The following is a 103,448-nucleotide window of genomic DNA, read 5'->3' on the forward strand; positions in this document are numbered from 1 at the left end:
TTATCACAAAATATCTTTCATTGTTATGAAAGTAACTTGAAAGATTAACCAATAAAATACAAGAACTTGTTTGAAATACGAGTCTCTGAAGCATTTATAAGAATATAAACAATTTACAAATGGTACTTGCAGATGGACGGTGAAGATCTAGTGCTGAGTGAATGTACCGTTACACATGTACCGTACTCTGGACACACAACTTTCCGGCTTCTTTTTGTTCACCTAACTCTTGTATTGCCTCCTCTATTCATGAAAGAAAAAGTTCAAGAATGCAATCGATTTTGTGTCTGAATAAAATATAACTGAACCATTAACTGTTAAACTCAGTTACTAGCCATTAATGCACACAAAACAGATTTTGCCTTAAGGCTAAAAAAAAGTATGTCATGTGACAAACAAATCAAGCAAGAAATAAATAAAGCAATAAATACTAATAGTGATTTGGGCGGGCTGGTGCCCAGAAACTGGATAAGATTGGAGAGGGGTTCTGCCAGAATATTGAAAGAAAAATGACCAAAAAAAAAAAAAAAATACGCACCATTATGCTGGAACCAGAAACAAATTGTAAAATATTTTTTTTTTAAATCTTAAATTGAATGCACCTCACTAAAGACAAATTTGAAAAATAAATATAATACACATTCCCAATGACGAATAGTCTATATAGCGTAGATATGTAAAAGAGTTTGTTCACAGCATGTCTATTTTTAATTTAATAGTTTTACCAATGGCATTTGCCAATAAAAGATATTTTGGAGAGATTTATTGCATACTGAGTAATGAATGTCCACACAACAAAACAAGATTGTCAGTGTGAATATAAACATTGTTTTCACTGAACTGTAGGAATTTGACGTCACAGTCGCATTGTCACTAGAGTGCAACTTGTATGTACCAGTACATGTACATAAAGGTGCATTAACACAAGTGAAGTCATACCCTGAACTAACTATATACAGTTGATAACATTTTTGTAAATTGCAGTTGACATCAAGGTATGATTTAATATACAATTTAAAGAGTTCTTCCTCCCAAGATAATTGGTGGAAATAGTTTTAATCTTCCTTGTCATCTTCACCATCTCATCACATTGAGGTGTCTCCGATTAACTGTGTTAAATCTCACCCCAACATATTCATGATATCAGGGAATTCAAATGTTGTGCACCATCTTGGACTTTAAGCGCTATCGTAAAAATGCAATTCACCAACATACAAAACCAGCTATTTCAGCAATTCTTTGAAGACGTGTTTCAATGGAAATAGCCATCTCTGAGTTGCCATTTTGTCTTTATTGGTGTTGTGCAACTGCATGCAGCTGTTTAATATTGTTGGTAATGAACTTTGATTTCATTCTACGCAACTGTACATTGGTAGAAATCAGATAACTCTTGTACAAGTCATTAAATGTGTAAATATCACAGCTGTAACCATCGTCATGGCTAGCTTATAGTCTATTTGCACTAGCGAACATACTTTTTATATTGCAATCTAGCTTGTAAGCAACAGTTGTACGTTTTCCCTGGCTTTCGATCTCGGTATTACTATGGTGATTCCATCAAGGCAATTGTGGTGTTGATTTCAAGGATTCAAAGTTGTAAGGCACACTGCCAATACAATTGCAAATACGATCAATGAAGAAAGCGTCACTGTCACTAAGCACACACATTTCCGCCGTCGTCTTCGATCAAATGAGCTCAACTGTAAAAAAAAAAACCCATAAGAGTGAAATCATTAATTATGTACAAAAGATTTTTTCACCCTTTGCAATTCAACATTACAAAATATATGTCTCAAAAGGAAAGACTTACAGATCATATTTTCTCAACTTTTATGATGCAGTTTTATTTCATTGTATTTGCAAATCGTGAGTGAAAATAATTTGGTCATTGAATACAAAAAAGTGAGCAGCCTGTCGGCTGAGATAGCTCCGCTGTTAGTTATGCACATTTCAATTAAAGAACAGAAGATATCATTAGAAAATGAACAATATGCATAGTATCAATGCAATGGGACTTGCTGTTTTCAACAAGAATTCAAAAATATCATTTTTGACCATAAATGATTGTGGTTTTTAACAAGAAGAAACTATCACTTTTTTCCAAAAATGACAAAAATATTCATCAAAATTAGAGAATTGAAGATATCATCATGAAATGAACAAATCTGAGAGAGATCCACATGTAGTACCTATATATGTAATATCAAAGCAATTGGACTTGTGGTTTTTAACAAGAAGTCGAAAATATCACTTTTTACCAAAAATGACAAAAATATATTCACCAAAATTAGAGAATTGAAGATACGACCATGAAATGAACAAATCTGAGAGAGGTCTACCCAAGGTACATATACATCAAGTATCAAAGCATTCAGGCTTGTAGTTTTCAAGAAGAAGTCGAAAAAGTAAAACATTGACACAGACGATGGACACCGGACGACGACGGACAATCACTCATATGATGAGCTCTGCTCGACAAAGTCGACAGTGGAGCTAAAAATGGGTAAATTAACCATGAAAAGGTCTATTTTGGGGCAATTTACCATGATTTACAATTTAGTAATATGCATTGAAACAATTGCACTGTATTAGTTGTAGTGCATAGGTGTACACAAATGATAGAGGTATATCTACGTTCAAAATAAGTAATATTTTAGTGATTCAGTATACAATATTTTTAATAGGTGTGCATGCACTTTTATTCGAAATGCGCTTCATGATCATCACACAGTAAAACCATAGATTACAAATTGCAATTAGGGTAGTAGTCTATTGGTTAACATTTCTATTCAATTCCTCTCATTATTGAAAATTAGCTTTATTTGATTTTTTTCCCAGTTTTTGTTTGAAAAAGATTTTAAACTGATGATGAATAATTGTAAAACAATTTTAAAATCGAAAATGAATAACTTAATTTAAAAAGCCAAGTTTGTACATGTTGCTATGAAATCTCATTCTGTAGAGCAGAAAATGATAAAAGTATTAAGTAACTTATATACTAGATATTAATCAGAGAGTGCTGCAACATGTTCATTAATTGTCTTTGGTTTTACCTGCATGGCGACCTTTCTAAAATATTCACAGAATGACCACAGAGGTCAGATATGAAACTAAAAAATTAAAAATTTGAGGGATAACAATGATATATGATTATGAATAGGTTTTAATTGGATACCAGGAGAGCGATTATTAAGGCTCTGGAACAATAAAAATGTCATGGTTTATATAATCTATACACACGTAAGCATAATTTATTTAGATTTTTCAGCAAAACTCAAATTTTAGGTGTTTTTTGGTCTAAAATGTATTACTATGATAATGATTATGCACCACTCGACCTTCACCAATGATGATACAGACATGGTAAAAAATTAAAAAGAATCTGTAACATTCACTGAATCACTTATCAAGATGGTGGATGATCCTCACAACCAATCAGTCGGCAGTAAAATAACAAACAAACAAACAGTTAAATGGCACATCTGTCATCCTGGAATGGCAGTATTTCATGGTTTCGTGATCCAATCTAATGTAGTAACTGATGCAGAATCGATCATTACAATCACTCATCCTTAAAAACGAATGATGATTAGTTGATGGAGCATGTTATATGATACAAGTTACCATGGCAACAGGCATCGTGATCATATACATGTGTATATTAATTTTCTTCAGTTTTATGTTCTGTGAATAATTTGATTTCATTCCTACTTCATTTTCAAACTGTCACATTATCTAAAATGTTGATTTCAATACACAGTGTTCATGCTTAGAATTCACAACCCTCGCACAATACCAACACCTAATCCATCATCATTATAAATTATAACGACCATTAGTGTGTAGAATGTTAATTACTGGCCAATTATGATTTAAGAGTTAAGAGCAGCATTTCTAAATGAGGCTGGTGGAGTACAAATTAAGTAATCGCTTTAACATGTACACATGTGACACACAGCACTGGAGAACCAAATGACGCGGTAGACACATTTGTTAATTTTTATTTTTTCGTTCATTGTATCTTTACGAGTCCTAAATATTGAGAATGGTCTCTTGTTACTGAATACAACATTGCAAATACAATCAAATTGGATCCAATTAATAATACTCAATCTGATAATTAAAAGTGATGCTAGTCTCGCAATGCTTTAATGTGGACATCTAATAATTACTGTCTGAATACGGGTGTCTGAAAACATATGGTTTGCTTTGTCATCAGAGTGACAAATGTTGGACTTGCGCAAATGAGGACACAAACACCCACATTTGTGTTGTTAAATTCCTTCTTTTCAGGTATAATAATGGTAATTCACTCTCTGAGACAATAACGTACGTTAATGAAATCCAGCTACAAACTAACGATTGAGGGACAGGGATCTAAACTAAAAGCTTTTACTGAATATGCTCTCATTCTAATTCATATACTCAATTTTTTGTGAAAGTTGTGACATTTAAAAATATAATATTTATACCACACAATTACATTAACATGTTTAAATAATATTATTCACAAAATATCTGTTAAAATCACCCTTTCCCTCGACCCCTTCTAATATGTCCAAATGTATAAATACTTATTCACTTCCTGCAATCACCAGAAGAGGCCGTTAAATACCTGGATGGTCGCAAGGACCTTTCTTGTACAAGTATTTTTTTTTTCAATTTAAGATAAATCTAATTATTTCTGTCAGAGTCGATTTGGTTTAATGCTTTTTTTCAGGTTATCTAAATGGGCTGTTAAATTAAGCATGCAGAAAACGGCTAGATTCCCACATTCACAGTGGCAAGGATGAGGATATGCAACCATTAAGCCATGCAATTAACTTAAGTACCTTTAGAGTCAAACCTGTATTGCAAAATGGCGGCTAGTTTGTGTAACCAAGGTGATGACTATACACACTAGACACCTTCTTTTGGGAGTTTCACATTCAAATAAATATGACAGTTAAAAATATGCTCTCCAGTAAAACTAAAATGTGAGTACCTTGTTACTGATTACAGATCACCATTAATAAAAACATAGTTGAACTCTGGTGACCTTGCCCTATGTTATATAATATTATTTCCTTTATCATAGTTTGTTTCAATATAAATATGCATTGTCATAATTAATTTTCAATGGGGTTGAACCAACAGTGGGGAATCAGTCTACCGAATGTCCTAAATAAATGTAAATATCTTACAAAAATATTGGTGCCTAATTTGTTTAATTATTTTAAGGGACATAATTTCCAGCTTTATTCAAAGTAATTCAGATATTTTAGAATAAAAACAAATGCCTCATCGCAGAAAAAAAGTGCCGCTTTTAGACGTGAATAGATTCATAAAACATGCAAGATAACAGAAAATCTTAGCTGGCTTTTGCCCAAGTATTTTGTACAGGTGTCTGTCAAAAATTAATGATTCACTGAGACAAATATGAAATGCCTTATTATATTCCTTGTGTGTGACTACTGTATTATATGAAAAGTGAAAAAAAAAAACCCTCATTGAATAGCTATTATGTTGCAAGCTCTGCTTTGTATGCAAATTAACTTAAATAGTTACCGTATTACCCCGGGCACGCGCCCAGGGGCCTGAACGTACAAAATCGGGAAAAATTGGGGGTGGGTGCTTACCCGAGGACCACCCCAAAAAAGATTTTAAAAAGTTGTTTTTGTGATCGTATGATAAGGTCAAATAAAGGAATGCTTTCGTACACTTTGTACACGTACTTATTTCTTGATTTATGCAAGGTTTCAATAAACGTGAGCACTCGGTCAAGATCTGTGGGAACACTAAGACACAGGGTCGAATTTCAAGAATAAAACTTGTTTTATGTCAGCGAATGAAGTTGTATTACTCACTGAAATTGACTACAAACTATGGTAAATATTGTAATCAATGCACGGTTACATTTTTAGTAACCGTGATCAGTGCAAGTCGAAACGGCCGGGAAAAACTACCGCTTGTAATCCAAGAAGGCGATGACCAAATTAGCATAATTTTGTTCACGCACGTATTGATACATCGTATCGTAATTACTGAAGAATAGCAGACAGGGTTATGAAACAAAAAAAAACTTTTATTACTGATGTGAAATGTTTACAAACTATTGTGAATACATAAACATATCCAAATGGCGATACATAAAAAACAGACTGAAAATAAACTCTGGTCGATCTCATTAACATGATTTATTCACGCACCCACACACAAGACAAAATTATGATGCAACAAGTTCCCATCGTCGGCATGCCTCATTATGGTTATCGTAATGGACTTTAATTCGGCAAAATGTGTTTTTCTTCAACGACAGAAAAATAATCCACATGACCGTAATGCCATAGCTGTGATGAGGGATGGAAAGAAAGTAGCAATGTCTCAAAAGTGCTAGCTCCCGTTCACAGTCAGCTGGCATCGGTGTCGCTGGGTGTATATGATAGAGGGAAGTTGTGCAACCAAATTTGCCGAGTTCGCAGTTTTTCGCCGATAAAAAAATAACTAAGGCAAAAACTCACGGTTTTTCAGCATTTTTGTAATAAATACATTATCCTCTATCAATAATCCGCCCCAAATAGAAACATTTCCACTAATTCTTGTGTTTTTTCGACGTTTTTCGAAAAACCTGCGATTAGGCTGTGAAAGTAGAACATTCCGGAGGGGGTGAAACGGAAGAGCCAAACTTAACACGTAAAAATAGAACGCGTATTTTGACCTCTACGTGGCCAACCATTGGCTGGATACGGATACGTTTTTGGTCGTTGCCAAAGAGCCCCGTGTCTTCCAATGAGTTTTTACGTAAAAACACAAACAAAACGGCCCTTTTCAGGGCCACCACACACTCCAACAAGCAGCCTGTCGGCTGAGATAGCTCCGCTGTTAGCAATGCACATTTCAATTAAAGAACTGAAGATATCATTAGAAAATGAACAATATGTATAGTATCAAAGCAAAGGACCTTGCTGTTTTCAACAAGAATTCAAAAATATCACTTTTCACCAAAAATTACAAAAATAATCATCAAAATTAAGTAATTGAAGATATCACCACGAAATTAACAAGGTCCACATGTAGTACATATATAAGTAATATAAAAGCAATCAGACTTGCGGTTTTTAACAAGAAGTCGAAAATCTCACTTTTTACCAAAAATGACAAAAATATTCACCAAAATTAAAGATATCATTACAAAATGAACAAATCTGAGAGAGGTCCACATGTAGTACCTATGTATGTAATATAAAAGCAATTGGACTTGCGGTTTTCAACAAGAAGTTGAAAATATCACTTTTTACCAAAAATGACAAAAATATTCACCAAAATTAGAGAATTAAAGATATCAATACAAAATGAACAAATCTGAGACAGGTCCACTTGTAGTACATATGTATGTAATATCAAAGCAATTGGACTTGCGGTTCGTAACAAGAAGTTGAAAATATCACTTTTTACCAAAAATGACAAAAATATTTACCAAAATTAGAGAATTGAAGATATCTTTACAAAATGAACAAATCTGAGAGAGTTCCACATGTAGTACCTATATATGTAATATCAAAGCAATTGGACTTGCGGTTTTTAACAAGAAGTCGGAAATATCACTTTTTACTAAAAATGACAAAAATATTCACCAAAATTAGAGAATTAAAGATATCATTACAAAATGAACAAATCTGAGAGAGGTCTACCCAAGGTACATATACACCAAGTATCAAAGCATTCAGGCTTGTAGTTTTCAAGAAGAAGTCAAAAAAGTAAAACATTGACACGGACGACGGACGTCGGAGGACGACGCCGGACAATCACTCATATGATAAGCTTCGCTCGACAAAGTCGACAGCGGAGCTAAAAAGAGAACTACCATAACGAACACACTATTTAAATAAATCAAACGCGTTCGTTTTTGACAAATACAACTTTATTGTTGACCTAATTGTTGGCTAAAAATCACCCTGGGTGTTTAACCGAGGATGTCCCCAACATGTAACTTTTGTGAAAACAGGGGGGTGGGCGCTTGCCCAGGGAGGGGCGTGTGCCCGGGGTAATACGGTAGTTGGTGTCCAGTGGAGAGAGAAGTCAACAGTACTGTTGCCTCCTGAGAATCTGCATCTTCAAACACTGCAATCTTTGTTTTTGAAGTGCGTTTTTAAATTAGTATTATAAAAACTCTATAATTCTGTTCTAATAGCTGAAACATGCAAATTCTTGTGAATTTTCATTTCTCGAATGAACTGTTTGTCAAATACAGAATACATATATTTTAGTACAATTTTCTTTTCAAAATGTGGATGCAATGTTTAGCTTCAGATCTTGATCAAAGTTTGGCACCCAGTGCATAGGAATGCTTATATTGATTTTCTGACATGAAGAGTAAAGATTTTATTGGTAGGTTTGCAAATGTTTATCAGACTGTGCAAAAAATCTCTCCATGAGTTGGTTTTGAAACCCAGTATAGTATTCCCATGGGATTTGGGAGATACATTACCATGAATATTATTAGCTTCATTGAACATGTACAACAATGCATATTACCACTGAGATCAGTGACCTTTGATGCAAATCACCAGTGATCAGTCAAGTAGAAACAGTCAAAATATTTTATCAGATTTTCTCAATTTTTGCATGATATTTTCATACAGGACATCTGTTGTCAAACTCAGGGAAGACTTTATACTGGTGAATAAGGTGACCAAGTTTGATGAAGTTTGGAATAGAATTAGTAAAGTTATTGTGCACACAATAACAATTGACAACCACGACAACGACAACGACAACGCCAGACAAAAATCATTCCCTTAATATACCTTCCCTTCATCTTTGATGGTACAGGCAAAATAAAAACTAGGGAGGAGGGTCAACAGTTAAATATCATTTCATCTTGAAGCTTTGAAACATTTAATGCTTACAAACTTGAAGCCTTTATGGTTTGACTGACTGAATGAGGTGACCTTTATAGTCGTGAGTAGTGTGTGACCTTTGTGGTCTCAATAGTGTGACCTGTGCGGTCGCGAGTAATGTGTAACTTTTGCGGTTGCGAGTAGTGTGTGACCTTTACGGTCGCGAGTAGTGTGTGACCTTTGAGGATGTCATATTTGTGATCATGAATAATGATCAAAGTGTGACCTTTCATGAATACATGTGACCTTAAGGGGTCATCCATGAACAAGGCTTAATTAATGTAACTTACTGATACGTCAGCTGATGATTCCACTTCACTCATTGAAGACTGAGATTTATTTATGTCTACTTTACTATCATGAACCGCTTCAATTGTCCATGGCTTGATGTCTATACTTCGATGCATTTCTAATAACATTTCTCTCAAGTCATTTAAATCTCTGAAAGAAATTAGACATATTCAGCAATGATCAATTTTTAACTAAAGTCAACTTTCAAAAATAAATCTACATATTTTTTTTTCAAAATGACCTGTAGCAAATGGGAACCTGTGACAATCTAGGCTAAAATTAAAAAAAAGTTACATAGCTAATATAGCGCTGCTGTTTTAGATGATTTAGGAGAAAGACATTGATCTATAGCCATTTTGAAAATAACAAGAATACTGGTATTCACTAAAATGAGAAATTTACAGCTATCAACACTACATGTAAATGAATTAAAACTAGGATGTCATGATTTGAAGACAACGAGCAGTTGACAGTTTTAATATTTGTGATTAATCCAGTATTCACTTATTCAGACCATGTTTACTACATTGAATGTAAGTTGGTCAGAGACAGAACTGAAAAAAGGAGAATAGAAGATATGTTTCCAGGTTTATCGATGTTATAATTACAAAAATAAGAATGAAATTTGATACATGTTTGGAATTCAATTATATAAGTATTTATATGTACAGACTCTAATATGACAAATCACATTCACTTAATGCATGGCTTTGGGCTTGTGTCACAGTCATATATACAATAAAATTATATATATTGTGTATTAAAATTAATACATTACACAAAGTTGTTTTGTATAAAATATCAGATGTCTGGATTTATACTGGCACCACTTATTCAAATTTTGTAAGTGGATAGTGCACCCTGCAGCTGATGCACGTTAATTGCCTCGCATAGGTACAAGAATAAGATAAGGGTATAGGCAACTAACGATATCTAAGGTGTTGTACGATATACATGCGTATTCTAAATCAATGATAGATTACACTTGTAAGAAATTAAGATTCATGAAAAATTAAAATAAAAAAGAATAAAGCTGTATGATCAAATATATTTTGTTTGAATGTATCATTTGATGCACAGAGTAGTATGTGTCGTGCAACAATTGTGATATCCCGGTCAGAAACTCATAGCAAAAAGCATTGCCGAGTATTTATGTATATGCGGTTGTAGTTGAGTTTTCACCAGCTCAGGGACATGGAAATGCATGCAAAAGTGAAGTAATCAAAATTCGATGAGAAGCAAGCCGAGATGTTTGTTTGATGAACACCCACTTCTGAAATTGTCCTATCAATTTCTTTCTAGATTTAAACATATTATATAAAATTTCATAACATGCATTGCCACTGCATCCAAGCATAATATAATATATAATATTTGCTCCATGAGAAGCAAGAATAAATCAAGGCTCAAAGTTTAAACTACTTTTTTTAATTGCGTGCCTTATTTATATGTATGATTTATATATTTCCTAATTCAAAATGGTTCCCAAAATAAGGTAACAATTGCGAAGTCTGAAAGTTCTATTTATTATTTGTCTTTTATCAGATGAAACCATTCACTTGATAAAATTTGTAGTGCTTTTAAGCTTTCTACATTTTTCTAGCAGTGAAAACTGAAAACATGAAAATTAAGTAATTATTATGCTGTGCATGTGCATGTACGAAATGTATGTCATGTATACAATGTACATATTTTATGAAACTGAATATTCAATGTATAATCAATAATTATATATATATATATATATATATAGCAACTTAGTGTAGACTTAACTATTGAAATTTGATGGTGTATTGGGAAGGGGGAGGGGTCAAATGTGTGTTGTATGGACTTTAATGTAGTTATGCCAGCATACACCATGCGAGTCAATACAGTTTCTTTAGAAACATACGCCACATAATTCAAACGCATCAATTTTAATTATTTTCATATTGATTATGTTAATTACATCAGATAAATCAACATAATATAAGGGCAAGCCTATACATTATAAAAAGTGTACCCAACACAATAACTTTACATACTGATTATTAAAGTTTTGATGGTTTACCAGTACATGTAATCGTCAAAAACAACTACTGACTGACTGTAATACCATTGAAGTTTGACCAATGTTTGACAAATAACTGCATTACATATACCGAATGAATTACAGGTTTGAACGTAAAAGGTCAGAGCATATGTCAGAGATATGGCTCCAGTATGACATTCATTAAAACACAATGGCCACCAGTTGGTGATCTGACCTGAAAATGATTAGCACAATGGTTCCATAATGTCCAAGGTATTTGCCAAGAGATACTGTTCAGTAATGGCAGATTTTGATGAATTTTTAACATTCGGCCATTTTGAATCGTATCGTGAAATGATGCATGTCTGAAGTTTGAATGTGATGACTCAAAACATAAGTCCCTGTTTTCAGACATCATCAGAATGTAGACCAATAAAAACGGCCCATGTATGCCTAAAAAAATGACTGATGACATGTGACATTTGGCTGCGCAATCTATTAAATTTCATCGCACTCCAAAAACTTATAAATAGCATAGTTGTAATTTTTTTTAGTGCAATGTGGACGGAATTAGCAACATACAAATGACAGCTTAATTTTCATGGTTTTCACCGCTATAATTAGGTGCAACATTTTGAACATTTATGGGTCTTAAATGGTGGTGGTTGTCGTGCTGCACATGTCTGACATTAATTGTGTTGATAAACATTGATTTTCCCACAGTTCAATGCGCTCTTCTAATTGAAATCACAAGTATGAGGTTATAATAATTATAATAACTTTATTGCATCCTTAGAAATACAATGTTTCTATCAGTTAATAGCAATAGGATTAGTTGTGATAACAAGTTGCACTAATTACGGCCAGTGTTTCATTTTATACCTAACTAAAGCTTGGTAACGTCTCAGTTTGTACATGTTAATCTGCGCAACAGTCAAAGTCACCATCTTTGTTTATATCAGACCCATATATCTCTACTACCGTCCTTTAATTATAATTGTTGAAAAAAAAATGTTTGTAAAATTTTAAAAAGTGTTAAAAATAACAGCATATTGCATTTGTGTGATATTTTATTTGACAGATGCTGTACGTCATTCACTGACTGCAAATTGAATTTAAAATGTCACCCTAATTTATGTAATGCATTAACAGTTCATAAATCCCCTAATGCTACGTTCTTTTATACAAGCCACAAATCACCATTACGTACTGAATTGATGTAGACAAATGACATACACATAAAGACTGAGCAATGTTCTCGGGTAGAGGAATTTCAAACAAAATGTTCCCCTTTGTTTTTAATTCATTTTATGTTTATGTTCCATTTTTTGAAAGATATTTAACATGTTATCTGATATTCTTGAATTCTCGGTGTTATCTACTTATCTCCCGCTGTTTAACCAATATATCTAGACGCAAAGGTTCACTGGGGTCTTGACCTATGTAATCATAGTATTTGGAAAAAGTAGACGTGATTGCAGCAGAGAATGGAACACTAATTGAGGGCAGCAACAAGTCACATGACTCGCTCTCACTCTCAATGAGATCTCGGCGGCCATTTGAAAGTTGCAATAAAATTAATACATGGCATTTATTTTTATTTTTATTTAATATGTTCTTATGTGAATGTTATTTTGAAGTGGTAGCAATGTGTACATTATAGAAAAAAGCGGTTCTCATTGAATCAAGTGAAGGAATAACATGTATGCATGCTCACTTAGCACCAAAATATGCTCACTTGTAATCAGTTTCAATCTGTTATATGGTAATTACATCTAAATCTTATTAAAGCCCAATAACACTTCATTTAAAAAAAAAAATGTGCAAATGTGATTCCACATCACGTAGATAATATTAATGCAATTTCCTCAATGAATATATATATCAAATTTACATACAGCTCAAGAGGTCCTTTTTTATTAGCTGTATTCTTTTATAAGAAGTCACATGACCATATGAAATTTTGTAACCTTTCACAAAATAAACCTGCAGAAAATGTTTATAAAATAAATAAAATTTATTAAAATTAAGAAAATTTATATCAAGACTTGTATATAAAATGTGAAAATGCATCAATCTGATCTAAAGTAATACCGGTACTTGTTAATAGAAGAATATTCAAAGAAGGTTTGAATCTAATTAAGGATCTTCTTTCCAGCAATATAAGATATCTAATATACCGGCTGCCATGGCAACTATAAGCTGATCAAACTTCATCAGAGAATTACTCTTGTATGCTGGATAAACAATGAAATCTAAAAAAATGTTGCCATGGTGACAGACACATGTGAGTGAAACATTTTTTACCCATACCGATTTACTGCACATTGACTTTTTATTTGGTGACTACCGTATTCTAAAAATTGTAATTTTAAATGTTGGTCTTGTAACTATTTTATAAGTAAGTTTTTTATCCATTTGATTTTTTAGATTTTGAATTTATTTCTTAAGAAATGTTTCAATACAAGTGTATTCAGTTTCTGGGCTACAGATTTACATGTTACAAATGCATAACCTGAATAATTCCATCAATTTCCAGTTGAGTCCAAGAAGAATTTGATACATCAAAAAAACTGTCAACAAACAAGCCACTCTCTGATTGGTCTGACTGTCAGTTGTTAGGGCTGGGTAGCCAATCAGGTACAATCTTGTTTCACATTGATTCAAATTCCAGAAGTGATTTTAAAATTTCATTTTCATCTTCTGACTGTCCTTTACCAATCATTGAATTAAGCTTATAAGGGTGAAAGGGCACATTTTTTGAATTGCCAACATTTAGACTTTTTGAAAAATCTGTCACATGTAATTATGCCAATTAAAAATTACTATGACCTATTTAAAAGTGTTTGTTTTTATGTCTATGTTATTCTACAAGTACAGGTGTGTAACTTTTGTGGGACTACTTTATTTCATATGTCAGAATACATATTTTTGTAAAGATGTTAAACATCACCTGATCACCCAATTGTATTGATATATAATAAAAAGTAGGGCCATTGGTGTACTACAGTCATGAATGCTCTCTGGATTTTGGTATGTATATTAAAAACATAACTTTAACAGATACAGATAAAAAATATTGTCACCAAACAGATTTTCTGCAGAGAAATAAATATGGTACACATTGAAGAGCATTCAAATTTCCAGGGCAGAATATTTTCTTATCCTTTAATTAGCTGGAAATCACAATTTTACTTGTAAATAATCATAGTGACTTAATGACGTGGTGGCCATGTCTAAAGAATCTAAGGGAAACCTTCACTAGTCTGTCATTTCGTCAAATTATACAGTACTAAGAAAAGAAATACCAAAATATTTGCATATTTCAGCAGCACATTTATTACTAGATTCTAAATGCATGAAGTAAATGAGAAGCCAATAGAAATCAAAATGTCTTTTGGTACTTTCATCAATGGTATTATTCATAACCAGATTATTGAGCACCTGCTTAGGCCAAGCAGGGATCAACTCAAAGCAATGAATGAAATGAAATATAATTCACAATATCTATCGTTGTTGTAATAGGATAAGAACACGATTCACTGCTGCACGTACATCCCTGTGTATGTCTAGTTTCATATTTGAAGTGCATTTGTGATTGAAAGTACATTCACGCTTGAGATCCGAGCTACCAAACAAGCTTCATTCATTTCAACTCGTTAGTTTTCTGATGACGTTCAAGAATTCACAGAAGATTTTGCATCCTTACAAAGCTTGCGTGACAACCTGAATAGGAGTATATGTTTTACATTGACATTTTATTCAAAGAAATTATGTGAAAAGGACACATAAAAAGGCAGTGACTGTGTTCAATGGTTATATAAAAATAACTCTCTTAATCTTATTCCTTAATTGTCAGATATTTAATAAAAATATGTATCCTATTAATTCAATAACTAAACAGTGCCATCTAGTGTTGAAACTTGCCAAGTGACTAATTTCAGGTTCATGAAAAAATAAAAAATAAAATAATAATTTCAGGTTCATACACTCCCATAATAATTGATAAGCCAAAGGTCACATGCTTCTTTGAAACTATCAATCAATCAATGTTTAGTAACCAAGGTAAACATTGCAAATCAAAATTACTGGAGCATGAAGTCTGTTTTCAAAAGAATATTCTGTGACATGGAGTTACGAGCTTTATATTGATATAAAATAACAACGGCTTTTAATAGTACATTGACTTTATGAGCTCTTTGGATTACTGTATTGACCTGAAATGTACATACTATGCCGTTTAATCAACTACGTAGATAATTTAAATCTTGAAAGCTTGAAACAGACATTATACGCTAACAATAGAATATAGATTTGCTTTTTTACATATCAGGATTTACAGTTAAATTGGTTTGCCATGTATAGCCTGACAGTCTTCAAGCTTACTGGTACTCAAAGAATCATTGCAAAATATTTATCTAAAGTTAGGTCTAAAATCAGTGAATAAAAAAGGCAATACTGTAGAATACTTTATTTTCGCTTGGTATTTATTTTCGCTGAAGGGATGATTCCGTGAAAATAAAATCCAGCGAATATACTTTTTTTCCTATATTTCACATTAAACTCATCAAAAATCAGTGAAAATAAATTCTATACAAAACGCTCAAAAAGCCTTTTCAACGAAAATTAATTCCATGCAGCGAAAATAAAGTATTCCACAGTATATTATAGGAAATCATTGGTGGAATATTCTACATGGCACTGAGTGAATCTTCGTCATGTCGACAAACATAAATGGCCGCCAAAATCTCACTGAAAGTGAGAGAACCACAAGACTTGTTTTTGTTCCACATATTAGTTCCAATCTCCCCCATCATTGTTTTATTCTACCAGACGTGTTGACGAGAGAAAATGGAACACTGAGAGGACAAAACAAGTCTCTTGGTAAGTTCAATTGTGTTGAGATATGAGCAGAAAATGCATGGTGCATGAATTAACCTATTATGCAAATTAGATAATTAGTATGCACATCAAAAAAAAAGTCGCCTGTGAGCCAGTGTACCACATATGTTGAATAGACATACATGTTCTCCATTATACATGTACCGGTATATATCTCACAAAAGTAGGTGTTCCATGGATACCAAGATTGTCCAACTTCATTGCATGAAAAATGTATTTTCTGTATATTTTACAAGCATTTTGTAATTTTTCTAAGGTGGCCTGGATGCCAGCATTACCGAATCCTCAAGTCTGCTACAAAACTGAAGATAATATATTATAATAATAGAGGGGTTCAACCTAAAACTACATATTAAATCTGACTGGGAGCAAATATTGATTCCTTTCACACACAAGAATAAACTAAGCAGCCAGAAAACCCCAGAATACACTACAGTAAATATTAAACACTCTCTACAAGTTTAGCAACTAAATTTCTCAATTGTTAAATCAAAATTGAATAATTTTCACAAATAATGTACCATACATGTACAGTTAAAAATGATAATTATATCCCTTCTTGTGACGTACTGTGAAAGAAAATAAGATGCTGTAAATTTGAGTGTCATTGATTGATTGACATTTTTTTTTTCATCTTCTACAATTACACAGAGAGACACTTTACATTTGTTCTCATTTTGCAGCCATACCAAGGTGGCAATGTCAATTCATATGTATCACAAATGATTTTAACCCGATACATACACAGTAAGTAGTCTTATTTTTATCTATCAGTATCGATGCATGAACATTTCCGCACAATAAGTTACTCATCTAAAAACAAAAATGATCTGTAGAATCTATATTGAAATCTATGGAGTTATATTGTGTTTGTGAGTGCTGTTGTTTCTTTCAATGATTAATGGATTTTCTGTGGGGTGGGCATGGAATCTTTTCTGATGGAGTCTGACAGTATACTTGCTCTTATTGGTTTACAGTATAAATGAATAAAAATAAAATAAAGCATACTTGTACAATCTGAATTTACCTTTCAAGTAATTTTAATTCCTCTCTTTCTAGCACTCTTTTATCGATACTTGGCACATCTAAATGTTCAACACTCAGCGGACTAAGCTCTAAAGGCATTGGTTCCACTATACCAGTATTTATAAATACATGAGGTCCTGAAATAAGAAATAAACAATTGTTAACTTTTTGAGTGCTGAGGCAAGGGTTTGAAATTACGACCCGTCTGATCCATTTCCAAGCAGGCAGATTTTAGCTGAGAATTCAAGTTGAAGAATTTATTCATAAAAAATTAATAGTATTTGTCAGAAATTTTCCAATAGTTCAAGACAACCTTAACTACCCATTTTTAACTATATATGTTTTTTCCACCATATGTACCTAAAAAAAAATTTTGCAATATGAGAAAACTCTTTTACAATAGGAACATGTTGGCTTAAATATCAATTTTTTGTGTGAAAAGTAGTTTGGTGTTCATACTGCATAAAATGAAGCCATATGTTAAAAGTGGCCATACAACAAAGGTACAAAATTAACGAAACTATAAAAAAAGTGAGAAAAATGTTGCACCAATGTTTTAGCAGAAAAACAAAGTTCCTTAAAAGATATATGTTGATTACTTTAAGTGTACAAAGTGATAAAACTGAAGCATACGTGTACAGGTGAAACAGTGATAAACCGCTCATTGATACAATATCGTTTGTGTACTGTTGCATGGCCAAATACGTTGCAATGATTTTTTATGGTGACTTCAACCCATATCTCACATAAAGTAAATTAATGAAAGAAAAAAATATACACAATAGCAGGAATTGTGATAATATTTAGGAATATTTCAATGAATGCATGAGACAGCTTCATGCTACATGTATAATAGCGCCACCAGTGTCAAAATCGTATATATTAGCAGCTGCCAACATCAATGCTGTTGCACTTATGTTAATAACATGCAAAATCAAAATAGATATGTGTCCCATGTGATATATAGAATGCATGTAAAAAAACATTTGTTAGTTCACATGAAATGTTAACACCTACTCGGAAATGACTGTAACTCTTAATATCAATAGACAGTCACAATGGAATTTGTTGAGAAAAATTTGTCACAAGAGTTGAAAAAAAGTTGATTTACAAAACACCGCAATTTGGCAAACCTTTAATGATACATACTCATATGGCAAATACAATCAAAGAAAAAAATGATAATGGCCCTCATAGATTAGGGAGTGATATGATTAAAAATTAAAATATATTAAAAAGTTGTAATTATTAAAAGTAGATTTGAAAAGATAAAAGTATGCCATGACCTATGTGGCATGTATATATTCTATATGCCTGGGAGATAGTAATTATAGAAAACTGTTTTTAAAAAGGGAATGTGTTGTACCATCTGGTTGGCAAAGATAGCATCTTTGAACGTTCCGATTTTAATTTAAATTCTATCAGATAGACAATCTCAAAACCGTTGAAATTACAATTGTTGTATTTCTCAAGATAAATAAAGTTAATATAATTACATACAACAGCTAGTCTATTAACGAAGCAATACATTGTGTATAGTTGTCACAAACTAGTTTTTGGTTATTTACACATATTGTGATTTGCATAAAATATATTTTCTTTTTCATTGTGTTTATATAACTTGCTGTGTTTAGCTGTTTTCTAATTGAGCATCTATAAAAAAATTACACCAATTCTCTCTAGATTCTGATTAGAATTTTTCATAAGCAGAAAACTGACTCTTGATAAAATCTAGCAAGAGAAAATCATACAGGAACCCTCGATCCCTACGCACATGTGAGGCTTTGATGATGCCATTGAAATGAACATTTTTATCAGTCAGTGAAGGAGCAATAACATTACAGGGTAGGATCATCAGCTGTTCACTGCCAATACATAGCAAATTCCATTCCGAAGTTTTACAGTCTAAAATGAAACAATATGCAATTCAGCTACTTAATATGCATGGTCATGACTACAAAACTAATCTTGTCTGCATGCACACACAAGAGCTAAACTGTATCATGAACCAGCCAGAACAGAAATTACTTTGTCATCAAGAAGATGCAATATTATATAAGATAACCAAGCATTCATAGAAAGAGGACCGGTATATGTAAGTGGTGTGATACTTTATGCAATGAAGGACTTGTGCGAACTGAAAAAATTGTGAGAATTCAGTGTCACAAAAACTTCACAGACATTAATAATTGTTTAAATTACTAGCTTGCCTGTACATTTGCAACTCATTTTTAGAAACAGTACATTTCAAAACTTCATCTCAATCAAACACACACACACATTACTTGTATTGCTATATGTTCCGAGGACTTCATTGGATTAACTTTTAATATAGTTGAATTAACTTTTAATATAGTTGCGATATGAACTCGATTAAAACGCATTCCTATATAGGGTTGCGTTTTAATTGGAGTTTAATTAAACTCAATTACAATGCAATACAATGGAGAATTGCATTTTAATTAAGTTTAATTAAACAAGAGTTGAATTTCCCGTGACTGAACATAGAAATGTTTGCGAAGCTAATTAATTAGGTATTCAAATATGCTAACAAAAGTCTGAATATTTAATTTCAAAATCACCTGTTACCATGATATAAGAATGTGCTACAATATAGTTCAAATATGTAAATTAATCTTTAATACTCAGTTTTGTTACAGAAATCATGTATATTATTTATCTCGTAAATATTTGTTGCACTTGCATTTCTACATCAAGATTATTCATCACAGTTTGACCTTTTGATCTTTAACCTTTTGCTCTTTAATCTTTTGGGCACCATTTTCTATCGCCATTCACAGTTTTAAAACCTGCATAATTTCTTCATAATTAATCCAAACTTTTAATAAAAACATGCGGCCAATGAATAATTATGTACACCTGATCCAAAAGTATCCCAAAAAAATTATAGAAATTTAAATAAAATACAGGCAAAATGTTTTACCAAAATTGTTGCCCAAGAAAAAAATATGGTTAAAGAAATTAAAATGGCAGCAAACATCGTTGATTTTGCTAATACACTGTACTACATTCTGCCGCAGTGAAGTCACAGTTGCATAGCAACCACTAAACAAAGCAGCCATGATTGATCACACTGTCACTATCTTGCCAAGCTCTGAATACTGATAACAAAACAACAAAACCTGTCGTCTTTTACTTCAATTGAGACCTATACACACATGTAGGCTGAGTGCCTGTCAAACACTTGCAACCCTGATGTCTAAAATATTAGCATGTAAATATTATTAAAATTTTTAAGTTGCCGTCTATCAGTCATATATTGCATTTTACAACAAGACTTCACATTAATTCTCATTTGCATACAACAACTCCCCTGGTGATGTCACAGTTCTGCAGAATGCTTCAGGTGCTAATTTATTGTCCATTGTATTTTAAATATTCTAAAATAAACTTCCACTAATTTTTTTTTTTACAAATCTTAAACTGTATTATTATACATATGCCACCGTAACACCATAAATTACAGTGCGCCATAATTATGCAGTATTGCACTGGCTATTCTCATCCTACCATGTTAAGAAACGCAAATTCTAAATATGGAACAATTACGCACGTAAGCATCCTCTAATAATAAAAACAAACATGGCTGCCCCCATGGCTAAATCTGTTCTAAATGTTTTGGATTTCGGCTTTCCCATGATGTATTCCTGGGAGGAAAACATGTATAATAATAAGGTTATTATGGGGATAATGCAAAGTATGCACTCAGACAGTACACAATCGCATCGACTTCTGCTGCACGTCTATCAATTCTCTCCCAGTCTTCGTGCATACTTTGCAGTATCCTCGTAATAACCCTCATATTATTAGTACACTATAAACATTATGAATTCATTTATGGAGGATCGGATCCATTTCTCTACTTGGCTTTCTCATTGTGGCTTACAATGGTATATTTAGAATTTTCTCTCTGGTTTCAGACATGTAAATCAATAACGAGAAATAGAAATAGAAGAAAAAAGCATGTTGCATACATGTAATTAAATGTTTGATTCACGTTACACAGTAGGAATTGTCTGGTTACGACCACTGGGTGATTGCAGGTATCTTCATTCAGGTACTAACACAATACATTAGACTCTAAACAATTCAACCTAAACTTAAATCAATTCACCCACAGCATGAACAAAAAATGTGCAATGGAAATGATATTAAAATTGGCTTTGAAAAAATTCATTGATCGCAACCTTTACTAGAAGATGATTAAATAATTGATCTTTTCACAAATGTCCATTTCAGGGCAAAAGAAACTAAAAACATAAATGCGTAGGTGGGCATTTCACAGACATTTTACGGCTCTATTTGTTCATATGTGTACCTTACATTTAAATAATGCGACATAATGATGTTTACAAGAAGAAAGAACAAGCAGCCTGTCGGCTGAGATAGCTCCGCTGTTAGCAATGCACATGACAATTAAAGAACAGAAGATATCATTACAAAATGAACAAATCTGAGAGAGGTCCACATGTAGTACCTATATATGTAATATCAAAGCAATTGCACTTGCGGTTTTTAACAAGAAGTCGAAAATATCACTTTTTACCAAAAATGACAAAAATATTCATCAAAATTAGAGAATTGAAGATATCATCATGAAATGAAGAAACCTAAGAGAGGTCCATGCAAGGTACATATACACCAGGTATCAAAGCATTCAGGCTTATAGTTTTCAAGAAGAAGTCAAAAAAGTAAAACATTGACATGGACAACGACGGACGCTGACATACAATAACTCATATGATAAGCTCCGCGCGACAAACTCAACAGAGAAGCTAACAAAAAACACATCTTACTTAAAGAGCATACAATAAAAACAATTTTTGGAAGTTTTGTGTCGTCAAACAATGTAATATGCGTTTTGGATCTGTATTACCTGCCACATTGTTGCCAATATTAATGACTTTTGCATAATGAAGACATCTTATGATTTATAAATCATCTGATAGATAATCATATCTATAGGAGTAATGATATTTAGTCATTAAAGTAATAATTAACTGATTTATTTCTATTTTTTTAATTAATCAGCTAGTTTCATAATACATGATATCTATAAGTATGTACTCTTTTGTTCAAATGTACACTGTGAAATAATTTAAATTGAATAATTCATACTTTGCATTTCCCAACAACAATTTGGGAGACATTGCATACAAAGATTTCTTATCCTAATACATCTTACTGACTTCCGAGTTTATCAGTTTTGTTTTTAATTTTACACATACATGTACAGACATGACTGTCTTTCAAATCCTTGACTAAATTAAAAATTAACAAGTCATTGTCAATGACACGTCCCCGTTCCGTTCATATTTGAGTGACATATACATTCAAAGCAGATCATGACCGAAATGCACCTGCATATGTACAACACATTGTACTAAATCTGAACAAAATCCATGCATGCATGACTGAGATCCGGTTCTGGAATTGTGAAAATACGTGATTTTAATGCATTTTCGGCCTTAAAATGGCCATCATTCAGCTATTGCTAAGCGGATCATGAAACAAATGCACATATCTATTTGTGACATGATGCACCATGTGTGTGTGAAGTTTGAACTTGATCAATCCAGACATGTCTTGGATACGGATCCAGAACTGAATTCTTTAAGAAAATGGCCGCCAGTCGGCCATTTCGAACTTGATCCGAAAAAAAAAATGACGTGCATCAAGGTCCTATTATGTTTAATGTAAGTACCGAATTTGAACAAAATCCGTCCATGCATAACTGAGATCCGGGTTCGGAATGGTGAAAATGTGCGATTTCAATGCATTTTCGGCCTTAAAGCGGCCGCCATTTGGCTATCGTTAATGGGATCATGAAACAAATGCACATACATATTTGTGACATGATGTACCTTGTGTGTGTGAAGTTTGAACTTGATCAATCCAGACATGTCTCGGATACGGATCCAGAACTGAATTCTTTAAAACAAAATGGCCGCCAGTCGGCCATTTCGAACTTGATCTGAAAAAAAAAATGACGTGCATCAAGGTCCTATTATGTTTAATGTATGTACCAAATTTGAATGAAATCCGTCCATGCATAACTGAGATCTGGGTCCGGAATGGTGAAAATGTGCGATTTCAATGCATTTTCGGCCTTAAAGCGGCCGCCATTTGGCTATCGTTAATGGGATCATGAAACAAATGCACATACATATTTGTGACATGATGTACCTTGTGTGTGTGAAGTTTGAACTTGATCAATCCAGACATGTCTCTGATACGGATCCAGAACTGAATTCTTTAAAACAAAATGGCCGCCAGTCGGCCATTTCGAACTTGATCCGAAAAAAAAAATGACGTGCATCAAGGTCCTATTATGTTTAATGTATGTACCAAATTTGAATGAAATCCGTCAATGCGTAACTGAGATCTGGGTCCGGAATGGTGAAAATGTGCGATTTCAATGCATTTTCGGCCTTAAAGCGGCCGCCATTTGGCTATCGTTAATGGGATCATGAAACAAATGCACATACATATTTGTGACATGATGTACCTTGTGTGTGTGAAGTTTGAACTTGATCAATCCAGACATGTCTCTGATACGGATCCAGAACTGAATTCTTTAAAACAAAATGGCCGCCAGTCGGCCATTTCGAACTTGATCCGAAAAAAAAAATGACGTGCATCAAGGTCCTATTATGTTTAATGTATGTACCAAATTTGAACGAAATCCGTCCATGCATAACTGAGATCCGGGTCCGGAATCGTGAAAATGTGCCATTTTGATGCATTTTCGGCCTTAAAATGGCCGCTATTCGGCTATCGTTAATCGGATCATGAAAAAAATGCATGTGCATATGTCCCATATAATGTGTGATGTATGAGTGAAGTTTGAACATAATCGGTCCATGCATGTTCGAGATACAGGTGATCACGGACGCACGGACGCACGGACGCACGGACGGACGCACAAAGGGCAAAACATAAGTCCCCGTTTTCGGACTCCGTCCGAACGGGGACTAACAAGCCATGCATGGCACAGTCTCCATTAGTTATCGAATTTAAGATATATAGTTTTGTTTATAGTAATATAGCTGGAATATAACCATGTCAGGAATATGTTTATGATTATTGTTTAACATTAAAATGATTGACATTTGTATCTGATCGTCAAACAAGTACTTGTTCATATTGAGAGATATTGCTCTGGAACAGCATTAATTAAAAACAAAATCAGCCATTTTGAATACAAGTATATATATATAACATGATACATAATGAATATATAAAATTTGAACATATTCAGTCAAAGCATGTCAGAGATAAGGCTAAAATCCATTCATTAAAACAAAATGGCCGTCAGTCAGCTGTTTTAAATTCAATCTGAAAAATAAAATGCCGTGCATCAGGAACCCGTAATGTCTAACGTATGTACCAAGTTTGAACGAAATCCATCCATAAATGCCAGAACTGCTTGATATTTGATGAGTTTTTTAGCACCATTTGGCCATTTTGAATAGGGTCGTCAAACCAATGTATCTATATATCTATGACATGACGATGTATAATGAATATTTAAAATTTGAACAAAATCAGTCAAAGCTAGTCAAAGATATGGCACGAGAATCAAATTCATCAAAACAAAATGACCACCAGTCGGCCATTTTAAATCTTATCTGAAAAACAAAATTATTTCCATCAAGGTCCCATAATGTCTAATGTATATACCAAGTTTGAACAAAATCCATGTATAAACAGCCAAGAAATACTTGATTTTGATGATTTGTTAGCCAAAAATGGTCGCCATTCGGCCATCTTGAATCAGATCGTAAAACAAATTGATGTTTATATGTATAATATTATGTATGCGTAAAGTTTGATTTGGTATTTGACTCCCTAAACAGTTTGAAATGATCCTGGTTGCATTTAACTCCCTAGACTGGTTGAAATTATCCCATTAGCACATTTTACTAGAATCAAAACTCTGCATGAATGCTCCCAGTTTTCATTTGGTGCTAATTACAAGTACATGTACTAACTTTAATAACCACTTTTTACCATATAAGCAAAATTTGATGTTCTAAAAAAAAAGCTCATTGTCAACAACACATTAACTGACAAAAACAATCATCATGTAGTTTTTTAACAGTTTATAATATCTAGTTTCATCATTTCTATCAGATCATATGAATCTGGAAGCCTGATAATGTTTTTATCTTGGGTAGCTTGAGTTTGCAATCACCATTTCGGAATGTTCAGTCGTATACTATTAATCATGAATTTTGATCCAGGAGATGATTTCTGCTGTAATTGTCTCAGAATAAAATATGATATATTTTGGTAATTAGGCTTGGAAACTGGCCCCTGGATGCTGGGTGTAGCATATACTACATGTAATTAAGTACAGTATTATAGTTAAGTGGCCATCTTGAAACATTTTACAGTCTTGAGTTTGATCATTTTTTTTTTTGAACCCCAAAATCAAACAAACAAACCTGTATAATTGTTTTGTATATTTTTTGATATTTTGGGCAATTTTGAGTAAAACCTGCAACCATTATTATGGTTATTTGGTCAAAAATTCACAAAGAAATTTTAGAAAATAGTTAACTATGCATGCTAAAAATGTGAAGGCTCATGGGTAGATACGACACGCATGTTATTATAACTTGTTGATTGACAGACACAATAATTCTAATCTGGTCCCTCCTATGTCCATGTTGACTTTCACATGTTGTAGGCATCAATGTTCTATTATCATATAATTTGTATTTATTATTGATACTGAACTACATTATTTACTTTTGAGTAATTAGTATGCTGTAAACAAACTGAAAATCATGTACTTTTCAGAATTTAAAGTGATCACAAATATTAATAATTTTAAGAGATAAAAACAATTGTTCGTAAGATTAATCAAAGTTAAACTGCGAAGTGTCCATGTAGATAAAAATAGTCAAAAGTGCATTTTTTGCTTATTTGGAATTAACAAAATGAATTGTCATGGCATTTTAATTTTTTGTTTGTCATTTATTTTTCACTGATCAAACCATAATGATCTCTAAAGTATTATGAGTGTATAATTGTAGGGGTGAATTTGTAAAGATCAATGTTTATGTGTATGTGTATGTGTAAAGATGGATTTCAAAATATGAAACACAGCTACATGTAGATAAGGTAACACTGAATGCATGTGCCTTGATATTTGTTAACAAACTTTTCCCACATTTTGTGACTTACCTTAATCTCAAACTGTAGAGAATGTATCAATCAGGCACATGTACACTGTCTGTTAACCAACAAAAAGCCACTAGATTTATTTGTTATCATTCAAAGTACTATCTTGCTTTGGAGCACCATGACCTTGATCAAAATGAATCTGATCCTTTTTTAGATTATTCATGAACTTGTCTTGCATTTGACTCAACTGTAGGATAATGCTGGATTAGTTAATATTCAGTTATCAGAACATCTGTCAGGCTGTATAACTATGCCATTCTATTGTTTTAAATCATTACGTAATTTGTATTTATGTATAATTTAGTTTTTGGACCTGCAATTATAACCAGGTGAATCACTTTCCTAAAACTGCATTGATATACTAGTGAGTTTTATTTTGTCTTTCAAAGCCTACAGGTACAAAGTGTTCTAATTAGTGTTATGAGCCCTACAGTACATGTATCTGCCCTGAGGAAGTCTCATTATAATATCCCAATAATGTTTTACCAACCTATTATAATGTTTATTTTATAGATACCGGTAATATCTGATTCTCAATGTCCTAAATATAGTATAAAGAGAAGTAATCAGATACGCCCAGCTAACACCTGTTTTAAATTTTTGACTAGTACTTCCAATAGAGAATTAAAGCGGGAGGGTTGTCACCTGCACACGTGCGGGAATTGAGTCCCAAGCGACGATAACAACACACGCTGAAAACGCAAAGGCTCATGGGCAGACGCTTGTAAACAATGACACGCTATGGCCATCTGACGCATGCGCAGATGACGACTCCCCCGCTTTAATAATCAGCCAGAATGTGCCTATACACTATAAAGTTATGGACTGAGCTGTAATTTCTTTTTGTGAGTTTTGAACCAAATGGAAATACTTTCCTATTGGCGACAGGTCTTGACCAATATTTTGGAAAAAAAATATATGGAAAAAAATTATCCAGGTTATGATGTTTTACAGGACTGTGTGTGTTTAAGTCACCTGCTTTAGTACTCAAAACAAGTTTTCAGAAATTAAATAGGGAGCAACTCGCTGCCCCAATATCTTTGAGACTACAATGTAGCTGTGAACCCCAATGACAATTATCTTATCCATAGAAGTGGCTGTTACCATATGAATCTTTTATGTAAAAGTTAAATTTGGATTTGCCACCAAGATGTTTCGTTTTGAGATTACAGCATACATGTATGCATGTGTGACATGTTTCAGTGATAGTTACATGTATATGAAATTCATAGTGAATTTATTTTTATCTGAAGGAGGTGGAACGCAATATAGTTTTCTATTTTGTGGGATTTGAAAGTTACACAAATCTTCAGCTACTTGTATCTAGGTCGATCTGAACCACATTTTTTACCGAAATGTTCACAGCTTGAGAATCGTAGAAAAAGAATGAGGAAATTATAGTTTATTTCGTATCAATCCACACTTTGAGAATCTTGAGTGATTAAAATGAATGATTGAACTCCGTAGCTTAAAACACTCAAATATACATGCTAGGGTACGTATTTTATTCAAGCCATTTTGGTTTTATTGATGGCCCTTTTCACAATATATAATGAAACCACCCAACTCTGAACTACGTACTCCATGCTAGCAGGCAGGTTGACTTTACAGAGAAAATACAACAACAGGAAATTAGGAAGATGCCGTGAAATAATACTAAAAGAATGAAACGTAATTGGGGAAAGTCTCTTGATGTCTCCAAGGCAAGACAAAATAAGTAATGCAATATCTCATTCACGAATCATGGGATTGCTTTTTGACATTTTAAAAGCTTTTCCTTTTCTCTGGAAATTGGCACACAATTAGGTTGGATCCACTTGGCATTAAAGTTAAATTTCCCAATACTTGAAGAACAAAGCTAATTTTTTTTCCAGATACTGATGTTTTTTCGGTGACACTGAGTAATTTATAAAGCTAGCTAGTAATTAACCCAAGAACATTCATGTTAAATTGTTATTATTGATGCGCTAGATTCCAAGTCTGATTCACTTACTAGTACATGTATTATTGATACCTTCACCCACAACAGTCTTAAATATATATGATCGTAAATTTTGAGCAGGGACCAAGATTTACGATGAAGGAGGAGGGATATTATCTGGTGAGAAAATGGAAGAGCTGCAAAAAAAGAGTGTGTGATTCTGGGGGGGGGGTGTTTTTCGGGTGGAGGGAGGGAGGTCATAATTTTCTTTTTTAAACATGTGACCATTCTTTACATTTTTTTTTCCTTCACAGGGAATAAATAATATCACATCAAAACCAACGGACCAATGGATGGAAAATCACAGCAGAGTTAACTCGTTACATTGAAAAATATTTGCTTCATTTGCAGGATCTACAGCATATACAAACACAGGAACGCTCAACAAAGAGAATTGAAAAGACTGCTAAAGAATATAGTGAATATAACTGGCTAGTCCTGGTGTCCGAGTTAGACAAATACCCTGTTCACCATAAACTTCATAAACATGGGAAGAAAACTAATAAGACGAAGGACATCACATGTGATATACCAACAAGTCTTAAACAGAAACCAAACTACAGAATTGGATAGCTCTGAAGATAGCAGCAATGATGGTTCATAATGCTACATGTACGATAAAGACTTTCAGTTATCCACATTAAGAAATTCTTTTGTTTTTATGGAGAATAATACAGTAGTACAAAAATGTACCAAGTAAAATCACTTTTATTAAAGTTATGGTACATACAGAAATTGTGGAACACACCACATAGTTGAAATTTCATTCAGTGATCACTTTCACTCATAAGAAATGCAAAAATGCAGTCAAATATATAACAAATTATGTTATGTCTTTATTAATTAATATTCATGTGTAATCAATAATTATGATAATTATTAAATTATTGCCAATGGGGATACTAGTAGCGGGAGGGCTATGGGTATTTTGAAGGTTTTGAATGGGGCCATGAAAAAAAATTAAGAACAATCAATGTGATTTCCCAGTGATTTGTTGTGAATCCCAAGGAAGTTTATTGCAAGAACAAAGTCCTTGAGAATTTATGACCAATATCGCAACATTTATAACACCTGTCGCTATTTTAGTTTTATGTTTACAAAATTATTTGTTTGCATAACATAATGGTTAGTGACATCATTTGAAACAAACGTTATATCGAACTTCTTCATGAATAATTAATCACATGGTGTAAATTTTCCTAAACTGTGATTTTGCTGATTTCTGCAGAATTCTGCATCACATCGCATAATATATATGACATGTAGGTCTCCCGTAATGATGAATTATGATAATTTTTCAACATTCAAATAATTGACATTTAGTCATCTCATATCTGATCGTCAAACAAATACTTGTCCATATCATGAGAAATATTGCTGTGAAATAGCATTATTTAAAACAAAATGGCCATCAAAGATGCACAATGTCTAAGAAATGTGCCAAGTTTGAACAAAATCCACCCAGAAACACCCAAGATCTAGTTCTGGAATTCCAGAAATGCTAGATTTTTGATGGTTTTTCATTACAAAAATGGCCACTTTTTGCCCTTTTTTAAATGGATCGTCAAACCAATACATCTGTATGTCTATGACATGATGTATAATAAATATATAAAATTTGAATATGGTCAGTCAAAGAAAGTCAGAGATACATGTATGGAACTAGAACCGCATTCATTAAAACAAAATGGCCACCAGTCAGCCATTTTGAATCTGATCTGAAAAACAAAATGAAGTGAAATAAAACTGGTGTGCATATGTATAATATTATGTTTGATGTGTGTGAGAAGTTTGAATGTAATTGGTCCAGGCATGTCTGAGATATAGGTTGTACGCATACACACATGCACGAACACATGCTCAGCAGGGACTAAAAATACAATTTTTTTTTAGTTTGTTATATAATGGCAAGCAGATAAGAACATACATGTACACATGCACATGCATGTAGAGTTTCATTTACATTACGTCTACGAGACCACTACAGTGCAATACTTGGAACAAATTGAGGGAACACAAATCATATATTTATCAAATGAATTCATAGTGTACAATTTCTGAAGAAAAATCACTATAAACTTTGTAATCAAAAAAACAAGTGCTAGAAATTTAATGTTTCTCAGTCTGGAATAAGTCATTAAAATTGTCTCATGTTTACACTATAGGGAGCATTTTTCAAGATTAGATTATTTCCAACCAATTAATGTCATTTAACGAAAGATAAAACATGTAATCAAATTAGTTGTTCCTATGAGCATTCAATCGAGACATAGATGTAAACCCGAATGCCAACATGCATTGACAGATTAACAGTATAATGGTTGTGACATTAAAGATGTAAATATACGCAAAGCAAAGATGAAACAAGTAATTGAATTACGTAGTACTCGGGAGTTCTCAAGTTTAAGAAATATATAAAGTTTTAATATGAAAGTGTCAGAGAATGTCAGAGATATGGCTCAAAAACTGCATTCATTCACTAACTAAAGACAAAATGGCCACCAGTCAGCCATTTCGAGTTCGATCTGAGAAACAAAGTGAAGTGCAGCATTAAGATCCCATAAAGATCAATGTACATACATGTACCAAGTTTGAACAAAATTTTGATGATTTTCAACACCAAAACAACTACAATTCGACCATCTTGGATTGGATAACCAAATAAATAAATATGCACATGTGCGACATGATGTATATGTGAAGATGAACATGATCGGTCTCCACATGTTGGAGATGTATAGCTCCAGAGCTGCATTTTTTAAAACAAAATGCCACACATTTTAAGCAAATTAGTTCTTAATCAAATCAAAGTCTAATTTGAGAATGGCCGTACCAACTCTTATGATTTTCTACATAACAACTGTGTGGCACATGTATTTGTGCTGTCACTTTATAATGAATATCTTCAGAAAATATAAATATTGTATTAATGTAGTAGACAAGTTCAATGGCTATTTGACAGAACTCACCAATATCTGCTACAGAAATTCCCTTTTTCCTAGGAATTTATATGATATCGTTAGTCAGCAAATTTTAGAGTTTAAACCATCCATATTTTATTTAAAATATATTTTCTGTTCAAACCTTCGCCTGATTGAAGGGTGTTGTTTTGTGTGTTTACATCGAGTGGCAGATGGAGCCAAGAGGTTAAAAAGAATCTAGAATTGAATAGTTATTCGACTTTGCATAGTTATTAAATGCAGATACTGGAAATTACTGTATTTTGAAATTCCAAAAATTATAGCAGTAGATGTAGAATCAATCATAAGCATTGAAAAAATTCTTACCGGCATGTATCGGGAATGTTCTTTCTAGTTCTAAAGATTTCCTCATTTGATTTTCAAAAACTTCAAGACAAGAGGTAAAAGCGTTCCAAAGTCTCTCGTAGTCTTTTCTGTCAGTCTTAACTGAAAAGTCACTGAAATTAAAGAGAGGAAAGGATTACAGACAATGTAACCACTAAACATTGAGATAAGGGGGTAACCAAACCAAGGAAACAATGACTTTGCAATTTCTCTAGAGTGGGAACCAACAAACAACATAGCACAAATTGAAAGTTCCTACCTTCATAGGAAGGAAGTACATACTTTATTCGTATTCACTCTCAAAACTATGAACATTTATGGATAGCTCCAATAGTCCTGTGCATATAGTGTACATTTTTTTCAACATTTATCACTATTTTCAATTTATGCAAAAAATATATGATGTCGCAGTACTTGTTCAAGTTGGGTTAATTGAGTCGGCCATCTTGATTTACAAATCAAAGTGACATGCATAAACTTTCTGTATTGTTCTGAGCATGTTAAAATACCTGATTTAGGTTTTTTTTTACAACCAAAATGATCAGCAGTCGGCCATCCTTGATAAGATGACAAATTTATTATTATTCATTTATTTATTATATTATGTAATTCATTGGTATAAAGCATGAATTGAAATGAATAGAATTCTTCAAAAGCAAAATTGAAAAACACATCTGGTTTCAGACATGTCAAAATAGCTGATACCTGAAGAGAATCAGTCAAATATTTCTGAGATACAGCTCCCAATGCACAGACACACAGAAATTTAACAAACATCTGCTGAAGGTCTCCATTGACATCAACAGGCAATTTGCTAAACCATAAGTCCGATCTCTGTATAATTAATTTTAATTTAGTGAAGTTTAAAGAAATTTTCCTATTTAACACATGTATGCATGAAACTCCAAAAAATTCTGAACAATGCGAGAGACAGTTTTTTTGAACTTTGTAAGTCAGGGAAAAACATATTTTCAAAGTGAACATTTCACTGATTGAGAATCTTAAATTTCGGCAACATTATGTTAGAAGCATTTATTGGCACGTCAATTACGAAATAAGTAAGTTATGATAATCAAAATAATTGTAAGTTTCTTGACAGTAGCTGAACACTACCAAACATTTCCAAGATTTATTTGTGATTGCCAGGCAGCTATTCTTCTCCCAATAATGATGTGCCAAATATGAATAAATATGGTCCATAAGCAAGATGGTACTAATAATTTGTAGAATTACATTGTACCCCCAAGTCTACATATGAAAATTTGTGCTTACAACTGGTTTTAATTTGTGTCGAAAACGTGCACAGAATGGTCGTTTTGTGCACGTTTCAACACGGCTTATCAGCTACCTCAAGTGCAAAATCCATGAAATAAACAACCAATGTCAATAGAGTAGCCTAGGTGTTAAAAATGGATTAAGTACTGGCAAACCAACTGCTGCATAGGTATGTCTATATAAAACGCTTGCTTTTTGGTTGATTTAGTCATCTTTTTTGAACTCAGAAGCCCCCAAAACCTAATATTGCATGTGAGAACAAAACAAATCCGTCAAGATTTCACGTTTTCTCCATAAAAGGGATGCTGGCTGTTCCCTCTCTGGACTCCCTGCCCGCGTATACTAGTACCGGATTCCGCCGTAAATTCACCCATCCAAAAAATCGCCCTGGGCGATTTCTAGGCTGGTAGGCGCTTATTTGGGGTTCAAAATTTCAAAAAATAATCATCAAATATTTTTTTGAGTACTTCTATTTTCATTAAAAAATCCACCCACGTGACTTTCAACACTGGCAGTTGGGCCACCCAGGACGAAAGAAATCATTGCAGAATTGAAAATAACTAATAATTCTTGCTGAATTAAAAAGTAGACCGCTTGAAATTTCATTACAATGTCACCCAGTGTCATTTTTCAAATACACTTGTTTTTATTTTATTGGTAACGAACGTATATTCTAAACGAAGTTTCAAATATAAACAAAAACAAACTAACTGCAATGCGTACACAGTCACTTGGGGGCTGAAAATCAATAAATTCTTATTTTTTTTTTAAAAATCATTCGCTATACGCATATAAATAAACAAGTTGTGAAACATAGCACCTAGTAAATTGACACCTTGTCAGTTTCAAATTTCGATTTTTTTACCTTAAAATGCGAAACAAAAAGTTTAGAGGGGATCGGGTGTACGTTAATAACCATTGTTCATAATTGCTAACTTGGTTTTATTCAAAACTGCACAAATCCCGCGTTTTCTGATGATATCGGACGATTTCATGAACGAAAATGGCCAGCAGCCAGAATCAAGGGGGATTTGCACAGAGTTCTGGGTAAATCAAGTGCACATACTCATTTTCAGCCAATCAGATGTGCCGTAATAGTGAGTATTTCCTTGATTTACCCAGATCTAATTCTTGAAACAAAGGTTTATTTTTTTCGACACAGATCTCTAGTCAAGAGGGTGGCGTTTGGACGTAACCCTGGAGTTAAACAGGGCCCAATTGATAGGGAGTAAAATACAAAAGTGGAAGAGCTGTCCATGCATTGACCAATCACAAAAGAGCTCCCAAACACCAACGAAATATTTGTTGTTGTACTTAACAAAGGGGTTTGGCACTAAAAACAATGGAACGTTTATAGGCTTAATGTTGGATTTAGATCGTTTTATAATCCGAATCCCCTAGAAAGAGTTGTAAGCACAAATTTTCATATGTACAATAGCAATGCCATTTCTTTAATAATATTAGTAACAAGGTAAATATAAAAATTAAATTCAAGTCATTTTTAATGACATAGTCCCTGTTTGTTTTATAGGCATGAAATATGCATGACTACTGAGGCAATATCATAATATCAACAACATGTATGAGATCAGCCATTTAAATGGATTTGATTGTGACAAAAATGACCTGGGTTTGTCCAATATAATGTCTGATGTCTTTGGAAGTTTGTACTTGTTGATCCAGGCATGTCAAAGATGCATTATTTTTTTTAAACCCAATCACAAAAATAAAATGACGTGCATCAAGGTCCTGTTGTGTTCAAAGTATGTACCAAATTTAAACCAAATCCATCATCAACACTGTTCTGATTCATGATCTGTTTCCAGAGTTGTGAAAAAAAAAAATAATCCGTACAATTACATTGCATTCGCAGGTCTATAAATATAACATTGATAACAGCTTGAAACCGTGACAATGTATATCTCCAACACATGTACCTTGTCCTTTCTTCAATAGTATCAGGAACAAGGTAAATGTGAATAGAAAATTTATTTTTAATATAATCTGTACAACTACATTGTACCGTCAAGGTGAATTCTAGACCCGATAATGTTCAGAATAAAATCTATAAAGAAAATTATGAATTGAATGTACAGCCTTGTAGCCATGGAAACATGTTTTATCACAGTCAACATTGATATAATTACTGTTAAATGCAAAAATACATCGAAAGCAATTTAAACAATATTCTATGATTTAGAATTTAATCTATTTTAGAGAATAGACACCAGAAGTCAATGTGTGATGACAAACGACATGACAGTTTAGAATATGCTTCCCTACACATCACTGGTTTTAAATATCATGTTTCTATTCCCATATGTGAATTGAGTACAATGAGTACACTTTGGATGTAAAAGTGATACAAATCAATCATGTTACGATGTATGAATGTATAACAAGCAGCTTGATGCCTGTCAATTTTTATACTCGTATTGCTACATGAAATGTATCACACTGTGGTCACTTTGCAGAAGCAATTGAAACACAATATTTAAATCCAGTGAAAGGTACATATTAACGATAATTTAAGTCCATTGGTTGTGCAGCACTCATTTGATTTTCATGAAAACAAACCATGTATTTTACACATGTATGTATATGTTGTATAAAATGTAACACGACATTGTGGCACTACAAATGTGCATTGTATGTGGGACTAAGTTGCACTCTGTATGTGAACATTGTATGTGGCACTCTGTGTGTGTGTAAGTGAACATTGTATGTGGCACTCTGTGTGTGTAAGTGAACATTGTATGTGGCACTCCATCGGTGTAAGTGAACATTGTACGTGGCACTCTGTGTATGTGAACATTGTATGTGGCACTTCATCTGTGTATGTGAACACTGTATGTGGCACTCCATCTGTGTATATGAACACTATGCGGTACTCCATCTGTGTATGTGAACATTGTATGTGGCACTCCATCTGTATGTGAACACTATATGTGGCACTCCATCTGTATGTGAACACTATATGTGGCACTCCGTCTGTGTATGTGAACACTATGTGGTACTCCGTCTGTGTATGTGAACACTATGTGGTACTCCATATGTGTATATGAACACTGTGTGGCACTCTGTGTGTATATGTGAACACTGTGTGGCTCCATCTCCGTATGTGAACACTACAATGTATGTGTGGCACTCTGTATATGTGAACACTATGTGGTACTATGTATGTGAACACTATGTGTGGCAGTCTGTGTGTGTATGTGAACACTATGTGGTGCTCCATCTGTGTATGTGAACAATATATGGCACTCCATCTGTGTATGTGAACACTATGTGTGGCACTATGTGTGTGTATGTGAACACTATATGTTGCTCCATCTGTGTATGTGAACACTGGTACTCCGTCTGTGTATGTGAACACTATGTGGTGCTCCATCTGTGTATGTGAACACTATGTGGTACTCCATCTGTGTATGTGAACACTATGTGTGGCGCTCTGTATGTGAACACTGTAGCAGTCTGTGTGTGTATGTGAACACTATGTGGTGCTCCATCTGTGTATGTGAACACTATGTGTGACAATCCATATGTGTATGTGAACACTATGTGTGGCACTCCATCTGTGTATGTGAACACTATGTGGTACTCCATCTCTGTATGTGAACACTATGTGTGGCACTCTCTGTGTGTGTATGTGTGTGTGAACACTATGTGGTGCTCCATCTCTGTATGTGAACACCATGTGGCACTCCATCTGTGTATGTGAACACTATGTGTGGCACTCCATCTGTGTATGTGAACACTATGTGTGGCACTCCATCTGTGTATGTGAACACTATGTGTGGCACTCCATCTGTGTGTGGACACTATGTGGTGCTTCATCTCTGTATGTGAACACCATGTGTGGCACTCCATCTGTGTATGTGAACACTATGTGGTGCTCCATCTCTGTATGTGAACACTGCGTAGCACTGTGTGTGTGTATGTGTGTGAACACTATGTGTTGCTCCATCTCTGTATGTGAACACTATGTGTTGCTCTATCTCTGTATGTGAACACTATGTGTGGCACTCTGTGTGTGTATGTGAACACTCTGTGTGGCACTGTGTGTGTGTGAACACTATATGTGGCAGTGTGTGTGTGAACACTATGTGGTGCTCCATCTCTGTATGTGAACACTATGTGTGGCACTCTATGTGTGTGTGTGAACACTATGTGGCACTTCATCTGTGTATGTGAACACTGTATGTGGCACTCCATCTGTGTATATGAATACTATGCGGTACTCCATCTGTGTATGTGAACATTGTATGTGGCACTCCATCTGTATGTTAACACTATATGTGGCACTACGTCTGTGTATGTGAACACTATGTGGTACTCTGTCTGTGTACGTGAACACTATGTGGTACTCCATATGTGTATATGAACACTGTGTGGCACTCTGTGTGTATATGTGAACACTGTGTGGCTCCATCTCCGTACGTGAACACTACAATGTATGTGTGGCACTCTGTATATGTGAACACTATGTGGTACTATGTATGTGAACACTATGTGTGGCAGTCTGTGTGTGTATGTGAACACTATGCGGTGCTCCATCTATGTATGTAAACAATATATGGCACTCCATCTGTGTATGTGAACACTATGTGTGGCACTCCATCTGTGTGTGAACACTATGTGGTGCTTCATCTCTGTATGTGAACACCATGTGTGGCACTCCATCTGTGTATGTGAACACTATGTGGTGCTCCATCTCTGTATGTGAACACTATGTGTGGCACTGTGTGTGTGTGTGTGTGAACACTATGTGTTGCTCCATCTGTGTATGTGAACACTGTGGTACTCCGTCTGTGTATGTGAACACTATGTGGTGCTCCATCTGTGTATGTGAACATTATGTGGTACTCCATCTGTGTATGTGAACACTATGTGTGGCGCTCTGTATGTGAACACTGTAGCAGTCTGTGTGTGTATGTGAACACTATGTGGTGCTCCATCTGTGTATGTGAACACTATGTGTGACACTCCATATGTGTATGTGAACACTATGTGTGGCACTCCATCTGTGTATGTGAACACTATGTGGTGCTCCATCTCTGTATGTGAACACCATGTGGCCTTCCATCTGTGTATTTGAACACTATGTGTGGTACTCCATCTGTGTATGTGAACACTATGTGTGGCACTCCATCTGTGTGTGAACACTATGTGGTGCTTCATCTCTGTATGTGAACACCATGTGTGGCACTCCATCTGTGTATGTGAACACTATGTGGTGCTCCATCTCTGTATGTGAACACTATGTGTAGCACTGTGTGTGTGTATGTGTGTGAACACTATGTGTTGCTCCATCTCTGTATGTGAACACTATGTGTTGCTCCATCTCTGTATGTGAACACTATGTGTGGCACTCTGTGTGTGTATGTGAACACTGTGTGGCACTGTGTGTGTGTGTGTGTGAACACTATGTGGTGCTCCATCTCTGTATGTGAACACTATGTGTGGCACTCTGTGTGTGTGTGTATATGAACACTATGCGGTACTCCATCTGTGTATGTGAACATTGTATGTGGCACTCCATCTGTATGTGAACACTATATGTGGCACTACGTCTGTGTATGTGAACACTATGTGGTTCTCTGTCTGTGTATGTGAACACTATGTGGTACTCCATATGTGTATATGAACACTGTGTGGCACTCTGTGTGTATATGTGAACACTGTGTGGCTCCATCTCCGTACGTGAACACTACAATGTATGTGTGGCACTCTGTATATGTAAACACTATGTGGTACTATGTATGTGAACACTATGTGTGGCAGTCTGTGTGTGTATGTGAACACTATGTGGTGCTCCATCTATGTATGTGAACAATATATGGCACTCCATCTGTGTATGTGAACACTATGTGTGGCACTATGTGTGTGTATGTGAACACTATGTGTTGCTCCATCTGTGTATGTGAACACTGGTACTCCGTCTGTGTATGTGAACACTATGTGGTGCTCCATCTGTGTATGTGAACATTATGTGGTACTCCATCTGTGTATGTGAACACTATGCGTGGCACTCTATATGTGAACACTGTGTGGCAGTCTGTGTGTGTATGTGAACACTATGTGGTGCTCCATCTGTGTATGTGAACACTATGTGTGACACTACATTTGTGTATGTGAACACTATGTGACACTGTGTGTGCATGTGAACACTATGTGGCACTCCATATGTGTATGTGAACACTGTGTGGCACTCCATCTGTGTATGTGAACACTATGTGGTACTCCATCTATGTATGTGAACACTATGTGTGACACTCTCTCTGTGTGTATGTGTGTGTGAACACTATGTGGTGCTCCATCTCTGTATGTGAACACTATGTGGCCTTCCATCTGTGTATGTGAACACTGTGTGGCACTCCATCTGTGTATGTGAACACTATGTGTGGCACTCCATCTGTGTGTGTGAACACTATGTGGTGCTTCATCTCTGTATGTGAACACCATGTGTGGCACTCCATCTGTGTATGTGAACACTATGTGGTGCTCCATCTCTGTATGTGAACACTATGTGTGGCACTGTGTGTGTGTATGTGTGTGAACACTATGTGTTGCTCCATCTCTGTATGTGAACACTATGTGTTGCTCCATCTCTGTATGTGAACACTATGTGTGGCACTCTGTGTGTGTATGTGAACACTGTGTGTGGCACTGTGTGTGTGTGAACACTATGTGTGGCACTCTGTGTGTGTGCGTGTGAACACTATGTGGTGCTCCATCTCTGTATGTGAACACTATGTGTGGCACTCTGTGTGTGTATGTGAACACTATGTGTGGCACTCTGTGTGTGTATCATGATAGCATTGAAAGATAAACGGTTTACAGAGAGTATATGACTTTACAATGATCCTTACATAATGGCAGAAAATATCCCCTTGTGTAGTGAACAATATATCACCATAGAAACTATGCAATACCAGTATAACAATATATATCACATATCAGCAAAATTTGTTTGTATTCTTGAAAAGTTAGTGGCAACAATTACATCTACCAAATTTTAATAATTTTAATAATATAGCACAATATGAAATGTACATGCACCCAAACCAACCATGTAGAAAATGTTACTCACTTCCTGAGATGTGGCATAAGTCTGTATTTATTGTGTTTGGCAAGATCGTGAGCTTTCCGCCGCACTTTCCTGATTTCATCACGTAAAGATTCAGAGTCATGTGACCCACCAAGTGTAATAATCAAATTCCGATAATACGCAGTGGCACTGTTGAATTCTCTGACAAGCTGTAAAATGGAGAAATAAACAATTATAAAGATATAATAAATATCATGCACATTAAACTACATGTAGTTATCTACATGTAAGCAGAATTTGCCTAGAAAATTATTAGATATATGTATGTTAAATGAACATGAATATTACATAAATTCCAATGGCTATTGAAAACATCTTGACCAATCACAATGCCTTAGTCAATGAATGCCACAATTATTAGTAAGAAATTTAACCAATCATAAAAATGCATACTGTAAAATCATTTATTTTCAGTAACATTTAATTGCACTATTTTAATGTTTTGAGCATATTATAAATAATATAATATAATATAATATAATATAATATAATATAATATAATATAATATAATATAATATAATATAATATAATATAATGTTAAAGCATATGTGTTTTAAGTTCATGAATTTGTCAAGGAAACAATCAGTTATATTGTTCATGCAGATTAAATAGTGAAATATAGCGAAAATAGCGAAATTAAAACCCAATGAATAATTAATGCTTTTACAGTACTACAATTTAAACTTTGTACCAAATTTGATGATGATTAAATTTCAGTCAATCTTTTTGAAAGGAAAAGACACACAGACATGAGAAATGAGCTTGATTCTCAAGCCAATCAAAACTTAAATTCTGCGAATTTTTTAGGGGTAAAGGCGATCTATAAAAAATATTCTCACCATTCTCTCGGGGAAAATCGTTAAATGCATTGCCACCTCTAACAGCAGTGAGAATAAAAATGCATTCACACAAACTGCTTTGTATTTTATAGACTTTTCTATTTTAATGTTTTGATGTATATTCACACTTTAAAAATGTAACAAATTATTTTATATACCAGGTGCAAAAAATAAAGTGTGGTTTTCACAACACATGCTGTAAAATCTTCAATGTATATTGGCAAGTCAAATTTTAATCCTGTCACAAAAAGCAACAACGTCACTACATAACCAATTATAATTATATTTATGTGAGAGTGCTGTTTACCCTTCTTGAGTGTGTGAGGGCGCTGTTCATCCTTGAGTGTTATTTATATTTTCTTTAAATATTCATATTTCTACCTTTGAGATGTATTGTAAATTCTTTATTTTTATTATTAATTTCTGTAGAGGATATGTAATGTATTATTTCAATGTATTTTGTAATTTTGAGAAAACACTTCTTTTGCCGAGGTCATGTGACATGACAGACTCCATCTTGTAAACTTCTGTTTGCAAACACTTTTCGTTTGCTGTCTGCAATTTCACCCAGTTTCAATCTTTATCAGTCTCTAGAAGTTTGAAAACCATTTCATGATTTTCTGGTAAGTTTAATCTTTGTAATTGAGGTTACTGAAGTTGTTATTTAAAATATTTTCGAAACTTTTATATTTTGTGTTGAACTTTATGCATATCGTCTATGACAATGCATATCGTCTATGACATTTTTGAATTGTACTTCTGCTTTATATAAAATGTCACATCCCCTTCGGATATCATTGCTAAAGTTCTTGATATATATTCTATGCCTAATTTTTATGAGTTTATTGTCAGTCAAGCACATTTTTCTTTATAATCTTCTAAAATGTGTACAATTGCATGTATTTGACATATAGAGCTCGAGCTGTGTGAATGGCGACCTGAAGCTGAGGAGAGCATTGTATCTCACTCAATTTAGAGTTGTTCTAGTCAGGGTGAGCTATTTTGTATATTTCTATATAATGTATTTCTGAGATTTATTGCCGTTATATTTCTTAGATGAATATATTTTTATTTATCATGTTTGCCAGCAGCATAAACTTTCTGTTTTTCTGACAAATATGTATTTATATCTCCCTGATATCAAAATGTACATGTAGTCCCTGAGCTAGACAGCCTATCGAAATTTATTGCAATAACTAATTGTATAATATTGACACTTCATTGAGTCAAATGTACTTATTAATGTTTTTACATATTTTGTCTACACAGGTTTCTTTTTTTGTTTTGTTTTGTTTTTGTTTTATGTTATCTTAACCATAGTATGAACTTGGAATAAAAGAACGCAGTGAATGACATACATGCGTGTCTCTATGTGTGTCTATCTGCACGTTACATTTTGGCGTAGTCGGCAGGATCCAAGTGCGACTTCTACATGGTTTAAACCCTGACTTGAAGAGAGAATTAAGGCCAAGTTGAAAGTGTGTTTCCTGGGTGGTGTGCTACATTTCACCTGAACTGTGCTACTGTGTTCTCATAGAAGACACTGATGTTCAACCTGGGCTGATGACACATCATCAAGAATGAAAAGACAAGTTTGTGTGAACTCTTTCAAATAGACTCTTTTATTGAAGTTTGTTTGACAATAATTGTTTGAATGTTTATTTTGTACTTGTGTATTTCACAGAATTTTCACAGTGTTTGTTTTTAGTAGATCGTTGCAGTGTATGTTTTTACACGTGGTGCACTGTAAAATTTTACTTGAAGCTGTTATTGTGTGAATGTAGTAGTATAGGATCCCTTACTGTGTGATAATCTGTTATTAAGGTCACACTGTATGTATTTAGTACTTGAGTGTAGATTATTTTAGTTTAATGCTATTTGTGTACTGCTGGTTCACAATTTCTTTTTGCTGTATATCCTACTATCATGTCTGATACAGAGCAAGCTGCTACTGAGGCTGATGTCCAAGGGATGTTGCAGAGAATTAAAGCATTGGAGTTGGCTGTTACACAAAAAGATGAGGAAGTGGCTGCAGCATGGGCAGATGCTGAAGCATCTAGTATGGAGGTAAAGCGTCTGATTGCTTTGGAACGAGAGACATCTAAGGTCAGTGCAGACTCTGGTACTGGTATGGGAAAGGTGGTGTACATGTCTCCGAGTAGGAAACTTGACAGGTTTCATGACAAGCCTGAAAAAGCCAGTGATCTGTCAGTAGAGGACTGGATTGAAGATGCCCAAGCAGTTATATCCTCCAGAAGACTAGATGTGAGTGAACAGGCTGCATTTCTCATTGAACATCTTGTTGGTAAGGCCAGACGTGAGATACTTGGTCGTGGAGATGCCGTCAAAAGTGATCCAAGTAAGATATTTGCAATACTTATAAGAGTGTTTGGTGACGGTGATAGTTTACCCCAGCTACAGCAACAGTTCTTTGCGTATACACAGTCTGATGGAGAAGACATCATTGCATGTTCCTTGCAGTTAGTTTGTTTGTATGACAGAATCGTACAACTAGATTCGTCATTCAAACCAGGTAGAGAAAGTCAGTTAAAAAGTCGTTTAGCTGAAGCTGTTCGAGATGACAGTTTGCGAATGGAGTTACGAAGACTGAATGCAGATCAGCCAGAACTTAGTTTTTTCGATGCTCGTGACCAGGTTATCAAATTGATGGGTCAAAGGGGCAAATCTTTGAAAGCAAAACGTGAAGCTGCTGTTCGTGAGGTATTAAGCGACCAATCTAAAAGTGATGGAGAAGTTGCAGCACTGGCTCAACAGGTGTCTATGCTTTCAAAACAAGTTGATACCCTCACATCAATGGTACAGAAATTTGTGAAACCTGAGAATCGTTCACCTGTGTCAACTGACAATAAACCTCGATGTTGGACATGTAACTCACCAGATCATCTAAACCGAGACTGCCCTAAGAGAAAGTCCAAACCAAAGCCTAAACCCCAAGATTTAAACTAAACCAGCCTGCTGCAGAGAGCCGTGTGGTAGGTGAGACTAGGATTGATGGAGGCTCATTTATACATAGCGTGGTGGGAGATTGTCCAGAAGCTGTTCTAAAGTTGGGAGGTACAGATGGTGTGTGTGTACTTGACACCGGTGCCCAGGTCTCAACAGTAACGGAGCAGTTTTTTAGAGAATATCTTGTTAAAGCAGAGTTAATAGATGTTGCATCATTTATTAAGTTAACTGGTTCTCAGGGCCTTGATATACCCTGCCTTGGTTATGTGGAGCTGTCTATTACTATTTGTAATCATACATTTAATAATTTGGGTTTCTTAGTTGTGCGTGACCCAACCAATACTCCTGTTGAGTCACGAAAGAAAAGAGTACCTGGTGTTATAGGGTCCAATGTTTTTAGGGATATAAGAAATGAATTGGTAGGGCAGTATGGTGATAACTTTAGAGAGAAAATACAAACTGGGCTTAGTGTGAATGAGATTAACTTTCTTTATATACTAGAAGCTTACAAGCCAACGTTTGTAAACAATGAAGAAGTGTTTGCAGTTTCAGTGGAGAACAGACCTGTGAGAATTGCTGGGAAGAAACCTGTATTGATTCCTGCTCGTTCTATACGTGTAATTGATGGATCTCTCAGACCTGCTCCCATTGGACAGACATACAATGTGTTGTTGGAGCGAAATGAAGTTCATGTTGCAGAGTTGCAGAGTGGAGTGGTCATTGGTGCAACATATGTGACTGTGACTGATACTGGTAGGGTGCCTATGCAAATTGCAAATTTCAGTGATCGTGATGTTTATTTAACCCCTCGCACCCCAGTGGGAGTGGCTAAGTCTGTTTCTTTAGAGCCAACTATTAGGTTTCATGCTGTGAATGTAAATGAAGTACAAGTGACAGAAGCACCAGGCAGTGATGTCACAGCTCCTGAAGTACAAGACCTTATCTCAAGAATGAATGTTGGTGATGTTAGTCAAGTCCAGAAGAACAAGTTAAATATGCTGATTGATAAATATCAGAACACATTTAGTAAGGATGAGGATGATATTGGATTTTGTGATTTAGTACAGCATCGAATAATTACCACTGATGATAAGCCTGTTAAAGTACCACATCGTAGAGTCCCACCACATCACTGGGATGAGGTGAGGGAGTACTTACAGAAATCTTTAGAGAGAGGTGTTATTAGAGAGTCGTCTAGCCCTTATGCATCACCAATAGTTTTAGTAAAAAAGAAGGATGGTAAGCTGAGGTTATGCGTGGATTATCGCTCCTTGAATATGAAGACTCACAAAGATGCATATCCTTTACCTAGGATAGAGGAAGCTTTAGAAGTACTTGGAGGCGCCAAATATTTCTGTAGCCTGGATTTGGCACATGGTTTTAATCAACTTCCGGTTGCTGAGGAGGACATTGAGAAGACTGCATTCCGTACAGGTACAGGAGGTCTTTTTGAGTATATCAAAATGCCATTTGGTCTATGTAATGCTCCTGCCACCTTTATGAGGTTGATGGACAAAGTATTTGGTGATATCAATTTTCAGACTCTTCTTGTGTATCTTGATGACATTTTAGTTTTTGGTTCTACTTTTGAAGAAACTCTATCGAGACTCGATATAGTACTTTCTCGTTTGACTAAGCTCAATCTCAAGGTAAAGCCTGAAAAGTGTCATTTATTTCACACTAAAGTACGCTATCTGGGTCATGTGGTGTCTGGTAATGGTGTTTCCCCAGATCCGGAGAAAGTGCGTGCAGTTCAAGAGTGGCCTCGGCCAAAATCAGAACGTGAACTACGTGGGTTTCTTGGATTGTCTGGGTATTACAGGAGGTTTATTCCAGAATATGCTAAAGTGGCTGCCCCACTCCACAGCTTACTAAAGAAGCCTGATGATGTCGGAGGGAAGTCAAAGAAAGGGAGGAAGAAAAGAGTTACTACCAATAAAGGGTGGTCATGTGATGTCAATGAATGTTGGAACCAGTCTTGTGAAGAATCATTTATGGCACTGAAAAATGCACTGACATCCCCTCCAGTCTTGGGCTATCCTAATTTCAAACAGCCCTTTATCTTAGAAACTGATGCTAGTTTTTTAGGGTTGGGCGCTGTTTTGTCACAGAAACAAGGTGATAAAACTGTTGTACTTGGGTATTCTAGTAGAAGTTTAAAACCTAATGAACGCAATATGCAGAACTACTCCAGTATGAAATTAGAGTTGCTTGCATTAAAGTGGGCAATCACTGAAAAATACAGAGATCTTCTTATTGGAGCTGAATTTGTAGTCTATACTGATAACAATCCATTAAGCTATTTCCTGACAACAGCGAAACTAGGTGCTACCGAAACTAGATGGGCAGCTGACCTTGCACAGTTCAATTTCACAGTAAAATATAGGTCCGGCAAGAGCAATGGAAATGCAGATGCTCTTAGTAGAAAAACTAGTCATGGGGATGATTGTTTATCTGTTACATTGGAGGAAATCAGAAGTGAACGTTTTGCTGAAAACGCTCTTGATACTCCTGTTTCCACTGTTCTTGAAGACTCCATTCGTGCATGTTCTGAAAGGATGTCTACTGAAGTGTTGCTTAAAGAAGTTCGCGTTAGAACTCAAAACACAGAGCCAAAGACAATTTCTACTTTGCCGTCTATCTCTAAGACCGACTTATCACGTATGCAGATGCTAGATGAAAATATCAGCAGACTTTGGTTCTACTGGAAAACTAGGCACCCTCCTACTAAGCGTCAGCTAATGAGGGAAACCAAACAAGCACGTAAGTTGCTCCGGTGTTGGAAACGGATCATGGAAGATGAAGGTGTGCTGTATCGAATTGTCCATGACACTGGTAGAGAAGTGAAACAACTAGTGCTCCCAGAACAGATCAAGAACCAAGTGTTGAATGCAGTGCATGATCAGGTTGGGCATCAGGCAGCTGAGAAGACAACAGCATTGGTGAGAGAAAGATGTTACTGGCCAGGAATGGTTGGAGAGATTGCTGAGTACTGTAATAGATGTCAACGTTGTACTTTGGCCAAAGCAGGGAAGAGGCTCCATCCCACCATGGGATCCCTGACTGCTTCAAAGCCATTGGAGATACTTGCTATGGACTACACTGTACTAGAACCCAGCTCGAATGGTGTTGAGAATGTTCTTGTGCTCACAGATGTGTTCACCAAGTTCACTCAAGCAATACCAACCAGAGATCAGAAAGCGACAACAGTAGCTCGTGTCTTAGTTCGTGACTGGTTTGTTCGATTTGGAGTACCTCGTAGAATTCATAGCGATCAAGGCCGTAATTTTGAAAGCAAAATTATTCGAGAACTTTGTAACATCTACAATATCACAAAGAGTCGCACAACTCCATACCATCCAGAGGGCAACGGACAGTGTGAGCGATTTAATCGCACTCTCCATGATCGTTTGCGCACACTCCCTCCGAAGAAGAAGTCAAAGTGGTCTGAGCACTTACCCGAGCTAGTGTATGCATACAACTGTACTCCACACTCATCTACTGGCTACTCTCCTCACTATTTGTTTTTTGGCAGAGAACCTGTACTTCCTGTCGATCATCTACTTGGCATTGATGTGTGCAAGGATGATTGCTCGGTAGATGGATGGATAGCCGATCATCACAGAAGATTAACAAATGCATTTGAAATGGCCTCACGGAAGACTGAGAAAGAAGCTCTAAGAAGAAGAGTCAGGAATGATAGTAAAGCTGACAAAACTGATTTGGAGCTTGGTGCTCGTGTGTTCTTAAAGAATAGAGTGATAGGGCGCAATAAGATTCAAGATAAATGGAATCCTGAACCATATATGGTCATTGAAAGACTTGACACTGGTGGAAATACTTATGTAGTGGAACCTGTCACTGGTGGGCTACCGCGCAAGACTGTACATCGAACTGAGCTGCTAGATTCCAGAAGTCTTGTCAAAGACATGGAAGTTGGCAGTGCCACAGAAGAAGATGTTAAGTCTGAAAAAATATCTGACAGTGACTCTGAAGATGAAGAGTGTGACTTTCGTATTGATAGTGAGACCAGGTGTGAATTGCGTACTATTCCTCCTTCTGCTGAAGTTAATGTGGATAACAATGAAAGGTCTAATCCAAGCATACCTACAAAGCCTCTGATACCTTCTGATACAGTGGTTGAGCAACCAAGTATTTGCCTTAAAACAGAAACCATTGCTAATAAAACTCCTCATGATAGATCAGCGGAAAAGTTGACTAGTTCAGAAAACGTAATAAGTGAACCTCGAAGATCAACTCGTGTTACAGCTGGACAACATTCCAACCCACATAATTTACCAAAATCAGTCATCGAAGAAACTTCTGTGTGTGTAAAATATGATCCTAAAATGTTAGCAAATATGGTTCAAAGCCATGCTAATTTGGCCCAGTCCAATATGCTGATGATGCAGATGTTATCTGGGATAAACCATGTTTAACTTTCACAGTAATGTAACGCAAATGTAATTTGTATTGGGTTATTTGCTATTTGAACTTTGTACTTTGTAATTTCTTCTTTGTGTTCAATGAACATGTTTAAGTGTTAATATGATAATGACCCTTTCACAACAGCGTAACGCAACCTGCATTTGGAGCCACTGTATTTGTTCTATTTGATGCGCGTCGTATTCTTAGCGCGTCTTTGTGGATCCAGTTCATGTTGGTTTAGTTGTTAACTGGTCATGATGTCATCATGAATCTTTTTGATTATTACAAAACTTCTGTTCTGTAATTTCTATTCATTGTTTGGTTGTTGAGGGCACCAACCTTCAAGCAGGGAAGTGTGTGAGAGTGCTGTTTACCCTTCTTGAGTGTGTGAGGGCGCTGTTCATCCTTGAGTGTTATTTATATTTTCTTTAAATATTCATATTTCTACCTTTGAGATGTATTGTAAATTCTTTATTTTTATTATTAATTTCTGTAGAGGATATGTAATGTATTATTTCAATGTATTTTGTAATTTTGAGAAAACACTTCTTTTGCCGAGGTCATGTGACATGACAGACTCCATCTTGTAAACTTCTGTTTGCAAACACTTTTCGTTTGCTGTCTGCAATTTCACCCAGTTTCAATCTTTATCAGTCTCTAGAAGTTTGAAAACCATTTCATGATTTTCTGGTAAGTTTAATCTTTGTAATTGAGGTTACTGAAGTTGTTATTTAAAATATTTTCGAAACTTTTATATTTTGTGTTGAACTTTATGCATATCGTCTATGACAATGCATATCGTCTATGACATTTTTGAATTGTACTTCTGCTTTATATAAAATGTCACATCCCCTTCGGATATCATTGCTAAAGTTCTTGATATATATTCTATGCCTAATTTTTATGAGTTTATTGTCAGTCAAGCACATTTTTCTTTATAATCTTCTAAAATGTGTACAATTGCATGTATTTGACATATAGAGCTCGAGCTGTGTGAATGGCGACCTGAAGCTGAGGAGAGCATTGTATCTCACTCAATTTAGAGTTGTTCTAGTCAGGGTGGGCTATTTTGTATATTTCTATATAATGTATTTCTGAGATTTATTGCCGTTATATTTCTTAGATGAATATATTTTTATTTATCATGTTTGCCAGCAGCATAAACTTTCTGTTTTTCTGACAAATATGTATTTATATCTCCCTGATATCAAAATGTACATGTAGTCCCTGAGCTAGACAGCCTATCGAAATTTATTGCAATAACTAATTGTATAATATTGACACTTCATTGAGTCAAATGTACTTATTAATGTTTTTACATATTTTGTCTACACAGGTTTCTTTTTTTGTTTTGTTTTGTTTTTGTTTTATGTTATCTTAACCATAGTATGAACTTGGAATAAAAGAACGCAGTGAATGACATACATGCGTGTCTCTATGTGTGTCTATCTGCACGTTACATTTATATGCAAATATTAGAAATATTGTATAACGACTACCCCAGTGAATACAAATAAACCAGGTAAAGTTTGTGTAACAGATTCATGTTATAAATATCTTCTGAAATTAAAAAAAAAATCAATATACCCCTACTGGCATATGTTTAAACTGGAGAGAAAAACATGTTATGTAAAATACTTTATTTTTGCTGAATATATCTCTTTTCCAAACACCCAAAAATACATTTCAGCGAAAAATTAATTCCAACTAAATTGTTTACAGTATATGCATACATATTTGTTAATGAGTTAGATCCATTTTAAATTCTTCCAACCTCATAAATTTGTTTCACTAAAGTCTAGTGGCGATTCATCAGACATTGTAATATATATGCAGTAATATATATGCACTCAGAAAAAAAAAACAATTCTGCACACTTAAAAGCCATATTACGGGTAAGTCAAAACCTGGTATATCTATTTAAGACAGACACAATATAATACAGTGAATCTCACAAAATTATCCATTTTGTAAGAATCAAATAACTGTTGTATATTTCTCCAGTACCATGGTAACAACTATTGATCTAAGCTGCAAAAGTGATTCATCTGTGCCGTCAGATAAAATGGATGTGGGAAAAATTAGTTACAGTCATCACAGCCATGAACGTGGTGTTGGTTTCTCTAATCTCATGGATCACTCTGATTACTGGGATTGAAAACAAATGAACTGGCATGTTAACTCACACGGTTGTGAATTCCAAATCTTAGAGAATCTTAGTACATTTATCATATCACTGTAGTACATAGATAAATGATGAGAAGACAATTAAATAAATGAATGCACCAATTTACATATTATTTGCTATCACATCGAGTTATAAGTTTGTTGAAAGGCATGCGTTACATTTTCTTAAATTAACAAACAATATTCTAACCACGATTTCATCAACAAATGGATCTCAACAGTCAACTAACGCATGTATTACTGTAAAATACTTTTGCTTGGAATTTATTTTCGCTATTTTCGCTGAAAGAATGATTCAGTGAAAATAAAATCCAGCGAATATACTTTTTTTCCTATATTTTACATTCAACAGAAAATAAATTCCATACAGATCACCCAAAACCAAAACTACCATATACACTGTATTTACAAAAAAATACTGGCCATTTTCATTTTTAAAAAAATAGTTTTTGACAATATCATTGTTTCACTATCATAAGTTTTGTAAAATATGTACATCTTTTCATAATTGAATAGGCTTTATTTTACTTTTTCTTTAAATTTAAATTTTCGCTGTTACTTTTTTCTGAGGATGTTTTGCAAAAGTGTTGTATTTTTGTTCCTATCAATTTTCGCAATCAAATGATTAAAATTAATCATTTGATTGCGAAAATTGATAGGAACAAATTTCTGCAAAATTCACTGTGAGTTCATGTCTTAATGACCCAAGTGGTGTGTTAATTACCCAGTGATGTTTTAATGACCCCAGTGGTGTTTAATGATCCAAGTTCATGTACCTAAAATGAAATAAAATTCCAGGACTATTTTTTCAGCTTTTCACTATTTCATTAGAACTGTTTTTAATTTCTGTTTTTATTGTTTTTTTCACAATGAAAATTACAATGGCTTGAAATGAGATGGCTGGCTTTTTATGCTAATTGTTCACATGATCCATTTCTTTTTATTTTAATGGTGATTTTTATAGAATACATGTACATGTACATGTACTTTGCAACAGTAATGGCTTTTCATGCTGAATGCTCATTTTCCAAGATATTCCAGGACTCGAGGGGAATTTTCCAGGAAACCTTTCAAATTCCAGGACTAGTATATTCCAGGACTATATGAACCCTCTGTTTTAATGACCTCAGTTATGTTTAATGTCTCCAGTGATGTCTTAACACATCAACGCCTACTGATGATGTTTTTTCCCATTCATTTTGGCTATCCTTGAATGCTTTCAGCAGGCGATGGTCTTATTGACCCCAGTCAAGTCTTAATGAACCCATGCAGTCATGCTACAAAATTACATGAAAGTCCCCGACTTGATCCCTGAAATAATTTGTCTTTTTTCAAAATTAAAGTGTACAAAAATTCCCTAGTTTTCTGAATCTCACACTGATACACTACCATACAGTAAATTTACATGTATCCACATGAATGTGACTGCATGTAGAGAATACATAAGATAAGTGAATATGTACAGTTATAACTATACTGAAATATAGTTTTTTTTTATAGTAATATAGTTTGAATATAAACATGTCAGAAGTATGGAACCAGAAAATGATGCTTGATTATGATGATTTTTTAACATTAAAATGATTGACATTTTTGTATCTGATCATTAAATGAGTATATATTGTCTATATTGAGAGATATTGCTCTGAAACAGCATTAATTAAAACAAAATCTGAAAAAAAAATTATATGTATCAGGGACCTATAATGCCTAATGTATATAACAAGTTTGAACAAAGTCCATCCATAAACGACCAAGATCAGTTCCGGAATTTCATAAATGCTTGATTTTTGATGATTTTTTAGCACAAAAATGGCCACCATTCGACCATTTTGAATGAGATCGTCAAACCAATAAACCTGTTTATCTATGACATAATGTATAATGAATAAATCAAATTTGATCATAATCAGTCAAAGCATGTCAGAGATATGGAACTAGAACTGCATTCATTGAAACAAAATGGCCAACAGTCAGCTATGATAGTCAGCTACCATACAATAAATAAAATGTTTGATTCATGTGTGTTTGTACTTCTAATAGAGCAAATACTGTATATGCTTCAGACAGAGAATCGAAAAATGTAATTTACAACTCCATTAATAATCCCATAGAAATTATGTTTTTCATTGAAAACCTCATTTTACACACTCGTCAGGCTTATACATTTTCAGGTCACAAAGCGTGGCCCATTAAAACAGATTTCAAATCAATAAAGTCCAATATATATTTAAATGATATGCTGTAGAATTCAAATAAAATAAGCTACGTTTTTAATTTGAAATCTGTGATTTAGTAGTGTATAGAAAAAATAATAATGAACTATTGAAGTTTGAATTTAAAAGAGACCAAGGCATTTGGTATGTCACAATGTTGTCGGTAATATTGTAAAATGAATGTGTGCAAAAATTGTTTCTTTTTATGCATACACCGTAGTAAAGTAAACTTGACATGAATGTAGGACATACGATGCAATGACAAGGTTGGGAAATTGGTGTTGTTCGGATACTGGTTAAACCATCTTATGAGAAACTATCTAAAATTCCGTGCTGATCCAAAACAACATATACTGTACTTTTCAGTACAATAATAACATTCCAGAAAATCATTCCACAAAAAAAAAATGGTTTTATATTTTCTCCAAAATTTTGACCTAATGTACTGTAAAATACTTAATTTTTGCTGAAAAGATTTTTGGGGTGTTTTGTATGGAATTAATTTTCACTGATTTTTGACAAGTTGAATGTAAAATATAAGAAGAAAAGTATATTCGCTAGTTCATATTTTCACTGAATCATTCCTTCACCGAAAATTAATTCCAAGCGAAAATAAAGTATTTTACAGTATATTATGGTACCAAAATGGTATATTATGGTACCAAAATGGTATATTATGGTACCAAAATGGTATATTATGGTACCAAAATCACTCTCTCTCTCTTACTCTGATAACAAAAATGAAAATATCCATGTTTTAAAATTCAGTGTCTGGACCCTCCCTAACTGCAGAAAATTACAGTAAGCAACTGATATGCAACTGACAAATAGCTTGATTAAATACAATATTACCAATATTGAATGAAGTGACCCATTTTTATGTATTCAGATTTTCTATTTACATATGCAACAGGTGTGTAAATATTAGCGGGTATTATTAGCTGAACTATTATAATTTGTAAAAAAAAAAATATTTTTAATGCAACTGTGCGTATTAAAATATTATCTACAAACTGCTAGAGGATTATTAGAAGTCATGAATGACAAATATTGTGATTATATACCCCAACATGTAAATGGAGTATAAACTGCCTTGTAACTTGTGCACAGATTTGAATGTGATTACAACACTGTGATGGGTAATTATTACAGAACCTTGAAGATTTCAGTAAAATACACTATGATTATACGATTAATATTTCAGTAGTTAATTATTTGTTCACATACAATTGTATTACTATTGTCATACATACAAATTTTAGCATCTACTCATCACGTCGCAGAGCATATCTACATTGCATTATGGGATAGAAATTCAAGTTTCATATCTACTGAGTATGTTACTGAGCACATGTGCAATGTATTATGGGAAAGAAATTACATTTTTTTTCATCTACTGAGGATATTATTAACAATGCATTTTGGGAGAGCAATCAAGCTTAGCATAGTACTGAGTCTGCAATGCACGTGGGGAGAAAAATTCCAATTAAATAATAATAAAAAAATGTTATCACAATGAAAACCCACTATTAAATAAAATGAACATGGAATATTTTAATATACTATTTGTATGAAAAAAAATGTTCATTACTTCAAATTTTGATTTTTTTTCTTATTTTCACTGTCTTTCTATATGCATTGCTTGACAATTTACTTTTCATACAAATTTTATGGAGTACACCAAAAATACAGACAGTAAATTACCAAGCATTGAAGATTCCACACTCTTTAAAATACAAACACATCTACAATTATAGCTCTGTGGCTCAAATCATTTATTTCTTGCTTTTTCATGATGTCATGACACTCTGCAAAAACTAATCACTACTAAGCCGATAAAAAATAGCAAAACATCTACAGTAAAAATTTAAATGCAAATCTGAATAATTTACATGTACATATATGGGGACATATCATCCGGGTCTATGATATTTCCTATTATTTCCATTGCAAAATGTACAGATCCGGGAAAAAAAAAATTAGACAATCATTTCAACGCCAATAAGCTAGTCCCTACAGAGCTTGAAGTGAAAGATATCCCCATCATATTAGATATTACACAATCACGATGACATACAAAACATGATATAAAAGAACCACATGTTCACTTAGATTCAGAAGAGCTATTTCCCAATGGTTCACTGCAGCAGTAGCTTACAAATGATCAATTTCCTGTTAGTACATCTTTTCAAATTTGTACAAGCATGCGAGAGAAATTGGTAATTTTTAATGATATATTGAATAATGCAAGCTGTTCAATCTGAATGGAAATGGAATAGTGTGCATTGATTCTAACTAACGATCGTGACTAGACACCACCTGCCAATTACTAGTTTAACACGGCACATTATTTAACTCTTTGTTCTTGTAGAGTCATTGACCGATTGTCAAAGTGTATAATCAATTTAAAGATATTTTAATGTAGAATTCAGTTCTAAAATACTAGCTACCATGTTGTAGTTATGAAAATTTTGAGTTGTTTTCAGATGGTTCATACATACACACTATAAAGCCCGAACTATCATACAATACAAAACAAGCAGCCTGTTGGCTGAGATATCTCCCCTGTTAGTAATGCACATTTCAATTAAAGAACTGAAGATTAGAAAATGAATATGTATAGAATCAAAGCAATCGGACTTGCTGTTTTCAACAAAGATTAAAAAATATCACTTTTTACCAAAAATTACAAAAATATTCATCAAAATTAGATAATTGAAAATATTACCACGAAATTAACAAATCTGAAAGAGGTCCACATGTAGTACCTATATACGTAATATAAAAGTAATCGGACTTGCAGTTTTCAACAAGAAGTCGAAAATACCACTTTTTACCAAAAATTACAAAAATATTCACTAAAATTAGAGAATTAAAGATATCATCACGAAATGAACAAATCTGAGAGAGATTCATATGTGTAATATAAAAGCAATTAGACTTGCGGTTTTCAATAAGAAGTCGAAAATATCACTTTTTACCAAAAATTACAAAAATATTCATCAAAAATAAGAGAATTGAAAAAAAAATACATAATTTGATGGTAAATAGATCTGGTGACTAAAATTAGTATTTTTATCTTCCCTAGTATATGTGAGTGATATGGTCGAAATTGTTATTATAATAATATGTGATTTGGGCCAAATGTTAAGATAGGATTTTCTGTTATATTGACTGAATGTAATTTTCATAGCATAATTTCATTTACCATTGCAGTTAATGGTGCTCACCATTTTTCTATCGTAGCTTTGGCTATCTGCATTTAATAATATTTCTCTGTAGTACAGTTTCACCGTTTCAACCATAGATTTACATCTACCATTCTTTAAGTCTTGTAGTTAAAAATCTCTGTTTCTACTATGTAGTCATAGTCACACTGCATCTACCACGTCATCTCTGTTCTCCTTGTTAACAATCACCCTTTATACAATTATTGTATTTCATAATGTTTTGTGGTTTTTGCAATTCTGATGTGTTAGGGAGTCTCATCATGTGTCCATGATTCTCTGTTAGCTTAACGTTTCCTTGAGTACAGCTAGGTGGGTAAATGTGTGTTCACAATTTATTTGTTAGTTACAGAATTGCCTTGAATGCTGTCGGTGGAACAAGGTGATCAGCACCCACTCTTATTGCCAAATAAACTGTTTTATATGTCATCAATGTGTTGTTGTCATAAATGTATGTTTAATGCAACTGTATATACCGTATTTAGTGTTAATTTGGACTGATAATAAGTTGTTCAATATATTTTATAGTGCCTTTAAAAAAAAAATTATATAGGTAAATACTACCTAGAGGCTGGAGAAGTAATACAAGTGATAGGATTCAGTGAAGATAGTGAGTTTGTGATAATTCGTTATATTTCATGACATAGTGTACGTTTCCTGTTGCATATACAGAGTGCTAATACAGAGTTTAATAGGATTCCTAGTTTAAATTTGACCAATATATAGGCCAATTAAATCTGACTAAAACCAGATGTGGCCAATCCTATACCATCTTACGCTAAATGTGTCTAATCACTAACAAAATACAGCCAATTATAGACCAAATGTGACATTTTCTAGACATTTTGCATTGTGTCCATATCAACACTGTATGACTGCCAAAATTGGGTTAAATGCTACAGGTAAATCGTAGTCATTACCCTATATTTTTATTTGCTTTTCATTGTGGTGCTTTAAAAAATGTCTATAATTTTAGGGAAAAATATTTCATATATTTCATACTTGATAGGGAAGGACGAACAGTGATTACTAGTATATTCGTTTCATAATAGTCCATACTGTATATAATATATTAATAATTAATTTGGAGTTTTTCCAAAGTCATATGAACTATTTTATTTCCCAGTACAACCTCTGTCAAATTTATTACACCTCATAAAAACATGATTGATATTAATCACTGTTGGGTCATGTGGTACATTTCATTTTAACTTGCATTTTTATTTGATTTTCAGTTTTAATATTCAAAACCGTACATTTTTTTTTTTTGAAAGATGCTGTGAAATACTTTATTTTAGCTAGAATTAATTTTCGCTGAAAAGACTTTTTGGGTGTTTTGTATGGAATTTATTTTCACTGATTTTTGACAAGTTGAATGCAAGTATATAGGAAAAAATTCGCTGGATTTTATTTTCACTGAATCATTCCTTTAGTGAAAATAGCGAAAATTAATTCCAAGCGAAAATAAAGTATTTTACAGTACCCTGTAATATTTAATTAACAAGTTTACAAACAAAATTGTTTAACAGATGATACTTCATGACTTCCAGGTCATGTACTCAGACTGCCATATTGATTTGTCAAATATATACATAGAGTCTCTATACAAATAAGGGTTTTTTGATTTTGAGATATGAATTTTTTGATGAAAAAAATAATCATATTTGACCATCTCATATATATATTAATTAATAAACATATCTGTTATCACAGCATAATTTTTGAAACAAATTTTCTGATTGTCTAAAATATTAATCATCAACAAGCAGCACCAAATATCAAACAATATCTGACAATTTCATTTAATCTACTAGCCAGTACATTAGAAATGTTTTGTTTTTAGTTACCACCCACTCCATAATAACGCTGCCACACCTAACTTAGGCAAAGATTAACGTCTAGGTGCTTTATGAGTCTTGTACACTACCATACTGTAACTATGGCTCAGCAACAGGTCTGTCAATGATGAATGAATGACAAATCTATTTGCACAGAAGAAATAGCAAGAAGATAGCGGCAGCTAAAACGTGTAACAAAGTCAAGCCGGCTGCCATAAATCGCACAAACCAGCATATGGATCTAAGGCCTGCATGCAGCCACAGAACAACGACGACGCAGAAGTTGAGCCTGCAGGTGTAACAAAATACACAACTATATACAACTAGAAGCCTGTAATTACCGGTAGCGTGTCACTAGAAATACACAAACCTGTGCAACCAGTCCCAGAAGTCAAAACCGCTACCGACGGACACTCCAGCCTGTCAGCGAGCAGATTCAAAACAGACAAACTATGAAGAATTTCAAATATTACGAAGTAGAAACATTTGTGAGTAAATTAATCTTCCTTAGCTAGTACTCAGATAAGCACATGACATTTTACAAGCTATATCAAAGATGTCATCTCAGGGCCCCAGACTCTTATTTTCAAATTTTTAAGTTAACTGCATAAATGTGACTGGATATGGTAAGGATGTGTTGTAAAATAGTCTATATATCAACACACATGCACTGTTCATATATCAACAAATAGGTAGTGTATATATTCACAATCAAATAGCATGCAATCATGCCAATGCAGTGACTATATATACAGCTGGCTCAAATATGGAATGCTGGCCTAGCATACTATGTCTATCTATAATGTACACTGACCTACATGTATAAATTTATTAATGTGTACATTGGATGCTGTAGTTAACCAAGATATACAGTGCCCTCAATCCATGCATTTTCAGTATGTATATACATATAAAATAACGATATCTCTGAAAAGCATATGTTATAGTAATTATGATCATAAAGCATATAATTGACTGCAACTTCTTAAGAATGCATCCACTTGATTAGTTAGACTACAACCATGTTCTATTATTACAAATAGAATGTCAGACCTTAAGCTAGGGATTGACCATTAGAAACACTAGGTGGGTAAATGAAGAAACATTTAGGAGTTGACCAATAGAAACACTGGGTGGGTATATGGAAAAAACATTTGAGGATTGACCGGAAATTCTTTTATTTAGGATTTTATTATTTCATTTAAATTTTCACCAAATTCTATCCCCTGATTTTTGACTGATCATCCCCTTCATAATCTCATCCCATTCCAAACGCAATATGCAAGGGATGCATGGGTTACATATGCCACAGGGCAGCCCTCAGGTGAAAGATACTTAAAGCTTCTTGAAAAAAACAAGAGAAAGTTCTTGGGCACCATGACAGTGTTAATGTTAGGGACATTGAGTTGGTAAATGCTACCAACTGTTATCAATGCGTTTTCACTTGATATATACTGTGGAATACTTTATTTACGCTGGAATTAATTTTCGCTGAAATAGCTTTTCGGGCATTTTTTATGGAATTTATTTTCACTGATTTTCGATGAGTTGAATGTAAAATATAGGAAAAAAAGTATATTCGCTGGATTTTATTTTTTATACGGAATCATTTCTTCAGCGAAAATAGTGAAAATAAATTCCAAGCGAAAATAAAGTATTCTACAGTATACTGTTTATATAACTGCAATGATTTTCTCAACCTATAGACAAGTTGCATGTACTAATACAATGCCGTGAGAAATATCATTTAAATGGGTGCTTTCATATGTTTCACCCATGGTTGATAAGCAAGGCTGATTTTCCCAAAGCATTGCATGTCTTTAATTTAAGAGTTACGTGACACTACGTATGTACAAGTTGATATCTTGTTTTATGGTATTCAGCATCTTGGGCCCATAGATTTAGTCTTAAAGGCGGTAGTCTTTGCGCCACGCATGCGCGATATATATGGGTCTCATATAAACAAAAATAGCGACTTTGGCTGTTGCGCAGATCAATGAGTAAAAACTGAGACGTTACCAAGCGTTAATTAGGTATTTTTTAGGTGATTGGAAGGTGTCGAAAGAGTCACCAGCGATAATTATAGTCAAAGTCGCGTCCAGGTCAAACCTCATACTTGTGATTTCCATTAGAAGAGTGCATTTGGATTATGAGAAAAACGTTTTACAACACAAATGTCACACATGCGCAGCACGACGTCCACCACCCTTTAAGCATATACAATTTAATGCTCTACTGTTGATGGTGAATAATTAAAAGTAAATATAACTTTTAGTTGTTACAGGTTCACCAAATGCTTTTAAGTACAAGTCATGTGACAGTCCTAGACCAATCAGTTTCATCGATAATTGTTTTCATTTCATTGTGCTACATTTAATAGTTATGGTTAAGTTTTTTGAAATTGACGATGATTAATATAATTAATAGTTTTATCGAATACATTGTAGCTATTTTTACACTTGCATTCTTAATATGTAGCCATTAAATTCTTTACTGAACACATCACAATGACTGCACTTCCTATTAATACATCATTTCAACAAGTCGTGCCCTTTAATCGATGTAACACTCCTGTGACGTAATAATGGCGTAGATGTGCTCAAATGAACGACTCATGTCGTTTTTGAAGTCATTCATCAATTAATAACAGTATTTTTTTATTTCCCAATGGCAAAATAGCGAAAACATAATGACGGTGTAATAAAATGGATTCTCTTACATCACAGGGACACTTACAAATTATGGTGCTTTAATATACAATGTATCAGCAACAACTGTACATTCTAAATGGTCAAAGTCTGCTATTTAAGATCTTGAAGCACATATTCCTTTTAAATGAGAGAATTGATGTAATCAAGTTGGTATTGAAGAAATTTCATGTGACTTTGTATAATGTATTGATAAAAGAAAGCTTAAAAAAAAATGCCCATATGCATGTGCAGGTATTGGAGACGTATGAAATAACATGACTTAAAAATAGTGATATTTAAAATTCATTAAAAATCAGGTGACTAATATATCGCGGCTCTTCAAGGTGCATGAAATGAATCAAAGCAATCTGTATTTTTTATGATACAAATTTATACAAATTAGATAATTTATATGCAAGGATTTCAACCTTAAACTAATCATGTCTGTAGATCACACCATAGCACATATGTAACAAGTTTCATTAAAATTTAACAGGTGTTTATTGAGATATTTATGGAACAGCTAAAAATAAAAAAAATTATACAAATTAAATATTTTTTTTAATTATTTTTTTTTTGCAACCAGGAACTAATGTGTCATGTAGATTATTCCATGATATACTTACTATACATATATATATATATATATATATATATAGTGTAGATATGAGAGTTGATTTTTCCAAAACGAAAGTGTGGATGTAGAGCGGATAAATACATTAATAGAGGAATTACTCGTAATACACAACTACATGACTATTGAAACTCAACAGCACTGTTTCATAAATATAATAAATATATATATACACAAACAGGTTAATTCCAAACAATAGAGTCTTCATCACATTCATGAAATAATTCAATCTAATTTTTGTAAAAAACAAAAAAAACAAAAAAAAAACACCTTAGTCGGATTTTGTTCTAAAACTGTACCTAACACAACGCCTGCTGCCATTTTTATTTTCATTATAGCTACTGGTATCTATGGAAGGTTTCGTCAGGCAATGTATTAAAACATTATTTTACTAGAAGAAATACAAATAATGTAATAAGAAGGTACTCTCAATATGTTTGGTATGTACCATAAAACATATTTTACTAAACATAAAATATTTCACAGCGCTGAGACATTAATACATGTCTCAAAAATGTGAACAAAGTAGGTTTCAATCAAAAAGTGTCTTAAAAGATGCATTTCATTCTAAAGTAGATATCTGCAATAACTCTAGGTGTTTATTAAGGCTTTTATGTAGAGACCCTAACATTATTAATCTTAAAATTACACATAGCTATGTCTAAACTATAAACAAACTGCACACACACTACTAGTATTTTAAGTATCTACAAGATTTAAGCAATAAAGCTGAAATGGAAGCCTAGAGGTTTGAATATAGCACAGGGTATGTATGTTATACCAATATATTATGTTTTTTTGGCAGTGAAAAATGTAATTAAATATATTGTATTGAAACAATGATACATGCTATAATATTGTGAAACCATGCTAAACCACATGCTTGCTGTCAGTGTGCCTTGAACAGAATTGAATTTGTAGGGATTTTGTCGTCAAAGTGGAATCCTGAAAATCAATTTGGGTCACCTTGGCGACTGTTGATGTTGTTAAGATGTTTTTCCAGATTACAGTCTCAATGTACAATTTACTGTCGCATCATTGGCATGCCAGTGAATAAGCGTATCTATGGTTACGTCAACAAAATCTCGGCTTTAACTAGAGGGCTAATAAATGCACATGTGCTTATATGAACATGGATCCTCCTAAGGCATTCAATGAAAAACATAAGAGACATTTTCGCCTCACATGTGCCTCAATGGGAAATTTTCTCCTAATAGAACAATAACAGATTTTTCAGCATGAGACTGTAGGGCAATTATAATGACATATTCAAGAAAATGTTCATGCTGTTTAATAGAATAAATAAATGTGTTGGGATTAATAGAAAAGATATCGCATGTGATGGTCTGGTAATGAACAAACAGTACACTGAAACATGTTTATTTTAGGGGTACACCATTAGAAACTCCGAGGGGGGTATTGAAAACGAACATCTATCTAGAGAAAATTTTGAAAAGCATTAATATTATACAGAATGAAAGAAAAAATATTAATTCATAACAAATTCATACAAGTGAGAAAAAAAAGCAAAAACAATTTGTCTACTACAAAAATATCTACCTTAACAAAATCTCAAAACAAGTTAATGAATATAACTTTCTATCATGTAGCTCCTCTCCCAGAGTTTCTAATGGCCAATCAACAAATTAGTGATTAGATTCAACAAATTTACATTTAATTTAGTGAGTTTCCAGTGTAATAATTAACCTTTCCATAATGCATTGCACATATATGCAGTATTAAAAATGCTCAGTACTGACAATATTTTACTTGGCTCAAACACATCAGATAATGGGAATGCAAGGGAATTACATGATTTATTATTTTTGTGTTATTTATGTTGATTTTTTGTTAAATTAGTTAAGTTCATATAATTGTATGAATTATTATTTATGAAGGGAGTATAAAGATAATACAATTTATAAGCTGCACAATTTGTTATTTATCAAGGATTATAAATAATATAATTTATTTATTCATGATTTGTTATAATATAACTCATTGTTTCAATGGAAAATTCAAGAATTTAATAAATATTCTCAAAATAATGAAATTATTAATTACCAGTGAATGCTTCTATGGCAGTGCAGTCTAATCCTTTGTATTTCAATAGATTTCATCGAGAGGCTTTTAAATATGAATTATTAATATAAAAAATACAAAAAATGACTCTGTTAGCAGCTTTTACGTCATATTTTTATTTAATTTATGGGACTTATACTAGGCTATAGATTGGATAATACATGTATTTATTACTGTGCACTACATACCTAACCAATTATATGTCTGGGCTATACCTGAATATCGAGTTTAAAAAAAGCTTGCGTAATAACAAATAAAGAGCATTATGTGCTTGACTCTCAATGAATTTCCATTCACTGCTAGATCTCGCATAAGGCATGAAATGCGCAGATGTAATGTCTGTCACAAAAATTGAATGATTTGATTCTGAACTTGAATTCTCTATAGTCTAGCCCTTATATTGACAGCCCCATGTACTTTTACATTTTTTTGATCAGATAAGGGTTAATGTTGAAACGAGAGTCTTTCACAGAAAAGTATGACGATACCCTTACTTCATCAAAATTCAGCTTCATCAAAATTGTATAATATTTTATCAGGCATGGAAATACTCTGTGAAATGCTTTCACACAAAATTAATTCAACGCGATGTTTGATGCCACTACAGTGCTATGACCCTTGTTTGTCCTGTCTTTACCTTTGATTTTACGCATATAACGCAGGATCTTGCAGTGAACAGCAAATGGTCAAATTGTATTTTTGTAATGCTGTATAAAAATTTATATTAATTTAAGACATTTCATCGATGATATCACTATGCATTATTAGAAAATAACATTTAAATAAATACTTGTGCTTTCCATTTTTAACTCTTTTTAAATTTTTCACTGAACAAATTCATTTGACGACAAGTATGAAAATATAACTACAAGTATATAATTAGCCTTGCAAAAAATTAAAGCCATTTAAATTGAATTCGTAATAAATTAATTAATTAATTCAATATGCAAGGTATATATTAATATAAGAAAAAGTAAGAAAAAAGGAAATGTACGATAGTATAAAAATTAAATTTAGATCAATCTGTATATTCCTTGGCTGCTGCTGTTTATTTATCAAATAAAAAAAGTAATGAGAGGTCAAAGGTCAAATTGGTAAGATGGTTAAACATGACCAGCCATCATATTGTGCAGAGAGTGATATGGGATGGATATACTACTGCTTAGAACTCATGGTTGCAGATTAAGAACTCGTCAAAAATCAGTGAAAATAAATTCCATACAAAACACCCAAAAAGTCTATTCAGCAAAAATTAATTCCAGCTAAAATAAAGTATTTTACAGTACTAGTATACAAAATAGAGTGCAGAGACATTCAGCCAATTGAACAACAATTATTATTAATAGTTTAACAGCTTGGCATTTGCAGAGCTCAGAACAAGAGCTTGCATATATACTGCTATGGTTTTGTCTGTGTGCATCCCATGTTCCATACACTGTACTCTGAAAAGACTGAAAAATAAGCCAAACAGAAACAACTGATACGCTTTTCATACAAGTGAATAGACCAGGTTTTTAAATATGACAGTGCGATTATCGTTGACAGCATCTGCCGTGGCAATGTCCGCTGAATTCTTGTTGCGTCATTCTAAAGTTGAAAGCATGCAGCGTCACATATACAGATATCGAAAAGGTCGCTGTCTACATTTCATATTATGTGTATAATACTTATTTAGGAAATGAATGTTGGGGATGGGTTCAAATGATCATTTATTTCCATTCAATTGTTTACATTTATTGCATTTTATGTGATTCTTTGCTACGAGTACATTGATATTTCATGCGTCCGTGTTGGCGCCAGAGTGTTGTTACATTGTTTCAAATTTCTAGTTTGTCGTGTGCCGGTTGTGCACGGCACCTTTTAGTCTCAATTTAGTGAGCAGTGTATTGCGATGTGTATATATCACCTCTGAATAAAGATCCACTGACAATCGATCTGTTTCCTATCTATTCTGGGAAACCATCTAGTGTTTTGTGAACACGCTCAAGAGTAAGTTTTCTCAACCATGATGATAATGTAATGAATGCAATAAATTATTAGTTTACAACACATGTAATAGACTTCATACAGAAAATAAGTCAACCAATTTTTGAGCAGTCTAAGTTTGACCAATCCAACACTGTAATTACAATATTTGTAAATATTTATAATTTACTTTTTTGTTTTAATTTATTTCTTGTACATTGAACAGGCCTTTGCATATTTTTCATATTTGTACTATAAACTTGTTACTACATTAAACTTTTCACCACCAGAATTTCTCATCCAAATTTTTCTGTACATTTTTCTTATATTCTAAAATATTTCTAGAAATGAACCCTAATTTTGGAGCGAACCGACGAAATTTGAGTCAATTTGACTATTCCCGTCCCAATCTTCTGAAGGAAAGTGCAGACTATAAACAGAATCATTTTTGAATTTGTGATGAAAAGAAGGAACTGGTGGTATAAAAGTTACACTGGTTCATGTTTTCGTAGCTATCAGTTCTCACAATTTGTTAGGATGGCATTTGTGTGCATATTTTGTAAAAATCACTGTGAATCATTGTCTTAAGGAATGATCCCAAATGTTCTCTGCTAAAATATTTTACACTTACTTAACTTGTGCAATGTATGAATATCAAACTGTGTTATCACTAGAAAAATTGATGTTGGCGTAAGTTGCACCCGGCAATTAAAAATATAAGAATATCATAATATTGCGTTCACACACGCAATCCTTACAAGAGGCATAAATATGGCAGCCATGGGATTATATGCACAATGGCACTGACTATAAATTTGTTTTATATTATCAGTTATTAAATAATACATATACATACATATAAATTTGTTAGGGCATACAGATAATCACTTGTTAGCTCTGTCTTAAAATCTGTCGGCATATTTTGAGTTTAGTAACATTTACATGTCAATAAAACAACCTAAACTACCTTAAAATTAAGCTGATACACATTGCTAGCCTATTTTGAAAAATATGAACTTAAAGAGCAGTTGTCTCATATAAAGAAAGATGGCGACTTTGACTGTTGCGCAGATCGATGAGAACAAACTATGACATTACCAAGCATGCGCAGCACAACAACTGCCGTCCTTTTTAAATACAGTTGACTGTAGCACTCAAATTCAGTGTGAAGCCAATGCCTCTGAAATATTTAAGCTTGTTAATGCCAGCCTCAAATGTGATCATCTGATTTTATGCTAACATAAGTATTACGTAACCGTTACACTGATGCTGATACTCGCCTTCAAGGGGATTTAAACTTGATCCACCATTTTTGAACCCTTTACTAGCGCAACATATTCACATCTGTTTTTTCAGTTACCGCTATGCCAAGCTTACTAGGCTTAAAGGGACACAAACATGTGAACATGGTGAACATTTCACTTAAATATTTACAAGACATTTCATTCTTGTCCTTGAAGTCTTCAAATCACATACCAGGGTAGTGGCAGTAATGTTACATTTCAGCCTGAGTGTCAAGGACACAACACAGACAATTGTATTAAGAAACACAATTGGCCATTTTAGTCCAAAATTCAAAGTTAATTGCTTTCAGTGAATCATTTAGCTAATTCTGCGCCAGAATTATGATATTTCAAGTACGAGCTGCCAAAAAATTCTGTTTTTGGACACATATAAATGCAGGGAATGAAAGAAGTTTGCCAGTAATTTGTGAATAATAATTAATCAAACTTAGAATTATATAATACTCAGTGCTGCAAAGGAACATACTGTACAAGCAAAATTATCTTCAAAGTGATGTTCTCACTTTGCAAGTATGTAAAACATCACTCCCAGAACAGAACTGACTAAATAATGATGTTTAGCTAAAAAATATATAATATAATAAAAGTAGATATTCTGCTTTCACTTTACTGCCCATTTTATTTTGAAGGTACTAGAGGGTCATATCCAAGAATATTTTTGATATTCTCGGGCGGACATCCGGGCATTTTCACGGCCTGGCAACCATCACGGTGAAAACAAAAGTCAAAAACTATCAGAAAATGGTACTTTGGAATAGTTGTTGAGACTCCCCTTATTTTATATAAACAAAGCACAATCATCATTATAGACTGTGCAGTAGTACATAATTTACTCGATGAGTTGTGTTAAGATAGGTAGGGCCATTTTTTTTTTATTTCATAATATTGTAAGACTTAACTGTCAGATATGGGGGTGTACAATGTCTGGCTAGACAGACAGAATTACTGCATGTGAAAAAAAATAATTTTTGCACATGTTTATCTATGACGTGGATGTATACAATGTAAAGAGCTAGTATTATTTAATCCTAATTCTTTCTAGATTTAATACTATGGATTAAACTAAACTCAAAATATTAAACAGTTACGTTGCCATTAACAACAGATAAACAAAATATGGAATTGTGTAAATCATCAAATTATGTAGCCAATTATTAGGATTGATTGTCATGGAAACGTATTAGTACATGAACATGGTTGTAGATTATATTAATTAAGGCTATTAAATTTTACATTAAATTATAATCACATATTACTTGCAACGTTCAATGAATCGACTTATTTCTCAATTCACTTATTAGCTACAAGCTGTGCAGGGAGTCCAGCTCTTTTAAAAAACGTTTATATACTTTTTGAATTGAGGCAAAGGCAAGGTTTATTTTTTGGAAACTATAAATACAGATGATTTTTTAGCACTTTATAATTGTTAAGTATATAATTACATATTTCCGAGAGAAATGACAAACCCAGTTTTTATCTAGTTTATCAGAATCTGAATTTATTTATACATGTTAAGGATTGAAATATACATCAGGTAACGCAGTGTCCTTCATGGTAATAATATATTTTCTGCATAAGGGGAAAATAAGTCTTTTCATTTTTAATGTGTTTTTTTTTTTCTGTGATAGGCAAGCAGTAATACTGAAGTTCCCAGTTACATGTAATGGAGGCTCTTATCAATAAATTACGGTATATTACAGTGTCTTTATAGAGGGACTGTGAATATATGCTATAACAAAAGGTCATGCGAAGCCAATGTGAAAACATGTTCTAAAACAAAAGGGACCAAAACAAATATAAAATTTCTTTCTCACTAATTGTATTCAAGTCACCCAACTATCTGATTCACGTCGCCTGACTATCTGATTTACGTCGCCCGACTATCGCAATTTTATCGTTCATTTAAATCCCCTTTCCATCAGGCACAGTAATCGCATTTTAGTGTACCACACTGGGGAGCGAATGAACTGACTTAATCATAATTACCTATACATCGAGAAAGTACATATTATACATAAAAATGAAATTAAAATAGGAAAATTTGCATAAAATAAAGTTAGCGTTTCACCGAAAATATGTGGTAGATAGGGTTAGCAAGATTATTTGCTCTTCTAACTCATGCGTATACGAAAAATGTTGTTTTCAGGTATTTAGACACAAGTCTGATATTTAATTAAATGAAATATTCAATTTATATAGATTATGCATTAAATGAAAATCTGATGTAATTGAGAATTGATTCCAGCTTACCATTGTACATTCAGTTTTTCCAGGCAGCTCAATTTCATCAGCTTCGTCTTCACTCGGATTAACCGACTGTAATTGCAATTTGCCATCCTGATCTCCATGGCGATGAGGACCATTTAGTGTACTGTCGGATCCATTCTGTGGATGCATTCTTGTGGTAGTCCCACACAGAAATATGAGAAATAAAAATATCTAACAACAGTTTTTTTTTTTTTTAAATGAATTATTTCATTGACAGTTATTTTCACACATATTTGCTGATTTTGTTCTTTCTGGTTCAATTAATGATAATAATAATAGTATCACCGAATATATCACATGCCTTGGCATATAGTGGATTCAGAAACTACACCATGATGGTCATTTAATATTATTATACGTCATCGTAAAATATCTCATCTATTCAAGGGCATTGATGTGTACATTTCCCTGACCGTGAATATCCGCATCATCAAAAACACTCTTAGTTTCCCGGTGATCTAACTTCAGCAACGAGACAGAATCATCGCTAACAAAATCCCAGCACCTGTGGCTGTGCTATATATTATCACGCGTTTCCATGGCACCGCGGAGCACAATATTAACAGTGAGTTCATGGCACAGCGATAATCACGAGTAAAGCTCACATCGTTATGTAGTAATGCGATGGTCTGGTTACGTGTAATATCCGTAACATATACGTTCACAGTCTATTGTTCGTTCACACTCGAATGACTAACCGTACACTTGCTGATGTTCATGTACGATGACATAAATAATGGTGTAAAATATCCGTCTGTTATTTCACGAATACCGTCTCGGTCGGCCAAATTATACATACCGATCAACGCCATCAGTTACCGTCTAGTGGCTCTCCTAACGCCGGTGACACACCGGGCTGATTCCGAGAGGTTCTTCAAAATAGAAATACACTATTTCCACCCGTGATTTCCAATAGATTAATGTTCACTCTCACTAGATTTAGAAGCCACGCGAAGAATCAGGTCCATGAAGTTGTGTGGAGTATTCAGAATAAATCACAGACGTGTTCGATGAAACGCGATGTAACCGGTGTGAAGCTTTGGATTATTGCTGCAATTCATCAGCCTACTCGTGTTTCTTCCTAATTCACTCTCGTCTCAGTCCAGCTGACCGTCCATCTGTGAAGTGATCCTGGACACAGTTGGTGGCACTGGACTATGCGATTTCTCCTGGCGCGTTTATTTTTAAATTAGTACCGTGAATACGGAAGCAAGGTCGTTTCAGAAATCATACAGTGATCAAGAATTGAGTCATTACAGCGAGAGGCCGTGAAATGTGTGATCGAAGAACGAGACAGTGTAATTTTCTACTCCGTGAATAGCACCACCACTCGCCGGGTTTTAACAGCATGATGTTGAAAGGGGCGTAGCTAAGAAGTGTGTGTGACGTACGTCTGGATTACGACATTTTGTAAGGAATAAATAATCTGGACGAAGCTTTGTTTTGAGGGACGGTAACCCACAGTATTACCTAATGGTGAATAAATTTATGCACGACCCACGTTTGAACTTGAAATTTGAAGTTATGTATTTCTTAATGTTATATTAATTTATTGATTATATTTCATTATTCATTATAATTACATTACGCATAATTAATATATTATTATTACTTTAATATATTGATTTTAACGACACAAAGACACATTTTAATATATCAGAATGCCACGGCTTCCAGAAAAAAAATCAGTGGCAAATGGCGGCCGATATATATTTTTATTACTTACCGATTTATTTGTAGTTATTTTTAGTTGTAGTACTTAGTATATTTTATTTTACACCATTTTCACTTTTTTGTAGCAGATTACAGTTGCGTAATAATCTATTATTATTATTATTATTATTATTATTATTATTATTATTATTATTATTATTATTATGTTTTCTAGTACATGTATGTCCTTTTGATCGGCTGTTTTACCATCCTGAGGCTAAAGAAAGGATGACACAAAACGATAACCATACACACCAAAACTTGCAGACTCGGATTATTATTATTATTATTATTATTATTATTATTATTATTATTATTATTATTATTATTATTATTATTATTATTATTATTATTATTATTATTATTAATCAATATATGTATATATTTATGCTATCAAAGAAATTAAAACAAATATGTGATTTGTTATTGTTTTATCTTCATTGGCAATGTCTTTTTTTAACATGATACAGGCAAAAGTTTGTCGGTAATCCCTTTCCACGCACCAGACCTTATACTTATTAGCCTCGTGTATATTCTAAGCATTTTCCAATTTAACTTCCGTTTTATTTTACGACGACAGCGCAATGTTGTTACATGGTTATCTGTGATTTAGTTTGCTAAAGGTTGGTTCAGTGAAATGTCGGCTATTTTTTTTTTGTATTTGCAGTTCAGCGGCAACATAGTATACTTTTTATTTTTACATAGGTTCGGTCCAACTTAGCTGGAATAGGCCCGGGTATGAAAATAAGAATGTGGATATAACTTTTATTTTTATTTATAACTCGACAGAACATGATTGACATATAGGATAGTCTAATTGTTCGTTAATTACTATAAGATAACAAATAAAACAATGTTATCAATTTAGCGTCCGTAAACAAAAATCATTATTATATCGTAAATCTTCAAATAAAGAGAAAAATAAAGGCTTTTGAGCCATCCGTTCCAGGGGTCGGATGGCTTCAAAGCCATCGAATTCATCTCTCGGGAAAATCATTTGCGTTTTCCCTGCATGTGTTGGAATTGCTAGTGATATGTAATCGTTGGCTATTCCCACCTAACGTGTAGTAACTGCAATGGCTGCCGACCGCAACTTAAGATATTTTCCCTCTACAGTGTGTTTATCTCAACTGAAATACGCCATCCATTCACAATCATTTACATCATGCACGGGGTAAAAACATATATATGATATATAAGGAACAATATAGTAGTACTTACGATTGCGAAAATAGTATTCACCGACAATACGAGCCATGTTTGCGTTATCGGTCTCTACTTCGGTCGATCTCTCCGGCTCATTTCGAAATGTGGGACTTTTTATTACGATTTTCGACAACTCGAATAATGAATTAAACGTCCTTAATCTCTTAAGAAAATGGTCACAAATGACGAAAATAGACACATGGATTCATAGATGATAACCCTACTACTTGAGATGGTCGGGGCTCGGGTGGGTAGGTTACTGATGATTGTCACTTATCCTATAAGGAAAGGGAGCGCCGCCGAAACCGAACCAGTTCGACCAAGATTTTGATTTCTAGGTGTCGGATCTAAGTTTGCAGGTTTACACCATGTAATACCTAGCATTTAATCCCATGTGTGTTCATTTGGTAAAACATACAAGATGTAGATCATTTGGCTATATGCATTGCATCGATTAAACAATATTTAAAAACAAATACGCAGCTGCGCCGTTGTATGAAATGTGACGGAGTCATAAACGTTCAATGTCCAAAGGGTTCCATCGCTAATTTAAAAATCAGAAAATTGTTTTTCGTGTCACAGTGAAATAGACTGTTAAATTTAATTACAGAAATGGATCTAGATTCTCACAATACTTGAACGAGTAATATAAGAAATTAAGGTAGAAGCCTAGTCATAATTTTTGACAAAATTGGTCATAAATTGCATGACAATGTTCATTAGTTTATTATGTACAATCATGAAGCTAATGTCTCATGGTACAATGAAATAGCATTATTTTGTGTGTTACAGTTATGCTTTTTTAGAAACGTGTTCTAATATTTCTTGAAAATTGCTATTTTTAGAACAATTCCATAGAACACAATGTTAAAGAAAATTGCATTTTTTACACTTTTTAAAACCCAGATTTTTTAGATAATTCAGAACAACAAAAAGTACTCCATCATTAACATTACAATGTCACCAGGCTAGATTTTGAGATATTGTATAATATCTCTGCCATAGGAACCTGTGGTAAAAGTGTTATAATAGTATCAAAATGGCGACTTTCCACTAAAATACAACCATCAATTTCTCGAAAGAAAAGACTGATGAAACCCCAACTTTTATTAGGTCAATATCCTTATATTGCCTTGACGTACAATTTATTGCAAAATGAATAAATTCTGGGTTTTTTAATTTACTTGAGTAGACTTATACCTTAACTTTAAGAGCATATGGCCGCTGAAATCTCGCCGAGAGCGATGGCCGGTGAAAAAAGTTATGACGGAAGATTTGAGAGGCAAAAACATGTCTCGTTGACCAGTTGATCCGTTGATCTCCCGCTTTCAACGATATCTCAACATCCATTTGCATCTAAGGTATATTTAAGAGAGAATAAGTGTCCATACACAATATATTTAATGCATTTTGAAAGGTGGTTTACAATCCGTGTAAATAATAAATAAATAATCGAAGTGACACTCATAAAACATAACTGCCTGGGTATTAAACGAATGATTATCCGCTCGACAATGACGGTGGCGCCCTTTTCATGATTATGATAAATGAGTATGAGCGACCGCAACACCAGATTCCAGATAAAAATGAACGACAAAAGAAAAACAGAAACTCAAACTCAGCTGAAAAAAAACATCTACACAGCTAATTTGACGGAAAGGTGTGGTATTTAATTATCAACCTGATATCGAATGAATTTGTATTAATATAGTCATAATAGACTGCATAGAGCTCAATTATTACAAGGATTGAATATTACCTCGTTTACCTCGCTTGATAGATAAATGCTTCGGGTAGGCACTCGAATTGGAGCATGGTTACCCATACCCTTTTTAGGCTTTTAAATTTAAATATCAATATTTCGTCTACGACAGATAGTTTAAAATGTCTGCGTTCATGATAATTAAATGGAAATAGAAAACTTATCCCAAAAAATAAACAATATGTCTGTACTGAAGTAATCTCACACGTTAGCAAGACACATTCGTTGGTCTGTAGCATAGAGCTGGTTAGTAGTTCACTCTCAAACATACTGCGCGCATTTAGTCGAAGGGCGCGTTTGATTTCACCTTGTTCGAATCGTTTAACAATTCCGTGACATGCACATAACAACGATATAATCAACTCTACAGACTGCAATAGCTGCAAATGTTGCTGCTTTGGCGATAGCAGTCTGTCATTTCAAATTACTAATACCATTATTTCAATAGATTTGATGAATAAGTTTATTTTTCAAAACTCATATAAATAATTACTTGTAGTTGACATTCTAACTAGGTTTTCACGTATTATATCAAATTCAATGTTACTGTAACAATTTAAATGCCATGTCCAATGATCAAAGTCTTGTGTATGTGTGATGTTAAATAGATATACTACCAGTAGGGGCGTGGAGTTTTCATAGACTTTGTTTAAGATAGTGTGTCATATTTTGACTTTCACTAGTTACTTGGGAAATACTTCGGCGGGGAAAATAACGATTTGTTATGCGTAATTATTCTTTTTAATTTAATTTAATTTAATTTAATTTAATTTAATTTAATTTAATTTAATTTAATTTAATTTAATTTAATTTAATTTAATTTAATTTAATTTAACTGAGGCCAAACCAACATACTGTGGAATACTTAGTTTATTTTCGCTGGAATTAATTTTCACTGAAAGGCTTATTTGGCGTTTTGTATGGAATTAATTTTCACTGATTTTTTGATGAGTTTAATGTGAAATATAGGAAAAAAAGTCTATTCGCTGGATTTTATTTTCACGGAATCATCCCTTCAGCGAAAATAAATTCCAAGCGAAAATAAAGTATTCTACATTACAATACCCTAAGTTTAGGAAGTCCATGCGAAGGAATTTCAAACACCCCTTTCGGCAGAATGGTTCAATCGAACACTTCCGTAACCACAAGAGAGCGGTACGCTGATTGGCCGAGGTACCGATTTTACGAAGGCGACCACTCATTGTCCACGAAGATACGGTGTCAGTAAAACCGGTATTTTACTTCATTTTTCTTGATTTTAAGGTGAGTAATTTAAAATAATGACACGAAAAGATATTACAAAAAAACTGTTATAGTTGAAACGAAATTCACTTGTGATTTGTATAAAATTTGACGATATAATGCTTTGTTTTTAGTGACATCGTCATAACTTGAGTTTTCTCCAATCCGGTTTATTTCGGTCAACAGTGTTTACAAAATATTTCGGTAGACGTCGAGGCGTTAGTTAATTTCGCAGATTACCAAATTTACGACATTAATACTCTTTTTATCTTGACGTAGTTATGATTTTGTATTTGTTATGTAGTTAAAAACTCCGACGTATGCTGTGTCAATGTGAACGTTACGTTTGTACCCGGTTCTTTTTGTTATTGACTGCGCAACCATTTTGGAAAAAAAATGCGGCTTCTATGTTTTTGATCAAACCGTGTTGGTGTCGCCAATAAATTACATATACTGTTTTTATCTGTTTATATACGTCTAAAAGTAACACAATTATTTGCCATAATGAGTAATTGCCGGTTTCGTTCGACCAAAGTTCACATCCGGTACGCAAGGTGCAAAGGTCAAATCTAAAAATAGCATGGTACGATATATGGGAACGCGTGTTGTTAGCTACCTTAACAGCATAAAAAGCTGGTAGTAATAGTAGTGATAATAAAGAAGCAGAACAGAGTAGTCAAATTCAAAGTTGTAAATGTTATTATTTTTTCCCTTCCATAATGAAGCTGGAAAACAATCTGGATTCACAATGCATTCGTCAACGACGACACGTTAGTCCGAATTCCAACGAAACTTGTGGTGGTAGTATCGTAGCTAAAAGAACATCACCCTCAGCCAACATGCAGATGACCATTATCTCTTTTGAGAAGGGTGAGAAGAAAATCATCCGAATAGACGATGAAGACACTGAAGAAATTGATCTGATGATAAAGGAAAAACGACAAGAAGACAGCGATGAACAGGTGCCCACTGTGTGCAAAATACCACAAACTGAGTCTTGTGTTCCATCTGCTGTTGTTTCTACCACTGATATCACCCCTTCTATTACTAAATCAAAAGTAAGCCATACTTAATCTAAAGAATTGCTGCCTTCTGTTTTAACTCCTTTTAAATGTTTCCTATGTTGATATTATTATTTTTTAATCACCTCTCACATTGTCTGATTTTTTTTTCACAAAATTTAAACTCTAACGTCGATATTAAAAGCGATACAGACAGTTTCATAAAAGTTCTAGGAAATTGCTGATGTTCATGAATGTATTGTGACTATAGCTATGTTAAAAATAAACAAGTGGCTACATCGTGGTGAATGGAAGTGTATATTAATACATGGGACTCTAGTAGGAAAATTAAAACATGGTCGTTTAAATTATGAAAAATTCTGTTGTGTCCGTAACTATATCTAAAAAAATATAATAAAGAGGGTCACAGACTTATTTATTAATAAATGTATATGGCGGTTTCAAAAGTTTGTCTAATGTTATTACATAGGCAATAGAAGGTGTCTCACATAAAAACTCCTGGGTGTACACTTGACACCCGCTCCATGCACTGTCCCGGCGTAATAAGTTGACATCCTCAATAACTAATCTGTTAAAATTTACTATTACAAAATGTAGTTAAACTTCTTGCATATTGTTGCAGTTTGCTAGTAAGCAATCTGGTTGTGATATAGTAATATTTTCCATCATATTTGCTCGCTATGTGTTCTTGGAATATCTGAAATATCACAATTTACTTCCAAAGTGTATAGATCTATATTTGTGCTAAAGCTATTACCATAGGGATTTTTACAAGAATATAAATAATAAAATGCCTGAAATCTGTTCTTATCATTTATGTGCTATACATGGAAGCACATTTCTAAGATAGATAAGTTTATGATGAATATGTTTTAGAATTCCCTCGTGCCCTACATGTACAGACATGGAGAAAGAGATCTTTTAGAATGAATATACCGGTACATACTAACTGTAGTGTAAAATCAACTACAGTGGAGGTCACCTTCACAAATGACAGATCTTGAACTTTACAGAGACATCAAATGTAATTTGTTGAGTTTGCCTTGTTGCCCTTATAAAATACTGATTTTTGTTGGTACTATTCCTATAGGCTAAGCCAATTTTATCAATTTTGGCCTTGCAAATATGTGTCCTCTCAACCCCGAAGTTCAAGTCCTGAAATTGATGTTCATCAACTCTATATAATAAAGAAATCAGTGTATTTTGTCTGAAAAACTACTTGAATCATTTTCAAATGTTTACACATGTATTATGTTTGCTAGAGTCAAACTTTATCACATTTTAAAGTTGTGCATTGTATTTATCTGCTAAAACTATTTGATTTGAATGTCACAAGCCGTATTTATCTGTCTAAATCCACATCATATTATAATACCTGGTAATTTAGTTTACATGTGAATGACTTTCATAATGACTAAAAACATCAAGAATGGGGTTACAACATTTTGTGTATTGAAGCACTGCAAAAAAGAGTGCAATTCCTTTTTCCCAATTTTCAGTGTTTGAATTGTCAATGTACAGTGTATTGTGTGTGTTCTCTGCCTTCATTGTGTATGTGTATGCACCCTGTGTGCATACACATTTTTGTGTTGCACATGTATGGACTACAATAGCAGCCATGAGAAAATAGAATTATGGTCTGGTGATCAAACGCTATGTATTATATTCGTAAACACACTGCCATCATCAACTGTCATCACTGTTCAATAGACTAAACATTCTGCATTCACATCCAACAACAGATTCACAATGCTATTTCTTAAGTAAATGTTTTTTAATGAAAAAAATGCATTTATTTAGCTTACAGTATTTATTTGTGAATAATCATATTTTTTGTAATGTAGAAATCAGTGCTACCTAATGAACATTTTTCTGGTGAAATATAATTGTTCAATAACACAGACCAGAGTATATAATCCAGTATTGTCTACTGCCAACAAAATTACATCCCATCATTGTCAGTTTTCATAAAAATGAATATTTTTATGTCTTTGTTTTCTTGAGCATTCAATTAAGGTGAGACCCTCTCTGCTTGGAAGCTTTTTAATATTAAGTTTTAGAAGCGCATTGTATCATGCAATAATAAAACATGTATAGCAAATTCCGTTCCCATGTTGCAGTGTTGTCTAAAGCTTAAGCTTCCAAATCACATGTAGATGATATGGTGTTTGTTTCTTCTTTTTAATTAGCATGTGCTTTCATTTCATTCAAACTTTAATTAAGTTTTGTCAGCCACTATGAATGGTGTGCCTGAAAACATGGTCAGTAGAAGATCTAAGCAGTTTTACATGAATAAATGAAGTTTTGCAATAAAGTGTAGGGAATTTCATTGCCTTGATGTCTATTGTAATTTTTGTGTTTTGCATTGCAATTTATTAATTTCACTGCACGGTAATCCACATACTTTTTACTCTGCAATATAAAGAAATATTTCATGGCCACTACACTTATATGGGAAGGCTCCATAGATTCTTCACACATTCAAAGACTAAAACAAAGGCTCATGTGTTAAGCTAATGTATGCAAATCAGGCTGTGTGTTTAGCATTTTATTTTGTGAACAGCAGTGTTTTTTACATTTTTTTCGTTTGATACAACATATACCGACCTGAAAAGTCTTCATCTTGGAAAATAATATTCCGAGGAATCGTAGTAGCTACTAGGGAAATACATTAGTTCTAGTATTATGCATTTGTTATCGAAAAGAATGTCTTGCTCTAAGTAATACATAATTCTATTTATATTTTTGTTTTCTTTTGCACATGCAGTGCTATTGCTAATCCATCAATGTTTTTTTCCAGTTGTAACTTTAACCTGCCTTTAGTACCTGTCACTAGTGTTCCACTTCTGCCTTCTTGTATATTACCGTATTTGCTCAATTAGTAACGTATGTTTATGGTCAGAACAAGTCTATTTTTAATGATCCAGTCCTCAACACCTGCAACTGTTGGTTGACATGCGCTTCTATTGAAGATGCACTTGTAATGGTACAACGATGTACGCTTATGAAATTATTAGCAACTGGTTTGCATATTTTTGAATAACATCCACGTAACTGTTGTAGAGGTATAAATTATTTTATTCTTGTAAACTTTCATGGGTAGGCTAACATTCAGTGTGTATTTTTTTTAATTCTCCAGAGTGACGAAACTGACCCAGAAATTCCCGAAACCACGCCACTCCCTGCTCACCACTCTGCAACTGTTGAGAAAGTTGAGAAATTTGTTCGACATGTTTGGGAGGAAGGTTGGAACGTAATATCATTCAACCATCTGCCTGTCTGGTTGAAAGATAATGATTTCCTTAAGCACTACCATAGACCACCACTCGCTTCGTTCAGACGTTGCTTCAAATCTATTTTTCGAGTACACACTGAAACGGGTAACATATGGACTCATCTTATTGGTAAGCTATCCTCCCTCCTTCACTTCTAATTATTTTATTTGTTACAACTCCAACCACAGATATAGAAAATTTCTCGCACTGTAGTACAGGAACAAAAGAAGAACAGATAAAATGTGACATTGCTTCTAGTTTTTTAGTAAAAAAAATTTGAAATATTTTATGTGGAAAAGAGCGAGACTTTAGAGCTCAAAGGGTTAAACATCACACACAATATCTGCACATCACATGCCAAAATAGCAATTTATATATATGTATTGTGAACTGTCACATCACATGATTTCCATATCTACTGCAATATGATGAGACGAATGTGGCACTTTTCTATCTACTATTGACAAGATTAGATATTAGATGTCACTCAGAAACAGTCAACATAATAAAGTCAATTTGTGTAAAAGATTTGTTTCGATAATATCTATTTATCTTTAGTTTAATTGTGAACTCGTGTCAATGGGTTGATAAGTTGAAGTAGCCAGTGTTAGAATTATAACCTTCATGTCTTGGCCTCAGATAGCATGTGTTGGTGGGTCTTATATGTGCACTCAGTGCAAAGTGGTGTTCCTGTGACCTGTAATTGTATTTGATGATTAATAATCAGCAGCTTGCCTATATAAATAAATAAATAAATACAGATAATAGATTTCACAAGTGCAGTCACATCAGATGATGAGTCGATCCTACACTTTGTATTTAAGGGGAGTAGCCCAACTTTAATACTAGGATTTAGAACATCTAAACATAATCATCTTATCATTGTTTTGGAGTCTGTGGATGTTAATATTTTCATCTTCATCTTTTGCATCTGTCCAGTAGTTTTCTAGGTTAATATAATGCAAAGAGTATGGCTGACCATCTTCACTTGATTTTGCCGCAAGCAACTTTTTGGGTGGGTGATCTTTTGGCCCTATTTTGTTATCGCTATTTCAATTCATTATTGCCCAAATACCATAATAATGACAGGGCTGCAACATAACAAGAATATTGTCATCAGTATTGAAGTTATGTTGTCAGGTAAAAATGAAAGGACTTCAATTGGTTCTAAAATATGCCTCATAAATTTTGACAGTAAAAATGACAAAACATATTTTGGTGATTTTAATTGAATAATTTGCATAGGTTTTAAAGCGAAAGGGGTGTCACCTGTGTACGCGCGGGAAATGAATTGAGTCCCAAGTGACGATAACAACTCGCACTAAAAGAGCAAAGGCTCATGGGTAGACGCTTGTTTGTAAACAATGACACGCTATGGCCATCTGACACATGCGCAGGTGACGACTCCCCCGCTTTAATTTTGTTGGTAACTGAAAGTATCAAAGAAGTTTCAAATAAGAACAAACAGCACATTGGCTTAATAGCAAACAATCACAGTAGTGTAAACCAGTTACATTATTTCACAGGCAAGTATAAACTTACTTGTGTTTATGTTCTGCAAATATTGATTATTAGGGAGGTTATCAAAATCAAACCAGCAGATTTCGGCCCGAGTGATTATAATAGCATACAAAATATCAGTTTGTTGATTTGAAATGCAAATAAAATTCAACTTCAACGCTTTCTGTCACACACAAACAGAGAAAATAAAATTATAAATCTACAATGGGCCATTCCAGTTTATATTTGCATCCCCCCTGTTGATGAGGTCGGATTTCCAGCACTGTATGATGGGGAAAATACCCCGGAATTCCAACTGTATATGGAGAAACAGAATCTGGAAATCCAGACAAGTATGGAAAAAAAAATTCTGGAAATCCAGGCAGTTATGGCTACTATGACCTAGTTTATCTCACCACATACCAGTTGATGAGGTTGGATTTCCAACACTGTATGACTAAAAAAACTTGGAATTCGGACTGTATTGGGCCAGTATGAAATAGTTATTACTGAAATTAGATAATGATGGTGGGACGAATGAGCTCATCAACACCATGAATCAGGACTAGTTTGGATTTCCATTATCAGATATAAAATTTTGAACTTGGTAAATTAGCATATGATGAGAGTTATATTTGGAAATTCTACTCTGTATGGTGTCACAAAGGAACTCATCAACACCATAAGTAGGACCTATAGTTTTGGATTTCCATTACTGTATGGTGAATGGTGATTTAGAAATAAAACTTTGTATGACTTGTACACCCATGGAAATTATACCCTGTATGAAGTAAACTCACAAACTCGTCAACAGGGGGGGGGGGGGGTGCAGATATAAACTGGAATGGCCCAATTTGAGTGTCTAATGTCTGTTAGGGTAGCATTATGCATGTTTTCAAAAGTACGGTATTATAGGTACATTTGAATGTCTTTCTTATTTTCAACACTTTCCTTTCTTTATATTAGATGTAGCAACATCGTAGTATGTGACTGAATTGTCAAACACAGCAAACGCAGGCATCAATACTTTTCGCTGACATTTTGGGCTATTAAAAATAAAGTTATCAAAAGAATACTGCAAAATATACAGCATATTAGAAAGCATTGACTTCCACTATGTGTCTGGCAGTACAATCACATGGTATTTTTGTGATAACCCCAAAGTGTTGAATCTATTAGCATCTGAAATTAGAAGGGGTGTATCTGTAGCATTTAAAAATAATCTGAAAAGTCATCTGTATATTTGTTGTTACATGCCTCTACGCATCATGATTAATAAAAAAATATTTTCTCTATAGGTTTTGTAGCTTTTGTTATACTGACTGGAATATTTTTGGTACATCCATCTGAATACACATGGCAAGAAAAAGCTGTCTTTATGGCGTTCTTCACCGGTGCCATACTATGTCTTGGCTTATCTTGGGTGTTTCACACAGTGTACTGCCACTCTTACAAAGTGTCGAAAATGTTCAGCAAGTAAGTCAACATCATAGTGCATACATGTGCTGCCTTCTATGGCTTCTTACCTAACTAAGTTGTCTAATATCCGCAAGTCAATATGTGTGTGTTTTATCGTGTTTGATCTGTGTCTACTTTTACACTTGTAAGAATCATTAGTCAAGCCTATTTTGAAACTAAGCATGTATGCTGGAGAAAAAGCTTGTCATCACCATATTTGTAGTGATCTAATTACTTTAGGAGTGTGTTTACCCGAGATGTGTATTCAATGTGAGATATTCTCTGTCTGTCACTGAATAGTGCTCTGGGTTTTTAATCAGTATGCTGCAGTTCTTTCCCATATGAAACTAAAATAAAGTTTACTCGTGTAAAGCTTAGTAATACTGCACATGTATGTTTATATGACCTAATTAAAAATATATAAATATCACAACCGGAACACCATATATGATGATGTGACCTATTAAAAAATGCACAAATATCATATCTGGAGCACTATTGCAGATAGAGACCTTCAACCAGTGCTTTATTGAAGACATTGGTCCCATGATTTTTTCAACTTATTTAATAAGCATATAATATGGTGATATTATTAAAAATGCATAACTAATCATATCAGGGACACCAGGCAGATAATTAATGTTAATGGTCTTACAGTATTGGCGGACTGTTTAACTACTTCACAATTGAGACATGCATTGCCTTTAGCTAATCATGTTCATTTACTTTAAAGAAACTCAAAATTTGAAAATGATCTTGTGGTGATGTGTACATGTATAATATTAGTTAGGTTAACAACATAAGAAATAATTGTTGTAGTAAATTAAATTTAGTTCTAAGTGGACTCGTCTGTTTACAGCTTGAATGCATACCTGTATCTTATTTTAATGTTTGCATACCCAACATAATCACGTTACAGAGTTACACCAGGTTGTCTGATAGCTTTCTTGGTAGGATATTTGTCCAATTCAACTACATGTTCTTCTCCTCTTGTGCTATTTTCAATTCAGAAAGATTTAAGAAGGGAGCCTAACTGTCAATTAGTTTTGACACATCCCTATCATGATACACCTAAATATAATCATGACTAATTTAAAAAAAATAGTCACTGGTAGCAGGTGTTTTGGTGTTTGTTATTAAGTGTGCTGTGAACAAAGTCCATGGAAGAGTCTAAAGTTCAGAAGATTAAGACTTTTACATGGTGTAGTCGTGTCTGTACATACATTGTATATCATGAGTTAAACATGTGAGGTAGATAAAAGCTGTTGCCTATTTACATATATTTAGCCTTAGCCTTTTGATCCACTGTAATGCGTCACCATATATCATGCCATGTGGGTGATTCAATGCTTTGTAGTTGGATGATATAGAGGCAAAAACATGCGTCATATCCAAATTGTATTGCTCAGCAACCGACATAAATACAATTTATTACATGTACATGCTTGTTTAAATTGAGTAGTTGAGAGGGGAGGGGGTTGTATGGCCAGTTAGTGGAGCATGGAGTTGATTAGGTTTGACCTCGAGTTACAAGATAGAATTAAAATCAATGACGAGGGTTATCAAAATCAGTTGTTTTACATCAGTGAGCTACTGCTGTATTGATGCTTTGTGATTATTATATAACTATAACTATATGATTACATTTCTAGTGTTGTTCGAGCATTGTCCATGATTTACAATTCTACAGAAATTTACATACTGTACAAGGAGAAATATTTTAGTAGCAGATTTGATATTATAAGGATATTCATTTAAATTTGTTGGTTTGTAAAGTGATAAATGCATTCAACATGACTTGGTAAAGCTGGGGTGATAGTAGGACATCATTGGATCACTCAAATCAACCCCCAAATATTTATTGTAAAGGATAACTACATAAATGGGTATCAAATGTTTACTGGCTGGTACATGTAGTTACCATTGGTAGGGTGTTTTGTACGTCTACTCATACTGGGTCCTCACCTTGTTCTCACCTCTATTGCTGTTGTCATGAAACACATGATTTTACAGTCTTTCCATACAGCAATTTGCAAATTATCATCCTGTATCCCGGGTGTAACTCCCTTTGATCATTGAGTGCTGATTATGTTCCTGATAATGGGGTAGACCTTGCTGTAGATCTGGAATCATAGTACCCATTAATAGTTAGAGCAGTGATGATACATGGAGACTCGTGGCACTTGTTTTTGTTTGTAATTGTTGTACACACTACCATTGTATTGCAATGTATTGTCACTAAGCTTGTGTACAGCTGCATAATCTATCTGCACTTTTAGCTAATTCCCCTGGGTGCCACTGTATCTGGATATGGAGCCAATGAGGTACCCTTTGCGTTATCTTCTGCAGTGCCACCTTTTTTGTCTTAAACTAATTACTTTTACTGGCCTGACATTAAAAACCTAATTATGGATTCAGGAGAACTGCTTAAACAAAATTCAACAGGTATCCAATAATCATAAAATAAATTTTAATAAATCATAATGCTAGCATGAGAATCATGATACATATGGATGAATTGGCTTCCCTCTGTGGATGAACTGTAAAACATTTCTTTGAGGAACACAGAGGGTGCACTTCATATTATCTGCCACTCTCCTACATGCAAAAATAGCTGACTCTACAGAAAGTGCAGGTCCTGGTCATCAGACATCTGACTATTCTGTTCCTGTTCCTAGCAGAGATAGAATTTAATGTTGTTTGCAGTAAACTTGTTTAAATTTTAAAATTGCTTTGTGGTCTCCTTGTTTACACCACAAAACAAGTCAATATGTTGCACATGTACAACCACCCACTCATTCTCTTTTACCTCGTTTCTATAATAATGAAATGTTATTCTCCATTGCATTGTATCAAACAAAATCAACTAATAAACATTTATTTCTTGTATTTTTTAGATTGGACTACTCTGGAATCTCTTTCCTGATTGTTGGTTCTTTTATACCATGGTTATACTATAGTTTTTATTGTGAACACGTGGCCCGCTATGCATATATTGCTCTGATAAGCATATTTGGATTAATTGCTATAACAGTATCTCTATGGGACAAGTTCAGTACACCAAAGTTTCGTCCATTGAGGGCAGGTGAGATATGGTTTATTTTCACACATACAACATGTTCTACGTCAGCTATATTTAACATGCTTTAGTTGCTCAATCTATTCTGTGTAGAAATCTTGTTTTAGATTCATTAATAATTATTTTTCTACTAATTTTACTCTATCCTGCTCTATGGTGTAATGTGTCCTATGCAAATATTGTTTTTACCTGCAATCATGCATATTATGTTCATGTTCATTCATGCATTTTGTACTATACACGACTTCATGCACATCTGTGATTTTTTGAATAGTGTTTATTGAGAGTTCATGTGAACATGCTCTGTACCAATTTTTGCATTTATTTTGCCTGTTGTTTTGAACATGCAGTAGAACAACTGATTGGTTCCTGAATAACATATGCCTAATAAATATGTCATTGGGTTGAACAAGCTAAATATTACAACAATTATATTTTTATTTTCAGGTGTGTTTATTGCAATGGGATTGAGTGCTGTGATTCCTGCTATACACTTTCTCATTCGTGTAGGCTTCGTCCAATCTTTTGAGATTGGTGCTATAGGTTGGATGGTCCTGATGGGTGCTATGTATATCACTGGAGCTGTTCTTTATGCTGTCCGGGTCCCAGAGAGATTCTTTCCTGGCAAATGTGATATTGTGGTAAGTGTATACGGTAAACACAATTCTAACCACAAATATGGCAAATATTTTATGGGCATATTCTGTATTATGTTTATTAAAATGGCATATTAACCAAAATTTGTATTTGATGTATTTTGCCCAGACATGCATGCATACAGTAACAATTCCTTGCATAGTCTTTGAATTTTCAGGAATTTTGAAACTGTTGAAACTAGATGCACATCATATTTTCTGTATGTTGACAAACATATACAATGTATTTCTGTTCAATCTTTTAATATTGCTTTCTTGTTATTTCTCATATTTTATTTTTGATTTTTATCTCTGTAGTTCCAGAGCCATCAAATATTTCATGTTCTTGTTGTTGGAGCCGCATTTGTTCATTATCATGGTATTTCCAATATGGCTGGTTATCGCTTTGCTATGGGAGAGTGCATTGATGAAGAGTAGAACTATCAAGTTACACTAAAATTCCTATTATCTCCATTTTACGGTGTCACTAATATACGATCTTTCTCAATACATGCACTTAACACACTTTGTACAGTTTTCGCTGTTGTTTTTCATGGTCATTCTTTAAAGAAACAGCAAATTTTTTTTTTTTTTTACTTTTATTTATCTTCGAACACAGGAATTGTATCATAACTGTCCTTTACTTCATACAGAGAAATTAACTGGATATTGTTGAAGTTTTTACTTCCTAAAATATTCATATCATACACCTGTAGACAATATGCTGGACATAATGACAATGAAAATGATCAGGGTACTTCATGATTAGAGTGGTTTATTTTCAAACACCAGTACAAAGAGGAATGTATAAAGAAAGTGAAAATAAGACAAGAATTTTTATGATAAATATTATGCAAGTTTTATAGTGATTTTTTTTGTACTGGTTTGTTTGGTACTGAACACACTGAATGTTTTTTGTTTATTAGTTGATATATTTTATGAGAGTTGGATTCTTTCATTCATTAATATGCATAGAAAATGTAAATAAACAAATGAAAGTATAATTTAACATAAACTTTTGAAATTGATGCTGTGGTTTGTTTAGATTGTTCAGAAAAAAAATAAGTGAATTTGAGATAAAACTTGATACAAATTGTATGTTGTAAACTGTTTCTTTACCCATAATTCCTTATTCAGTTGGTGATGCCACAAATGATCTTTAGTGAATTTACTAGATTGGTGGTTTGTTTTGATACAAATCTCTATTTTTATCGAACAAGTATCATTAATATTGAAATTAAGTGAATTATATGTCTCAGGTGTGTTGCAAAGAATTTACATTTTAAAATAGTTTTGTGTGTCTGCATAGGAACTGTTAAATAATGCAAGTAGGATCAGGTCAGTCCCACACCTACCTAAAGTTTACAAGTACTAGGTCATATTTTGCTAAGTATGTTGTTCATAGCTACCCTAGCACGTCTTTGTTAACCATTGTTTTATGAATGGCAGAGTGAGGGTTTCATCCCTATTATCAATTTCATTAAAATTGCTCCATTTTTTCTGTCAACTTTCTTAAGACATCTATCAAAAACTAATTCATATTCCTATAATCAGTAAACTGTTGTCTGTTCACAATATCTAGGCATTCGATTAAGTTTTATTTCTTTACACCAAATTTGAAAATTAGTTTTCAATACGCACAATGGACTGATTTTGAGAAGTATTTTTGAATTTTCTCAATTGGTGCATGGTTGTGTATATGTAATGGTTGAATAGATGTCACAAAACTAGTTGCTGCCAATATAAAATACTGTGAGCTGTTACATGTTTTGAATGAGTTTGTATAGACTAAATTATGTCTCTCACTTCCTGTCTAAAAAAAAAACATGAAATTGCCCTATGGAAATTTGTGTGAAATTAAAGCAGTGTTTGTTCATTTACAATCTACAGCTCTTTCAACATCAGTGTCCACATTGCAACCTCGACTGAGATCAAATCTGATAAGAGTTTCCAGGAGAATACATAAAACATGTAAACATCAATGTGTACTCAAAAATGACTTGGCTGAGAAGGCATTACATACAACATAAACTCGCACACAACCATCAAACACTAGTGGCGTTCATGTTAGAGATCTCGGCACGAAATCTGCTTGTGTCGAGATTTGCTGCCTGAAGGCTCGGCACAAGCTGAAATCGCGACCTGAGTGGTGAATGAAATAAAACGTATATACTGATTCATACTAGTATGACATGACAAGGGAGGGATGCTATAGTAATGAATAAAATAAATGCAGAATGTTGTCTGCGAAGCATATTTATGTGCTGTTGCAACCGTTTTTTTGCAATGCTACATCAATGTAGAAAAAATATTTATTTTTTGAAACTTCTTTGCGATTCATGTGCATAATGACTCGTAATAAATACCGTAACAGCAAATGGTATAATTTCAATATAACAATTATCATCATATGCGTATAATTTTCTATGTTTTAGTCAAATAATAGATCGAAGAATTAGGGCATGATTTCTGCATTTAACGTGAACATAGCAACTGTCGCTCTTTTTATGTTTTGAAGTTAATGACGTTTACAAACATTCATTGTATGTTCTAATCATAGGGTAATCAGCATTATGTTTACATAAGTTCAGTCACCTTAGACAAAATAAATCTCGCTTGGTGTCTCAGTGGTAACATCTCTTTTGTTGTAGATGTTATCTACATTGGTTAGATACAATGTATCAACATAACAATCTGAACTGTCTTGGCTGCAATGGGATCCTGTTGTAGCTGAAAGAGCTGTAATTGGCCACAGTATTTCCAAAACCGTTTTGAATTTCTTTTATCAGTTAATATTCCAAAGATAATTATTTATTGTTATTGTTTATGACATCACTATTTATTATTCCATTATACTGTGACACTTTGGTTTTACTCATAAAAAAATGAGTTATAACATTGTAAGTGACAATTGAGTTTTGTTCAATATGCTGGCATGTTTTTGTTGGCTCTGGATCCCAAACATGTCTGCGGGATCTATAACTTTTGTGAACTGTCAATATTAATTGTGATAGAGTTGCATGTAGCTTGCATATGTGCACATCAATATTGGATGCTGTAATGCATAGCATTCTTTCACACAAGGTATTCTACTTCAGGACTCACCTTATTAGGAGGTAGAATCACCAAATAAGGCATATATGCATTTCTATTTGACACATTTGCACTGTTACAGCCGAAATATCTTTTTTTACAAAATTGAACTTTACCTTCATAATATATGCTTGTATTTTGATTCAACAATGTTTGGTGTCTGCAGACAAGAATTGATACGCATGTGTCGACTTAAATAATGGAGTGCATGCCATAAGCTTACGATTTCTGTACAAATATGTCTTGACTTGATTTTTAGGCACCACATTGTTCCACACTAACCTATAACCTACTTGATTTTTTCCCCTGAATATAAATTTAGTTTTGTATTTATTCCATAATATTTTGCACATAACACACAAGAATACGGGAGTATGTTAATGGTATAAATTAATATTTACAGTACTGCAATATATAGTTGAGAGGGTTAGTATACACAAGGTTAAAACTTGGATATTTGTATGGATTGATATTTGGAGGGGGGGGGGGGCTATTTTACTTTTGAATATATAACAAATATATCCAGGCATCTGGTTTTCTCTGCCAACTCCTCAACTGCATATGCAGGTTGATGTTTTGGAGGTCAATATTTTACTTCTGTTTATATATGTTTTTTTTTTTGTTCAAGCGTTAGACAGATGTGCTGCACATTATCAAGTTTTAAAGCAGCCTTACACACTTTTGTTGCATGCTTTATTTATCCCAGTTGGATAGGCTCATCCAAATCCTATGTTAAAAGAAGGGGTCTGTCCTGGATGTACGTTTTGACTGTATTCAATGTATGTAATTCTGTTTTTCTGTTGACATTAACTGGTTGAATAAAGTTTTTGCAAACCTAAGGATGTGATTCTGTTGTTTCTATATTAATTTAATTTAAATGCTTTTCATTTTCGACAACCAGAGAACAAACAATAGATTTATAGTGTCATTGACAGTGTAATCTTTTCTGTGAGATTCACAATCTCTGCAATTTGCCCAATGACTTTTGTATAATCTGTTAGTGGAAACACACAGTTTATCCACTGAAAGCCTTTAGGTGTTTTGCTTCCAAGTGAATATTTTTGGAATGGCACCAAAGAAGTAAGTGCACCTGGAGAATGATTTAATCAAGAATCTGGTCGCGAACAATACTGCTCTGTTGCAGTGGACTGGTGACAGACTTATTAGCCCACCCTTATTGGAAAATGAACACTGGCCTGTACTGTATTTTCAACTGTAGGTCATGTTGGGATCACCCATTAAAATTTACTACGTTCAATTAGCCACCATAGACTCCGGTCAGTTAAAATGACTATTTTGAACTGTAGGCATTAATCTGTGATTCAGCTAATGATGAGAGAAATCTAGGGCAGGGGAGGCCCCATAACATCAAGATTTTCCTTCACATCACGAACCCAGTGTCTGTGGCAATGAGACAGCGCCATATTGCCTCCCCATCACTCTCGATGAAAACAATGCATTTTAGTCATCCAGATTTTTTCCTGTCTGGGTTTGTGGTCTGGCTAGCAGTCACCTGCGTAAGCAGCCAACGCTGTGGCTGGTAGGATAAAATTTGGGTGATGCAAATTCGGCCATGTTGTTTGATCTCTTTGTGTCAGCTTTTAACTGTAATTAGTTTCTCTAAAAAATTATGCATGTCTTGTTCATTTTTACCAATGTGTTTTTAGAAATGAAAAGGTAACATGCCAGAGACTCCTAACCTCCTTTTGGTCGCCCCTAAGATCGAGTCTATCGTATGGTACTGGCCACCAGGATTTACCAGCTTGGAACCCACATAGCAAATGCCTTTTGTGTTTGTTCTGTGTGCGGTGCTCAGGGTTTTGCCTAGAGAATATTTGTAATAAATTGGGTTCTAAGGCCTGAGATGCGTTATAAGGCTGCGTGCAAATTACTGAGACTGACCGCGTTGCTCGGGTTCGCAGCAGTCACGTATGCAGTAATGTGAGCGTGTGTGAATGGAGTGTAGCATGAGTGGAAAGTCCTCCGACTTGTCTACCGGTGCCTCAAGTACTGCGGCGACGAGTGAGAGGCCCAACAGTGGAGCTTCCAAGATTTCTGCCCCACCCCCACAGGCTCTGCAGAGACACCAAGTATGAGTGCATGAGGTCCATGTGATTGCTAACTCATTGGCTCTTGCGTCAGATACCCCCCTCAAGCATGTGCTGATGGCAGGCTTCTCGAGAACGCAAACTGTCTTTACCACTACTACCTAAGAGATACCCAATCTATTGAGGAGGGTCATTTTAGGACGGGGGTGGTTACTGACCCAGCTCGGACAACCTCAGGGATCCCTGCGCATAGACGATAGAACAGTCTCGGCAGCACATTGTTGCAGAGAGATTTCTCCTGTCAGTGCTCCTTGGAACTTTCCAGGTCTCATGCAGAACTGTTTCGGTCATTCTTTTGAAAGCTAGTTACCCAAGAATTTAGGTTTGGGACTAACGCTACTGTAAATTGCCTATGTGATTGAAGTATCACCGAAGGTTCATCACTGTGGCTGAAGTTCCGATCGTTGAACATCCGGGAACTTGCGCCAGGCTGAACTGATAATCCTAATACAAGTACAGCACCACCAGTTCTCTGTCTTGGGAAAGTGAACCCGGACTGCTATATTACAGTTGAATAGTATGAACAGTATTACCCTAATATTAACAAGGTAAGACTATCACTTTATTGGCCCCATGAGCAACTTTCTTATCTTATCCTTTGTGTGTGTCCGATAAGGAATAGATCTTTATCATCAGTACAAATTATTTCCCCATTCCAAAACTGTTGAGTATTCTTGATGTGTGATGGAAGTTCAAAATTATGAACCTTCTTAATTAATTTCACCAAGTACGCTCAAGCGGTTAACAGTGGTTTAAGGTACAGATGCAGTTTACCCGACAGGTATTTTAATTAGTTAATTAGGAACCAAGATGACCTCCCATGTCCACAAAACTATGTTTTCGGAAAGCTTATTGTATAAATTTAAATAATTTGTTAGCATTTTTTTGTTATGGACACTGTAGTTTGAGATATGCACAAAAATGTGCTTTTTTGGTCAAAAGTGATTTAAAAAAAAATAGCTCCCAAACCATGCTTCTGTTCCCTGTCAAAATTGGTTTGTGGGTACATCTGTTCACTATGAAGAAAGTGCCGTCTTGAAAACTGTCTACCTGTTGTCAATTTTGCAGGGCAGCAGCCCAAATTTCACTACTTCAAGTTTATGCATAAATTAACACCCTGGCTAGTCGTCTGTACGATTGTTGTAACACTGTTCAATCAAAAACAATGCCCCGGCGGCGTTTTGAAGATAAACACATTGTCAATCATTTGTGAAAATTTCAAAACAAAAGGTCAAACCGTCTAGAAGCTATTTTTTTAAAGTTCTGGGATGTGCACTGAAAAGAAGCTGAGATAATTGCTAATTTGCATAACAATTCACTCAGTAAGAAGTTTGCTAATGCTTATAATTATAATGGCTGTAACAGTTCCAAATTTAAATGTATTTTAGTTTTGTTAAAAGTTAAATATAGTTCATAATATGGAGATCCCGTCATTTCTTTTTTTCACCATGTTTTTTTTTATTATTTATGTACAGCCTTGCTAAATCTTGCTAAGCATTTAAGAGAGAGAATTTTTGCACCTGTTATCTATATTTTAAAATCGTTTTTTGAGTATGTTCCACTATTCACAATTCTACAAAATTTTAACAGTCTATAGCCAAGACTTTTTGGATAATAAAAAGCAAAAAAAAAAGTTTCACTCCCAAGTGCCCACAAACCAGTATCTCTACCTTAATCTGGTATGTATAGACTTTCTGTGTTGTTTTTTGGAAGGTAAAGCTAGTAATCATTACACCCCCCTAGTAGACCGGGATCTAGAGATTCGCTATAGCAAGTTGGTGGAGAAGTTAGAGAAGAGATTGTGGTTTAGGGAACTCCCTAAGACAACTCAAGTCGAACAAAAAAGTAATCAGATTGAGCAGACATGGTACTGTATGCGGCAACACTGTCCTATGCAGTTGTGCCAGACAAACATATATATAAATAAGCTGTTATGAGGTTCTGTCCGAGATGTGTTGACAAAGAGGCTGGTCATTATGGTCAACCAGCGTTCTAAAACAGTAAAGACTTGATAGATCGAGTTGGTTGGTATCAACATATAAATCAAGTGTGGGGCTGGTCATACAGGCACTGACAGTGATGGTAGTCCTGATGAAGTGTCTGTAAAGACCATGGGATATGACAACGTTCTCCATCTGGACAGTTTAATGACACGTTTAACTCTCACGTGATTTTAGACATGTGATGATGTCATGTTTGGAACCTTCTATGTCAGAGCTCTACCATGGAAACAATGATGACAAAGTCGTAGCAGGTCCCTTTCCCCTTTTTATACATGTGGTATTATGAGCCTTTGTAAGCGAGAGTGTCCCCATCTAGAGGGTCTGTGAATCAGGTCAAAACATGACCCAATCAAAGAATAAGGGCCTTCCAATAATCACTGAGAATGACATACCTACTAATATAGATGACTTGGAAACAAAGACATGATGGTGTGGTGAAATACGGTGCCATGGAAAGTTACATACCATTTGGGTTCTGGGCCCATGTACTCTGTAACCATCAATATGCAGGGATACTCAACTCAGGCAGTAATGGATACAGCCGTTGAAGAAACCACCAATTAAGATAAACCATGTGTTACCCCGAAGGTGAAAATTCAGACCTCTGGTAGGAAGCCTATGATGGTGACAGCAATTGTGGGTGATATATCTTGGTTTTGAAAGCCATAAAGATGACGCTACAAGCCACGTTGCCAGCCCCTCAGATGGACTAGGGAGCTTCTGATATAGTGACAACATGCAAATTCAAAAAAGTGCACTGATAAAGAAAAGGCTGGCTATCTATTGTTATGGGTAAGAAAAAAAGGACTTGATGTGTACAACAGCTGGGATTTTGATGACACAGACGATTGAAAGAAACCTGACAAAAATGTTTGATAATTTGTGCAGCACCTTGAATGCAAGTCAACATAAATACCAGTTTCAGGACATGAGACAAGAACCAGTGAACAACTTCAAGTCAAAATTAAAGAATTTGCAGCCAAATGTAAGGTCGGATTTGACAAAGAAATGAAAGAAAGGTTAGTGAATCAATTAATATGGGGTTTATGACATTCAGATGTTCAAAAGAAATTGAATGGGCGTGATGGGAAGCTTACACTCAAAGATTCCATAGATGTAGCCAGCAGTTTCGAGGCAACAAACAAATAAGATTGAGTAACCAGGACTCTTCATCACCAAATAAATCTGTGAATACAGTCAGAGTATAGTATGTATAGCAGGTCATAGAACTACAAGCCTCAGCAACAGACAAAAATATGTAACAATTGTGGGAAAATGCATGATATTGCATATGAGTAAGCAAATCCTCCGAGAAAATACAATATCATCCACCTACACAACGCCCTAATATACAGCAGATACATGATATGAAGTACAACACAAATGTAATGACAGAAGAAGTAACCCTGACAATAAGAACTATCACTGAGAGGAAGTACACACTGCGCTGCAAATTGAACGTGCCAAACTGACACAGAAAATAAACCTGAAATGCAAGGTTGACACAGGTGCCCAGTACAACGTACTCACATTACGAATATTTCATATTATTTGTTAATGGATAGTAAAGAAAACCCCAAACCAAACACACTGCAAGAACAAACATGATTCGAACAGCATATAGAGGGTCACAAATCAAACAGTTGGAATGGATAAAAATATTTTACCAACACCGAAAAAACTAAAATTAACTGCAACAGGTCCTGCCATCATAGTCATAAAAGCACGCATTACATTGTGCTGTAAAAGGAAACCCCACAACAACAAACGCAGCAAAACATACCAAACACCAAACGGAACAGAAGAGCTCTATAACTATATTGATAGTGACACACCACTGAAGAACAATACGAGACAAGTACCATATACTATGGGTGTATCAAGACTGCTTTGATGATGTAGTCAGGTGTTTTGAAAACTATACCTACCACATCATTTGAGACCCAAAGGTACCACCTGTAGTACATGTACCACCTGTAGTACATGCAGCTCACTGAATACCAATAAAGCTCCAAAACAGATGCAATACAGAACTAACTGAGATGGAAATCAATAATATAATTAACCAACGTACTGATTGAGTCAACTCTCGCGAGAAAATGGCCTGATTACGACTATGTTTGAATCCAGAAAACACTGCAATCAAATGGGAACACCACCTTACACCAACACTTGAAGAAATTACACAAAAGTTGACTTATTCAAAGCCGATCAGTAAATTTGATGCCCAGAACGGAAATTGGAATGTTAAACTAGATGAAGAGTGATCCTTACTGACAACATTCAGCACTCCATTTGGTTGGTACAGATTCCTACAATGCCATTTGAACTACGCATGAGTCAAAATGTTTTCAAATTAAATGTGGATGAGGCATATCACAACTGCATTGCAGATGACATACAAGTAAACGGTTTAGAAGAAACAGACCATGACTTACACCTCTGAAGCTATGGAAGAGTTTTGACAAAATATAGAGCCTTACCAGTGCAGAGACAATACTTACTATAACTAAAAGAAATAAGTCATTCTTGAACTTGACGTTTCAGCCGAGACATAGGTTCAGTTCTACTACATGACAACAGAAAAATCGCCTTTGCATCCAAAGCACTAACACCATCAGAAACCCTGTACGCAAATATCGAATGCGAACTACTTGCTGTAGTACACGGACGAATCTTTCTGGTCGAGAGTGATCATCATTCACTTGAACAGATTCACAAGAAACCTAACCAAATCCCCCAGTATAGTTGCAGTGAATGATACTACACTTACAACCATATGACTTTGACATCAGATATAAACTAAATGGAAAACAAATGCTTATGGTCGATGCACTATTGCATTTGTAGCCACAACTGAAATGCCTGATATGAAATTGAAGATACAGCACCTGGTAAGCATCACACCACAGTGGCGGATCTAGGGTGGGAGGTCTTGGGGGTTCGCCCCCCCCCCCATTAAAAAAATTATTCAATTTTATATAATATAAAAAAATACATTAACTTAGTCTGGCGATTTTAAAGTTTGGACCCCCCCCCCCCAAACAAAAATCCTGTATCCCCCCCCTGCACCAATGAACAAGAGAAACAAGAAAAGACCCAACCAGACAGATGCAACAGCTCTACGACCTCACTGGTTAGTACATTATGACATATACATTAGGATGGCAAAGTTCTGATAGCAGATTACGTATCTCAACATAAATACACAAATGCCATCTTGGAATGGATAAGTGCAAACTGAGAGCAAAATCCAGCATCTACTGGCCAGGTATCTGGGACACAGGACACAGATAATCTTGTCACAAATTACACCTCATACCAGAAATTTCACAACTCAAAGCAGAATAACCCATCAATCCCCACAGAGGTTCCACCAAGGCCATGGCACACTGTTGGAGGCGAATTATTTTACACAAATAACACTTGGTATCTCATTTTTATAGTCTATCACTCAAAATTCCCATTCTTGTGAAAACTAGAAGACCTTCGAGCAAGCACAATAATCCGAGTAAACACGGCATACCAGAATCGATTATCAGTGACAATAGTTCATAAATCACGTCAACAGACTTTAACAATCTAGCTAATCAGTATGGATTCGTAATCATAACTTCTTCACCATACTACCCATGAGGCCATGAGTTTATTGAGGGGAGAAAATACTCAATAAATGTAAAAAATCGGGAGATGATCCAAACTTATTATCACTGAACACTAGACCACTAAAATCCAACATACCATCACCTGCAGAACTACTAATTTAGAAAACTACATTACCAAATAATATCGATCCACCACAAAATCAGAAAAAGATACACCACTATCTCACCTCACAACAAGAAATACAAACCAACCACTACAATCAGCATGCAATACAACAAGTTCATATCCAGAGTCCCATCAATAAGACATCAATAAGTCTCCAGCAAAGATAATAAACACAGCAAACACACCAAGGTCATATGAGATAGAGACTGTGACTGGAAGCAAGCTTCGCAGAAACAAGATCCGCATACGCCCTCAATGGACAAATATCCACCTGACGCCTAAGAAACAAACATCAGCACCCTTAGATTGTAAACAAACATTGTTTGCAAATAGAACCACTGAACCATCTAAATCAACAATAATTTAGAGTAATATACTGATGCCATTACGATTAAAAGATTTGTTCAAACTGAACCTTGTTCACTTTCACAGTTTCTCCTGAGCATTAGTATTAATTCGTTACTTATTTGAATTCATTGTTACAATTGTGATATAATTGTGATTACTAAATCTAGCTCAACTATATTAAGGACATGTATTATCGTAACGTATCGTATTGTATTGCCATATCATATTACCATAAATTGAACTTTACGTTTTGTTTTTTATATCATTGACATTAACAATATTTAGAGATCTCTTCAATGTTATGTAAGAACTATTCGAAATGATACTTTTGCTTAAAACAAGAAGGGATGTTATATCCTGGCTTTATTGTGAATACAGCGCCCTCAATTGGCTATTCTAAAATATACCCTTCATGGCTGCCTACATGAAATAAATACTGGTCAGGTTAGTAAATCCTCTATACTATATTGAGGAATATATAAAAGTGAGACCAGCCATTAAATCACATTAGGTGGAACTGACATTAGTATGTATGTAGCCCTGAGCGATGTTGCTTGGGCTAGATTTTCTACAGCCAAACAAGGTGTAAGTAATGCTGGTTAAAAACCTATTGGATATTGGAATCTATCTATTGTTGGATAATGCTCATGAAAACCCTACATATTGGTGAAAGTAATCCAACATTCTGTTTTCTATCAATTACGTAGAACCCTTTGTTGCTTTGTACAAGAGGAAGAAGTACACCTTAAGATTAAGATGATGGTGTGATACAATAATAATATGTCACAGGAAACGTATGCATATGTGACTGCCGTGTCACTTGGCAATTCGGCAATCTGCAAATGAGTGAGAGGAGGAAGCATTGATTGACCAGTATCAGTTGTGAGGCGTGAGGGATTGGAATGGGCACAGGAGAGGCACTAAGAAAGTTCGAAATTGTTCAGCAGAAACCTGTTTGAAACCTGTGGATGAATAAAATTGCAAAATAAAAGGTTACTCAATGTGTGTCAGTGTCAGTGTCAAAATCAAAGTCCTTTCAGGCTTTACAGGTGGAAGGGGGTTCTCACACTTTGGTTTGGACACAATTTCATCTTTACCTGGATGTGGATCAGCAAATGTAGATTCTGTTTCATTTGCTGGTAACGATGGTGACCCGTTATCTCTCACACTCACCAAGTGCGTCCTTGCCATTTGGCCCTTCATCTCTTTTTGAACTCTTGGACAATTCTTTTGTCTTTACTTTACATCACTGATCACAGCTGACCTCCGCCCCACAATCGTTTTCAGGACGGTTTGGACATAGATGTAAAGATATGTAAAGAATATCCCTCTCTCTGGATCAGGCACCATTCAGTGTAACTTGTGCTTGATGCCTTCTTAGTCGCATTCTCCCTTCTAACTTTCAGATATTCATCTGACTACTGGTCAGATCATGGCTTCTCCCAGTCTTTCTTCACGCACTCTTTAACAGAGTACCAAGGATAACTCTAACCCTTGCAATTCTCCTGTCCCACTTCCCTCAATCTACTCTTCAACCTCAGCAGGATGTCTTGGATTCCCTCCATCAACTCCACTATCCTCAACCCCATGTGGCCTCTCTGATCAACTCTCCTACCAACAGCTCAACCCCATAGGGGTATATTGAATCATCTTTCCCACCAACAGCTCCATCCTCAACCCCATAAAGGTATGTTGAATTCTCATTTTTCTCATTGCTTACGCCCCAGCCTTGCTATCATAATTAATTACTTTGAATGATGATGTTGTACACTGAATTAGAGGGACATGTATATCGATGTGTACACCTTTTAACTCTGTTTAACGTGAAATACCTCCATGAAACCATTCATAACATGAGTCACATTGGACCATGAACCAAGTTTAGATCACACGGATATTTTTCATGCAATCCAACAAAATCTTAAGATTGGGATATCCTGAATGCGCCTGTTGTAAATTCCCGGGGCATCTCTCTGGAGTATTACCAATAAACTATCATCCTGCTATAATTGTTATACACACAAGTTGATACCATTGGAGAGCCTCTCCTTTGTTGGGTCAACCATGATTTCAATATTGGAATGCATGCACCTCCCCCTCTCAGTAGGGATATCCCAACCAGAACTATTAGTGTCAATCCACTCAAAACATCCAGGATCATATAATAGGGTTCAGCTATGTTTCTACACCATCTAGTTCATTTGTTCATAATCGACTCACATTTCTTGCCATTTTCTTATCCGAAAACCAAACCAAACCATTATCATGAACCCTGGAACACATAGGTCTACACAAGGTACCACCACACGAGGTATCAAAGCAATTGAGCTGGTAATTTCAATAAAAAGTCGAAAATATCATTTTTACCAAAATCGACAACAATATTTGCTTGAACATCTGACATAGGTCTATTTAGGTTGACATAGGTTTTCAGGATGAAGTCGAAAATAACAGTTTTTGGACTAAAAATGACAAAAATATTCACCAAAATAATCGAATTGAGGAATAGACGATTTTGTCTCCGAATTAACAAAACTGATAGAGGTCAACATCAGCACTGTAGACCAAATAGTGTCATAGTAGAAGTCATTAAAGAATTATTACAGTTTTTGGTAGCTAATTTGCATATTTTTGGCAGATCGACTTCATGAACAAATTTCCAACTACACTCATCTAAGCAGCTGCACAATAAAAAAAGTCAAGCCATCCAGAGTCCAGGCGCCTGACACAGCGTCATCGGACAAGAACATTGCACAAAAAAAGTAATGGAAAACTAAATCTGCAGGGATCAATAATAGAAAAATATCTGCACGCCTATTTTTATGGACAAATATTACACACAGTCTAAAAACAGCGCGATTTCATCATTGAAGAAAAATAACACAACACGATAGCATTTGATTTTTTACTCCTACAATCACGATCAGTATTAACAGAAAGGTTGTCCATCACTACGAGTTAAAAGCATTGTTTTTACACTTACGTTGTTTACGGCCCGGTTTTTCCATCCGATCTTGCGATCTCCAATGTTATTGGATAATGGTGTGTCTGTAGCATGCGTATAGGTGAAATCCCAATCTGATTAAAATCTGATGGAGTGAACGGGCTTTAATTATTTTGGCTATAAACTTATTTTAATTTTATTTTTTATTACTTTTGTTATTAATGCCCTTTTATTTTATTTTATTTTATTTTATTTTATTATTACCAAACGCTTCAGCGTGGTATTAAGATTTTGTTTTCAGGCTTGGGTGGTACCAAGGTGGAAAATGGTTGCACATATGGGGGGTAATTCCTGGAATTGCAATAGAGAGGGTTCAGGCCGAAATACATATATATAGTGTTTCTATGTTTCGTCTGATATTTCTGTGGTATTCTGCTGCTGTAAATAATGCAAGATTTGTTCCGAAATTCAGTGTGTTGTGTGCACTCCAGGGTTATTCGTTTTTTTGCTCAAAACACTCCTATTTGTTAATGGCAGAGTCGAATAGTTTCACTCCCACTGGGAAATCTGCATTGTTACTTGAATGAGAGCTAACTAAACACATTTTTCAGACCGGCGAAAGTGTATGCAACAGCCGATTTTAACAGCCTGTCACGTGATTTTAGTCTGAATGTCAACATCAAAAGAAGCTAATCCATTTACGCAAGTATAAACAAACAATTTATTAACTCATAACAACCTACTGAAGGAGGTTAAAGGTTACAAAAACAACAACAAAAATTACAGATAAAAATTAATCAAATTACAATGGCTAATAGTTTAAAGACAACCAGAAACAGACTAAATTGAAGTTAGTAACGGAAATATATAATAAAGTAAAATGAAACACCAACAAAAAACTATAAACTGAATATAAAAACAAAAACCCAATGAATAGGTTTAAAAAAAAAAGTTAATGACTAAGTAGGTGCTGCTGTCTAATAGCAAAGCTGTATTTCAGATATTGTGCCAGAGGAATTGCTAAGTTATTATTTGACATTATTTTTATGAATTTATTTTCAGGTGTGAGATTAGTAAAGTCAGGAATAATCTTTTCAGCTTCATTGTATAAAATGTCCCTCTCTTTACTGTGTACTGGGCATATTATGAGGAAGTGATGTTCATCTTCAATATCATTTTTATTACACAATTTGCAGATTCTGTCGCTACTTTTGATTCTGGTGTCTTCCTTTTTCGATTTCTAAACTGTGATTGCTCAGTCTGAATTTAGTTAGGGTACTTTTCAGTTCTTTATTTTTTAGCTTAATTAAGTAGTTTTCCAAAATGAAGTTTGTTTTAAATTTTTTGTAAGTCCTCAGTTTGTTTTTTGTATTAGTGTTTTGTCTGTTATCATCATTGAGTATAACTGGGAATAGAATATGTGAGGTATTGTATCAACAGAGATGTGTATAATGAAAAGTAACATCTATGCTTCTTTTGCATCGCTGAGCATTTCTGTTTTAGTATACTGGTTTGAAAATGTTGAATTTGCATGATTTGCAATGTGTTTTTATTTACTGAAACTCCCCTATTGATCGAATCCCGGGTTTGAAAGAGAACGGCACACCACGTGATTCGTTTGAATACAATGGTGAAGGCACGCAAGCGTGACTTACGTGATGTTGCTTGTTAGCCGTGGATTGAATTAATCTTGATTACCGGTTAAAATTTTGCTTATTTGGCGTTGGTGATCTTTATTTGGAACTGGGTAACGTCGCCAGCAGAAACCTCCTGGGATTTTGATGTTGATGGTTGCGCCTCCATGGCAATCGCTAATTTTACTGCGGGTGGATCTTCCAAGAGCCCTTCGGGGTTTATAAAACTCATTCAACATACATAAAGTTCTCTCAATCGTAGTAGTCCATGTGATGTACACCTAATATGCCAAACATGTTGCTGAACGATTTTGCGAATGAAAACAAGCCGGTTGGCGATCCACTCCACTAAAAAAAAACTAGCAATATGTTTTCGGCTGTTGCCATGGTAGGACATGAACGTGAAGTGAGCTAACGTCGGTTTATAACTAAAACCGGGCACCGTATACAAAGTTCGCAAAAAAACATTCAGTCCTTAGAAGTCATTTTATTTTATTGCTAGGACGTATGCTGTTGTTAGGGATTGGTCAGTTACTTCGGCCTGGGGGTGGATCAGTAGGGGGGTTACCCTGTTTTTGATTTTGCGAATGGGGGGGGGGTCACCCTGTTTTCCACAATTCACACACGTGCTTATGCATATATATTTTTAAATTTTATTTCAGAACAATAGATTAAAAAGTTAATCGTACAAATGTGTTCTTAATAATAACTATTACCCATATTGTCTATAAATTTGTTGATGCAAAAAATGTTATAGGCTAAATATTTTGGGGTTGAAGTTGACAAATAACTAACAGATTATGCAATGCGGCAGAGCCCCATGCAATTATACAGTTAAGTTTTGAACACATCCCAAGTCCATGTGATATCAGATTATTTTATTTAAAGTCTGAAGTCACCATTGTATAAGATATTTACTGGATTTATCCAATTGTAGCTGGAGACGGAAAAACACAGCAATTAGTACAAAGAGCAGTGACAGTTTTTGTTCAGCAAATCAAAAAAGTTAAATGGATTCATGTATATAAATAAATAGTTTTTTTGTTTTTTTAACTTTTAAATATGCATATTTTGCTCTGTAAAATACCAAAACCCAACACAAATTTATACAAAAATCAAAGTGTCCTTTGTTTTCATAGGCACAGACTGTGCTTCAGGTGTAAAGCTTTCCTGGTCTATAAGATATGAAAGATATGAAAGATATATTAAATCCAAATTAGTTTTCAAACCGCCCAGATTCAAATCCTCTTTTCCTATCTTATAAGGGCGTTTATCAAGTGAGTACTCCACAGCTTTGTTTTTATTTACTATCTTTAGCAGCATAGATTTCCCTACTTCCTGCAGCCTTTTCTGTAGTCGTGTTTTGGCTTTATGCTTCCCCTCCCCTCCTAAGGTGACTGGTCTATTAAATGCAAACACTAAAAATTACGGCAAACCACGATATTTTCAATGCACATCATACATTTTGTAATCATGTCAGAGCCAAAACTGTTAATGTTTCTTTGTTTTTCGGGGGGGGGGGTCAGCATGTTTTAAAATATAATGTTAGGGGGTCGCCCACTTTTTGTTGTTGATAGGGGTGGGTCAACTGAGATTTACAGCTGACAAAATGGAATCTGCCGACCCCCCCCCCCCCAGGCCAGAGAAACTGAACAATCCCTTAAATTTATTATTTCCAACCGATAGTATTTTCTAGATTGCAGGCAGCATTTACAGTTCATTCAAAGTTCAAAGTTGCGTCGGGATTACGTTGATACAGTGTAACAATGTCGGCGTGGGTGATATCTTACCGGTGTGCAACGTAGCCAAAATAAAAGGCATGAATACAAGACTAGTGGGAGGTAATAAATTTGGGGTCGAAAGTATTAAAAAAAAACAGTTTTTGGCTGTTGCCATGGTAGCTGTGGACCAGGATTGTTTTGCCAATTAGTGACGGTACGACCTGCCTGTCAATTATAAACAAAATTAGCCAAGCCAAAAAAAATCTCAGTAAATTGTTGCCCACACTCAAG

At 34.3% G+C, this 103,448-nt stretch overlaps 3 protein-coding genes across 3 annotated transcripts; 2 read left to right on the forward strand and 1 right to left on the reverse strand.

Annotated features, from left to right (window-relative positions):
- Window positions 1–1,520: 1,520 nt before the first annotated feature.
- Window positions 1,521–68,772, reverse strand: LOC102809248 (regulator of G protein signaling 9-binding protein-like). The gene is made up of 6 exons (XM_006814000.3): window positions 68,626–68,772; window positions 39,980–40,146; window positions 31,594–31,724; window positions 17,111–17,246; window positions 9,170–9,320; window positions 1,521–1,700 (listed from the first exon to the last, which is right to left on the reverse strand). The coding sequence occupies exons 1-6, from the start codon at window positions 68,770–68,772 to the stop codon at window positions 1,581–1,583; spliced, it is 852 nt and encodes a 283-aa protein (XP_006814063.2). The 3' UTR covers window positions 1,521–1,580.
- Window positions 42,708–43,873, forward strand: LOC146735016 (uncharacterized). Its single transcript, XM_085506728.1, has one exon. The coding sequence runs from the start codon at window positions 42,764–42,766 to the stop codon at window positions 43,802–43,804; it is 1,041 nt and encodes a 346-aa protein (XP_085362854.1). The 5' UTR covers window positions 42,708–42,763; the 3' UTR covers window positions 43,805–43,873.
- A 5,724-nt stretch (window positions 68,773–74,496) lies between the features above and the next one.
- LOC100366651 (adiponectin receptor protein 1-like) lies at window positions 74,497–86,351 on the forward strand. The gene is made up of 7 exons (XM_006813992.3): window positions 74,497–74,587; window positions 75,292–75,624; window positions 78,728–78,992; window positions 81,662–81,839; window positions 84,719–84,906; window positions 85,348–85,541; window positions 85,854–86,351. Exons 2-7 carry the CDS (start codon window positions 75,406–75,408, stop codon window positions 85,971–85,973), a joined length of 1,164 nt encoding a protein of 387 aa, XP_006814055.1. The 5' UTR covers window positions 74,497–74,587; window positions 75,292–75,405; the 3' UTR covers window positions 85,974–86,351.
- The last annotated feature ends 17,097 nt before the right edge of the window (window positions 86,352–103,448 follow it).

The sequence above is a fragment of the Saccoglossus kowalevskii genome, chromosome 13, assembly GCF_978046115.1.
Source record: "Saccoglossus kowalevskii chromosome 13, keSacKowa6.1, whole genome shotgun sequence".
NCBI classification, from domain to species: Eukaryota; Metazoa; Hemichordata; class Enteropneusta; family Harrimaniidae; genus Saccoglossus; species Saccoglossus kowalevskii.

What these genes read in the sequence shown, in the direction of transcription:
- LOC100366651 (XM_006813992.3), top strand. Translation starts at nt 75,406, where the DNA reads ATGCAGATGACCATTATCTCTTTTGAGAAGGGTGAGAAGAAAATCATC. An exon ending in GTGTCGAAAATGTTCAGCAA is followed by an intron (nt 81,840 to 84,718) that starts GTAAGTCAACAT and finishes TGTATTTTTTAG; the next exon opens with ATTGGACTACTCTGGAATCT. An exon ending in GTTTCGTCCATTGAGGGCAG is followed by an intron (nt 84,907 to 85,347) that starts GTGAGATATGGT and finishes TTTTATTTTCAG; the next exon opens with GTGTGTTTATTGCAATGGGA.
- LOC146735016 (XM_085506728.1), top strand. Translation starts at nt 42,764, where the DNA reads ATGTCTGATACAGAGCAAGCTGCTACTGAGGCTGATGTCCAAGGGATG.
- LOC102809248 (XM_006814000.3), bottom strand. Translation starts at nt 68,772, where the DNA reads ATGCATCCACAGAATGGATCCGACAGTACACTAAATGGTCCTCATCGC. An exon ending in CTTATGCCACATCTCAGGAA is followed by an intron (nt 31,725 to 39,979) that starts GTGAGTAACATT and finishes CTTTAATTTCAG; the next exon opens with TGACTTTTCAGTTAAGACTG. An exon ending in AATCATCAGCTGACGTATCA is followed by an intron (nt 1,701 to 9,169) that starts GTAAGTTACATT and finishes TTTTTTTTACAG; the next exon opens with TTGAGCTCATTTGATCGAAG.